The following is a 144,179-nucleotide window of genomic DNA, read 5'->3' on the forward strand; positions in this document are numbered from 1 at the left end:
GTCACCTAATCATATATTGACACGACCTTATCATATAAAGGCATTACTAAATCATATATTGATGTTACAAAATTGTATAATAACAGCACCTTATGATATATTGACACCACCATATAATATAAAGGCGTCATCTAATCATATATTGACACGACCTTATCATATAAAGGCATTACTAAATCATATATTGATGTTACAAAATTGTATAATAACAGGACCTTATGATATATTGATACAACCTTATAATATAAAGGAGTCATCTAATCATATATTGACACGACCTTATCATATAAAGGCATTACTAAATTATATATTGATGTTACAAAATTGTATAATAACAGGACCTTATGATATATTGATACCACCTTATAATATAAAGGCGTCATCTTATCATATATTGACACGACCTTATCATATAAAGCCCGTACTAAATCATATATTGATGTCACCTTATTATATAATAACAGCACCTTATGATATATTGACACCACCTTATAATATAAAGGCGTCATCTTATCATATATTGACACGACCTTATCATATAAAACCCGTACTAAATCATATATTGATGTCACCTTATTATATAATAACAGCACCTTATGATATATTGACACAACCTCATAATATAAAGGCGTCACCTAATCATATATTGACACGACCTAATCATATAAAGACATTACTAAATCATATATTGATGTCACCTAATTATATAATAACAGCACCTTATGATATATTGATACCACCTTATAATATAAAGGCGTCACCTAATCATATATTGACACGACCTAATTATATAAAGGCATTAACAAATCATATATTGATGTCATCTCATCAAATACAGCAAATAAACCACAGAAGGCAGCAACGGCGTTCCATAACAATCAGCACTCGCACACAGGCGTTCTGTTTACTGGATAGTTGTGTATAAGTGTAGTTTATGTTACGTTCCGATGTTCTGTTCCGTAAAAGTCTACGGAACAGAACGTCGGAACCATGGTCGGAACGTAGCATAAAACAAACTACCCAGTATTAAAATAGCTCTGCTGCATGGCCATGGCAGGGCTGTGTGTTAGCGGCGCGGCGTTATACGACCTCCCAACACATGTGGTGGGAGGCCGTATAACGCCGGTAACACACAGCCCTGCCATGCAGAGCTACCCAGTAAACAGAACGCCTGTATGCGAGTATGAAATATAACGTCGAGCAACAAGATTGAAATTAATGACTGTTTGAGCTGGTACTCACTCAGTAAACTGCTAGGCCATATGGACCGCATATCCGTACAGTGATCGGTGGGTCGCGGTCGCTGGTCTCGTGTCGTGTGCAGCGCAATCGAATCTCCCATGATGCTAATATGAGACACCCTAACCAGGTGAAAAAATTGGACACGCAGTTTGGGCTGGTTTGGCATGTAAAATGCATCGGAATTTTGAAAAAGTAATAAAAGTGAGCGCATATATCAAAAAGGACCAAAATAACAGATTAGTATTGGCAATGTTACAAAGTTTAACAACTTTATGCAAATATAGGAATGGAAAAATCCCTGGACTGCGTAAAATTTCAGTTCAATTACAACTACGGGGACCACTTTGAAGTCAGGGACCACTTAGAGGTCTTCACATACGACGGATAAACAGCAAGAAAAGTCTGCCTGTCTTCACGGCAAACAGCGAGAAGGAAATAAATAATTTCCAACACAGCTACAAATGTTGTCATACAGCATACAACCCGGCTGACCTTCTCACTCGCGGAGTTACTTCACGAGAGTTGAGTAATTCTACACTCTGGTGGAATGGACCAATATGGCTGTCGGACAGAGACAATTAGCCAAACTGCGAACTGTTCGACACTCCATCGTCCGAAGAACAAAGTAACACAAGCTCGAATGCCATGACAACCAAATTTGAAGAGCCTTCAGAACTCAATCAAGACGAAACCTTTGCTTATCACGTGGCTAGTATCCAACCTGCGGACATTCACTCCTCTCTACCTGTCGTCAAGGATTATGACACAATTCATCAGAACATCGCGGATACTGAATTGACACGTGACAATCCACTGATAAAGTCGCCACCTGAAGTTGTCGCTCAAATTAATTGAAATCCCCGTCGGACTTCGACACGCTATTGACCACTCGAACTACTGTTCTCTGAACAAAGTTTTGCGAGTTACTGCGCTTGTTTTGTGTCAATATTGAAACACAAAGACAATGTACCGCGTGGACAAGTAAACAGCAAATGAGATAAATCAGTCCGAAACTGAGTGGATCAAGCAAATTCAAAACGACCGATTTGGCGACACTATAACTCCACTTCGTGGAAACAATAGAAAGTATGGACCAGTGTTTTCAATAAATAGTTACGTATTTATTGTTAACTATTTCGATCCGGTTGTCTTCTGACGTCCGACATTAAAGAACCTCCCCCCACAATGATGTGCAGGAAATACTGCATTTTTGTACTTTTGGGCGCCATTTTATGAATGCGGCTTCATTTATTTTATTATTTAACCTGTTAAAACGTGCTGGCATGGTTCAAATCAGCCAGCAGTGATACTTCTATTAACATAAACCAACAACTTTGGTTTGAAAACAAAACCATGAAAATACTGTATAAATTCGCAGCTATTGTGGCTTTAAATATTGACTTTCCAATTTTTGTGTCTACTGTATGTTTGCGAGAGAGTGTGTGTCACTATATACGTGTTCATTATACAACTAAACGTTTGTCATATGAGGGCTTTATTAATATCTAATGAGCATTATGAATTGTCTCGATGAGATAAAATATGACCTTGAAGACATGCATGCTATTTTCTAAATCCATTACTATGACAATAGCATACATCATTGCTAGTGTGGAATAATATTCCAATTTCACGATGTCAAATTGCTTATTAATATGCCCTTTCATTTTCTACACGGCTGTGTGTGTACTAACGCATAAAATAGAATACTGTGCAAAGATGATTACGTAACTGTTCTCTCTCACAATAAGGAGATTTAGAAGCATGCTCAACGAAAGTGAAACCGACTGATGAGATGGACATGAAGGTCCCTTTACGAAATTACATAATCGTTAATTAGTTTGATAAGCATCACTAATTGTCGTATTATCTAAAAATGTCAGTTCTGCTTTTGTTGGTTTACTCAACCCGGGTAATTACTGCATGCCTTTCTTGTCTTTTGACACTGATGATGATGGCAATGACAGAATACCAACCCCTAATGGCCGCGATGGGAAGCCGTATTCGACCAGACAACCGAGTTGTCCTATCCATGTTTGAGGTTGGTCTTTACATTGATGGACCACGCAAATATGACAACTGGTCAGATGAAAGGTCGCAGAGTATTATATAATCGTTACAGACTGACAAATAGATTACAATAATTTTGATCTGCTGATCGCGTACACGTTATTTACCGCATACATACTGTTACGACCACGGGAAGTCGGCAAGGCAAATGAGAATGGCTGTCTAAAATTGTCTTTAGCAAAGTGGTACAATCCCAAGCGGACCCGCTGGCCGCAACAAAAGATGGTCAAATAAAGGAAACTACACGCAAGTTATTGAGAACATTTCCTTATTCTTATTGAAGAACGTCACGTAGTGACAGCAAGAAAATAACTTTACAATATTGAAATTATCTCTACTCTAAGCGTGACCAAGTAACAAAACGTATTAGTTTTAGCTTTAAATAAATAACAGAAAGTGTCCACAGGCACGACGACGAGAGCTCTCTAAACATGAAACACGTTGGTCCACAGTGCCAACTCCGTCCGGACGCATCAGTCCAACGAGAACAGCCACGTAGTAGCTCGACGCCCAAGTACAATAATCTTCGTAGAAAGTCACAGCATGAAACTCCTACCAATAGGACGTTTCCAGATAACTGTAATGTACTCACAGCAAATCTGATACCAGAACTTCCTCAGGCGTCAACAGGCACACAAAGTTTTCTAGACTACAGTCACAATTTAGGCACCAGCGGGAAAAAGTCCGTAAAGTCGGCCTCGGTCTTCAAAACTGGGAAACTCAGTGGACGTGGACTTCCGACGATCCCAGCACTTGCGGAAAGTCAAAGTGACGTGGCAATGAACACGTTTATATACGACAAAAATACATTATTCATAAACACCTGGTCACGCAAATAAGCAAACGAAAACAAAAGGGATTCAAACTATGTTACCTGGTCACTAGAAAAATGATAGAGGGCGTTTCCCTCGTAACAATACATACACCTAAACTATTTGTACTTATATTTCACTTTGTTTCAACAATACTTTGTGTACATGACGTCATGTATGTCAGAGAGTATGCATGTGTGCGTAATTTAACTGTCTATGGTTAAATCACCTTCTTTTATCTCTGTGGCTTACGGTGAGCTGCGTAATCTCGCTCTATATTCGTGGAGCTGCACGTTACAAACACGGGTTTTTTCGGAGGAATATTTCTCTTCAAAGATGACATTGGGAAACCCCTTCACACTGTATATTTTCAAAAAGCAGAGAATCTAAAGTTTACTATTGTAGCAATAGTTTACTCCGAGGAAGAAAGGGTGTATGTTTGGGGTTAAAAACCTCAATTTTGATAATGTGGAGTCAAAAACTTGATAAACAAACGTATATGTAGAAAAAAAGACCTTTTTATTTTGCATAGACTGACACTCAAAGAAAGTGATTAGAAAATTAAATTGCCTCTTATTCCAAATGTAAGAAGTTTATTGCCAAAAAAATAGTCATTTTGTTATATAGCATTTAAAGAACATAATGTGAAAATTTCTGAAAATTTGACCCAGCCAGAGTGGAGTTACATTCTTTGCAATGTCAAAATTGGGAGAAAAGATTAGCCAGGAAATTGGGTGATTTGCATACATTTGCATAAAGTAACACTTCTTTATCACGCAACTTGCGACTGCTTGATAAGCTAAAAGGTGAACCCAACCAATATTTCAATCTTGGGTTAACAAATTAATTAAAATTTTAATGAGTATTTGCCAAAAACAGTGCACTTTGAGTAAAATAAGTTGTGTTGGGTGCAACTCCCTCTTGACGAAATATATGTCAATCATTGTTCTAATAGCTTTTGAAATGAGCTCTAAGACTGTGATTTTATCTAAAATTTAGTTAACAACACGGTTGGAACTAATTTGGGATAATCGGATCTTCATATTTTTCAAATTTCTCAAATAAAGTGTTCGGTGCCCTATTGCTGAATGTTGCAATATTACAAATTACTCATAAAAACAAGTGTAAAACTTAATGGGAAAAGCAGATGAGCTTACATTTGTAGATTAAACCGACATTACTTCACCATCCAATTATCCCAAATTAGTTCCAATCGTGTTTAAAGTGGCACTCCCACTTGGTAACATTTTTAAGACAAATTTTTTTAGTGCCAACGGTCGATATTTGACGAGGCGACTGCGCGCGGATCGCGAGATATTGATAAAAAATGTCTTCAAAAAAGTAAAAGTTTGAATTCCGGTGGCCACCTAAATTCAGCTTCCGAACATCGAACGTTCGGCACTGGGGCCATTGTCAACTAAGCTATGGAGTACGAGTCTACGCTGACGCTGCTGTACGCCACAGTACCACTGGCGTCGGTGATCGGTCATGGCCTGTGGGAGAAAGCTGAGTCTCACTGACTAGGCGTATAAACGAAAAACAATTTTTGCTGATTCCACCAGAATTGGCAAAGGTGACTAGCACAGTTACGTGCGGTTGATACATAGCGGCCGCCGCGTGATATGCATAGACGCATGCCACGCGCGCGGCGTACTGTGTGGCAGACGACAAAATGTAGTCATCGGAGGCGGCTAATATTTGACATGTAAAAACTGATGTTTATGTGGTATTGGTTAAAATATAATACAACCGATTTAGAATAATGAAAACGACAAAACTAAGGAGAAGTTTTTAAAAACTTACCTGAGGTAAAGGCATAATGCTGTATATAAAGTCTTTGCAGTGGGAAGTAAATTAATTGCGCGTTCAAACTTATTGTAGACTCCCTAGAATATCGTCAATCAGCACAACAACAAACCTTCGGGGGATTTCGAGTCAAAATTAGAACGATCGTAAAACTTCGGGATGTGAAAAATACGCTCGGGAAATGACATGTTTTTATCGATATCTCGCGATCCGCGCGCAGTCGCCAAGTCAAATATCGACCGTTGGCATTAAAAAATTGTGTTTTGAAAATGTTACAAAGTGGGAGTGCCTCTTTAATGTATCCCTGTTAGCAGGCGCTCAGGGATTTGAGCATCTGTGAACTGTATGAACAATTCTTGTTCATTTTGGCGTTTTTTAAGAGCCCTACATGGCAATATTGGAAAATAATGACTCAAGGGTACATGTTAAATTTCTATAATATTGACATTTTATCACAGAGGTTTGCATAGCCATGGATCTAAGAACTACGTATCCGCTCTGAAGACAGCCTGCGAACAGGGGCAATATGCTATGAGAGCGCCGCTTACGTTGTATTAACTTGCAACATTTGTTTTTGTTCAGTTTCTCTCACTGAATTTTAAGTAACGCGATTCTCTTCTCTTAAGCAACACAGTGTTTCCGCTACCCACTTCTCAAACCGCGATATATGCCACTGAAATCGAGTTGGTCTGGGAGATATGCTCCTTCGCTATTTCACAATAATATCTACCAACGTATCGAAACCAAACTGTTCGCTTACCTGTGTCAACCTTTACAAACCATGCATAACTACAATGTGTTACTGAATTTTGCTGTAAATATTGCAAATGTATGATACAACCAAAATGTATGAAACGCCTGTAAATTGTATCCCAACATCCCAGCATCTACAGCTGAACTCGAACAAGATTTTCGTTTATTTACTTCTCAGTTTCGCTTGACAGACAAAGGTAAATCGATAACAATCAGAAGGGAAGAACAAACTTTGTAAGACTATGAGTACGAATACCCTATTTAACTTCTCCATGCATGGGGCATTTACGGCTTTGTCTGATGAAAGCTCTGATTCAGCGAGAATGTTTTAATCCCCTTTTGGTCAAGTAGCTAGGGTTACCGTAATACAAAACTAGGAGGAACACTGTAACCATCGCAGTTTACAACTAAGGAAGTGTGTAGCTTGTGATTTTAGTAAAGTAGAAAATTTATTAGAGACTTTGATGAAAGATACGGGGAATACTTCCGACAAAGAATTACAGTTGCTTAAGCCCCTGTAGTACTAGAATATCACTGCCCTTCGTTGTTGACGCAGTGTAGCTGTACAGATGACGAGGTTTCCAGCTTTGCTTCGTCTTTGCTGTTTTGATTGGCTGATAGTCACTTCTCTAACTATCGCCCGCTAGAAAAGTCAAACGACTGGTAAACTATACTAGAGCGGAAATCTACAGCTCAGAAAAGCAAATGTTGTTTTGAACTAGGCTACAAAATCATAACAGTCAGCACTGATCTGTGACTCTACGCAATTAATACTTTAGCTTACGAAATATCTCATTTTTACAGAAATGCAATGTGCATAAAATGTCGAAAAATTTGAATTTGAGGAAACCGCCATGTCTCCTTTACTGCTTACCCATCTACCTTTCAAAACTTTGAGTGGACGCAAAACGTAACAGTCGTTAAGTATCAACTGAAAGAAAGATGTCGCAAGTAACTCGTATATGAAAATTTATGAAACAAAACCCCTCGTTTTTGTACAGTATACACCAAAGAAAACAATCAATATAATCGACGATAAACCGACAACGAAAATCCCTCATGCAATGAATCAGTTGTAACCTTCAGGAAATGCTAGACCGGAGCATCCTGAAAGGTTTTAGCTTTTTCTCGCAAGTGAAGGTTGTCTCTTCTCTCATTTGCAATAATGAAATAATTTCTTGGCAAAGTCTTGCTTAGGGAGCCTTCATTTGGAGGGGGTGGTGACAATCAGGATGGTTGAGCTGTACGAAACCGTTATGGCGGGAGGGTAGAAAAAAATATACAATATACCGTTTGTGAGGATCGAGGGGGTTATTTTACAAAAGTAGTATATTTTTTTTATAGTTTTTTTTATAGTTTATCAGTCCCCCTTTTTTCTGTATGTTTTTTTAGTGTATGAGCTGGTTCTCGAAATAAATAAATAAATAAATAAATAAATAAATAAATAAATAAATAAATAAATAAAATAAATAAAAAAGGATTTGTATAACTTTGGCATTAACAGAGAAGAATCGAAATTCAAATTTGGAATATAATATGATTACTCTGTATAAAATCTGGAAAAATGTAAATAGGATTCTATCAGCAACAGTGGTGTTTGTAATGGTAAACAAACAAAAAACTACAAATCCTGGCTCACATCTTTACAGGGATAGTAGGGACTGTCTTCTTGTGTCAATGCGACACTTCTGGCCTTAAATAGCCTAATCTACATAAATCAAGTTGTACAACCTTAGCTGTTTACAATTTTGCCACATCTTGATGATACATCATTATTTTCTATCAATCTAATCTAATAATCAGATCAATAATTTTGACTCGAGTAACATTTTACAATTAACGGTACACGGTCACCTGTAATCTAAATATGTCCATATATGATCAAAGGGGCGTTCCTTGGTATTCAAAATGCCCATATGAGGGCGCTGTTTTTTAAAAGCGGCCACCCGCTTAAAATCTGTGATTGTTTAGGTTTTGTCTTTCCATGTGGCAAAATTGGAACAGGTGACAGTATACCTTTAATGAGTTGGGGACATATTTCAGAATGAACATTTTTAGGGGGGGGTCAACTTTTGCATATTTCTCACGTTTTTTTTTAATTCCAGCGCCCCTCCCCGTAAATATAAATACTCCCTAAGTTAATCGAATTATTCATTAAATTCACTGATCGTTGGAATTAAAAATGACAAAAATTTCATTCTTGACGCCAAGATAATGTAAAATTTTCGATTTTTTACAAAGCAAGATTATGACGATTCGTTTTAACAATAAGTGTCAAAAAATATGAGCCCATGTAAACTGAATCAACGCTGGGAGATTAAGCTTTTAATATGCATAACATCTGTTTCTAAGGCCGATTCATGCACGTAAATATCTGTTAATATTTTTCTTGTCCCTTTGTACTTTAATCAATTTTCAATGATCTTCCGTTGTACATAGTACCGATGGATTGTATGAACTTTAGATTATTTTATCGTCACAATAATTTTGTTACAGCAAGTAGATCATCTTGGATTTTCCACGTATCGTATGTCAGGCGTTACGTCACGAAATCACATTTCTCTACAGAAAAATAGTTTAGTGCAAGATATGAACGAAACTAAAGAACAAAGGTTAACGCGGTAATAATAACTAATGTCTTCTCTACAACTGTAGACGGATTGATAAATTTGTAAAGTCAGGTAAATGTATAACTTATTTTCCTTTGAAATAGTGTTGTTGTCACATACCATATTTCACGTAATATAACTTAAATTTAGAGCATTCCTAACACAAAAAATTACGGTAGGCTGCATTCACAAACACCTCTTGAGGGGGGCAGGCGGGAGAAATGACTCGGGTACTTGAAAATAATAAGGGTATGTTGGGGGCACTTGAAAGGATTTGGGGACTTATAGGGGGGCTCGAAACAAAACTGACTCTGATTAATATGAAATACGTGTTTGGTTGTCAGTTTTAAGCGATATTGCTGGTGAATGCATGACTATTATATTGTCCTTATCAGTGACGCTTGTAAAGTTTACGTAACGGAAAGAACGATGTATCTGACAATCTTTCACTGTGCCTTTTGGAGACACTCATAGCAAACATAGAAACAGTTGACTATTGGTTGCTATAAATGTTTTCAAGTTAATGTTTAATCTGATTAGATCGTCGTTTTACGGAACGAAACGTACAACCTCACCGGATACGACAGTTGGACTTTGACCTTGTCGGGCAGATACACGACAGAATGCGGCCATTACACAACTCTACTGGTTACAATCTATGGATCATCTCTTAAACCATCATAGTGATACGCCCAGGCCTGACTGGGTACCATCCTAGATGATCGTCATGCTAGATGCTAATCAGTTAGTCCAGGTCGGAAAGGCAGGGGCAGAGTGTCAACCAGAAATGTCGCGGCACTAGCGTAGAAGCCCAGCATTGATGCGCTTCTCTGCTCGAGCTATCGAGAGACTCTTCAAACCTAGATGAACCTGAGACACTTTGAACTTGTGTCGCCAATGATTGACCATCGAAAAAGTATGTTAACTGCATACACAGCGTCGAAGTTAAGCATATTAAGCAGATGGTTGTCCAACGAGTTGTGAGGAAGGCGTTCAGAATGCTGGCCGGTGGTCTTGTAAGTATTAACAGACCTGTTAGCTACAAGTTTACAATGGTTATTTATTTGGTGTATAATTTAAGCTTCAAATAGCAATACAGAGGTCGAGTGAGTGATAAGGAAAGTTGACTTTTGTGTACGTATACTACAAGCGTTTAGTGCACCACCTGTAGATTTACGTGAAGGCCGATATAGTACGTCGTAGTTTTATTAATGGAGTATGGAGGTGAGCTACCTCCATGATGTAATACATTGTGCATAGAACGTTGTAAAAACTGCATCAAATGCCAATTTGATGAATTTTTGGACCAATTGGACGAGATGACTTTAAGGATATTGAAACCATTGATAGGCTATGTGCCCTCCGTATATAAATGATGTATTGACATTTACCATCATGCCATCATGGCAGCAAGAAGACATCTTACTTAATGTTTGGATAACTAAGCATTGCTAATCTTATTTGTTTACTGTGTACATGGACCCCGGAACACCAACAAAAAGATATAAAGTTGATGTACACACACGGTTTTGCCAAACAATATATCACTATACGCGCATGGTAATTCGGCTACGCTATCTGTTATTACTCTTGAAGCTGATGCGCAACTCGAAACTGAAAAACTCTTGCTCACCCTTTCCTCGAGGGAACGTCGAAGCATTGTTATCTTTCAAAATAAGGAACTAGAAAAATCAGGATTTTGCCAGAGGAAACAACTTATTGTTCCTCTGATGTTTTTGGCAAAGCTACAGAGGCGGCATGCGAGTTTTTTATGGTTGTAACCAACCAGCAAAATTTCCCATTGGAAACATAATTACTGATGACTTGGAGTCTAGATTTTACAAACTGTCCACAATGACATTACATATACATTCAGTGTTTACAGAACAAATTCTGAACATATATCCACATGCTTCCAGAAGAAAACAAAAATGTTCCAATATGGACAACGAAAGTATTTGCCCTAAAACTAAATTACACAAACTTGAATATTTTGCCCGAGAAATAGGGAAAAAACGATCCAAAAGAAACAAGTGACCTAACGTTTCACTCCATAAAGGTGCGGGATTGCTGGATAGCCAAAATGGCCAACTTGATATATTTAGCAGCTATTCAGCTACGAGGGTTTACAGCAATGGCTCAAGGGATAATTAGCGGCGATTCAGCTATTATGTTTGGGAGCTATTGACGGAAACTTAATAGCTACTTCGGGGTTGTTGAGCCGCTATTCAGCTATTCTGCTATGATACCAAAATCCTTGGCTATTCAGCTATTCAAGCTAATAGCCATTTTTAGCCGCTATTAGCCAATGTAAGCGGGCTATTAGCTGCTGTCAGCCATTTTCTTATCCATTTTATTCGTGCAAAAACACTGCCACGTTTTTCAGTATTAATTATTGCCTTGCTTGGAAACTTATACTCTCATCATTAATTGACAAGCCAAATGAGGTGACATACAAATTCATAAATGTACTTTCTGATTTTTCAATTACATGACATTTGCTTACGAACTTTCGAAAGCTACACTCTTTTCCTAACTCGAGAAGTCTTGCAATGCGATTACTCTCGCAATGCAGCACACCTGTTTGTCGATATCTTTCTTATTTAAACAAAGGATTCCCACTGCCGATCTAAGTGATCTCCCAACTGCGCTTCCGTTTTTCCACGTGAACTTACTGATCGCGGTTCTATGTCTGATTTAGAACATCTCACTCAGTCATTCATGTTGGTCGCTGGGATAAGTATCTGTTGAAACCTGGAAAGTGGTCATTAACTTTACCGATTCTTTCCTTTCAAATTCTCGCCATGGGATCCTTGGTTAACCCTCTTACAGGTCCGAAACAAAATAATTTCAAACATCATTGAAGTTTTTAAACAATATGGATTTTCCTCCTGAAAAAACGATTTTGCTGTTCCAAATTAACCAGTCTTTATCTCCAATTATCTGATTGACCTCTGACCGTGCATTCAAACACTCACCAATAAAGTGTGAACACGTAACTGGCAGTAATTTCTTACTGTAGTTACAATGAAATGATAATGAACCACCTAGTTTATTAAAGCTATCAAGTACAAGCTGTTTCCATGGGGGTTGGGAATTGCTGAAAAGTAATTGTTTAATTGTAATTTCTTCTGTCAATAAAAGGTTTTGTTAATCACAAAAAACCTTTACGTCAACATTTGGCATTGACTACAGCAATTTTAAAAAAACAACAGAACCCTGGAAACTTCGCCTAGGCCGCTATCAATATTAATGTCGTGGTCATTATCTCCTGGGCAGGCAACATCGTGACCTTGACCTTTCTGGTTTGTATTGTCATGTAAATGAACAATAGAGTTTTCCCTACGTCACAAAAATCAGTTTATGTACTCAAAATATTACTGTTTTCGTTGTACATCATGTCGTTTTAATTCAACACCAATGGTTTAATTTAACAATCCCGTTTTAATGAAACATACATGTTTTCATACGGTCAATGCCGGCAAATCGGAATTCGAAGGCCACATGCACAAAACGCTAAGCAATTTCATCTCCGAGTTTGAATTCAATTACTAGTATTCGGATGTTATCCTCTCGGTCCAGCTCCGATTCATCATCACTTTGTTTTTTCTTCGATTCCAATATCGTTTCGTAAATGTTGAACATTCTTTTTTCATTTTAATGAATCTAAGAAAGAAACGACCATAGGCGTTATGACTAAAATGACTAAATGCATATCGATGAAAACTCGTTAGGTATGCGTAGGAAAATGAAATTTAAGAAAAAACTTATGAAACGATGATTACCGATCACGAAATCCGTGAGAAAACATGATGTTATTTTGTGTTTACAACTAGATTCAAACCCAGACCTAAATTCAGTAAATTTGTGGGTGAGCAATAACATTGCCCTTTCTTTCCTAGAAAAAAATTATGAAAATATTATCAAAAGTTACAGGATTTGTCCCTTTACCAAAATATATCTTTTACGATCTTACTATCTTAATCTCATTTTCAGACAACACCTGCTATATGAGTATAGCAGTGCTAATACACAACCAACTGAAATTTGAGTAACCTTGCAGAACATATAGAAGACAAAACAATGCTGTTTGTCATCTCCGCATCACCAACCCGGCTTATCGCCGAAACAAAACTCGTTAGCCTGACGTCATCTTCGCTTGCCAAGGTCTCTTGTCCTGGCAGCTTGATGCTCCCCGAAATAAAAGTAGGAGATTAATCGGAGTAACGGACCCGTGCGAGCGGGCGGATGGCCTGATCGACGTGTCTTGACCTTTCCCCGAGATCACATCTTCCCGACTCGGTGTATTGTATTGCAATTTTCCAATTTTAATTGTAGGTGAATATTCTTATTGTAGAACCTTTTTAAAGAAACGGCAGAAATGTAGATAGAGTTTACAGATTACTGAAATCTAGGTTACTGTGCATGGAGCTCTGCTTGCGATTTGAGCACTTCGACTCTGTAGAATTATACAGGGCAGCTAAGCAGTTGCATGGATTCTCAGTGCGCAGACTCAAATGCACATGAGATCAGTAGCGATAGGCGACTGTAAAGCAACCTTGATATTATCAGACAAATCATCCACGTGGCGGATTTTAGCGTCTGAAACCTACCTACTGGTATGAAGAAATTTTACAGATAGGGGAGAGAGAGAGAGAGAGAGAGAGAGAGAGAGAGAGAGAGAGAGAGAGAGAGAGAGAGAGAGAGCACGGTAAAGATTTTGAGGCAATACCGGAACCAAACCATGCCATTGACCAAAAGTAATAAGACAATGTGAAACAACAGAGGAAAACACTTTTATTACAAGTTTTTTATCAAGATAATGCGATTTCTTATCTGTCCAAAGTGATTTCATTTTATTAAATGCATATCCTTGCCGATTTGTAGAACGAAGTGGTAGTAAAAATTCACAGGGGTGGGGAGCAATGCACACCAAATCAAACATTGCAAAATATATATAACAAGTCTAGCAAGCAAATAATAAAAGACTGGGTTACATAGGACTAATAAGTTACCTACTGTTTAAACGAGGTCTTTATCTGATTGTAGTTATCAAATTGTCTTCTTGCTGTTAAAATTTTGTCAATATTCGGGTGAGGAAGCATGATAATTTGAACGAGGCAATGTTTGGTGAACTTTCATCAATATTGTCACTACTTGTGTTATGTAAGGCAAGGGCATTTCTTACGATTTTTCTCTTTCCGATCAATTTGATATCAAATGAAGTGTTGGCCCAGCAAACACATGCAGCGCACTATGACATTACGCGATCTAGTATTGTTGACGAATGAATTTTGTAGTTTCTGTCTGGACTAAAATGCAGACGTCACACGATAGGATTATAGTACCAGGAACTGCTTTTGCCAGTGGAACAAGATATTTACACCGATAGAGCTCTCTATGTGTGTGAAAAATAAATGTACTTGTTCTATTTCCAACATAAGGCTGCGTTCACAAATAACGATTATGGGGAGGGGGCTGGAGGAATCGCAATTGAAATCTAATTTTTTAGCTCATATTTGGTATGTATATAGATACTAAAAAGAGCTTATGTGGTGAGTCCGTAGCGTCTGTATGTCTGTATGTATGTTTTCAGATACCCCCTCAATACCCTAAAAAAATTTCAAATGCCCCTCTATATGTCTATATGATCAAAATTTTACAAGTCCCCCCCCAACTATCATAAGCCCGCATATTTGTAAAGGATGTACGCGCAGAAAAAGTAAACACGTATTAAGCTGTTCCGCTCGCAGGTGTTTTACAATACTTGTTATTAGCAGTTTGTAAAGTAATATTCCTTAGGCAAGTTCTTAGATTGATTCGTTTTTAAATGCATCAGTGAACTTTTTTGATTTATAAATCTAAGCCAACTTGAGTTAATCCAGCTCTGGCTTATTTAATTTGATTATAGTCATATGCCAGAATTTTAAAAATTCCCGATAATTTTTCAAGGCTCCTTGTCTTCCATGTTTTACTCTCTGGCCTGATCTTGTGTACAAGTATGTTTCACTGTCATGAGCGTCGTTTGACCCAAACTCTTTCTTCAACTACCATGTACATCAGGGTCAGAGCTGTCTCTGTCACTGCTCAGGTATGCAGTTACGGTGACACTGCAGTAGTAGGGCTTTACCTGATGGTGACACTGCCCATAGGGAGTAGCTGTATTAACTTTGATAATTTTTGCAATATTTTTTCAGTTTATATACCTGTGTTCTTGTTCTACTCCCTACAGCATGTTGAACTATCCAGTATTCAGCTCGCTATCACAGCCTGTGTACCGGTATATGTACCATGCATTTGTATGACTGACAACTGACTGTCGGTCTTGACTCTAATCAAATTAGCACCTAATACATATTTACATATACCGGTACAGGCTTTGTCGACAAACTGAATATTTTGTGTTTGAGCATGCTGTAGGGAGACAGCAAGAAACTGTAGTTGATATATTACATAGAAATATTGCAAAAATCATTAACAGTTGCAGCTTCTGTCCTGTACATGTTGCTGGGCTCAAGTTTGTTTTTTACAACAACAAATCACACGTTTAGATATTTTCGAGATAAAAGTAATGAAATGTGGCAAAATGGTTCTAGATTTTTAAAACTATTACTAACATTACAACAATTGGATGACATAAAAATGGTATCTATTTTTCATTGAATTACCTACAAATACTTGGAATTGGAAAATGTAAAACATAAAAGGGAACCACTGCCAAAAAAATTTTCAAGTCCCCCCACAGGTAGAGCAAAATTTTCAAGTCCCCCCTCTACTACCCCCAAAATTTTCGAATCCCCCCTGAATTCCTCCAGCCCCCCTAACCATATTTTTTTAAACGCAGCCTAATTTCGAAATGCCTAGTGCAGTGTCCAAACAAATTCGAAGAGACAGACATCTGTTTATTTTAAAGGACCAGTAACCTTTTATAATTTTTTCACTTTTTTGTTTTGTATTTCAATCGCAAGTTCTTGCTCTTCTTTCTGCGCCCGCTATTTATCTTGTCAACACCACAGGTGCGTGCAGCGTTGCGTAGATAGTCGACCGAAGACCCAGCAGGGTCGAAGTGTGAGGCTGAACGCCGAACCTCGGTACTCTTCTTTACACTAGTATTAATGTTTGGCCTTCGGCCTCACACTTTGATCCCAAAGCGCACTCGTGGTCAACACAGCGTCAGTGTGAGTCAAATACACTGTCACTATTTACATTTGACTGTTAGTCTGGACCAGAATTCACTTGTCAACAATAACAATGCAATCTAAACATATGCAAACTTGGTTGACTGGCTGAATATTGTGTATCTCGATATGCTTTAGGGAGAAGAAAAAGGCATTTAAGTTGAAATGTAACACAAAAAATAACGTGAAAAATAATCAAAAGCAGCAGCTGTTTTCCCTTTAAATTCTGTACAGTTGTCTGTATTGTGTTGGCCAGGGAGGAGGGAATTCGTTCATAGTCGTGTTAAATCTCTGGGAAAGAGATTTTCCTTTCTGAACCTTTTTGCACTGAGGCCTTTTCAAATCATTTCGAAACGGAATAAAGATACAAGAACAATGTTGAAACGACCTCTTATTGATTGCTCTCAGCGAATTTCAAAATCTCCAAGTTATACAGGTATGAGAAAATAAATCAATGGATGGACATATAGATACGTAAATAGAAAGATGGATGTATTATATAGATGAATAAACACACACACGCACACAAACACATACACACATAAATGTAGCTCCAGGTGTTCTGCGTTTTTCAAAGAGTATTTGCCCCATTAGCCTCAGTACGTGACATTGATCGACACAAAATCACCAGTAGTTGTAGGCTGACATAGACTGATTCCATTATTATCACATCCATTATTAGGCCACATGTGCTTACAGGTGTACGTTTTTGCGTTTCAAGGTTTCCGGTTTATATGTAGGAAGGTAACATACACAGAGTGGCAACACCTATTGTTTTAAGGCGTGAAGCGGTTACGTAAGCAATCCATGTTTGCCTCGCCTCACGAAGCTCTTGGCTCTCTTTTCCGAAGAGTGCCGACCATGCACCCTTCGGTAATTTTCGGATTTTCACCAATTGTTAAGCGAAAGTTGTTCGACAAAGTTTGTGTTGTTGTTGTCGTGGGTGCTGATCGGAATTGATCTGCTTGCAAAACGGGAATGTTTTGAGCTTCAGGAAAGTGGGTTTTACCGTTTTAAAAATTCCTCTCATATTTTTATGAATATATAATGAGTGTGTTTGAACCAAATTTGAAAGTCTTTTATCGATACTGTCTGGTTTTACTCAATGGTTTACGGTCAGTCATACCGTCTTTTACACGTGCGTCAAGAAAGGACATGTTTATGAAACTGCTGGCGTGTTATGTTTTGATTGGCATGAAGCAGTGTTTCTGGCCTGAGAGCTCACAAAGTAACTATGGTTGCTACGCGACTGGCAGTATGATGCCATCTCGTCGTATGTTTCGCATAATCTCGTGTAATTATCAACCACAAACAAAGCCTCCAAAAAGTTTAACACCTTTGAAGCTCATTTTAATATGAAAAGCCAATAGTCTACCGAGACGACCATGGAACAAAAGGCATGCAAGTGTTGCCACTCTGTGTATGTTACTCTGTGTTTATATGTAGGAAGGGAACTTATATACAGATAGTACCAAATCAAATATTCGCACAGTGTAAAGACCATCCATCGTATAAAGTGTAACCTTACTCAGGTTTATGACTAAGATAAAAATATCATTTTTCTCTTACTTTAAGAGCATTACAAACTTATAAAGTAGAATTATGTTTGTCAAATATTTTTCCACTCATGATTTTCAAAAACTTTTGGAAGGGAGGATTTTCAACGACTAATTCTGTTAAATATTGTTTTCTGAGTTTGTCTTAAAGGGGATACACTAAGAAATGGTGATATAATATTGTCATGAAAAATATTCAGTAGTGTCGTGACTCGGAGCACAACAAACTCGTTTGGATCCACGCGGATTACTGGTAGACTGAGGGGGGGGGGGGTGAAAATTACAGCAAACAGTCCTGTAGACATTATCCAGATCAATCTTGATCTATAGACTACTCAACCGAACCAACCGGGGATAAAAAATGATGCAACACAATACATTCTGAGAGCGTACAATGTCGATGTATTACAGTCAGCTGGGCGACAAATATACGCCCACCCTTAGCAAGGTACAGAGCTGCTTCTGAAAAATCCTGGGCACATGCGTGCATGTGACGTCACCCAACCGATCAGGTGACTTGGAACTCTCTTTTGATTGGCTATAAGTTCAAAGAGGCATGTGCCAGGTTTACATCACTAAATAACGCTAAGAAAGTTTAATACATAACTGCAACATATAACTGTAATAAGTAATGGAAATACTTGTTAATGTCTCCATGGACAAACTCCATTACATTCCCCCTTCTAGACCAAACTACCACATGTATGTTTGTGTCGAATGATAGAGGTGGTCATCCAAACGTTAAAAAGTTTACGGAGTAGTACGACTTCCCGAACAATAACTGTACTGTAACTCTGTAGAATTGAAATATGTAAGAAAAGGGCATGCAAAACACAGCAAAACCAATACTGGAGCCTTATAAAAAAGGCAAATTTCCTAATTACATACTTACCTAACCTGAAAGAGAGATCAATGTCTATCATCAAAAAGTGAACTATCGTACATTTAAATTTGTCACTAAAGTCAACAATTCTAAAATAGTTCCGGTCCCATGACTTGAATACCAAAGTCCATGTAAACATTGCTATAATCGTCATCACAATCATAGTCGTTGGTAGAAAGCAAATGAGCAACACACAGTCAACCATTTCACTCATGTTCACAGAGTACATAGCATATGTCTGGTCGCTGCTAGTTAGGTTACATGTCCATACCCATAAAACGTCACAGGTTTTCGCTCTCGTCGTGGATACCGCATTGTAGCTATATTGTCCTCATCCTGCAATGACGTCCTTCTAGTTTTTGCATCAGTTGTATATTCTGCGACTGCAACATCCTCGTCCTCAGTATCACGCTCTAGTTCCGATTTTTGTTGTAGTTCATGATGGTCAGGGAACAAGTCATTCGCATCAAACACAGTAATTGCTGGCGGCTCAGCGGTGTGTTCATCAGTCGTATTATCTGCCTCCGGCAACACAGTGGATTCATCAGCACGCAGCATAGTACCAGTACATAATTCTCGTTCAGACTTCTCAGGCATACCATCCTGGATACGTTGCTCCAACTTTGGCAGGGAAACATGCTCTAACTAATCGGTTTTCCCTCATATTTCTTCAACTTTTCATAATGTACAACTTTGAACTTACTACGGGCACTTTGTTGTATGCGGTAAACAACATTAGAGATTTTTCAATCACTAGGTAGGGACCCTCAAAATTAAGTTGTAATTTTGGAGCATGCTCCTTCCTCCTCCTCTCATTCTTTAGCCAAACAAAGTCCCCGACTTTGAACCTGGGTTTATCCACATACCTATCACAGTGTTTTTTCTGGGTATGTGCACTTGCTTTAAGCTGCTCTTTAGCCCAAGCATGTGCATCTTGCAATCTTGACCTGAGCGTAGAAACATAGTCACACTCATTTTTGTGAAGATCACCACTGCCCTCAAACATTAAGTCGACTGATAAAGTCACTTCACGACCAAGCACCATCATGTTTGGACTTTCTCAAATGGATTTATGTACAGCAGATTATCCCAGTCACGCTGGTTGGCCTTTGGCTCCAGATAAGTTTTGAGAAATCCCACAATCGTTTTCATGTGTCTTTCAACCAAAGTTTTGAGAAATAGTTTTTTATGTGTCTCTCAACCAAACCATCATTTTTAGGGTGACGAAGGGTCGTGTATGTCTTAGAAATTCCCAACAAGGAACATACCTCACGAAAAACAGATGAGATAAAGTCTCTTCCCCTATCAGAGTGTATCTCTGCAGGAATCCCGAAATGACAGAAAACACCGTACACCAGTGCACTTGCCACCGTTGATGCTTTCTCATCTTTTATTGGTACACACTCCATCCATCTTGTGAAATAGTCTGCATTAGAATGCCACAAACCAGGCTGATGAACAAAAGTAAAATCAAACTGTTGTAATGGTTCGATCCAATGGGCAAGTTTTCCCTCTGGATTCTTGAAATTCATCAACCACACTAAAGATGCATGGTCAATTTGCAAGATATACCGTTGACCCAACAAATAGTGGCGGTAGTATTTGACATAATTTATGACAGCCAGTAATTCCCTCCTTGTCGCGCAATACTTGCGCTCTGTAGCTGACAAGACTCTACCTGCATAGCTTATAGGTCTTTTGACTCCACCTTGCAATTGGAACAAAACCCCACTAATTCCTGTGCCACTAGCATCAGTGTCCAATATGAAGGTGTCACCTAAAGATGGAAAAGCCAGAACAGGGGCTTCCGTCAATGCAGTTTTTAACCTGTTGAAAGAACGCTGACAATTTTCTGACAATCAAAAACAACATTCTTCTTAGTTAGGTCGTGTAAAGGTCGAGCTATCTCAGCAAAATTTTGTACAAAATGCCTATAATACGAAGTAAGTCCAAGAAAAGCCCGCACTTCAGTCACAGACTTAGGGGTTGGCCACTGTTGTATAATTTCAATCTTTTCTGAATCAGTGGCAACACCATCCGCAGAGACCTTATGTCTCGGAAATTGAACAGTGGTTGCAAACAAAACACATTTGTTTGGTTTTAGTTTAAGCCCAGTTTAAAGCAACCGATTGAAAACCATTTCCAACCGAACCAACTGTTTCTCAAATGACCTTCAGAAAATGATTACATCATCTAGGTACAATAGCAGTACCTTCCAGGATAAGCCACTAAAACAACGCTCCATGATTCGTTCAAACTTACTGGGAGCATTAGATAACCCAAAGGGGAGCACATTCCATTGTTACAACCCAGTTTTCGTACAAAAGGCAGTATAAGGCTTGCATTTTGGTTCTTACTCAGTCTACCAATACCCGGACTGTAAATCTAAGGTCGAGAACCACTTGGCTCCATTGAGAGATTCCAAGGCATCATCAATCCTTGGTAGGGGGAAACTATCCTTTACAGTCATGGCATTGAGTTTCCTGTAGTCTATGTATAGACGCTCTGAGCTGTCTTTTTTCCCCCTCACTAAGACTACTGGGGACGCCCAAGGACTAGTAGACCCCTCACTTAAGCCCCTATCCAAAATGTCGTTGACCTGTTTATCTACATCCTCCTGTTTTCAAATGGGGGTGCGGTATGGCCTCTGTCTGACAAGATTACCATTCACAACTATGTCGTGTCTATTTGTTGCTGTTCTACCAGTATCTCTATCTTTGCAACTAAATATATCATCAGATTTTTCAAGTAATTGTGCAAATTGTTGTCTCTATTTATAAGTTTTCGAGTTTTCGAGTAAATAAGTAGGTACCATAGATTCACAGGTGCTAGTTACCTCATATGGATTAATAGTAGGGAAATTGTGACATCTTTCTCTTCATTACAATTATTTGTAGAATTCCCATCAGTACAAGTAAGCTACTTACTGCACTGGGACAAATCAAACGACTTGACTTCCCCATCATCAGCCCTCATAATTTCCAAAACAGACCCAGCACTAACCAGTCGATCAGTTTCATTTACATTAAGTACCTGCAAGGCTATTCTAGGTTTCCAAGGGTTAACTATAGTATGACATACCCCAATGCCATCTTCAAAAGCTTGAGTTGCCCTTGTGGGCATGACCATGGCAGTGAGGTCCTCCTGATTTTCAGGCGGCATCACACATGGGGTTAATCTCTTAACAATGGCCACTTCGGGATATTTTCCCTGAAATTCCACTTGCCCTTCCTTACATACTGAAGTATGCGTCAATACAAAGCTGTTCAAACATATCGCCCTTAGTAATGCTCTTGTCAAGTTCCAAAATATCCAAGGGTGGTGGAGGCTGGTTGTCAAGACGAACCAGAGCAAATTTGTAAACCCTGAATCCTGACAGACCAATTGTAAACCAATATTTCTCCACTTTATAAAGTCCATCATACCGGTACCCCTCTTGTGGTGCAAAGTGATTATTTAACTTGTATCCCCTTATTACTCTCACAGGATACGACACTCCTGGTTGGTCCAAACTGGTTCCGATACCATTTTACCAACGTTCGATGGCTTTTCCATTCCACAATTGTTCTCAACCTCATCCTTGCTGATCGAGCCTTGACCTTCCATACGAATAGATTTCACTTCAGACCCAGCACTACCATCGGCAAATCGGGCATCATTCCCGACCTCAAGCAGCATATTGGTGTCCTCCACTGGTTTATGTGCCTCGGTCGGTGAAGTACAAACAGAATAATTTCCGCTAGATTTATCTAACTTCTGCTGACATTCAGAAATATCAGTGCTAGCATGCATTTGCACACCATGGCAGTGAGGTCCTCCTCATTTTCAAGCGGCATCACGCATGGGGTTAAACTCTTTACAGTGGCCACTTGGGGATATTTACCCTGAAATCCCACTAGCCCTTCCTTTGGTGAAGTGGCCTTTCTACCCACTACTATAGTTTCACTGCATGCAGGGATGATAGTGTCCCTTTCTACCTTTATTCTCGTCAAGTATGGTTTCTGGTTAGAGACATTATTTGGTTTCTCATCACAAGAGATAATTTTGCCATCCATTTCTATTAGCCCTGAATGTGCATCAATTTTACAATTTAGAGGCCCTAGGCTAGATAGACTGAGTACACCTGTATCCCAGGGTTCCAAATCAATGATGTAAACAGGTGCCTGAACACATTTATCAGACTACGCCTTAAGAGACGAGTCTCAGTCCTTAATTCTTCCATGTTCTGTTGCGATTCAACCATTTTATTTGCAATATCAGATATTTTATCGTGAATGCCCTCATTTTCACAAAGAACTTTTATTCCTGCCTGTTTTCTAGTGTTAATCCCAAGTAGAGATCCCGCTGACATTAATAAGTTTTCTTCATGGATACTTTCCCTGATGACGTCATCAAAGGTACAGCCCTCTATACGCCCAGTCTCATTAACCATTCTACATATTTCGGGCGTATCCACTGCATTGAAGTATGCGTCAATACAAAGCTCTTCCAACTTATCGCCCTTAGTAATGCTCTTGTCGAGTTCCAAAATATCCCAGGGTGGTGGAGGCTGGTTGTCAAGACGAACCAGAGCAAATTTGTAAACCCTGAATCCTGACAGACCAATTGTAAACCAATATTTCTCCTCTTTATAAAGTCCATCATACCGGTGCCCCTCTTGCGGTGCAAAGGGACTATTTAACTTGTATCCTCTAATTACTCTCACAGGATTACCAGTCACGACACTCCTGGTTGGTCCAAACTGGTTCCGATACCATTTTACAAACGTTTGATGGCTTTTCCATTTCACAATTGTTCTCAACCTCGTCCTTCCTGATCGAAGCCTTGACCTTCCATACGAATAGATTTCACATCAGACCAACCACTACCATCGGCAAATCGGGCATCATTCCTGACCTCAAGCAGCATATTGGTGTCCTCCCCTGGTTTATGTGCCTCAGCGGGTGAATTACAAACAGAATAATTTCCGCTAGATTTATCTAACTTCTGCTGACATTCAGAAATATCAGTGCTAGTGTAACCAATTTCCTATTACCCGACTTTATGAAATAGAATTAGTTGCATAGAATAATTTATTTTGGGTCTGGGGTTTGGCGTTGGCATCCATAAAGTATAGTGTGAAGTAGACAATGTACATGAACAATATATACAACAAACGAATTTCAGATTTTGATGCGCATCTACATATAATTCACAATAAACCTTACAAAAAAAATACAAATAATCCCTCGAAAACATTCAATAATTAAGTTCATTCACAAAATTTCACGACATAGCTGGAAGTGTGGCAAATAAATATGCCGGTTCTGACGTTGACTGAGTAAATCAGAGAGCTATATCCAACCATATAAATTAATTCAAATGCACTTTTCAATTACACGTGGTATGATTTAACTATGCACAAATATTTTGCAACGGTGTAAATTCAAATTTGATGCAATACCAAGAAATATACAGAATTCTATATTAAGAAGAGTTTCTCAATATTCCGGTTACTTATTCAGCATACAAGGAGTAACGAAATCACAGAAACTGCATATATTCTCGATTGAAGGTCAGATCAATATAATGAACTTTTCAATTACACGTGGTTTGATTTCAATATGCACAAAATTGGCAACAGTAGAAATTCAAATTTGATGCAATACCAAGAAATATACAGAATTCTATATTAAGAAGAGTTTCTCAATATTCCGGTTACTTATTCAGCATACAAGGAGTAACGAAATCACAGAAACTGCATATATTCTCGATTGAAGGTCAAATCAATATAATGAACTTTTCAATTACACGTGGTTTGATTTCAATATGCACAAAATTGGCAACAGTAGAAATTCAAATTTAATGCAATACCAAGAAATATACAGAATTCTATATTAAGAAGAGTTTCTCAATATTCCGGTTACTTATTCAGCATACAAGGAGTAACGAAATCACAGAAACTGCATATATTCTCGATTGAAGGTCAAATCAATATGATGAACTTTTCAATTACACGTGGTTTGATTTCAACATGCACAAAATTGGCAATTGAATATCTCGAAAAATACTGTATCACGTGAATTGAACACAAAAAAATATTACAGGCATAAAGAAAATATTCATAACTATAGGAAAATGTTCACGACGACATTAATACAGCACAGGAACAGTCCAAAGGCCGCCTCTTCATACAGGATACTATGATGATTCAGCAATAAACGGTAGACCATATTCACTTCTACAGTTACCATTGATAATTATCAACACTGACGTCTACCATTACCACGTCCACACTACCGCTCAAACAGCAATACTGACATCGGATAATACCAATAGTATTCACACTTTTACCATTACCACTTAATACACCATAGCCATACTCAAGTCCGTACACCATCACCATGAATACACAGCAATACTGAAGTCTGCAATTACCATTTACTGCTCGCCACTGCCACTCATATACAGCAATAACACTGTCTGTATTCACCATTCAAAGTGTAGGACATTAGAATACAAGGGTCGGCAAATTCATGGCAGTCAAGTTGCAACTCACAGTAAACTCAGTAGGCTCTACATACAGTTTTACACCATATTATTGATACCAGTGTTGCAGCACTTACTTCATAAAATACTGTTCTGTCGGGTCAATAACCACACACGAACATAATTCCACTTGGAGGTAGACGCACGCTGCCGTTGTAGGGCTTCACTCACACCCTGGTTTGGTCACAGTAGCTGCCTGAAGACACCTGTTGATACGTGTCCACTTGAACCCATGCCTTGGAAAGTTCCACTCACGACAAGACAATAGACCAGCTGGTTACACAGGACGCACACTAAACATGCTGCTATCTTCTTCAGGTCCGAGGCGCTTTTTTTTCTTCATAAAATAGTCGACTCTCCTTTTATACTCGCATCACCCAATCACAGCTAATTAATCAAATACATCCACCAATAATTAATTTATTTGAATACCAAGGAAACTTCAAAGTTCTCTCCAACCACTTGAAACCATTTGACTGTTCAGTATACTTGACTTGATTCCAAACATAGTTGTGATCCACTGATGTTCCAATAATGAAATAAGTCCAGAACATCCTCTTTTATTAGGGCCTATATTTGCCTCTTTAGTTTCTGCATAATTAGTTCAGTAATATACATATGGTAAAGGTCACCAAAAAGGTCATCCAGGGTTCGTAAGTCACTGACCGGTTAGAATGCCACCATCGGCCAGAACATGGATAATTTCATCTTGTTACACTAGCATGCATTTGCACACCATGGCAGTGAGGTCCTTCTCATTTTCAAGCGGCATCACGCATGGGGTTAAACTCTTTACAGTGGCCACTTGGGGATATTTACCCTGAAATCCCACTAGCCCTTCCTTTGGTGAAGTGGCCTTTCTACCCACCACTATAGTTTCACTGCATGCAGGGATGATAGTGTCCCTTTCTACCTTTATTCTCGTCAAGTATGGTTTCCGGTTAGAGACATTATTTGGTTTCTCATCACAAGAGATAATTTTGCCATCCATTTCTATTAGCCCTGAATGTGCATCAATTTTACAATTTAGAGGCCCTAGGCTAGATAGACTGAGTACACCTGTATCCCAGGGTTCCAAATCAATGATGTAAACAGGTTCCTGAACACATTTATCAGACTACGCCTTAAGAGACGAGTCTCAGTCCTTAATGCTTCCATGTTCTGTTGCGATTCAACCATTTTATTTGCAATATCAGATAACTTATCGTGAATGCCCTCATTTTCACAAAGAACTTTTATTCCTGCCTGTTTTCTAGTGTTAATCCCAGGTAAAGATCCCGCTGACATTAATAAGTTTTCTTCATGGATACTTTCCCTGATGACGTCATCAAAGGTACAGCCCTCTATACGTCCAGTCTCATTAACCTTTCTACATATTTCGGGCGTATCCACTGCATTGAAGTATGCGTCAATACAAAGCTCTTCCAACTTATCGCCCTTAGTAATGCTCTTGTCGAGTTCCAAAATATCCCAGGGTGGTGGAGGCTGGTTGTCAAGACGAACCAGAGCAAATTTGTAAACCCTGAATCCTGACAGACCAATTGTAAACCAATATTTCTCCACTTTATAAAGTCCATCATACCGGTGCCCCTCTTGCGGTGCAAAGGGACTATTTAACTTGTATCCTCTAATTACTCCCACAGGATTACCAGTCACGACACTCCTGGTTGGTCCAAACTGGTTCCGATACCACTGTACCAACGTTCGATGGCTTTTCCATTCCACAATTGTTCTCAACCTCGTCCTTCCTGATCGAGCCTTAACCTTCCATACCAACAGATTTCACTTCAGACCAAGCTCTGTCATTGGCAAATCGGGCATCATTCCTGACCTCAAGCACCACATTGGTGTCCTCCCCTGGTTTATGTGCCTCGGTCAGTGAATTACAAACAGAGTAATTTCCGCTACATTTATCTAACTTCTGCTGACATTCAGAAATGTCAGTGCTAGCATGCATTTGCCCAACATGGCAGTGAAGTCCTCCTCATTTTCAAGCGGCATCACACATAGGGTTAAACTCTTTACAGTGGCCACTTGGGGATATTTACCCTGAAGTCCCACTAGCCCTTCCTTTGGTGAAGTGGCCTTTCTACCCACCACTATAGTTTCACTGCATGCAGGGATGATAGTGTCCCTTTCTACCTTTATTCTCGTCAAGTATGGTTTCCGGTTAGAGACATTACTTGGCTTATCACCACAAGAGATTATATTGCCATCCATTTCTATTATCCCTGCATGAATTTTACAATTTAGAGGCCCTAGGCTAGACATACTGAATACACTCGTATCCCAGTGTTCCAAATCAACAATGTAAACTGGTTCCTATACACATTTATCATTTAACATGACTTTCAAGTAACTAAATCCGATTACTTCCTGTTTGTTATCACCAAAAGCGCTAATGGGTTCCTTAACTAAATACAACTGAGGTCTTTTATTCTGTGGGGGAAATGCAGAAACCAGTGTTCTGCCAATTATGTATCACGAATGCACCATTTTTTGCTCATGTGTTTACACACGTGAGCATATGTAGCAGCGATGTCTGTCTGTCTGTCTGTCTGTCTGTCTGTCTGTCTGTCTGTTGGTCCGATATCTCAAAAACGGCTTATCAGATCAGAATCAAATCTGGTACATATATTCAGTTAGCAAATGGCAAGGACTGATTATTTTTTGGTGGGTGTGGCTTGCATACTTTTTGCTCATTGGCATAATTAATGATTCAAGAAAAAACGGATATACATTAAAAACGACTACACCCAATTTGATGAGATTTGCTACAAATGTTGATCACACCAAGATATATCAGCAGTGGGAAGCATTGAGGGGTGACATGAAAGATAGTTGCTAATTTGCATATTTAATGAAATTTCCTAATTAGGGATATATGTCTGATTTGACTTGATCAAACTTGACCAAATTTGGTATGTATATTAAAGATACTATGATTTAATATTATTGAAAGTGATTAAGCGTTTTAACTTTAGCCATTTCCTAATTTGCATATTTAATGAACTTTCCTAATTAGGGATATATGTCTGATTTGACTTGATCAAACTTGACCAAACTTGGTATGTATATTAAAGATACCATTATTTAACATTATTGAAAGTCATTAACCGTTTTAACTTTAGCCAATTCCTAATTTGCATATTTAATGAACTTTGCTAATTAGGGATATATATTTGAATTGACTGGACAGACGTTGATGAAACTTGCTACATGTATTTGGAGCTACTATGATACAACATTTTTGAAAGTCTTTAAGCATTTTTACTTCAGCTAATTCCGAATTTGCATATTTAATAAACCTTCCCATTTAGGGATATACTGGTATATCTGTATTAACTTAATTGTAGTTTTTGAAACTGGCTATATATCAAAGATACTGTGATATAACATTATTGAAAGTCAAAAGACATTTTTAATTCAACCAATCCCTAATTTGCATATTAAATGAATTTTTATAATTAGGGATATTTATCTGAATTGACTTGATCAAAATTGATGAAACTTGCTATGTACATTAAAGATACTATAATACAATATTATTGAAAGTCATTAAACATTTTCTCTTCAGCCAATCCCTAATTTGCATATTTAATGAACTTTCCTAATTAGAGATATATATCTGAATTGACTTGACCAAAGTTGACAAAACTTGCTACATATATTGCAGATACCATGATACAACATTATTGACAATCATTAAGCATTTTTACTTAATCAATTCCTAATTTAAATATTTAATGAACTTTGCTTATTAGGGATATATACTGGGATTTACTTGATCAAAGCTGGTAAAACATGCTATGAACATTGATGATTATACCTGGTTAAAACAATATCGAAAGTCATTTCACATTTTCATGTCAGTTAATTTATAATTTGCATATCTAATGAGCTTTCACAGCTCGGCATATATGGCTTGAAGGACTTGGCCAACGGTAATTACACTTGCTACATACAATGACAGCAGTCAAACAACTTTCATATTTTTATTTCAGCTAATTACATATTTGTATACTTCATGACCTTTTAGAATTAATCGGCGGTGATTATTGTTCATTATGTTGATCATAATACTTTCAATGAAGTTGCAAACATGGGGCAAAGGTTCAAATTTACACATATCTGGTATATAATGAAACACGTGAGCATTTTCAGTTCATATCTGGTCTTTAGTACTAAACTGGCCCCTCAAATTGTTGTCACCTTGGCCTGTTTTTTGCTCACGTGTTCACACACGTGAGCATATGTCGCAGCGATGTCTGTCTGTCTGTGTGTCTGTCTGTGTGTCTGTCCGTCTGTCTGTCTGTCTGTCTCCTTTAGTGGGAGAACGGAGATGTGAAATACGTGATTTTAATTTGTGTCTGACTTTGCTCAGCCAGTCAGAGAGGCATTCCACATCAACTTCCTCAACTGCAGCCCACTGTCTCGCATATTTTTCGGAGGCATCCATAATAATTCTGAAATTAAATTTCCAATTAATATTTTGTGGCTCCCGATATTTTGGGCCATATTGAAAGAGTTGCCAGAGTTTGCTGTTGGTAATGATGGACATGTCACCAGTTATTATGTGACCAAGTGGTTTATAGCAAAAGGGGGATGACAAGCAATTGCAAGTTCTGCTGTTGTTTGGAGGAAAGTTGAAATTTTTCAAGACATTGTTATACTTAAAAAGTTTCCTACCAATGGTTTTTGTGTATGAGTAGGAAACTATAGGTGGTTCTTGAAATTTAAAATTTGGAGGTATTTTTTCCACAACTTTCTCATGCAATATATTGCTGATGTTTATTTGGTCAAGTTCTTTTGTTTGCAAATTGTACATGAAGAAATAAACGCTTGTCACTGTTCAAGAGTTCTGTCCTTACTGGCTTAAACAGGAAAGCTCATTAAATACACAAATTAGGAATTAGCTGAAGCAAAAATGCGTAATGCCTTTCAATAATGTTAGCCTACATAATGGTATCTTTAATGTACATAGCAAGTTTCATCAATTTTGGTCATGTACATTCAACTATGTATCCCTAATTTCAAAAATTCATTAATTATGCAAATTAGGGGCTGCATGAAGTAAAAATGCTAAATGACTTTCAATAACGTCGTATTATAGTATCTTTAATGTACATAGCAAGTTTCGTCAACTTTGGTCTTGTGAATTCAGATAAATATCCCTGATTATGAAAGTTCATTAAATATGCAAATAAGGAATTTGCTAAAATTCAAATGCTTAATGACTTTCAATAATGTTCTTTCATAATATCTATAATGTACATAGCCAGTTTCATCAACTTTGGTCTCGTCAATTAAGATAAATACCCCTAATTAGGAAAGTTCATAAAATATGCAAATTGGCCGGGGAATTGGCTGAAGTAAAAATACTTAATGACATTTAATAATGTTCTATCATAGTATCTTTAATGTACCGAGCAAGGTTCATCAATTTTGATTATGTAAATTCAAGTATATATATCCTTAATTTCGAAAGGTCATTAAATATGCAAATTACGATTTGGATGAAGTAAAATGACTTTCAATAATGTTAAATCACAGTATCTTCAATATGGATACCAAGTTTCGTCAATTTTGATTGAGTAAATTCAGATATATACCCCTAATTAGGAAATTTCATTAAATATGCAAATTAGTAATTATCTTTCACGTCACCCCTTAATAACTTCCACAGCTGATATATCTTGATGTGATCAACATTTGTAGCAAATGTCATCAAATTGTGTGTAGTCGTTATCAATATATCCGTATTTTCTAAAATCATTAATTATGCACATGAGCAAAAAGTAAGTAAGCCACATCCACCAAAAACTAATCAGTTCTTGCCATTTGCTAACTGAATATATGTACAAGATTTGATTCTGATCTGATGAGCCAGTTTTGAGATATTGAGCACACAGACAGACAGACACACAGCTTAAACAGCCGGTAATTGCTGGTATCGATTATAATTTGAACTAAACGATAACCAGGGCTGTTCTGGTTGATATTCATCGTTTGAACTCTTGACAGTTAAGATCTCAATTTCTGCAAGGAGCAAGCAAACAAAGTAGTTCTTATTTTGTGAACTCCTAATGGCTGATTAAGTATAGACAATAGATCACTGAACTTGGGAGGACTGCTGGTATTACAGACAGACACACAGCTTAAACAGCCGGTAATTGCTGGTATCGATTATAATTTGAACTAAACGATAACCAGGGCTGTTCTGGTTGATATTCATCGTTTGAACTCTTGACAGTTAAGATCTCAATTTCTGCAAGGAGCAAGCAAACAAAGTAGTTCTTATTTTGTGAACTCCTAATGGCTGATTAAGTATAGACAATAGATCACTGAACTTGGGAGGACTGCTGGTATTACCATGTCTATGCCCATGGCTTCGTCGTCTTCTTGTGTGAGAGTTAAATAAACCCATAACATTTACACGACTCCGCGTAGGGCTGGATAAATTACCCACCCCAAGAATGTTATCGTTACATCCATAGGACATAGCTGTGCCAAGTTCAGTGATCCAATACTGTTCACGTTGCTTGCGGTAGCTCCTGCGAAGTTTAGAACTATTGGCAGGATGATAGATTTTTTCCAATATTCTGACTTTCATGTTTAGTATTGAATGTCGAGGACCGTTAAAATGAGTGTATAGGCACGTCGGCAAGTTATTATTTATACCTGACCTATGGCCACACATCCTCTTGGATAGTTTTTCTCCAGTCTCTCCGACATATATCACCCACACAAAGTACAGTCAATGTCATAAATGACGTTTTTGGTTTGGCAAGAAAGGTCTTCAAAAGCCTTAGTGTGGTACGTCTTTTTGGATAAGTTGCTCTGCATTATAGTGTCAGTTATTAAAATTGCACGTTTTACAATTCCTTGTGTGACATGGCGACACAGATAGCAGTCACATTCAAAATTTCCTTTAAGGACATCTTTTAATATAATCTGTGGGCACAGTCTGGCTGACGAACCATTCGCCCTCAATGGCCCATAAGGGGTAGTTTTGTCGATCCGGTCTGGACCCTAACCGGTATTCAAATTTCTTGTACTATTCATGTTGTATATAGATTATTGAATACCAGGCTGCTGATATGCTCGGGGACTAAAATCCACCAGCAGACATATCCACCTGGGTTTGGCAATATGACATTAAACTGGTCCAATAATCATTTTCATTCAAGGTAATACATTACCAGGTCCATGGGACATTTGAGATTTACAAATTTAAGTAGGACCATCCTGAACCACTGATATTTAGTGGTGGTACCAGGTGTCCGGAATGGGTAAGTGTACCCTGCTAGCATGCTACACCCGTCAGGATTGGTCCCAAATTGGCTTATATTGTATGAAGTGATCATGATATAGTATATGAATCACTGTTATCAGTCAAAGCCGGGAATGCTGTCGCTAATCATTTGAGTGACCGAGGTGTCATATTTGGCCACAATGTCATCATGTCGACCGTAGAACTTTTTGAAAGTCCTCACGAGTCTTTTGGATGTATATCCCTGTCTCACTAGTTTTGATACCAATAAGCTGTGTCTCATTTGAAAATCCGCGTAGGAATCAATAATCGAGAGTACATAAATACATGGGTTTACCTATTTTTGTATTGGAAAAAAAAATTATTCATACTTTCCTCATAGACTCCCATAGTGGATGAACATTTTCAGTGAAATTCCATAATCAGATTTCTTGTACACATAATATGCACCTTTAACCATCATATTCTAATCAAGTACAATTATGTTAATTATTGAACGTCTGTATATGCTCAAGTATACCAAGTTTTTCATTGGAAAAAAAATTATTCACAATTTTATAATTGACTCCCATTTATAGTGGATGAACATTTTTGGTGAAATTCTAAGGTCAAACTTTTTGTCCACATGCCACTTGTAACAAGCCTATTTCATTTAAGTACATTTATGTAAAATATCAAATATCTATAAATGCATAGATATAGTTTTGCATTGAGAAAGTATTACATAGATGCCTCATACATGTATGAGAAAATATATGTATACCACGTATAGTGAATCAACATTATCAACAGCTGATTTTAGCTCCCATTGCCATATGTATATATGGCAATGGAAGCTATTCTTATAGGCTAGGGAAATGTCTGTATGTATGTATGTCTGTATGTCTGTATGTCTGTACGTCTGTATGTCTGTATGTCTGTATGTCTGTATGTCTGTCCGTCAACATCAAAAACTCCAAAACCGCTGTACATTTCATCTTGATATTTGGTGTGTACATGGATGATGGGCTGTAGATGAGATTTTGTTCAAATGAAGTTGTCATTGCCAAAAATATGCAAATTAAGTGAAAAAATGTAAAAACAGTCAAAATTGAAAAAACTCAATAACCACTGAGCAGATTACATGAAAAATTAGCATGTAAGTACTTTGGGCTGACATGAAATGATTGTGCACATCTTGGGTCAGTATCTTGGACTTGCTATTTTTCATGAATTTTTTTGTAATTTTCTCCCTTTTTGGTCAAAAATCTCCTGCTCTGAAACCACAAGTCCGATTGATTTGAAACTTGGTATGGAAGTGCATAGGAGTGACCTTTCCCAAATTTGGGCAAATCGTGGTGAAATTTGCATATTTTTAGTTTACACGTCCATAGACTCCCATGTATAAGGCAGATCTCCATAGACTCCCATGTATAAGGCCACGAAAAATAAAAATTAGTTTCTCATCGTATTCATATTGCAAAAAGGATGCAGTGACACAATTTTAGTCCCCACAGATGAAGTCCAGTGAGCTTATAGATAGGGTCATGTCCGTCTGTTCGTCCATCCATAAGTCCATCCATTCACGCATATATCTCGGATATTTTGACAAATGTCATGTGACCTTGATGACCTTTGATCTCAAATATACATATTTGTCCATAACTCAGTAACCACAAGTGCTACAGCCTTCATGTATGGTATGATGGGACAGCTTATGACGCCACATATTGTACCTCATCAATTATGCACATATCTAATTTTGAGCGAGCCAATAGAGCTAGAGGTCTGATTTTTGGTATATAGGGATAACTTAGCAAAACAATTTTTTTGACAAAATGTCACGTGACCTCGGTGACCTTTGACCTCAAATATACATATTTGTCCATAACTCAGTAACCACAAGTGCTACAGCCTTCATGTATGGTATGATGGGACACCTTATGACGCCACATATCGTACCTCATTAATTATGCGCATATCTAATTTTGAGCGAGCCAATAGAGCTAGAGGTCTGATTTTTGGTATATAGGGATAACTTAGCAATACAATTTTTTTGACAAAATGTCACGTGACCTGGATGACCTTTGACCTCAAATATACATATTTGTCCATAACTCAGTAACCACAAGTGCTACACCCTTCATGTATGGTATGATGGGACACCTTATGACGCCACATATTGTACCTCATTAATTATGCACATATCTAATTTTGAGCGAGCCAATAGAGCTAGAGGTCTGATTTTTGGTATGTAGGGATAACTTAGCAAAACAATTTTTTGACAAAATGTCACGTGACCTCGGTGACCTTTGACCTCAAATATACATATTTTCCATAACTCGGTAACCACAAGTGCTACACCCTTCATGTTTGGTATGATTGGACACCTTATGACGCCACATACTGTACCTTAATAATTATGCGCATATCTCATTCTGAGCGAGCCAATAGAGCTGGATGTCTGATTTTTGGTATATAGGGATAACTATAGGAGAGAAATTTTGACCAAATGTCATGTGACCTCGATGACCTTTTACCTAAAATATATGTTTATGTCAATAAATAAGTGTTATGTCCTTTGTATTTAGTAGGATGGGAGACCTTATGACAACACACGCTTTACCTCATTAATTATGTACACATCTAATTCTGGGCAAGCGAATAGAGCTAGAGATCTGATTTTTTGGCATATAGGGATTAATTAGCAATATAATTTTTTTTCAAATGTCATGTGACCTCGATGACCTTTGACCTTGATTATACATATATATGCATATTTCAGTAACCACAAGTTCTATACCCTCCAATTTTGATAGGATATTAGACCTTAAGATGTCACATCTTGTACCTCATTTATAATGCGCATATTATTTCTTGGCTGGCCAATACTGCTAGAGGTCTGATCTTTTTTTTCCGATTTAGAACCATAACTTAGACATGCCACATGTGTTTCAAATTGGGAACAACGACATAGACCTATGTGCCCATAGATCTCAACATATACACTCCAGTGATACTTCTTAATGACCATATTTTTCTGCCCCATCAAGACTAATACTCCTATTACAAGTGGGGACTATGTCATTGTAAATGACTTGTTGAGTTAATGGTTGTATCACAGTATTCGATATATCTCATTCTGTATTTTTTCCATTTTATATTCTGAATAATTACATTAAACATATTTCACTGTCTCCAGTACATTTCATTAAGTATTTTCACTTCATGCACTTTATCCCTTTCACACATGTTCAAATATCTGACCAGAGAACAAACACTAAATAGTCCAGGATGGGAGCTACAGTGTCATTGACGCTATTTTTAATTAAATCCAAATATCAAAATTTTGTACATACACACTTGCGCAAAAATATTGCGTTCCATCAGCAATTTCTGTCCAACCCCTTTGAGGAGTAATTTCAAAATTATAAGCAAGTCAGAAGGGGAAATCTGAGCATCAACACTTTTGAGTTTGTAAGGAAGGTCATTTGAAAAATCTAAGCTCTTTTTTGGGGATTCTATCGCTACATACCCCTAAGGTGTTAATTTGTGTATGCAGCTAATTTACTCAAGCAATGTGTGTGTGTGTGTGTGTGTGTGTGTGTGGGGGGGGGGGGTTATAAAATTTTTGTCATCTTGAAAGGGGGGTTCATCAATTTTTTGGGTACAATGGGTAGGGGGGTTCACTTATTTTGACTGATGCGCAGGAAGAACTTGCCGGCCCACCCCCGACCATAATAACTGAACGCTCCCTAAGTTCTAAGAGGCATGTACCAGGTTTACATCACTAATTACGCTTAGAAAGTTGAATACATAACTGTAACATATAACTGTAATATGGAAATACGTGTGAATGTCTCTATCGACAAACTCCATCACAATACTTTTCATGACCACCACGGCATAACTTGAAAACTCGCTGAACTGCCAGTATTCTGACAATTTACCTTTCTTTTTCGCTAATAGAGAAAAAAACAAGCATAAACAAGCAAAGATTTACATCATATTATAGATGAGACCAAGACGTTTATCCGGTAAAGCATACGTGACTATGGATTTTGTGTAAGTGTCCTACCATTTGCTGATTAAAATGTCTATAACTCTTGTTTCAACATTAGAAAAGAAAATTTGTTTTAAGCCATCGGCTGTTTCGTCCAAACATGCTTAAAACCAGATGAGAATAAAATTTTGGTACTAGAGAGACAAATTACCCAAGATTTTCCGATTTCTGAAATTCAAAATGGCCACCATCCCTTTGTGAACTCTACGGGGAAAAATAAAATTTTCGATTTTCGAAAAACTAAAATTTTTCTTTCATCAAGAGCCTTATAATGAGCCCCCAGAAGTAGTAGATCAGAAAAGAATTGATAAAATTTGAAAGCCCGAATTTCTGTCCCGAGGTGCGTTCTACATTTCACCTTGTCGACTATATAAAATAAGGAACCAAGGGCCTTATTTATAATAAATTTCAGACGGTTAATAAGAAGCTAAGCGTTTTCTCACATCACATTAAATCTCAACTAAAGTCACTCTAGTAACCATAGAAACGAAAAAACACAACAAATGATGCAAAGCTAACAACATAGGTAGACACTGCCATGTGAGCCAGTGGGTGTGAACGAGGTATGAAGCAAGTTGTGGTATCTATACTGTTTTGATTATTTGTAGCCTGTGGGTTTTAAATTGATGTTTTAGATACTAAACCTTCTGTGGCATGCTGGCTTAATTTGAGGTATCTCTCAATTCGTCAAATGTAATTAGTTAATATTAACAATACAGTGTATTAGAACATACTGTCACGTACATAATGATTTTGTTCCGCAAAGGTGCCATGCACAGCCTGACTCAAAGCATCGAGTTCTGATCATCATGTCAGCCTACATCAATCATTTTTGTCAGTCAAACGCTCATAAATCCAAATCAAGACGTGTTCTCCATATATCATCCGACACACTGTATATTCAGATTGTCTGACCATCCATTTTCAATCTCATATGGTTAAGGAATTTCACGTCCTCGGTCCCTTCATCACAGAATCTAAAGGATGTGCCTCACCTCTTGGAGAAGTGAAGAACAAAGTGATGGGTTCGAAGTAATTGAACTTGGATTAGAGAGGTTTTGTTACACGTAATAACTTCTACGTCTGACGGCGCGCAGTGGCGTACGGGTATCCCTGCTCGCGTGTGAATAGAGAGGTTTATTGTGCGTTCCCGATTATTTTGCCGCATATCTTTCTCAGAAACATGCGAAATTCGTATAATTTTTAAGAAACATGAATTTCGATATGTGAGGACCACTCTTATAGTAGCTTGTTGTACCCTCGAACTACCTTAAATCAGCCGATTTTCTTTGATACAGTTATTTATGTGGTTTAGAGAATTGATTTTGGAGGCGTCAGACAAAAAGTGGAATGCGACTTTAACATTTCGTCCATGTAAGGAAATTATGGCAAGTACTTGTACAGTTGCAAACTCTACGAAATATTCTGATATCAAAGATGTTTGCTAATTTACAATGATACCTTTTGAGTTTGCTTGTTTAAATTCGTGGAAATCATTGAGAAAATATCAAAAATACTACACGTAATTATGACTACGTGTAGAAGTGTTTGACGTTCGGAACGTCTGTGCTATCTAGCTACCCCTACGCGACGTCTGGTTATCACGTGACAAAGACGCTACGCGTACTGATCGAACGTAGTTACGTGTAACTAAACCTCTCTAATGCGTTCACGTTCGCATATGCATTGTTTCTCCTCTCTCTAACACACACACACACACACACACACACACACACACACACACACCATCTCTCTCTCTCTCTCTCTCTCTCTCTCTCTCTCTCTCTGGGTGTGTGAATACTTAACATATTTATGAGCATGGGTGTTTGATTGTGCTTTAATGTTTTATGTCGCAATCTTCTTTTTGTGTCCCGCGCCTTTGACATCGATTTTTCAAGGGTTTGTGTTCTTTATTATGAAAAGTACAAAACCCATTGATTTGAGCGTCCGGGATCGCCGGACGTTGTGGCTCAAATTGAGCAAGTGAATCCTGTCTTCGTCCATAATTATCCCCGGGTAGATTGTGAAGAGATATTGTGGGGCCCGAAAAATCGTTAGAAGAGCCCTAGCGTGATTTTAATTGGCGGTTATGTGCTTTGTAAGTCGTACCGACCGGTACGTGCTTGATAGATTGGAAATCATTAATCGAATCAGACGTATCCATGACACAATAACATGTCACACTTCTTTTGAAAGACTTCCTGGGAGAAACAAGGATCTTGAATTTTCCTATATGAAATCTGCATCTCCTATGCTGGATTACACATGCTTATACACACTGAGTAGTAGATATATGGAACGCAGAGTGCAATGGTTTGTTTCAGATGGTCTGCAATGATGTGTGTGGTAAGTGTAACACCATAATAGAATTTTCAAGTTCATGAAAACTTATCTTAAGGAAGAAAATTAAGTGGGTTTTTGTGCTAAATAGTTTTGTAACACGCAAGGTTGAACGTACACGACAATTACTATTTTAAAAGCAACCGTCTGATAGTAGTTCCGTATAGTCAGAGTGAGTCCTGAATTATTAATTTTCAAGACAGCCATTCGGGGCCATGATTGATCAATAACACCAATGACATGCTATGGTACATGTCTAACTGTTGTGTCACGTGAGGCGAAGACCCAGCCATTTCTTTGAACCTGTTGATAAGAATAATTTTTTGTGCAAACACGAAGACGAGGTCATGATATTTATATAAAAGGGGAGAACCATTTGTTGGGGGCTGGAGGATTTGATTTGTTGGGGGGCTGGAGGATATTTGGAAAAAAATTGTCGGCAGGTGAAGAAGAAGAAGAAGAAAAAGGAAATCGATCCAGTTATGTATTACTGACGGAAAATAGAAAAAATATTGCTGCCACAGTGATAGGAAAAATTTGCTGCCATACCCATTTCCTCCAGCCCCCCCCCCCCGAAATAAAATAGTCCCCTAAGGTGCTAAAGTAAAACAGAGACTGGCACAGTGGCAGGTGAATGGTCCAACTCTAATTTTCTACAAGAGCTTCGGGTAGTTTTCATTAATTAGCGCAGCGCTGGGCAGCTAATAACCAGACTTGGAAATCAAATTCAGAGTTCGTTGTGTCCAACTTGTTTGCTAGTTTTTCTTTTAAAGCAAACGGAAACAGCAATCATATTATATTGTTCTTTTACCGGTTCCATGATGCAGAGCGCGCTAGGGTATAAAACGCATACGTTACGCATAGGGTATACGCAGGGTACGTTACTCATAGAACTCTATGGCAGATAACTACCTGACCTATATTTTCGTCGCTGATGGTTAAAATGATACACGGGGCATTATTTGACATTGCAAATTTGTGTCATACTTCTATAACAATCCGTTGTACAATACAAATCAGTATGTTTTCGATGTTTTGAGTGTATATACGGTGTTTTATGTAGCCACAGCAATTCATTGTGGGATAACCGGGAAAAGGTATATCGGAATAGCCAATGGTATCCGCTGATAGCAGATGATATCCCGTTAGTCTTATCCCTTAAAATTCCTGATAGGAAAACCTGCTCCTTGGTGACAGGTTTGACTTTTGCAACTGATGCACATCAATATTCATACTAGTATCTTATAGCTCCACTACTCCATATATACTCCAAACAAACAGATACTTGTCATGGCAACGAGGGTCATATTTTGAAAAGTCAATGATACTAGGGAAAGTAACTCTTTCTAAATATTTCTAAAATATTGTCAAAATATATATTAGGCCTACTTAAAATTTGCTGTTTACTGTGCCGTATTTAGGGTAACAGTATTGGAAAAAAGTATTTAGATTGATCTGATATGAGGTTAAAAGGACGCTCGAAATCATATTGAACTATGGCCCGCAGAATGGTGTATCAAAGCGTACCTGTGGATTGCCACATACATGTCGGACGTCTACTATAGGCCTACATAGATAGCGCAAAATCACCGTATCTTCGCGTAAAAACAGCGTGAGCGTGTAAAAAGGGTTGCACCAACCGTGCCGTAGAAGTCTACAATGTCAAGTATGATCCTTACTCGTTCAGTGATTTTTCAAGAATCGCAGAGCGGCAAGGAAGCTCAACCTGGCGAAATACCAAAAACGATTTTATAATTAATATTCATATTTCACAATCGTTAATAAGCTAAGGCCTATTAACATAATATTTCTTAACTATTCATGTCAAGTGAACTTATGCTAGAGTATTAACTGAGATAAGAAAGAAGGTAATGAAATTATGCATTATTAAAACGATTATGAATTTTCACCCTTTAAAACTGCAGGACCTTTGCTTTCCATTGTGAATCTGGACATGGAAGTAGCCGGCATACACAGTAGTTAAATAGTGGGGGGTAGACCCTCGAGGTCAAAGGTCACATTAAGGTATAGCCTCGTATTCGTTTACAAATCTTGAAGTCCGGTTTCTGAACTTATGGCTGACAAGAGTAGAATATTTTTCTGCCCGTTAATGCTGGATGTCACTTCTTAAGTCCCTTGAATACTTATATGTAGAACGTCAACAATCTCCTTAGTTTGGGAAAACAGGTAAGAGCCCCCTTAAATTCAGCGGACTAGACCAGAACGATTACACTGCGCTGCGCTAGTGCTACCTACGGAATGATAAATGGCGGGGTCATTGACGTCTGAAGTAATACTGTTGGGTCCACCCAGGCCTCTCTGGTCGATCATACACAGGCGCCAGGAGTGTTGACGTGTATTGTAAGTAAATATTCAACACTTCAGGTTTCATTGATCATACAAACCGTAAACTTGATCACCTGCAATGTCTGTGCCTATGGCCAGCTCAACACATGCTTGCAAGAATTGATATGACAACAAACTGCTCCGTTACGCCGCCATTACCACCATTATACTTCTCTTGGCTTCTCCCTGTGTTTTGTATTTTACAAGTATCGCGTCTTCAGTTTGTGTCAGTATCATTTCTTAAATTTTACCCTGCGTCATCCGTAGACGTACAAGCGAGACAACGGAGGGCGAATGGTATATTGTAATAAAAAATAACCGGTATTATTCAGAGGCAGTCACGAAACACGAGGCTTGTGACATATTAACCGTTCTACGTAGGTTAATTTTCAAGTTGCTGTACCGGGTGTCGAAAGTCCGTAGATAGTAAACTATCCGGTGATTGTAATGATACATACTTGTAACTCGTTGCATACACATGGGCCGCGAGAGGCATGTCATATACGACAGTAATGATAATCATCGAGGGCTGGTTGCTTGTTGTTGTCGCTGTATATCATAATTGCTCTACTTCTTTGACAGGACTTTTTGACCTTTGACACTCCACGAATGGTAACGAATGCTTGACGTAGGCATGATGTGTACATTTAGTACCCAGGCAAAACCTTGCGCTACACTGCAGCTAGAAGTCTCGCTGCTATACCTCCATGTTTCCTATATTCTCATTCTAAATCGGCTCCTAATATTATTAGTCCAGTCAATTTAGGGTTTAACCTAGGACTAATTGCAACAGAAATTATTTCTTCACCATGACCTTTGGAAAGGTCTCACTAATGACATATTAAAAGTATAGGAAAATATAAGGGGTGCAAATTGGTTAAATTTGCATATATTCAAATTAGCTATATATCGCCTTTAAAATGACTGCTATACTCACATTTTGGGCATGTAAACTGAATTCAAGTGACTTTTTTCATTGCAACACAATTTAGTAAGGTTCAATAAGTTATTTTCTAAATGTCTTGAACAATAAAGAATATGCAAATTAAGTAATTTGCATATATTCACAGTTTTTCCACTATTTCAGACAAAATGAATGTTTAAGTTCATATTTAAACATTTTTTTTTCTCTATGAAATTGTTCAGGTTTTGCAAGAATTACCTAAAACAAAAGAGGTTGACCAAATTTGTATGCATTATTTGCATATTTTAATACAAAATGGCTAATTTGCATAATTGACACAAACGGTCTTCTGTATACAATAAGCCTACAATAGCTTCCATTGACATTTTCTGGTTATTCAGAAATGCAATGAATAAAGAGAAAAGTTTCAGAGAATTACTATTTAACTAAAAGGAATCTGAATTCTTTCTTTGGATATTCTTCTGTTTTTACGACGATAAGGTTATTCATAAAACATCATTGGACGTGCTCAAGTTTTTGACATCAATTGTCATTTTAAGTCATTTTCTCCTACAACATGTTCGATTGCAGTAAAATTTTTGAAGGAATATTTTATGCTTTTGGTCATTATCTTCAATGACGATGGAAATATTCAGTTACTAATAAATGGATCACTACACTTAACAGTTGTGCCTGTGAATCATCCTTCTAATTATTAAACTATCATTAGTATAAATACGAACACCATTTGAATCACCATGATGGTAGTGGTGATGACAATTATTATGATGGTCATTATCATATCAAAATTTCTTCCTCTTCCTCTCTGTTTACATCTTCCTCAAGGTGGTTCATTTGTTTACAGCCAGAATCCTTTCATTGACAACAGAAAGTCTAGATTTTGCTTTCTTCCGGGGTTATTCATGCTGCTGCAGTTCATTGTAGAACCCATAAGTATGGGGAAGGATAACTCAATGAAAAGATGTGAAGCATAGGATGATATAATTGTACTGCGTATCATATCAGATCTTAGATGTGCAAGTATCACTCATTGGGCTGTTATGTAATGGACTTCCCATTTGCAGATTATTAAACTTTTGTATTATTACCAATAAGATCGATCACTCAAGGAATTGAGAATCTGGCCAATCTGAGGTGAGACTTCCATAAGGTTCAAAATACAGGATAACCAATTTTATGATAATTTGATGTCAAAATTTGGTATCCTAATTGACAAACTCGTTAACGGCAGCTTCTGTGATGCAAATCCCTTCACATCTTGGTTTTCTTGTTTCACGGTCATGAAAATTTGAAAGAGCAGCTAGACCATGTACATTATGAAAAGTATCTAGATTTGCTTTACCAGTGATTTAGATTATCATGATTCAGTCAACAGATTTTTTTCAGTTTTTCCTCAAATGCTATGACTGTGTACGGTAAGATTTAACAGGAAATCTCTCTCTTCAGTCCACTATATGACTTTATATTAATTTTCAATTGTTGTCTTCAAGAAATTTCAAAATTTTGAGAAATGCAGTGTCCTTTGACGATTGTAATGTCTTTCAGCTGATAAAGGAACAGCTTTCCTAATCCATATTTCATGATAATTGGCAGTATAGTATAACAATTGTACCTCTATATCATCATGATCATTATAATTTATTTATCATTATTATCATAAATTTCTGTACGTGGCATGAACAGGCAAGTTGCACACAATCTGATTTACCAGTGACCACACAACATGGTCTTTAATTACATTTATCCACACTTAATCTATATTAGTAATACGGGTAAGGGTGAAAATAAAAGAAAATAGAGCTGAAACACAAATTTCTTCAGCCTCCCTTAGTACAAAGTGTTGGTTATTTGGCCAAGCATTTTGGTATGCATTAAGAAAATCTAAATCTTCCAGTAAGTTCCCAATGTTATTGATATTATGCAAATTCTCTAGATAATTGAAACGAACTATACGAATCAATCATTGTTTATTTTTACAGGGCTTTTCATTCTGTAGGCCCTATTAGTATATAATCATTAAAATGAGTTAAAATACACAGAAAATAAATAACCATGTCAATTTCTTTGTACTGAGCAAAATGTTCATTCAAGTTATGAAATAGACATCTTTCGATAGGAAGAATTTAAATTATTAAATAACTTAAACAAGTAGAGTCTCTTAATGTAACTTCTCATTTTACGGATAACATAATTAATCAAAATAAGTTGACGTCAATTTGAAAAATTAAAGAAAATTATTTTAATGATCATCATATATGATTTATGCACATGAGGAGTCGCTCAAAATTAGGTAAAATATATTTAGCAATGTTAGTAAAAACTTCCAATCTCTCTTTACGATATTGTAAAACCTTTCAAGTTTCAATTATTACATTTAGTACAGTGTAGGCATTTCCTATAAAATCTTTTAAAATTAGTCCTTTGCACAATGTAGATTGTATTAGGCTTTGAATATACCATTCTTGGACCTTGGTATTTAAGGTGAAGAAATAATTCATGTTCTAATTAGAAAAAGAAGTGACATGGTTGACTTATTGGACAAATGCAAATAAGAATTTTTTTATCGCTGTAAGATATATTTGAAAACATTCCCTGAACTAAAAACAAGAAAATGATCTTACATAGTCATTACAATGTCAGCTTATCTCTTAAATCACTTCCGTAAATAGATTATCAGCACCAGGTTTGTATAGCATCTATGACCCATTTAGCATTTAGGTAAATTAGCTGTCTTATGCACAACTTCATTAAATGCACTTTTTCGCGATCCCTGGGATCGCCTTCGTTCTAGTCTGTAAGAGAATGATTGAGGTGTAAGAGCCTTTTGTTTTCCATTGAAATTGTAATCTTGTGGGTAAATTTTCTGATGAGAAAATCTGGTGCCAACACAGGCCTTTAAACTTGCGATATGTAACTTCCATGACCCTACTAAAATTTAGTTCTAATGATCTCCGTTGTTTTTTAACATTATATATAGTCATTTACTTTAGGCCAAAAAGGGAAAAGTAAAGTGGTAGGAGGGGCACATTGCAGTTATGTAAAATGAGGAATCTTAAATGATTTTATGCATTGCCTAGAAACACAAAAAGTACATTAAATAATGAAATTGCTTGAATTAAATATCAATTTGCTGAATATATTTTTAAGAAATCTATTAACAGCAACGATTTTGTTCCCTTTTCTAAGTTTGATATTTATTCAAATTATGCACTGTCTCCCCTCTTAACAGTCATTTTGTTTGTCATTCTATACATTCAATACAGAGTGGAAACAAAAACTACTTGTTGTAGTAGATAAATATAATTTTTAAGTGAAATACAGTGGGTAGCCATACTTGATTTAGGCAAATTAGGAATATTTCTCGGGCGATAAAATGTATTCAAAAATATTGCCTGGACAAAAATTAAGATAAATGCATACATTACTTGAACATAATGTCGCATTTTTCTCAATTCAATATGCATATTTCTTTTATCAGTGAATGTATTGCTCCTATATTCCGTTTATATCTATACAAATAAGGTAATATTATAAATCTTACATTGTATTGGCCTTTTAGTATGTCATTCTAGGACCTCTCTAAAGTACACTAAGAAAATTTAATTCTATTGCAGTCAGAAGTAGCTTATATAGTTATTAATTAGGGACATACAAAGAAAAACGAAGTGTTGTGGCGGCCATATTGGATTTATGGAAATAAGGAATATTTCTATGACGACAAAATATTTTACTCAACATTGCCTGAACCAAAAACAAGGCAAATAAGCCCAAACCCCGCATATATCATGTTTAGCCAAATATTTTTAGTAGCAACATTCTATCAGCACCTAGTTTGTAACCATAATCTTATTACATATATGCAAATTAGGCATTGTTTACATTTCTAGATTGTACGAGGCTTTTAGTATGTCATTGTAGGGCTTCTCTGAAATACACAGTGGATAAATAATTCTATTGCTGTCAGAAGTAGCATAAAAATAGTTATTAATTGGGAAAAATACAAAGACAAGTGAAGGTTGTGGCGGCCATATTGGATTTATGCAAATTAGGAATATTTCTATGAAGACTAGATATTTCCATCAACATTACTTAAACCAAAAATAAGGCAAATAAGCCAAAAAACGTGCATAACATATCATGTTTAGCCAATTATTTTTAGCAGAAACATTCTATCAGCACTTAGTTTGTACCCATAATCTTTTTACATCTATGCAAATTAGGCACTGTTTACAATTCTAGATTGTACTAGACTTTTAGTATATTATTCTAGGACTTGTTTAAAATACAATGTGAAAAAATTATTCAATTGCTGTCAGCAGTAGCTTAAAAATAGTTATTAATTCGAGAAAAACTAAGAAAAGTGAAGTGTTGTGGCGGCCATATTGGATTTATGCAAATGAGGAATATTTCTATGACGACAAAATATTTTCAACAACATTGCCTAGACCAAAAAGGAGGCAAATAAGCCAAAAAACCCTAATCAAAAGCATGTTTAGCCACATATTTTAAGTAGAAACCGTCTATAGCGACAATTTTATACCCATGAGCCCCTTTACATTTATGCAAATTAGGCACTGTTGCACCCCTTAGATTTTATTATACTTTTAGTATGTTATTTCAAGGACCTTTCCAAAATGCATGGTGAAGAAATAATTTCTGTTGCAATTAGTCCTAGGTTTACCCCTTTTTTGGCTTAGATTGACTGGACTATTATCTGTTATCTGCAGTACACTGAAAAGTGATATAGTGTTTCAGACCAGTCGAGTTCACAGGACTGGTAGTAGTAATCCTATCTCAGGATTTTATGTATCTGTTTGTTCACAAAATGTTTATGGATAGTGTGCTTGAATGCATGAACCCTTTTCCCGCCAAGTTCATATTTCATCAAGTCCTGTTTGGTGCATTTTTAGCAAAAAAAATGAACATTTGAAGGCTCCTGAAATCATAGATACTGTAAACATGATAGACTAAAGATGTTGGAACAGACCAAGCCAAATGGGTGGAAATACGGTTTTGACTTAGATACATGCTTTTTACTGAGTTGGCTGGTGGAGAAGGAATATTATCTGGCAGGTAAAATGTTAAAACATTTGATAACATTACCGCATTCTTTAAAGATTATTCCGTGTACTGACATTGACAATTCTACATGTTGTCTGACAAAGTGGTTTCTGATATCAAGTGTTGCATATGGTTGATATAGGAGAGAGTGCAGCAATTTTCACTGGAGCACCCCATGTAAAGAAGCTGAACTTTGGTGCTACATATTTAGGATATACGGTATAATTACATGTACATGTGCACCACTGTAGTTTTGACACCCCTACCCACTGGTTTTTTGCCTCATACAGACTATTTACCTAGAAAATATTGATAAAAAATGTAACTTTTCTTTCATCACAGCATTGAGTGTTATGCATCATGGGTGTTTTATTTGAAAATTTGTGTGCTAGTCCCCAAAATGTGTAAGTGAGCTCTGAAAAAGTGAAAATGGACAAAAACATAAAAGTCAGTTGCAAGTTTCTTTTGAAAAACTAGTGGGTTTTGGATCCACAATAGGGTATTTATTTTGACCTTGTAATCTCTATTAGACAGATCTGTCGGTATACTAGCCTGCTAGTTGTTTTGTACTGTTTGTAACAATCTCACTGCTCTATATTGTACCAAGTTAGTGATTTGCCAAGAATTGATTTGCTCTCACATCACCTCTACTCATTCATTCACTCCACAGGCATAATTAAAACAAGACAGATTTCACGAGCAAATTTTACACTTTTATTCACATCAGATATAACAAGGCAACAAACACAAGAATGTCCATACTGTGAAATATTTAGCTTCTGTTACAAGCTTATCATCAAGCTTCTCTTCAACTAGTTCTCTTATTAATATATGGTAAATAGCTTTGTGCATTCAATTGTTGTGATATAAAAGTCAATAGAAAGCTTATCATCAACTCTGATTATGCTTAAATTAACCTTGCAGCTGTTGGGGCAAAGAATCTAATAGTTTAAAAGTGGAGATTTGCACTGAGTTGTCAGAGATTGGCTTCAGAGCTGTGGCAGTTCAACACTGCTCAAACACACAGTACTGTAGATTTCCCATAATTTATTGCAATTTATATCCTCAGAGATACCTGAGTGAAGTCTGCTATGTCTCCCATGTGTAGACAAATTCACAGACTATTCATCAAAATTTTGAAAACGTACTTTTATGCACACCATTCTTCTCAATTCTCATTTTAAATAATTTTGAAAATTATGCATAATTGAGAGTGGAGATAGCATTTTTGTGAAATTTGCCAGAGATTGTGTCTTCAGCCATACAGAATAATGTGATGGAAAGTAGGGAGACTGGTTGCACCTGTTTTATGAAACAAAAGGATATTGATTTTTTGCAATGGAAGTGACAAAAGAAATTTGCATGCTAAGTTTTCTCAGAGAATGACCCCTTCAGTTCGTCATAACTTGCTGCCTAAAAAGTATGGCATTTGTAGTACCTGCAGAATGTGACTTTTATGGTTGTTTAGTGGTTATTTTCAAACTTTCACTGAAATATCTAAACGTACCTTTTACTAGATATTATTTAAAAATTATTCTGATGCTGCACACCAGTGCTTACATGCAGAACTGAAAAAGTTTTTAGAAAAGTAACCTTCAAGGATACATGTACAAATCAAAGAGTATTGTGGGTAATTTATTGTACTGTGAAACACCAATCTGCACAGAATGTTTGGAGCTGTCACTTGAATGCTGCAGATTTGAATATCTATGAAGATGAAATGCAGATTTGTGCAGCTCTTGACAGATTGAACAGCAGCTGTTATGCAGCTTAAAATCATCCAATGTAAAACTTTGTTGATACTACACTAATTGTCACAGCTCGATAGCACCTCAAAACAGCTTTGCATAGCTCACTAGAAGCCAAAAATGAGCAGAAGTAGCTTAATAGATGGGCTTGTAAATTTCTGGTGTCCACCGTTTTAATAAAGCAACTCATTATCATGATGGAACGCCGTCCTCATCGCTGATTGGTCGCTGAGCAATGCCATCAATGGCATCAAACAGAGATTCATCATTTTCTATGTGCGAACGGCATTCCATTATGATAATGAGTCGCGTTATTACAACGTTGGACACCAGGAACATTGATTTTATCAAAATGCGGCAGATTTCTTCTAAAGTTTTCATTTCATGGTGATATGAGAGTGTTTTTTGGACAGCAGAGAGCCTTCCGTATTGAACGAGGTACCTAACTGTAGGATGTGTGTGTGTTTTACTACTAGAAGGGGCAGTTTTATTTGCAGGCTGGATAAGTCTGTTTCACAACCTTGGAGGATAGTCTGGGTATGAGAACGTCACAACCTAACAGAAACTCTACACTATTAATTAAAACTACAAAGCTCACAGCACGCCTGTGAGGAAACTTAACATTTTATACAAGAAAAGTATGCAAAAAGCTATCTAGTTGCCAAGAGCATCTATTTAATTATACCAACGCGATTCTTTTTTTCTCATTTAATGCCAAAACAATGTATATTGCTTGTTGTATAGTTTGATGTCTTTGCCACATTGAGGATATCACTCCAGATCAATCTCTATTTCAATTCTCTTTGTTCAAAACAAGATGTAACCTATATTTATTCCATACAACAGAATACAATAAGGTTTAAATTAAAGAGTGCTTGAAATATTTGAATAAAGCAAAACTTTGATTTATTATAGTACTGAGATTAACAAACATCTTACAATTTTATCAGGACAGTGACAGTGACTTTGGCTTCTTTTTACCAGTTTTGATGTAACATTATTCTAACTTCATGAAGGTTTTAGACTGTTTTCATTTATTGTATTCAATGCAATTTTTCCCATGACCCATAGTAATGAATTAGTGTTTTTGGAATCCCATATCAGGTGTTATCTTTTTTCACTTGGTGTGAGCTAGTCAGCTGGTATGATACTTTGATAAGCTGCTTGATTAATCTTCTAGCATAGCAGTGAGCATGGCATAAGCTAGAAATAAATATATTTTTCGTGTGTACTTGTAAATAAAATGTGACCTATTAGGATGGCGATTGAATGAGCAATATGTCTTCTTTGTGCTGTCATACTAGCAAGTGGTCTGCTGTTAGCTGTTGTACGGTAATAAGTTGGCTGCTATGTTTTGCAGGTGGTGTATAGTAACGTCATACAAATGCATATATATATATATATATATATATATATATATATATATATATATATATAAATATATATATATATATATATATATATATGTGTGTGTGTGTGTGTGTGTGTGTGTGTGTGTGTGTGTGTGTGTGTGTCCATCCATCATCTATTCAGTCATCCACCTATCTGTTTACATGTACAACATGTATCTTATCCATTGTGTCTATTCATCCGACCACCCATCTGTTGATCTATTTTTATCAGCGTGTCTAATAGTCATTTTTTATATAGTTTTCTATAGAGAAACTAGGGACATTGTATATATCAGTAGTTTGCACTGAACCCCCCCCCCCAAAAAAAAATACAGTTATGAAATAATACTACTAATAATATAACCAAGGAAATTTATAAAATGCTTAATTTTGCTAAGCTCTAAGCACAGAAAGAGAGTGAGGAGAATTGTGGGAAACAAAAGGCAAGAGACAAAAAGAAATCAGTGTTTGAAGATAAATATGTCTTGAGAGTGTGTTGAAATTAATCTGAGGGCGGAGAGAGTTGCGAGGAATTTTTTCCAAGTCGACGGACCAGTGTAACTTAATGATCTTCTCCAAAGGTTTGTGTGTTAACACTCAGTACCTTGAGAAGAGTATATTTTCAAGTGGTACTTGTAAAACTACTTAGAGCTATGTATGGACATTGTGTCACGGTGTACTTGTTACACATATAAATGATATATATCCCGGGATAGAAAGATCGCGTTGAGAAGTGAATTTGAATCTGTTTCCATAATTATCTAGAGTACAACATGTATATGTTACAATTACATGTCCAAGGATAGAAAGATCACATCGAGAAGTTAACTTGAATTTTACCTCCTGTATCCTATTTTCTGAACACCAGGTGATGTTACCCTCTTCTGATTGGTCAGTTTCAAATACTTTGAAAGAATGACTGGTGCACCTAGGAAACACAGCAGGCTGTTTCAAATTACTCTATTTACACAAGAGTTAAAAAACGATAATATAAAAGATACATATCAGTTAATAAATGCCAGGATGATGTATGGCATTTTGATTCTTCCTGCGAAGGGCTGGTACATGAATGTAACCTCCAGCAAAACAGCTCTTTTGAAGACGCCTGTGTAAACAGACAAAAATGATGGTAAATGAGCTCTAATGTTGACTGGTGATGGAAATTTTGGAGCAGAATATGTCCATGGACAACGTGTAGGCTAAATTTATAGAGATTTGTTGTACAGTGTCACAGTATTTGTTACTTGGCTGGCTGTCAAGGCATAGGACATGGGTCTGTATGCATATGGTTATATGTATTTTCAGAATTTTTGATTGTTTGCAATGCTGCAGGTACAGATGCAGCATTGCAACACTCCCAATGTACATGTACACTATAGGGCAGAGAGAAAGTACATGAAATTCCAGTTGATCTTGGTAGAATCTAATCTCTGGTAGTATTTAGCGGTGATATTTTAAATATCTTAATATCGGTAATAGCTATAGTCTCTGGTAGCATTTAGCAGTGATATTTTAAATGTCTTCATATCGGCAATAGCTATAGTCTCTGGTAGCATTTAGCAGTGATATTTTAAATATCTTAATATCGGAATAGCTATAGTCTCTGGTAGCATTTAGCAGTGATATTTTAAATATCTTAATATCGGCAATAGCTATAGTCTCTGGTAGAATAATAGCAGTGATATTTTAAATATCTTAATATCGGCAATAGCTATAGTCTCTGGTAGCATTTAGCAGTGATATTTTAAATATCTTAATATCGGCAATAGCTATAGTCTCTGGTAGCATTTAGCAGTGATATTTTAAATATCTTAACTATCGGCAATAGCCATACTGTAGTCTCTGGTAGCATTTAGCAGTGATATTTTAAATATCTTCATATCGGCAATAGCTATAGTCTCTGGTAGCATTTAGCAGTGATATTTTAAATGTCTTAATATCGGCAATAGCCATAGTCTCTGGTAGAATTTAGCAGTGATATTTTAAATATCTTAATATCGAATAGCTATAGTCTCTGGTAGCATTAAGTGGTGATATTTTAAATATCTTAATATCGGCAATAGCTATAGTCTCTGGTAGAATAATAGCAGTGATATTTTAAATATCTTAATATCAGCAATAGCCATAGTCTCTGGTAGTATTTAGCAGTGATATTTTAAATATCTTCATATCGGCAATAGCTATAGTCTCTGGTAGCATTTAGCAGTGATATTTTAAATATCTTAATATCGGCAATAGCTATAGTCTCTGGTAGCATTTAGCAGTGATATTTTAAATATCTTAATATCGGCAATAGCTATAGTCTCTGGTAGCATTTAGCAGTGATATTTTAAATATCTTAATATCGGCAATAGCCATACTGTAGTCTCTGGTAGCATTTAGCAGTGATATTTTAAATATCTTCATATCGGCAATAGCTATAGTCTCTGGTAGCATTTAGCAGTGATATTTTAAATGTCTTCATATCGGCAATAGTCTCTGGTAGCATATAGCAGTGATATTTTAAATATCTTCATATCAGCAATAGTCTCTGGTAGCATTTAGCAGTGATATTTTAAATATCTTCATATCGGCAATAGTCTCTGGTAGAATAATAGCAGTGATATTTTAAATATCTTAATATCGGCAATAGCTATAGTCTCTGGTAGCATTTAGCAGTGATATTTTAAATATCTTAATATCGGCAATAGCCATAGTCTCTGGTAGCATTTAGCAGTGATATTTTAAATATATCCATATCGGCAGCAGCTATAGTCTCTGTAGCATTTAGCAGTGATATTTTAAATATCTTCATATCGGCAATAGTCTCTGGTAGCATTTAGCAGTGATATTTTAAATATCTTAATATCGGCAATAGCTATAGTCTCTGGTAGCATTTAGCAGTGATATTTTAAATATCTTCATATTGGCAATAGTCTCTGGTAGTATTTAGCGGTGATATTTTAAATATCTTAATATCGGCAATAGCTATAGTCTCTGGTAGTATTTAGCAGTGATATTTTAAATATCTTCATATCGGCAATAGCTATAGTCTCTGGTAGCATTTAGCAGTGATATTTTAAATATCTTAATATCGGCAATAGCTATAGTCTCTGGTAGAATAATAGCAGTGATATTTTAAATATCTTAATATCGGCAATAGCTATAGTCTCTGGTAGCATTTAGCAGTGATATTTTAAATATCTTCATATTGGCAATACACAGTACAATAAATTACCCACAATTCTCTTTGATTTGTACACATGAAGGTTACTTTTCTAAAAACTTTTTCAGTTCTGCATGTAAGCACTAGTGTGCAGCATCAGAATAATTGATAAAAAATATCTAGTAAAAGTACGTTTAGATATTTCAGTGAAAGTTTCAAAATAACCAATGAACAACCATAAAAGTCACATTCTGTAGGTACTACAAATGCCTTGCTTTTTGGGCAGCAAGTTATGACGAACTGAAGGGGTCATTCTCTGAGAAAACTTAGCATGCAAATTTCTTTTGTCACTTCCATTGCAAAAAATCAATATCCTTTTGTTTCATAAAACAGGTGCAACTAGTCTCCCTACTTTCCATCACATTATTCTGTATGGCTGAGGACACAATCTCTGGCAAATTTCACAAAAATGCTATCTCCTCTCTCAATTATGCATAATTTTCCAAATTATTTAAAATGAGAATTGAGAAGAATGGTGTGCATAAAAGTACGTTTTCAAAATTTTGATAAATAGTTTGTGAATTTGTCTACACATGGGAGACATAGTAGACTTCACACAGGTATCTCCGAGGATACAAATCGCAATGAATTATGGGAAATCTACAATACTGTGCAATAGTCTCTGGTAGCATTAGCGGTGATATTTAAATATCTTAATATCGGCAATAGCTATAGTCTCTGGTAGCATTTAGCGGTGATATTTTAAATATCTTAATATCGGCAATAGCTATGGTCTCTGGTAGCAATTACTTAGCAGTGATATTTTAAATATCTTAATATCGGCAATAGCTATAGTCTCTGGTAGTATTTAGCAGTGATATTTTAAATATCTTAATATCGGCAATAGCTATAGTCTCTGGTAGAATAATAGCAGTGATATTTTAAATATCTTAATATCGGCAATAGCTATAGTCTCTGGTAGTATTTAGCAGTGATATTTTAAATATCTTAATATCGGCAATAGCTATAGTCTCTGGTAGCATTTAGCAGTGATATTTTAAATATCTTCATATCGGCAATAGCTATAGTCTCTGGTAGCATTTAGCAGTGATATTTTAAATATCTTCATATCGGCAATAGTCTCTGGTAGCATTTAGCAGTGATATTTTAAATATCTTCATATCGGCAATAGCTATAGTCTCTGGTAGCATATAGCAGTGATATTTTAAATATCTTCATATCGGCAATAGTCTCTGGTAGAATATTAGCAGTGATATTTTAAATATCTTAATATCGGCAATAGCTATAGTCTCTGGTAGTATTTAGCAGTGATATTTTAAATATCTTCATATCGGCAATAGCTATAGTCTCTGGTAGTATTTAGCAGTGATATTTTAAATATCTTAATATCGGCAATAGCTATAGTCTCTGGTAGAATAATAGCAGTGATATTTTAAATATCTTAATATCGGCAATAGCTATAGTCTCTGGTAGCATTTAGCAGTGATATTTTAAATATCTTCATATCGGCAATAGTCTCTGGTAGCATTTAGCAGTGATATTTTAAATATCTTAATATCGGCAATAGCTATAGTCTCTGGTAGCATTTAGCGGTGATATTTTAAATATCTTAATATCGGCAATAGCTATAGTCTCTGGTAGCATTTAGCAGTGATATTTTAAATATCTTAATATCGGCAATAGCTATAGTCTCTGGTAGTATTTAGCAGTGATATTTTAAATATCTTCATATCGGCAATAGCTATAGTCTCTGGTAGCATTTAGCAGTGATATTTTAAATATCTTCATATTGGCAATAGTCTCTGGTAGCATTTAGCAGTGATATTTTAAATATCTTAATATCGGCAATAGCTATAGTCTCTGGTAGCATTTAGCAGTGATATTTTGAATATCTTAATATCGGCAATAGCTATAGTCTCTGGTAGTATTTAGCGGTGATATTTTAAATATCTTCATATTGGCAATAGTCTCTGGTAGTATTTAGCAGTGATATTTTAAATATCTTAATATCGGCAATAGCTATAGTCTCTGGTAGCAATTAGCAGTGATATTTTGAATATCTTAATATCGGCATAGCTATAGTCTCTGGTAGAATAATAACAGTGATATTTTAAATATCTTAACTTACGGAAAGGCTCCATTAACTTAGGAATACCCTACTTCCCTAGAGGATCAATTTCACAGACCCGCCTTTCCTACAATGGCACTACAATAGTACCCGCTAGATTAGATAAACATAACAATGGAACATTCACACCTTGGGGATTAAAAGTCTTCTGTTTGTCACCCGAGTTGCTCAGGCAAGGACTCGGCTTTCAGGTACCATGCAAGTTAATGCAGTCGTCCCCTAATGATAACAGCAATAGCTATAGTCTCTGGTAGCATTTAGCAGTGATATTTTAAATATCTTAATATCGGCAATAGCTATAGTCTCTGGTAGAATATTAGCAGTGATATTTTAAATATTTTAATATCGGCAATAGCCATAGTCTATGGTAGCATTTAGCAGTGATATTTTAAATATCTTAATATCGGCAATAGCCATAGTCTATGGTAGCATTTAGCAGTGATATTTTAAATATCTTAATATCGGCAATAGCTATAGTTTCTGGTAGCATTTAGCAGTGATATTTTAAATGGCTTCATATCGGCAGCAGCTATAGTCTCCGGTAGCGTAATAGCAGTGATATTTTAAATGGCTTCATATCGGCAGCAGCTATAGTCTCCGGTAGCGTAATAGCAGTGATATTTTAAATGTCTTCACACAGCTATCTTCTGTGATGTTCAGTGCTATCATAGTGTTAGATCATCAATACCTATACAGGTGCATGCTATTTACCTATAACTGGATTCACGGCGCAGAAATTCCTTTTGTGTCGGTAAACAGTTGTCTTATGGAAGAAAGTGCCTCAGGAACATATTTTTGTAGAGAGTCAAACTTTATTTCAATACTTTTCTGGTCTGTTGATAGTTACCATTTGAATTTCAATTATTGGTAAGTGTTAGGTTCTGTGTTTTTCTAATCTTAAACTTGCATGATGATCACTGACTTCATTGTTGATCATGATAGAATATGTTAGAATAGATAGAATAGGAAAGTTTAAGCAAATGTTCAGAACTTTCTGATTTTAGGTTTGCAAAATATGTTCAAGACCTGGGTCAAGGGGATACATGTACATGCAGCCTCTTGTCCACAAATGTAGTATGAATTTGAGAAACAGATAGTCCTTCACCTTTGAACTCTGGATTGGCTTTTACCTACAAGCATAAAGTTTGCGTCATACTCATCCTCATCCTCAGCCTCAGGGGTCATGCGAAAATGAAAATGAGGATGACGCTACAGCGTCAGCTTCACCGGCGTCAGATCCGATTATTCCCGAATGCGTCTGATGGAATGATAAGTGTAAAAACAACTTTAAAAATGTGCTCCAAGTTTCATATTACTGTAAATGTTAATCAAAACGCAGTGGGGTTTGTATTTCATAATATTTAGTAACCTCTCCTCTTAATATCTGTTTTTCACGATGTACTTACAATGCAACATTCTTTGCCTTTAAAGTTCAAATGTTGTATGTATAATACATTGACTTTTCAGGCCTCAAGTCATAGTTTTACAGGTTAATTGTTTCATATGTCCTCTGAATAATTAGGGCTTTCATATCGCCTCTCATGGTGGCGATTTTTACACATTTCGGACCATGTATACCTTTTTTGCACCAGTTTTTGGCAAATCTTAATGCAAGAGTTGAGAGAATACCAACAAACACATCCACGGATCCATGGAATGAAAATTATGAACATTTCCAAAAACTAGTCTGTATGAGATATTCTAACGATAAAATATTACCTGTGAACCAGTTTTATGATTCAAAAGAAAGTTGAGAAAGAATGGAGTTGTTGTTTCCTAAGTTATGGGCAAATTTTATCATTTATCCGTCATCGGGTAGCGTAACTTCGGCAATCTTCGGATACAACACTGAAGCTGACGCTGAGTAGCGTCATTTTCAGCGTCAGCTAGAAAGGTCTCCTGAGGCTGATGATGAGGAGTAGGATGAGGATGACGCCAACTTTACGTTCGTTTTTACCCCCTCTTTTGTAATGAAGGGTCAAGAAAAGTTGACCCTAATTTGCCTTACTTAGGGGCGGCGTCAAAATTTTGATGTCGGATAAAAAACTTAATCCTTTCAGTTGCGGGGCGGGGGGTTTTGACCCAAAAAGTTTCTACCCGACAAATCGATTTAAGGTCTTACCTCTGAAAGGAGAAACCTCAGTGGGCTTTATTTGTATTGTTCTTGTTCACTCATTGATCATGAGGGGATTGGCCAGCACAAACCATGTCTAGGCTAATCCCCTTAACGCGGAAAATTTCCGCGTTACCGAATTAATGGCTTATGACGCCCGAGAGAGTAAATAAACTACCGATCAAGTTGAACAAAAGATCACAATGTTTATGAATATGACATCACCCGTGATATTTGTAGAGCAATCACCGATTGACAGTCAGTTCACACCTCAAGTAAACTATCTTTTCATATGGAAATGATTTCGAACCTACAGCGTTTGTGCCGGGGAATCTTGGCATGGATAAACTTCAAGTTTGTTGTTAATATTGTTGTATTTTCATTGGATAAAACGCAAAATTAAAATGTGTTTACAGTGTTAATGAAGTATTATCTTAGTCATTTTTTATTTCACCCTTTAATTGACTGGTCCTTTGCTTTGCTTTACATAGAAAGAGCCTGCCAATAGGAGGAGGGAAACTAAGGGAATTGAGTTTTTTATCCTACATTGAACTTTTGACGTCGCCCCTTACTGAAGATATTTTATTCAATACTTAGATCAGTGTTTTCTTGTTTGCTTTCAGGAAACATGTGCTATAATCACCAAACGGAAGATTGGTAGAGCAATCTCCATGGCTGCATCGCCCATCCGGACAGGTGTTGCCGTGGCAACCTACAGCAGGAAACAGATCTTCAGTTGTGTGTTTCTGCTGTCGGTGGTGGGTGTCATGGTGCTGTTTGCATCGACCAGTACGGTTGTCCATCAGTATACTAATCAATTTCGGAATTCACTTGGGTAAGCTTGTACTGGTGTGCTAGGCGTATGCACTATCACTGGAGTCAGCTTCATCAGGCAGTTTGAAGAAATTGGCTTCCAAAATATGTCAGATTGTAGGAAATCAAAAAAAGATGTCTCAATTGATTGCCAAAGCATAATTAGGGCTCAAAATACCTTGGGGCACACTGCGTTTTACATGACCATGTTACCTTGGTGCAGGTAGATTGTCAGACCAATGTTTACACTGTGCAAGCTAAAAATACCACGGCATATACATTCTACTGTTTACTGAAACAGCCAAATCATATCCTGCTATGCTTATTTTGACTGACCGAATTTTTCATATTTTTAATGTTCTGTTAAAATTAAATGGTTAGTAATGCTACATTGCTAATTTTTGATGATATTTCTCATTATTTGTATTTGCATGTGCATTGCAAGTTCTTATTCTAGTCCAAAAAGAATGTTGAAACACCTAATATTTAGCTTGTTAGCACAGCGTCTCTATTGTAAACTGTTATTGTTTACATTGGAATTCTAGTCCGGACTAGAATTCACTTGTACTTGTAAACAATAACATTTTACGCATGTACAGGCTGAGTTGAAAAGCTGAATGCTGTTTATCTCAACATGCTTTAGGAGTAATACAAGAAATTATGGTGGACATTAAAAACAAAAATTGTGAAAAAAATCATCAAAAATTAGCATTACTGACTCTTTGAAATAAATCAACTTACTATGAAGTGTGTAGACCAAACACAGATGTTGCAATGTGTATGTAGCTAATTGAGGCCCTGCATTTGAACTTTGGTGTGAAGGTGGTAAAACACACAGATGGCCTAAACATGGCAAATGCTTGTACCGGTAACTTCGATATACTGACGGGGAGGGTGACTTTGGAATAAATTATTGAATAATTGTTACTTTGTCACTGTGCAAATACTGCAAGCTTATCATGCAGAGTGTGTGTATGTTGGCACAAGAAATCATTTTTAGCCCCAGTAAGTTAGTCACAAATATTGTGTGTGTATGTGTGTGTGTGTGGGGGGGGGGAGACTTACATGTAACTCCACCATGCACAGTTCAAAGGGAGAAAGATGTCCTTCATATAATTTGATACCTTGTGCTCATCAAGACAAATGTAAAAAATTGTTAATTACCGCACATCAGAATTTCCTCTATGCTATAGTTGACTATTGACCAAAGATAATCATTATGATGAAACCAGCATGGAGTCATGGTGGGTAATTGAGGTCACAGTTCAGACTTTCATTGTTAGATATTCATGCACAATCGGTTTAATAAAATAGAAAATTTGATTCTGAAGCCATACCCATATTTGAACATCAAAATTTTCAAAATGCGTGTCATGTCTACAAAACTGTAGGATTGAATTATCAAAATTTTCCAAAATGTTTATTATATGTGATACAATGTTCATATAGGATTGAACATCAAAATTTGAGTATGGTGGGTGTTTAAATGTGAATATGACAATCAAGATATGTGAGAATTTTTGTCTTGAGTTCACACAATACAGTGACAATAATGAAATCCCTCTCTTTCTTTCTCCTTCAGAAATCTTTCATCTGCAGCACACAGATTAACAGTACAACAGGCACATCCATCTGGTGATATCAATGCAAATCAGATTCATAATGTAAGTTTTGCCTTTTAATCACAGGTGATGAACAAAAGATTTGTAAATTAAACTTGATATTTCCCTACCTACATGTAGATATCAGCAAGAACTGTTCCAATCATTCTATGAAAACAGTAAGGAACTTAAGGTAGTATGTGCCTTAAAAGTGAAAGACTTAACCTTTTGCTGAAACTTTCCTCATTGACACTTTCAATCATTATTTTAACAAACCAAGAATAAAAATTAGGGGTAGCCATGCGAATTTTGGCATTAGAGAAACATTACCTGACATTTATCTATATTTGCAATTCAAAATGGCCGCCATCCCTTGCACGCTAGAGCCCCTCCGCTGTACAAGCTCGGTCCGCAAAAACCGTATCAGGGCTGTAAAGATTATTACAATCCTAATGAATTAAGCGAGATTTGAAAGTGCAATACAATTATTGCTATGAAACAATTTCTCCAGTTTGAAAATGTTTGACCTGTTATTGAAATACCCGGTAGTGTATTTTTCTCTCTTTATCAACCTTTGGGCAAATGAGAATGTAATGCATTTCTTCCCCAATTTCACCAGAGTTACCAAGAGTAGAAAATTTGTGTTGTGTTGGCAGGTTGCCCCCCGCCATTTTGAATATTAGAAATAGGACAAGAAAATATAATATATGGTGCAACTTATCCACTGTCTGCTACGCTGATTACTTAAAATATGTGGATGTCCTTTTCTGTTCAAGTTCATCAATTGAATATATTTTAGGTTTGTCTTTGCATCCTTTGAGGGGAGATAAAGAAACGTGAAAGAAAATGTATGAAGGTTAAGATCAATCTATTCTCTAAATCTAATTTTAATCAAAATTCTTCAACTTTGTTTGAATAATTGTATTTTAGTCGGTGAAAATAAATAACATAAATTGTTGATGATTTGCTGTGAAATTTTGAATATCCTGTACATATATTTGCTGGCTGTGGAAGCCATTCATGTGTTACAATTACAGGTTTCTGAACAGACAGGTGCAAATTAACAAGACATGCAATTTTTCTAAAGGTGTTAAATGAAACCCAGCTAAATCCAGTGTGGTATTTTCATATTTTGAAAGCTTGAATATTCATGCAAATGATATTCTGCTCTAACATAATACATGCCTTGTTTTAAACTTGCTGAATTATAAAATAACTGTCTGTCGTATTTAAGGTACTACACTCCTCAGAATTAAAAGACTTCAAACTTTCTATAGGAAACTTTAAACCATTCAATTTCAAAATCGAGAACAAAAATCGGGGATCATCATGTAAAAATTCTTACTAAAGAAGCAAATCACCCAAAATTTATTGACACTTGAAATTCAAAACGGTCGATTTCTCTGTGCTAACTCTTTTGGGAAAAATACAAAAATAAGAATGTGAAAAGTTTATTCACTCCATGAGCCTCAAAATAAGCCCCCACAAGTGGTAGACCAGAAAGGTACTTTTAGAGTATGAAGAGTCACTATAGGCATGTACAGGAGGCACATTTTGAAGAAAAAAAATCAGGGTTCACTATACAAATTTTGGGATTATAAAAACAGATTAACTGAAATATTCCGACATTTGATAATTGAAAATGGCTGCCATTGCTGTACATTGTGCCAGTCTAATGGGGAAAATTAATTCACAAAAAAATCGTGACTGTTAAAGTTTCATTTGCCCTAAAGCTTCAAAATATTTTGGAGTCCAACAAGCATCAGACCATAGCAATTCGTCCTTGCAGGGCATTCTACCATGTAGATACTAGTACAATATTGTTTCTGTTATGTTCTGTATCAAACAAAACATTTTCCCACTCAGTTATATTAAAAGGGCCAGTAGTGTATAATTTTTAGCTACTATAGACTATAGTCTATAGAAGCTATTGGGATGGGTATCCGTCCGGCGTCCGTCGTCAGTCTGTATGTATGTATGTATGTATGTATGTATGTCCGTTTGTGAGGCGTCCGTCCACTCAAATATCTTGAGAACCGCAGTACTTACTGATTTGATATTTGTTGTGTAGATGAAAAATACGATTTTGAGAAACTATTTTTTTTTAATTTTTTGATATTGTTGAAAATAGGCAAATTAATGCCAAAAAAGGTGTTTTTGGTAAAAAATCTTCTTCTTCATAACCGCTGGTCAGACAGCTTTGTTATTTGGTATACAGGTCCCTAGGGGTAACCCAACTTAGACTTGTTCAAATTGTGATGAAATATGCAAATCTGTATTTTTAAGGAATTTTTTTGTCATTTTTGGTCAAAATTTGACTTACATTGTATGTAATTCTTGTACTGTATAAACCCTATCAATTCACCCAGAAAAAAATAATTAATATGATTTTAAATAATTGAATTAATTAGGAAATCATCAAAGAAGCCAAAATAATTTTAGTGTAGAATTATCAGAAAGTTCAACTTTTTTTGACAGTTCATAGTGAAATGCTTACCATCTTGGAGGATTAAAACATGTAAAGGCAACTTTCCTGAATCCCAACTTTGACATATTCTGAACCGTCATTTATTGTGCCCTGTATGTTATCTAAAAGAAATTGCTCAAAATAGTCAATAGAGATAGAGATAGAGATAGAGAAAGTTCTAATTTCCATTTATGGTTGACTTGGTAAGGATAAAATAAAATTACTTTTTGAGGAAAAAAATAGAGTGGTCAATTAAAAGTGGTCAAAGTGATAGGGTTTTTATGGTAAAGCTGAGCTGTTTAAAGATTCCTCATGTGCTATTTATAGCAATTATGCAATCTGTGTAAACAGTGCAATGAAAGTGTAACATGATTCCTTATAATGCTTTTGATGACCTTGAACTTCTTAAGTTTCAAACCTTTGTCTCTTCAGTGTGCTTTCTCTGGTACGTATGTACAGTCTCAACTTATTAAACAGAACTCACAATGTTAATCAAAGATATCCACCTTCTTCATCAATACATGTGTCACAAAAGGTTATTCTCTACATAACTCAACAGAGCTCTGTCAACTGTTGAGTTGCTTGTTCTTTCAAAACCGCTGGTCAGACAGCTTTAATATTTAGTTTACTTGTCCGTAGGATGACCTTAGTGAGATAATTTCATACAGTCAGGAAATACTTAATTTGTATCCATGTCTATAGTAGCTTCAGGGACTTTGGCCCTATGTTTTATGAGTAATTTACCATTTTATTTTGTATGCAAATTGCAAATTCTTGTTCTCTTCCCCAAAAAAGCATGATGAAACATCCAACTATTTTAGATTGCCAACAATGCATTTATACATTTACGTGCCCTGCTATTGTCTACATGTAACTTCTAGTCCGGACCAGAATTTACTTGTCAACATTAACTGTGCAGTCTACACATGTACAGGCTGAGTTGACAAGCTGAATACTGTGTATCCCAACATGCTTTGGGGAGTAGAACAAGAAACTATAGTTGACATTAAAATCAAAAATAGAGGAAAATTTCATGAAAAGTTGCAGCTACAGTACTGGCCGTGTAAGAATGTTCTGTTTGTTTCTGTAACCAACAGAGAGGCAGTGCAAGAGAATCAAGTCAGGAACATGCAAATATTGTGAACCAACTTTTCAAGGAGAGTGTAGATGATCTGGATGAACCGGAAGAAGATGGTGATGATGGAGACACAGATGAAGAAGTGGAGAGAAATGATGGTGAGGAGCATTCAGCAGGAACAAGGTTACGGAAGAGAAAGCGAAAGAGAAAAATAATGGAGGGGTTGAAAGAGAGGAGGCAAATGAAAGCGTCACAGAAAGCCAGATAACTACAACAAAAGCTGTACAGAAAGACCAGGATGGCAGAGGAGGGGAGCAAAAATCTGCAGAAAATATCGTAGATGACTTGCTTCAAAACCAGCAAACAGAGAAAGAAGAAAGTAAAAGTGAAACTACTGCGACGAAAGAACAGGCTGACAAAGAGCGCCACCAAGAGGTAGATACAAAAGGTGATGAGAAAACTGGCATGGAAGAAAAGCAGCCACAGCAAGGAAAAGATGACGGAGAAGGTAAAACTCCACAAACTGAAGGGAGTTGTCAACACAGAGACAATATAGCATTATTAAAAATGCACAAATGCAGCAGCAGTACTTTGCAGAATATTTTATTCCGTTTTGGAGAAAAGCACGACCTAACATTCATCATGCCTCCCAGGGGCAACTATCTGGGCTATCCTGCACCTTTTGAGAAGAGATTTGCCATACAGGTGCCTTGGAATGAATATAATATTTACACATTTCACTCAAGATTCAGTTACAGGGGTAAGTTTTACTCTTTAATGTTGATTAATTTCCAGTTAAAGCCGCAATTTTCAATCCCAGGTTCTCGCATTAGTGGAGTTCTCCTCCCAGTCAAACACTTGGCCAGTACAATCGTTTGATTTCTAGAACATTAATTACACAAACTGATCTCTAACTTTTGTCACCGTTTGCTAATCCTGCAAACAGAGGTTTGATTGACGGTCGGTTCAAATTGCCAACGACCCAACGTTCATTGATTCCCCACCAACAACGTTCAAATTTCCTAAAATATCGTCCTCCAGTCGCGTTAGAATTTGAATATAACCACAGAGTTCGATCGGCAACAGCTTCTTGTTGATCGCTTGGCAGTCTATCTGCATTTTTGCAGCCGGGAAAAACAAAAAGTGGCGTTTTCTGGAGCATGTGCCCACATGTTGCTTACACATGACTGCCGCCACAGCTTCGCGCCCTTTTAAGGGAGGCTCCACCTTTAAGGAATTGATATAAATTCATCAATCAATGTTCTCCACAGCTTGGAAATAGGGGCGGCCAATTTACATATCAATGCATAGTTCGCATATTCTTTTGTTGTGAAAATGTATTCCTTTGTACAGTTATTAACATATGAATAGATTGCTCTAAAAACTGAAGGAGTGCCTACCCCCAAAAATTACCTTTTGGAGAACCCTAGTCAATCCTTTTTTAACTTAACTCTTTAGTGAAATTTGCTGGTTGGGTTCATGGCACCTACAAAAATTAGGAAATTAGGTTCAAAGCAACTTACAGACACAGTGTTTTCTCCAGGTTTCTCTCACAAGGGGAATGTCTGCCATTGCTTGAAAATTTAGGGGTGAATTGGTTCTGATTGAGGAGCACTATAATAAATTATGTAAATTTAAGTTATGTAAATTCAGATTTTATCATGGTATGTGGATAAATTAGAAGTCTACACAAATCATTCACACTACATTCATTTTAGTTCCAGCGTTGTGTAATCTGGCGGCAAACTCTAGTTGATAGTCTTTCAGCTGTATCACAACCTTCTGTTGATAGAAAGCTTGTATCACTTTACTGTGGCTACATATAGTGGATTACATCAAATGTATGACGTTACATCATGGACAGTAATCATGAAGTGGGCTGGCGCTACACATAAGTATTTTCTGTAAATCACAATCTCAAACCTTGTCCTAGAAGAGAGACATCGCCCATGCTTGTGATTATATGAAGGGGAGTTTGAGTAGATGGGGAGATTAGCACAATCATGCGTCCTGGAGAAACACTGTGGATAGTCGGTTTAATTTGGATATTTCAAAAAAATCCATATTCAGCCTGTTGATCCACTTGGAATGGATGGCTTATCAAATCATTGATCAAGTCGAATACTTGAGAGATAGTTTGATCTGCAGTGTCATAGTAGACTGTATCCTCTTTCAACTATTAAAATTAACATGGTTATTGTGAACTGTAACTTCTTCTTAAGCATCAAGCTGTTCATCCCACTTCCCTGTAAACAGGTTCACATCACATATGATGACCATGGATTTGGGCCAAACCATGTTGGTGAAAGGGGGGAAGCATGGTGTAGCTACTCCTTGATATACATGTACTTTCAACTTGCGAAAACTCAATCACAAGCTTGAGTAATGTTGATCTTGCATAAAAAGTACAAATATGATTCACTGTAGGCTAGATAAAGGTTAACCATCTCATTAACCAAGTACAGATCACATTCTTTTCATTTCCGGCTCAAATTTTGTGTCCACATCCAGAATAGTAAATACTTCAATATAAAAGACACTAAGTCACTTATTTCATATTCTTTCCTCAGGTATTAGCAATATGATGCCGTCTGACACAATTTTCATCACGGTCATACGAGACCCAGTGAAAATGTATGAGTCGACATTTACATATTTCCGTTTGGGAGCTCGGTACGGACTAAAAGGCGGCACCGCTCTGAGAGATTTCCTGCAAGATGCGGAAGGGTACTTCAGGTCCAGTGCTAACAAACAGCGCATCAAGAACCCTATGCTATATGATTTGGGATTAGAGGCAAACAAGATGCACGACATGTCACACATTGAGAAGAAGATCGCGACACTTGGCGACATCTTCGACTTAGTTCTGATCTCTGAGTACTTTGATGAATCTCTCATACTTCTGAAAGAGTTGATGTGTTGGGATCTGGACGATATTGTATATTTTAAACTAAATGCAAGGAGCTCATCATCAGTACGCAATGTCACTCCAGACATGGCCAAAAAATTAAAGCATTCAATGCAGGTGATGTGAAATTTTACAATTATTTTTTAGACTCTTTCAAGATGAAACTAAAAAAGTTTGGGGATAAGCGGATGCAAGAGGAAGTTGCCAAACTTCGGCAGAGGAAAAAAGAACTAGAAAATAAATGTATATTATCGATGACAGAGACAAGCAATAGGGTCTACAGACCTCCAGGGCTGAATGTGGAGGACTTTCGCTTAAAACCAGGGATGGAAAAAGATCCCATGTGTAAATATATGACTCTGCCTGAGCTGCCGTTTACCTCGAAAATACGCGAGCACTTGTATAAAAAAATACGGGACTACACAGCAAAGCATGCCAGACTTCTTTAACGAAGTGTAAGGTTTCCGAATGGTGTTGTGAAGAACTGGTTTCAAAAGGCAAGGTGATATTTACTCCACATCTACCGTGAATTGTTGAAATAAAGCGATATCGAAGGTTTGAAATTGTTAAGAAGTGGTTGCCAGGGCAGATGCTTCATATCAACCAAAATGATAAATTTTGTCACATGATTTGAATGTGATTTTCAGATAATGAAACTCAGAAACGGTTGAGTAGCTATCAGCTGCAGACTCAGAGAATGGTTCAACTACTGTGAAGTTTGTCAAACACATCACAAGCTTGAGGAGAAAATGTGTCCCAGAGTGGAGATATCTTCCACACAGACATGTTTTATTCATTTTTTATGCACAATTTTCCAAAAAAGTGGGTTTTTTATGTAAAATATGTAATTTCAACGTTTTGACAGCCACTTCAGGAAAACGTGTGCTTAAGCTTGTTTTGGTCTTTACCATAATTTGTTCAAATTTTTAGAAAGTTTCTGTCAAATCTCAAAAACTAAATAGGATGTTCAAAAATCCATGGATTTAATCACTTTTCAGCCAGTGTCTATAATTCCACTAAAATATTTAATAGAATCAAAATTGACCTATTTTATATGTTACAAATTATGTGAATATAAGCAATCCAAAAATATGGAGACAGCCTTATAAATGATGCAAATATAATGTGGAAAATTCAAATGTTTAGAATGTTGTCAGTCTACATATATCAACCACATGCAAATATCAGAACACAGGAGTCTTTCTGTCGGTGAATTTGATGAGTGAAGTTCATCATTAATATGTAAATGTCAATCACTGTTCATGATTTTATAAATTTAGTCAAGGGCACTTGGCACCCTTTACCAAGGCACCATTTTAGAGTTTTTTCTCAGGAGTACAGTGCTACATGTACAAGAATAACGATTGATAAGGATAATCTGCCATAGAATTATTCCTACAAAGGATATATCTTTGGTAGAATATATTGTGTCCAATCTCATCTCCCTCTCTACTTTCCCCACTTCTTCAACTGCAATATTTACACATCTTACACACACTCACACACACACACACACACACACACACACAGACGCACACACCATTCGTGGGCTATCAATAGGTTCTTATATGGGATAGTAAACCTTCCTAAACCACTGCCTGGCTGTTCAAACTTATATTGGCCCTCCCTTGGATAAAACAAACACACCCATGACATATGAAACCCATTGTTTTCAGGGAGGGGTCTACGTCAATAATTTTGTTGCTCCAAGGGAAATTAAAATCAATTTCATTGCCAGACTTGTGCACTTTCTCATACATTTCTGTAATTACATGTATAGAAACAGCAAAATGTTACTGAAAAGATACTGCTTACAAACTGTATTTTGTCTCACTACTGTTGTCTATAAGACAGTTGACACATTTAGATAAATGCAAGACTTGAGTTTTATAGGGTTCTTCCATCATCATAAACTATGCAGTACTATGGGCCAAAGCTTAAAGCAATACAGGAACAATTATGAACTTTTTGACAGTTCTGTAATTGATAAAAATTTCCCTAATTCTATAACACTGCCACATCATGATTACCTGAAGCACCAAGTTCTTCAATTCAATCCTTTTTTTTGAGTTTTATTGGTCCCATTTCTCATCTCTGTACACATTCTGATGTTTCTATGGAGTTCTATGCAGTATCTGTGCCTTGTTGGAGACCTGTGGCAGAGCGCCATCTACTGGTGGAAAATGTAAAATCTTATGTTTGACTAATTCCAATGCATTTGTATGTTTGATTTTTAAAGTATTTATTTCACAGTAACATTTATTTGATTGAGTATTAAAGTTTTTGTTCTTGAATATATGAAAAGAGCACAAATTCAAAAATTAAAAAAAATATCAAATCTGGTACATGTGTCATAGTAACTGCAATATAAGCATTGTAACTTGGGTAGCTGTAATTTTTGGGCTGTTGTGCAGCGTCTCGGAAGCTGTTATCCAGTTGCGTGGCTAAATCTTACCATTGTAATTGAATAATACAAATAAACCCCCTAAGTTGCTGTGAATAGCGACAATCGACCAATCAGATATAACCTTCCGAGCACGCTGCACACCAGCAGTATTTTTTGACACATTTACCTATTTAGTTTACTTTTCTCCTGAACTCGTACAAAATGTCAAGTGTGTATTTTTTCAACACAGCTGGTATGTGTGGAATATGCATTCTCGTTTTTGACACCACTGGTATACTTATAAGGATTCAATTCAGCATTGTACAGATACTTAATCTCAGCAAGGCTTGTACTGTATGTACCAACATAATGTGGGGAGATCATGAAAATTTAACTTGTTTGAAGGAACAAAATTAATATGACAAAAATATAATCAAAAGTTAAAGTTAGATGTTAAGTAATGTGGAGGTAGCTGGTTTAATTTCCTCAAAAATTTTTCTATGAATTTATTTTTAATTTATTTTCTTTTCAATTTGTTGGCCAGTTTTTGCATGCATGGCCCTTGATCCTCGTAACTTCCTTTAATAAAGTTTTTGACTTCTTTTAGTTTCTTTCTCTAACCATTCCAAGATTTCATGTCATGTGAATACTTTTAATCCTTTGTCAGAATAAAATGTATTTAATGATTCTGAAAAAAGTCTCTGTGATTTTTCTTCAGCTTTCTGCAGTTTCTGAATGAAATGCAAGAACTGCATCAATATCACGGATGGCTTTAACCTGCTCAGCCCCATTGCCCATAATAAGCAGACCCACACTCAGCATTGATCACAATGGATGTGGACCTAACCATAAAGCTATAGGTTCAATGGACTTATTATTTCACTACCTGTACGATTTTTTCGAGCACTGTTTGCATTAATCTGAGTGTGAAATTGTGTGTTTTGCACATCCAAAGATAAAATATTCATACCACAGCTTAGGAAGAAGTATGAGGTGAGATCGAGGTATACGGTTTGAAATATATCCGATCGTGACTTGCTTTGAATGACCGCACTACCCCCTCGCCCTCTCAATACAAATAATTTACAAATTTCACAAATCACCGATGGTGGCGCTATGCCAGTCGTACCCATGTGGAAATACCCCCAATGATCCCAGGGGTGGGATGAAGAATCTAGATCAGAATAATTCGATACTCACTGATCATGGCCAAACCGTACCCATCCTTGTGAAAGGTGTTATTCAGGAATTTGTAAAACCTTTATTGGCATATATTTTCGTTTAATTTAAAAAAGACCGCATTCTTTCAAACAACTCTCCTATTTGTGAAATTACTGAATCAGCCCGTAAACATATTCATTTGACAAAAAGTGCAAGTATCCAGTCATTTATATGTAAGTAATATGTATGTAAGACTACTTTGCACTCGAAAATACAAGTTTATGGATTTACACTCCAAAAACAAACAAGAAAAAACAAAACAAAAACAAACCAAAACGTTTAGGGTCTAGGCCTACAGTGCATTCAAGATCAAAGCTCAATTCTCAATTTTTGCATTTCACTTACCATCGTAACCAATCTTCGGAGAGATGTTTTGGATTCCTATTAGTCCGTATTGTTCTTGAAAATATCATCATTTCAATTCTTGGTGGATTTGGTCGATCATCCGCGTCACCTGTGGTAAGCTTATAATGCGGCAACTCGAAAATTATTTAGTTGTTAAGGTCTGCTGTATCTAACTCGAAACGGTACGTTTGTCACCAATGTTTGAACATGTGGTCACATTTTGCATGTAGACTGTCGACAGCCCTTTTTGCATTTTCTGTTGCTTATTGGTGTAGTGTTTCACGCACACAAAGATGATGGGGAGAAGCAAAAGCATAAATTGATGTGCTTAGCACTCGGATTGCCCCAGGGCGAACCTTCTGCGCTACGCTTGCGCCCTACGCTTGTGATTCCCCTCTCCCCACTGTCGCATATGCGAGAGACTACTCAAATAAGACAAAATGCACCAGGGACTGTTGACAGTCAAGTCACATTTTGTAAGCATTTGATTTCAAACCATCTTAACCATGGTTTTCTATATAAACATTATTTAATGACACGTGACCTGTTTTCAAATGCTTTGCAGTTGGCAAAACACGTAAAATATTTTGCTGAAAGCAAGCAATTAGTAAAATATTTAAAAACAGTGATAATTAGCTCAATCAAAAGCTAAAATACTCGGAAAAGTTTCACAGTTTTTGAGAAAATACAAAAATAAATAAATAAATAGAGGGACTAGGCCTATATTGTATAATACCAACTTTATTTCGCTGCTAACAGATTGGTCATCTTTGGTGCATATGTAATAATATATAGTATGAAAATACACTCCCGCAAAATTGTTTGATTACCATACACTTCCTCGAATAAATCGATTTCAACGATTCGGCCAACGGTCCTCTTCAGTGTTTCAGCTGAGATTAGCTATGACGCGGTAGGGTTGAAATTCAGATCACAAGACAATTATACCACACCACCACCGCCACCGCCAACAACAACAACAACAACAACAACAATAATAAACTACCCTACCCTAGGCTGTACACAGTATAGTAGTGTTCGGCACGTGACGCCGATCCGACCTCGGGCCGGATTAGGCCTATAATGACGATAAAAAAATATTATGGTCTGATTATCGGCAACACATGGCATGGAAAGCTCATCATCATTCAAAATCGGTGACGCAGTTTCACGTGAAAAAAGGTTTGAGTTATAAAACAAGTTGCGCCGACGTCTTTTCTTCCGAACGTGAAATCTGAAGACAATATACAACAAGTTCAAACATCGCGTCTGCAGATTATACGCATCTTGACCTCTGTGACCTCAAACTTCCGGCAAAACACGTCGTTTATGCAAATACAAGCCAACATGGCGCTGTACTGAAACATCGAATAGTGGACTTCCTGAAATATTTTTTATTTATTCCATCATCTGCACTTTTTGTTCTCCCAAAATAGGTGAGTAGACTTTCAGTGTGTTTTGGGTGGTGTTGGTCGAGAGAAATGAGAATACGTTACCATGGTAAACGTTCTGTTATTACAAACGTGTACTGTGTTCGCCGATGTAGACTGTCAGTGCTGGGCCGCTGGCACGTACGTACGTGGTGTTGTGAACTCTCATTCGTGTTGCACTTTTGAAACTGAGCGAAGATTTTCGACCGAACCAATACAGGACGGCGAAGTTAACTGATTACCCCACGGGAGGACTCGCTTGTTCAAAAACAGTAGAGAAAAACGTATGAATCCAACCAAAAACGTTCCGCCAGTTTATGCTGTTGGTGACGTGTGACTTCCGTGTAAACTTACACCATGTGTGTACTGCACTGTAGTAGAAGTACTTAGGATCAAGGAGTTAATAGCGGTACATGATCGTTTATACCTACAGATCCATTTTGTTCCATGAAAAAGGTTAGTCCAACAAACAGACATATGCTCTTGGAGACTGAATTTCCCTATAAATAAATCTGTATATTAAAAAAAAAACAAAGCCATCACTGCCCTAAAAAGACAACTAAACAGAAAACATTTTATTTCACTACATGTAGGATGACCTCTTTCCCGCAGTATTTATCCTTCCGTTTCTACTGTTGTGCTGTTGGTTTGAGTGACACATTTTATGTCCCACTTGATACTAAATAATTCACAGAGATTATTTTGCCACATACCTAATATCATTACAAACAAGTGGTTGTGTTAGTTTTAAAACACTGAAAACCATATATTACACACACAATAATGTTCTTTTTGGAAAAATGATGGTATTCAACAGTTAGAATTACACGTAGAATACAATGGTCAGCATAAGAAGTATGATAAAACTTGTCAGACATTGATGTATTTTATTTTGAGAAATGTTTCATTTTACACGTTGGTATGTTCTATTTTGAGTCGACTATGCTCATGAGTACATGTATGCCTAGAAATCAACTGCTTGATAACTGCTCAGACCAAATGCTTGTATGTTGACACAGATATCATCATCTGTTGTCAACCAGAAATTAAATACATGTACATCATTGAAATATGTTCATGTTACTGTTTGGCCAGTGTAAGCCAAACAGGTCTTATACTTAAATGTACAAACAAACTGATAACATACTGGTACACTGACTCACAGCATCCAAAATCGATGACCTACCGAAGACTATACATGTATTGCCTTGTTCCCCATAGCATAAACAATCTAAACAATCTTTAAGGGGCAGTTTTTTTTACCAGCTTTATATAAGACAAATTGGATGACTGTAGAGCACTTTAAAAAGAGAACATTTTATTAAAATCACATAAACAGTCAATGTGAACACCAACTGATGCTAAAACCAGGCATTGAGGACTGTAGCTTCAACATAAAAGCACCAAAATAAAGTCAAAGAGTTTGAAGTCAGTGCTGTGAAAGCAGGATCCATGATTCATGACAATTCTATTCATGCCCATCCATCTCAACATGATGTCGCTGGAAACTCAGTGTAGAGGTGACACGGAATGAACCAACTTGTGAAAATTTACTGCACACCAAACAATTTAAGTAATACACATTTGCTGTGCATTGTACCAAGTAAGGATACAATATGTGGGTGAAACAGTTTTAAGCAAACATTTTCACTAATTATATGCAATATGTAGAACATACTACTTCGGCTTTATTATGAAAAACCACTAATTAACACAGGATTAAATATATAAATATTTAATGCCTGAAAACACCACTTTGAAATGATCAAACCATCCTTTTGTTTGTGAAGCCCTTTAAAGGAATACAATCATGGGAACTGAGCTCAAAGGGTCGTATGGGACCCATACGACCAATGTCAACACTATATCCAAGGTACAATGGTGATTGATGAAAGCTAAAACATGTCTGTCATAATCTACATCATATAATTTAAATGTTGCAGCTATGGTGATGAGGTGCATCTAGATATCATGCACGAAATACATTGTTTGTGAACAAGAAACTCACACAGATGCAATTGTGACGACAGTTTCCCTTGTAGACAGGCTTTCTGTATGTATGTTGCATTGTTTCTTACTTTATACCTGTCAGTTTTTAAACGTAACAATTTACATTAGTATGCCAATTTTGGACAGAAAGTACAGGATATAGTTTAGGAAGCATGTAATATTGACCAAAGTTTTATACTGATCACACGGTTTATGAAGTTACTTCAAATTAATGATCCTATTTTGAATCCATGAATTCAGTAAGATGGCTGTTGTTTTTTTATGCAATTGCTGATGTCATCTCAGAAAATATGATTGAAAATTCTATCGGGAGATTTATTTTGACTGACTCTGAATAAATCACTTACCAAACAGGGGGGAACTTGTCTACTGTAGCTTCATCTAGAAATTCATCAAAAATATTGTATAATTTTCCAAACATTTGAGTCTGGGTATTTTGAACTGTAACCCCTGGGAAAAATAGGTTAACCCTCTGAGTGCTGTAATTTTTCTAACCAAAATTTTAGTGCAACACTTTACGATTTTATGAATTTTTCTGTAATTTTTTTGAGAATTTTGAACCAAATGGTCATCATATTTTATCGGCTACAGTTTCTTATCAAAATTTTGGCAAAAAAATGTTGGGATGAATTTTTTAAAGGTGACAAAAATTGACCTTGACGCTCGACAGGTTAACCTTAATTCAAATGAAAATCAAAGCTGTTACTCTGAATGAGAAGAATTCTTTTTCCCATTGACAATTTCATGATGCACCATGCTGTTAAATTTGTTTGATTTTAAGGCCGATCAAAGGATATTTAAAAGAATTCTTGACCTGTTTCTTTCAAATGTATCACTACAGAGTAATGAAGATAATTCCCAGTGAATTTGAGATTTTTAATTGTCAGAATGGTAAAATGCATTGAAGCTTTTGCTTGCAGCTTGTTCCTTTCATATTTTGTGAGTCTGCTTTTCAAATAATTTTCAAAATAAACATTGACACAAAGAGGACGTGTTTGAATGCCATCAAACTGCGCACAATGTTTTCATTCACAGTGAACATCAGGTGTGGCCATATTCCAGAAATCATATGTTTTACAGTGTCAAGCATTTGCTTTGAAAGTCACAACATTCAAAGTCTAGGATATATCAATTATAAATTAATGATTAATATTGAGTCATACATAAAACATCTGCAATTCAGAAGTTTTAATGGTAGATTTGCAAATAAAATGTCGACAATGAATTATTGCTAAAAGACATTTAATGTGTATATTTACCATTTATAAACATAGATTACATGGAGTGTGATGAAAACAGATGAATGATGTTATAATATGTACATGATGGATATACAAACTTGTTTGATAAACTACATATTCCAACAGACTCTGTAGATAGATATAAGTCTTTTACAAGCAGTCTACCGGTATTCTCAGTCCCACATACATGTACCATTTCCCTATTCCATGTACATGGACCCAAAATTATTACTTCTCGTCAGTCTCTCACAAAATAATGCAGTAATGTGGTATTGATTTCTTTCCCAGCAACCATAGGAAAAAAGTCTGGTGCCACCAATCTATATCAATGCTCAGGGTGATCAAAGCTTTGAACAGCCTGAGCGTTGAAAAAATATACAACACAATGCTATTGAATATCTTGGGCTGAGAAAGGCTAAAATGTTTTGTTTCTCATATTGTTTGCTTTGATCAGCAATAGACAACTTGATTTAGACTGGTGACACCAGATAGAAGTGTATCATTGTAACGCAGAAAGAAAAGTAGGGAGCCTGGGAGATGTATACTGTAGGCAATGTCCTTTCAATCAAAGATGGGGGAAAAAATTTTCATGGGAAAATACAATGTAGCAGGCCAGTACACTTGAAGGTGGGGTGGGGGAGGGGGAGCTAGTCACAGCAGCCTAGGTCTGGCTTGAAATTAAAAATAATCTTATAATGTTAGATTTAGTCTTCATATTGTATGGCATTTGCGTTTGTTGTAGTTGTGTAGGAGATGAGGAACTGTGAATAGCGAATATCAAAGAGGAAATGAAGGTGAAATAAACATCAAAAAATGAGTCAATTTCTACGTCTGATTTTTTATCAGATTAGCTTGAAATGTACACATTGAAATTTTTTCAACTTTGAGATTTGAAAAAAGGAAGTACATGATATCATGTTGTTTGAAGAATCACAAAGTACCAGTAGCATTAAGATATCAAATCATTTGTATGGTTTCTTGAAATTTAATTCTGTGCAATCCCAACTGACTTCAGACAATATGTACATTACAGTCCAGTTGGAAATACAGTTTCAAATACCTACAGTCAGAGATGTTGCCTAGCAACAAGGATGAATTTATGGAGGAATATTTTTTCAAACTCAGCTGACAGTGGCTAGTATGTTTTATTATACAGTAATGTCAATATGATTGTTTTGAAATTTCAATGTACACGTCGTCAGGAAAGGAATTTAAAGACGTGGCAGGATTGAAATCTCAAAGTTCACGTCGTCAGAAAAAGAATTTTAAGACGTGGCAGGATTGAAATCTCAAAGTTCACGTCGTCAGGAAAGGAATTTTAAGACGTGGCAGGATTGAACCTTCATTTTTTTGGTGCCACGTATTATGAATATTTGAGTGACATCAAAGAAGAAAGTAAAATTTTGATATACATGTAGCAACAAAGAACTTTCTAAATTAGAACTTCTGGTGGAAGTAGTTTGCGTCTCAAAAATGAAAGACCGAAACTTGTCCCCAAATTTTCCTCAGTGAAACTTTAAATCATTCCCTTTTGAACTCAAGAATAAAAATTGGGGTTTGACTGTGCAAAATTATGCTAGAGAAACAAATTATCCAATATATAAAGACACTTTATATTGAAAAGGTCGCTGTGCCTAAGTTAACTCAATGGGGAAACAAAAAATTTTTGGTATTCACAAAAATAAGCCAGGAATAACTTTATTTGCTTCATACATGTCAGCTTCAAATTGAGCCCCTACAAGTATATATGCACCCCCCCCTCCCCCCCCCCCCCCCCCCCAAAAAAAAAAAAAAAAAAAAAAAAAAAAAAAAAAAAAAAAAAATGTAAAAGTTTGAGAGTCTGAATATCTATTCCTTAAGGACATTCTATGTTAGGGCAGCATTATGAGTAAAATTAATACTTGAGGAATCCCTTTAAAGCATATCTTGATATGGTAACCTGCAGTGAACATGTTCCAGAATTGCTTCATAATTGTGGGTAACTGATTAATTACATAATGCAAAGCAGTATTTATATACAATGTACAAAATACAATTAGAACTATTTGTAAATAGTTACATCATATACATGGTGGTAACTATTGCAGGGTTCCTCCACAAGGGGGTGGGCAACCCCGCTGTTTTTGTGAACAATCTGTTGAATTCCTATATCAATAACTATACAAAAGAATACATTTTCACAACAAAAGAATATGCAAATTATGTATTGTTATGCATATTGGTCGCCCTATATATTTCCAAGCTATGGAGAACACTGAATTGACAATACCGTTGAAATGTACCTTTTGTGTACATTGCACCAAGATTTTAAAATATTCAAACATGATAAATATAATATGTGTGTTCATGTTACTAAGACATAGTCACAATATTTTGCAATGCAATAAGCATTTTTAACTTACACACATTACATTTTTCACTTCACGTATGAACGGTGTACCAGAATAGTTCTAATTGTGTTATTTGTGGTATGCTAGTATTAGCTGTAAGCGGTACCCAGACCAACAGGTAAAGAAGTGCATTCTTTCATACGTATAGAATTAATCATAGCCCAATGATAGAGCATCGTAGAACACAGTGTAAGTAGTGAATACAGCTGGTGCATTGGTCAACCATAATCACGACATATCTGAAATAAGGTACAAAAAAAATATGCACCACGGATTACAATACATTACATGGAAATACTAAAAATATACTGGAAATTTTATTGGTTTGCATTAAAATGGGATGTATTTTGATTACTGACAGCTGGATCCATTACACAATATCTCTTTTAATACTACCAGTATTGTCAATGTTGACACATACAGTACGTAGTCTAGATAGTCTAGTTTTTGTATTTCTCAGTCCTGACTGTACTCGCTTCAGGAGGAGGGGTAACTATTATTGTAAGTTAAATGTGCATTCTAAAAATTGAAGGATACAGTGGCCCTGAGGAGGGGTACATGTAGCTACTTTTGTCTATGTAAATTCTATCTTAAGTTTGGGAGGGGGGCTCCACCTCTGTTGGACAAGTAGCCTTAAGAACATGGTATATCTCTGTACAAATTCACTTGTCAGAAACACAATATGCCACCAAATGGCAATAGTCTAGAGCAAGCAGTGTGCCGGTGTTGGGCAATACTGTATAGTTACATGTAATTAACCCTTGGAATGCAAAAGTCAAATTTTGTCAGTCAAATGTTTTCAGGTTTCTCCCAAAATTTTAATCAAAAAGTGTTGTTGCCAATGAAAAATTATGTCCATTTGGTGGAAAAGTATCAAAAGAGTTATTGAAAAATACATAAAAATTGGTAAAATGTTGCACTGAAATTTTGATGGGAAAATTGGTTAACCTTGATAGTCTCAAAAGAACAAAGTTTCAAGTGCAGCAAAAAGAAATTAAGAATTTGGAGTGAGATTTATTTTCTACTTATTTTTAGGAACATGCAGTGTAGGTGTATCAAAAAACCTGTACCATATATGAACAAGAGCTTTTGTATTCAGTTTGAATTTTTTATGAAATATGCTGGTACATGTAATTGTAACTAAGATGGCTTTTCTCTACTCCAATAGTGTACAAATATACAGGCAAAGGATGTACATGTACTCATCGGGCTTCTCTTTTACTTGACTAATAAATATGAATATACGTATACCTTAGTTTTTTCAATTCAAAAACCACATTTTGAACAAATATTCAAAATTTTTGACCAGTGATGTACAATTAAAAAAGTTACACCATTTCATTTCATGCAGAACCAAACATTGTGCTTGAAAATTTAGGCTCCCTCATGAATTTGTCACCATGATAGTTTGTCAGATTTACAGATGATCCCCTCTATTATTCTTAACCCTCCTTGACATTTATTATTGCAATTACCATAGTAGGTTACTAGTAGTATTTTCCTTCTTTCCCTCCCAAATACTGTGACATCATCAGTGAGACAATGAATATTTGGCAGTTCCCTCATACCTCTTTTACAGTGTACATCCTTTATACTGGTACATGCAGGCCAAACTCACCAGAACATATACTGTATACAATGCATGTGCTGAGTCACTCCAGTTCCCAGTAAGAAAGTCCATGCACACTGGCCATTGATAATAATGGTGGTTAAAGGGTTCCAGATCACCTACATACATTGCTGTAGGAAGTCTTGTTTTTTCAACCGTTTTAGTATGGTTTTCACAGCTACGTGTATAACACTTTGCATTGGTGATGACTAACTTCAAGTTCCAGCCTGCATGCATTTCATCTTGATTCCAGTAGTAGACATGGTGCAAAGGCTACAACCCCCTTTCAAACAGCAACATTTGGTTCAGTCACATTGTTTTCAATTGTAACACTGGACTATTAGAAAGTAGCTAAGGTAAAAGGTAACACAAAATGTTTGATTTCCACTTGTTGTCATGATTTGTAACATTCAAAAAATATCAAATATCCATTTTTTCTTTCAGTTCACAGACAACTCACAATCATGCCAGGACTCCACACATTCAGATCTTTTATTTTACTACTTTGCCTTATGGTTATGGTTAGTTGTGAACTTGTAGAGAATGATATGTGTACATTCGATGTCCAAGAAGGCCAAGTAGTAGATATGAAATCATCAAAGAAACAAGAAGGCCTTTTTGAAATGTTAAACGCCACTCATCCTGAAACCCTTGAAGAGTGCTATAATAGCTGCTGCGGTATGTATGAACAAGTTTTTTGTGTCCAGTTCTATGGTTAGCAGAAACAACGATGAAAATTGGATACCGGAAGATGTGAAATCTATGCTGTATTCTTAGTTTTAAGTTTAATCATGGGAAATATTGACCATACATTTTACAATGTACCTATACAATTTCTCAATATGAGATCTATACAAAATCTTGTTCTGTACAGTACCTGTGTATGCCACCAATCTGATGACTAGCTATTGCAATTATATTTTCCCCTGACAACCAGCTGTTGCATCCCAAATCAATTATTTTTTTCATGCACATTCATTTTACATCTGCTGTACTGTTGACGACTCACATATTTGAGACATAATCACATAAGAAATAATAATATTATGATGTTTTGTTTCCTTCATTTCTGCGATCCTGTTTCTGCCATTTGCATAATATACTGTTGTCTATGTATCTTGCACCTTGACCTTGTCCATGTACTTGTCTTTCTGTGTCCATTGCAATCCTCATTTCTTCACCCATCTGTCGCTTTTGTCTTTATCCCTGTCCCTAATTCTTTGGCAAAATGTTTGTCACCCTGACTTAACCTGCTTGTTACTGTCTTTGTGTGTAAACTATTGTACTCATCATCTGTGGTGCATATACTTGTACCGGTACATGTACATGTATTTCCTGTCCCTTGACGCTATTGGCAACACACCTGCATGTCTTTACCCTGACTTTATCTACATGCCATTGTTTTACTGAGTAAACTATTGTCTTCAATCCACTCTCATCCCTTGGTAGTGTTCATACACATAAACAGTATGTATTTCCCTGTTCCCTGTTGCTATTGGCAACATGACTGTATGTCTATCACCGTGACATTGTCCACATCTCACAGTGTCCATTTCAGTCTTCTCTTTCTACTCTCAACTGTTTCCCTGTTCCCTGACATGGTTGTTAACATGTCTGTAAATCTATCTTCATGTACAACTCAGTTGTGTCCATCTGTCTCACCCTGTCCTTTCACTGACACTATCTTGTGTGATATTTGTCAATCAGACTTTGTCTACATTTACATGTCTCCTACAGTTTCAGTGAACATTTCTTCATTTCTAAACTCATCTTTGACTTCCTTTCCCCCACTCAACACTTCGTCTTTTCATAGATACATGTATGTCTACACCCTGACATTGTCAACATGTATGTCACTGTATCTAACCTATCAAACTATATGACATATATCTATTGTCATATTTCTCTCTCTCTCTCTCTCTCTCTCTCTCTCTCTCTCTCTCTCTCTCTCTCTTCCCCATCCCATTACAAACAGTAACATTGTGTCTTGTCTGCGCACACAGATGTCTGCACAGTTGTGTCATTTGCGGTGGAAGATGATTCTCCAAATTGTTACCAATTTTGGTGTGATCCACCAGAGAGTTGTGTATTCACAGACAACGATGGATTTACTTCTGTCATCGTACGTCTTAAAGGTGAGATAGCTTCCATGATGCAACACAGCACCATACACTACATTATATGTTCAAAATTCCAGCATATACTGTATGTAAATCAGGAATGACTCATCCGGACACAAAGGAACATATCAAATTTTGAAACTCATAGAATAGAACCGGCAGTGCACAGCATCTCGGAAACTTGTAGCTTCTTGGTTTTACTGAATATCATCATCATTATTATTGATTCATTTAATGACAATGTAAAACTCAGATATAACCTTCCTAGTCTCTGTACATTGGCCTTAGAATAGAATAGAATAGAATAGAATAGAATAGCATAGAATAGAATATCAGTATATAAATAGTGTACACCTTCGTAGGGAATATTTTAGGCAAATAAATGTTGCCCTCAAGAGGTAGAAAGTATACGCTGGTAATCTTGAACTCAAGATTCCGCATCTTTCATCATTTTGTCCCTAACAAAGTAAAAAGTCTACAAAAGCATACAGCTGCACAAGTTTTATAAGGTAGTTTTTGCCTCAAAAGTGAAAGTCTTAAACTTTTTACTGATATTTGAAGTCAAAATAGCCGCAATCTCTGCGTTAAATATATGAGGAAAAATAGATTTTTTGATTTCAGAAAAACTAACAAGGTGAAATGTTTCTCTCTCCAAGAGCTTTAAAATGATCCCTACAAGTGGTAGACCAGACAAGTACTGTAAAAAATTGAGTCTCTGAATATCCGTCCCTGAAGTGCATTGTACTTAAATTCAAACCGCAGTATTTTGGAGTAAAAATTTCACTGATTTCTCCCAATCATAAGTACTGTATTTTACTGAGTGTTTTGCCCATACTCTTCTTTGCATGTCTGTACAAATTTAATCCTGAATTAAGAGGCAAATATTATCCTTTCTGATGGGGTAACATCACTAGCAACAACAGTGTTGAATTTTGGACACAAGTAAACAGCTAACAGACAGCCATATTTTATACCCCTAGTTTTTGCACATTCAGTAAATTTTTAAGATCACAACTTCTTTAATTTCAAATGCATAATTTATGCAATTACACAACCACGAGAAGAGACTGTCTAGTATGGTGTTATGACATTTTGTGAAAGAGACTAGACAGTGTTTCCGTTACACGCAAAATCCTGCGTATTTTATACGCAAAATTGTTCGGAAATACGCAAAAAACTCATGACTGCGTAAACCATACGCATTGAGAAATGCCGCCCAATGACAGCGACGTACTTGACCAAAACTACTACATTGCCTGAACTGTGGTTCAATGCAGGACAAAAATAGAACATATGCACCTACTTGCAAGTGACATTTATCATGATATTGCAACATTTTAGACTTTAGCAGACCGCAGCACTTTATGCAACATTGTATTTCATCATCACAAAACGTCATGTCAATCAGTTCTGTACAGACAATGGCACTACAGATGCAAAAAATTAGAGAATCAATCGAGTCTACGTTTGAGCAGCCCAATGAGTTCATGTTCAAAGAGAATACCTTCTGACTACGAAATTAGTGTTTTTCAAAGGGCCAACAAAAGCAGATACCGTTCAAAGTCCAGCGGGACCTCTCAAGAATGCAACCCGACAGAGTCTAAATGGTCACCCGTAACACTTCCCAAATAACATATGCGACGATCATATACGGGACATGCATCAGGGCATGGCAAATGTTCAGCTACACCTTGAAGCCCCCCAGGTTGTTGTTTTTTGTTAATAGAGCATGCGCATTACAGGAAACCCCCAAGTTTTACAGAAAAGACTGCCCAGCTCACTTCAGATACTGATTCCTGCCGTACGCATTTTGAATACATTTTACGCAAATAAAAACTCAGTTGCGTAAAATCGTACACAAGTTTTGAAATTGTAACGGAAACGCTGGACTAGAATAAGATTTCTGATTTCAACTCCTTTAAAAAAATAGGATTTGAAGACTCGGAAGGAGAAGTCGATGGTGGTGTAGTTGAAGAAGCAGATGTCTTTGATTGGTCAACTCCTGAGCCTGAAGCTTCCACTGCTGTCGATCAAACAACTCAAAAAGATTCCACCTCAGTCATGAATACTGAAGAAGTAAGTTATGTAGAGCTCTTGCTTTGCACTGCCTCAGCCCCCCCCCCCCCCCCCCCCCCCCCCCCGGAAATACTTCATGCAAATTATCACTGGTAATGTAACCATAATAACCACGACCAGAAAGCTATCATCTCTTTGTCAAGACCCATATGTTGAAATACCCAGTATTTGGCTTTTTGATGCAGCCAGTGTAGTTTATTCAAGGAATTGTTCTTGTAGACAAGTGAATCCATGTCTAATAGAAACTCAGTTCTCAGCGATAAAAAAGACTGGTTGTAAATCTACTGGTGGTGTTTACCAGGTGGAATATTCATCATGCATAAAGGGGTAGACCAAGAAAGTGTACTGGTAGTTGGTTAAGGGAATACAAATACTTCAAATTTTTGTAGTGATATTCTTTCCACTGCTTTCATGCACTGAGTGTATATCATTGATAGAGGCACTGAACAAATACTAATCACAAATCATGAATCTGCTAATACAAATATTTATTGGAAGTTAATCATCATAAAAAATAATTTTTTTTTACTAGACTTTCAGAAATTATATGAATTAAATGTACATGAATGACAAGACTGCCACCAGTTTAAATACATATATGGGCACTGTCAAAGTCACATGTCACAGAGGGTCTTATCACAGGCTGTAGTATAACTATTGGGAGCCCAATTCATAAAATGTCAGTGATTTTGCATGAGCAGGAACTTGAACATTTAAGTTGTTTGCTGGTACTGATTTGTTTTACCATGTGTTATTGATGTTTGCTTGTTTTACAGGGCAATGGAGAGATCTCTGATTCCAATCAAGGTACTGTTTCTGAGTATTGTACTGGCATTAGAGTGTAACATAGATATATGTCAATGTATTACGTGTACATAAGTGTGATTGTGTTTGAAACAGCATACATAGTCATTTTGTAGCCTCAATGTCGCAATTTCAGAGAATGTTTCAGAGATTGATGTTTTGTCGTCAGTATATATACCCGTACATGTACGTATATTACATGTGTCCAGATGTAATACTGTTTGTCTTTCACAACTAAGTTTGAGGAAGATAGATGCAATCACTCAATCTTCACTGTCCTCTGTGTCCTTGTAGCTCTACAGAATCATTTTCGCTATTTGGTTATTTTTATTCACACCAAAAATATTACGAACAGAAATCTAACTGAGGAGAAAATTCTGGAATGTTAAAATATTGCAGATAGAAACTATGGTAATCAAGGGGAGTTCAATAATATAAATTGTTTGTACTGATAACAGAAGAAGGCAGTTCTCACAAATTTTTCAGATTTGAAAGAGACATTAAAAATCTGTCCCAAGATCAGATCTAAGCTACTGCATATTCTCTATGAATCTTTGCATCAAGCAACGAAAGCCTTGTGTGTAATATGATGTTTACGTCACAACATATCATCCCATGTGCATGGATTGTGAATGATTTTAATCACCAGTAGAGGGCGCTTCTCTGTACTGGTTGTGAATGGTTTAAATTCCCAAACAACCACTTGCACCACAGGAAGTACATGTAGTCTCAAGTCCCATAGCATTGTGGGTAACCTTGAGATTATTATACCCACACTGCTCTCTGTTTTTGGTGCCATACTGTACTTTCACCCTCAACAGAGGTTATTGATGACAAAATGCAATCTTGATAATGGAGAATAATTTAAGAGGTTGAATTTTTTTGAGATTTGCAGTTTGATCATCAGATACCCTGTGCATGAGGTGATGGGGAAATTTTCAAGTTTATTATTTGTTTTCAAAAACAAGCTTACAGTGTTCTTACAGTTTCATGTTCAAAGGAAGCAAGCACTTTCAATGTTACATCTGTTTTTGTCATCATGAAAGCCATTATTATGAATTCTGGGTGTACATATTTTGTATGGCAACGATCAAAATAAAGTTGTGGTACAATATACATTCATTTCCTGGCAATGGTAAATTAAGACCAGAGATCTCAAGATGCATCATAGATATAATCATATTTTTCAGAAAAATTTAAGCAGAAATGTACCTAAGGGACAGAATTCATGAATCTCAAATTTTTACAATTCTTTTCAAGTCTTTTAGCTTTTGTGAACCAAGTTGCCACAACCTTGTCTTTGTGAAATCAAAAATCTAGTTATATCGTAGAGTAGACAAGCATATTGATGACTATTTGAATTTCAAATGCTCGTAAACTTGAGGGAACTTGCTCATCCAATTAGAAAATATGTTTGGTTAACCCTGCTCCTGAAAGTGAAAGGTATTTGAGTTTCCTTTGGCAAGTTAGAAAAAGGTTAAAAACTGACTTTCACAGTGTATGATGCCTCGAGTTAATATCTGTGGTAGGTAATTCTCATGTTTATATTTTGTCTTGGTATTCTGATGATCAGTTGTTTCTGTGGAACACTGGAAGCGTGTTTTTGACAAATTGCATGTCACTGATTTTATACACACTGCATGTCTCGTTGTGATTGTACCTTTTCACTTACCTATTTATCATCACGACTTGGTCTGTTCCGACTGTTATCAATGTTGAAATGGGACCTTGAAATGGGAAGTATCCACCTTGGAATTGAAACACTGAAACACTGAAATTTTCCTCAAAAACAACTTTCAATCATTCTCTTCAAAATCAAAAATAAAATTCGAGAGTCACTTTGCCAATTTTGGCATGAAGTATCCAATATTTACTGACATTTAACATTCAAAAGTAGCCACCATTCCATTGTTAACTCTATCGGGAAAATTGAATTTTAAATTTTCACAAAAATTAGATGATGAAAACTTTTCTTACTCTCTAAGTCTAAAAATGAATCTCCTCAAGTGGCATACCAAAAAAGTATTATAACAATTTTTGAGTCGGAATTTCTTTCCCTGAGGCGCATTCGACCTTCAACTTGGAAAATGAAATACAGGGTTTTTGTTTTTGGGTACAAAGTATAGAATGGAGAATTGATAGATAAACAATTTAAACACAAGGTGAATAGGGTAATTATTTTAAAAATATACATGATTTAAATCTTTCCCCCCATAAATATAAAGGTAGGTGTGACTTTCTGCATTGAAAACAATATGGTAAGACCAGTGTCTGGTGACAAAGAGGTGACAAGATAAATTATGGCTGGTGTCTGTCTCTGCAAAGCATACTTATATATGTACAGTGTTTTACCAAATCATAGATAACACTTGATTTAGTGTTTTGCCGTAATTTATATCTTTATGGTACATTCATGATGAAAATTTGTGTCCACATATGCATGTATATCTTTACAGTTGTACTGTTGTGAATGTTTAATTTTGAAACATGTTACACACCTTTTATTTATGGCATATTCTTCCTCATGAAAGCAATACTTTTGTGCATTCAAACTCGCATAGATGTGCAAGATGTCAAGAACAATGTGTCTAAAATGGCGTAACTTCAAAAGATCTTTTCCAGTCACAGAGGTTATAGTGCATCAGAAATCTTTTGCAAGCTCTAAAACATTAATTTGATCGAGATTGCATAAGTGAGAACAAAATCACGCCATCAAATGTTTAAGAGAATAACTGATCAGTAAACTGAGTTCACCACAGTTCTGCTGTAAATTTTTGTTTTGTTTTGGGTGTTTTTAATATTATTTTAATTTCTGACCCATGGATGGATAGGAATTGGTGGTTCATTGCATGCCTTGCCTGAAAACACTTCTCTGTCAGTCATCGGTGATGGTAACACAACACAAGTAAACATCAGTGGGGGAGAAACAGCGTCGAAAATTCTAGCCAATGAAACGACAGAGACCCTATCCGCTAGTTTGTCCCCAAATCAGAATGGATCAATGGTATCACCTTCTGTAGCCGTGTCTGAATCCGTGACAAATAAAAGTGACAGTGTCACAGCACAGAGTTTTGTCACAACTGAGAACGTGACAAGCAGTACATCTGCAACAAGTGTTTCCATGACGCACAGTGTGACAAACAGTGAGAGGAACAGTAGTAAGACAGACACTGTCAATCCGCAAAATGCCTCTTTGCCAACAAATTCTTCAGACGGACAAAAAGAGACAGTTACCCCAACAAGTAAGTGACAAATGTCTGTCTGTATTCAGTAGTGTCTAATAAATTGCATCAAACTTAACATGAATCCTGGAAAAACTTTAAAGGCACGTTTTTCAATCCCACAGTCTAATTATGCTAATTACTACACAGTAAAATTAATTTCACTGTCTACTTATAACATTCTGCATACAATGACATTAATATATCACTATTTAGAACACAAGCAAATGATAACAGAATTCAACACTTTAGGAGTCATTACACCTTTTGTGCTATTCAGAAAGTATGAGTATTGTCACCTAAAAAAAAAAAAGACTAACCAAATTTCAGACAAGTAAGCACTCCAGTAACAATGCCAGTGTGTTCATTGAAATGTGTACCAAAGAATTCAGTTTTTGACAGGAGCTCTCTTGGTACATGCAGCATGTGAAACTTCCCACAATTCCGTCTGATTGGTACACATGGACGTTATCTTCTTTTCAGCTTGTTAAATGTCCTTGAAATCTTGAATTGCCAGTAAGCATATGTTTGTCAGAACATTTTGCTGGCAGTTAACAGAGTGAAGTACAAATTGTGTATAAGTACCTATGCTGTTTTACAAAAACGTTATCAGCAACTGTAATGGCAGTTGCAAAATTGTCATCTCTTGTTCATATAGATTTTGCTTGTCTTGTTCATAAAAAGTATCAATATTTCAACAACAAAAAAAGACAGGTGCAATTTTGATTCTTTATTTTCATCAAAATATTGCAGATAACTTGCAAACATCCAGTTTTTCAAATGTTTTCAATTTACGCTCTCGCCAAGCAGAAATTATTTTTTCAAGATATTAAAACTTTTACATTCAATAGGGTACAAGTAGCAACAAAATTTAGGCTGATCTGTAAAATCTCACCATAGTATGGTGTGTACCAAGGAGATTTGCTGACATGTAATGGTAGATATCTGTGTTCCAATCAGACTAAATCATGGGATATCTAACGATGATACATTTTTAGTCTAAACCATGCCTTAGTTACCTAGATTGCACTTTGGGTTCTCATTCATCTGCCCTTATACAATCTGGGGATATAAAATTCAAATCTCTGAGCAAAGATGGCATGATATGGACAAGAGCATTGCATCCTGGGAGCAGTTAATCCATGATGTAAATTATGTTTTGAGACAAAGTCATGGAAAATATATCATCAAGGTTATGTAGAAGAGGGTTTGGATGTACTTTTTGGTAATGAATGGGAACTATGATTTTTATGTCTTCGATCAGTAGCACTGTACTTGTTTGCACTGTGCCATCTTGACTCTGAGATTTTTGAATGGGACTCTCCAGTTTGTGTAGGGTGGGCAGACAAAGTGCTGTCATGGTAACTGAGACTAAGTATGAACATACAATGAGGACACTTGCCATTGTCATCCTTTTAAACTGAACTCCTGCGGATGCCTTCAAGTGAAATAACCATGGTGATGGCAAATAAGTATTGTCTTGATTGTGAACTTGAACTAGCCCTTCATAATAGGACCATATTTATTGAAGCTCTGATAAAGAATCCATAAGCTCATAACTTGATCACTTTGACCCTTGACCTTTCAACCCTCTCAACCAGATATAACTTTAACCTTCAACTTGATGTATTCTTTCTCTTTTCTTCCAAGCATTACAGCTGTCTTCACATTTACCTTATCAAAATATGTCTCCTGCTACACCAGAGGGGAACACAACTTCTCTTACTTCTTCCTCTACCGGTCACGAACTACCTGTGACCCATTCTGTCACACCATCTGTCGCACAGTCTGTCACACCATCTGTTTCCACCATCAAGACCATTCTGTACAGTACATCTCCTACTTCTAACAAAACTTCTGACTCACTGCCTCAAGGTACTTACCCCTCGTCAAGCCACACAGCGCCCTCTATGGCATCATCTCATCAACCTGGCATTTCAGGTACACAATTATACCGGTACAGTCTCAGGTCACTGTCTATATCCAATAGCGCACCCACCAGCCCTATCATGCATCACACCATACCCATTATGAATAATGATAAAAATAATAATAATAATATCATGCCAAATGAAGGAATTAAGCAAAGACATACTGAACTCCTGCAAAGTGTAACAAATGATACAGCTATTTCCACTATCTTACTTACCCGTTTAGCAGGTAATACTAATTATATAACAGGCTTGACTTCACATGAGCAAGCACCCGCTACTTCAACAATGCCTAGTGAAGATGCCATGCCAAATACCATTGACAAAGTCGTTCCAACCACTAACATCTCTACCTCAACTAACATGCTAACGAAACTTGCATCAAAGCCTTTGCTAACTTCACAGAAAGTCACTGACAGGCTTACTCCATCAGCTCATAAAACGGCAAATGGGAGATTTGTCCCAAATGTAACTATGGTAACAACATCATCACACACTGCTGCTCTCAAATCTGATAGCTCAGGAGTTGTTGTGTTTACTACAACACCAGTCACTACAGCACAAGAAAGCATGATGCATGAAAGTAGTGCTTCCACAACACAAGTAAAAGTCTCAAGCATTCGTAGAAAATTGTCCTCTCAAAGTACAAGCATGCCCACAACCATGGCTGCACATGACACCGCTTTGCCAAAGGTCACTCACCCTTCCCATAATGCATCACCAGCAAAGGTCACATTACCTTACTGTAACACAACTCCCAAGGTCAGACAGTCTGCTACCATTAGTAGATTGAGAAGTACTTTGCATGAGTATGACAAAAGAACTTTAGGTAAGGCCATGCAAAAAAATCAAAACAAACTTTCAGTTTTGCATTGGTCTAAATCATCCACATCCATGGTGTAGGTTAAATGGTAAAAGTTTAATTTAGAAAATGTTACAAGTTTCATGTCTAGTTCAATCAACGACCTCATCTAAGTATTCTTTGAATTCATCAAGATAATCATTGCATACAATGTTATTCAAGGTAATCATAAACAGTAAGAGAGCTTTTTGAAGTCAAAAGCTATAAACGATTAACATGATTAAGAGACCGTAAATTTTACAAGTCAAGTCTTTAATAGTCATCTTATTGTAACATAAATTGCTGTGTGAATTACATTGGTAAGTTTCCATGTAAATGATTATTATAATAATAGTCTTATATCATTGTTTTTCATTTTATCTACTGTGCATTATCCATGGCATCATCAAACATGGAAATGTTTTTCTCCATGATGTTTGAGCTGACATCTTCCTAATCCATAGTGATAGTCTGTCATTGTAAATTTGCATATTGAAATGTACTGCGAATTATAATAGGGAGGTGTAGCCAAGTTTACTTATTGAACTTCAGTAGCACTAACACAGTTTTGGCAGTGCACAGTTTTTCACTCGTGCCAAGTGAAAATGATTTGCTACCATAGTGACCAAATTCCTTTAATGTCAAGAAGTGTATCATATTCTAATTTAGATTGGTCTGCGGAGAGATAGCTGATAGTTAGATAATCGTAACAGTGGAATTACAAATCTTCACCTATTAGTGCAAGATACTGGGCAGATTAATATTCATTTATGTAAATTAAATTAATTATCTTGTGTCAGTATTGAAATTTTATACTTCTGATTCTTTATCAATGTGGAATATTCATCTGCCCTGTATCCTGCATTGTATAATCTTTACAATCGAACAAATTATATCATGCATTCGTAGAAAATTGTCAACTAACATGCATTCATGAAAAAAGTCCCTATGATGAGAGTGTTGTATAGTATTGGCAGATTTGCACAGCATGATTGCTGATCCAATAAACAAAAGTATGTCTGTTTTTGCCGTTGAGGGCGTACTTGTTTACAGTAAACATATAATGACAGTGAGATTTACTTTTGTAATGCAACCGTAATTGACTACAGCATTCTGTCATCCACAAGGAAAATGTAATTGCTGTATTATGTAAAATATTTGTCATGAACTCTAGCTGCAGTAAAGTGATACCAACTACCTACAGAAGAATGTGATAAAACTATCAGCGCGAGTTTGCCCCAAAATTTCAAAACTGTATTTGAACTTGAATGAAAGGTAAATGATTTTTACAGGTTTCTACTTTATTCAACATTTACCGGATGAAAAAAATAATTAAACAGTAGTGTCTTTTATTGACATTTGATCTATGCTATAATCTGAATTTGCTACTTTGCTAAAAAATCTTAATTTGCATAACTTAAATAAGAATTTAGTATAGTCCCATCAATCAAAACCAAATCTCCACCAAATTTTCATGTAGGTGACATTTCCCCCTTGTGAGAGATACCTGGAGAAACCACTGAGCATAGATGTCAACTGTTCATCACACAGTCTATAAAATGTAATTTGTAGATCCTGCCGAAGGTCATTGTCATTGCCATAAGTGTGAAGTGAAAGAATGGATAGAAAAAAATATGATTAGCTTTGAAAAGTTAGTCTATCTAAATATAACATTGAAAATATAAAGCCTGCTAATGTTTCCACTGCTGTTACTGTACTCAATGATTCTTGATTGCTTCACGTTTCTAGAAACCACAGCTTCAGTTACGACAGTTGTGGACAATGAGGAACCTACAACTCAAGAAAGGGTAGAAACAACTCAAGCAGAAGCCCTGACAACATCACAGACAGAAGCTCAGACGACATCACAGACAGAACAGATGAGCACTATGGCACACACGACGGTGCAGCCAGTCATCACTTCAGGAGCAGCTACACAACAGGCTGTCACTACAGAGACTGGATCTGGTGGAAGTGGCTCTTCTTCTGAGGAGTTTGAAGATTATACAGATCATAATGAAACAACTGGAAGTTTTGGGCACAGAATGTCTGACCAAACATCAACAGGTAAGTTCAACTCACCCACTGATAAAGAATTGAACTCACCCACTGATAGCAAGTTGAACTCACCCACTGATAGCGAGTTGAACTCACCCAATAGCGAGTTGAACTCACCCACTGATAGCGAGCTGAACTCACCCTCTGATAGTGAGTTGAACTCACCCTGTGATAGCGAGTTGAACTCACCCACTGATAGCAAGTTGAACTCACCCACTGATAGTGAGTTGAACTCACCCTCTGATAGCCAGTTGAACTCACCCACTGATAGCGAGTTGAACTCACCCACTGATAGCGAGTTGAACTCACCCTCTGATAGCGAGCTGAACTCACCCTCTGATCGTGAGTTGAACTCACCCTCTGATAGCGAGTTGAACTCACCCACTGATAGCGAGTTGAACTCATCCACTGATAGCGAGTTGAACTCACCCACTGATAGCGAGTTGAACTCACCAACTTATAGCCAGTTGAACTCATCCACTGATAGCGAGCTGAACTCACCCACTGATAGCGAGTTGAACTCACCCTCTGATAGCGAGCTGAACTCACCCTCTGATCGTGAGTTGAACTCACCCTCTGATAGCAAGTTGAACTCACCAACTGATAGCCAGTTGAACTCACCCACTGATAGCCAGTTGAACTCACCAACTGATAATGAGTTGAACTCACCCACTGATAGTTAGACTGTCGACAGTCCCTCATGCCTTCTTTGACCAGATTCACTTTATTAAAGTGCGGTAGCAATCCAACGTAGGCGATTGAGTGGCAAAGGCGCGAGGTTGAGTGCCGAAGATGCGAGATCGAGTGCTGAAGGTGCGAGATCGAGTGCTGAAGGCACGAGGACTGTTATACCTTGTATGAGCCCTCACAGAACCGTATGAAAAAGGCGACGGTGACGTCACAACGAGTGACATGGATAGGGGTCGGCTTAAACTGCAGCGCTATTCCTCGATTGTACACGCTTCCCAGACAATGATTGTTGACATAGAAACACAGCGCGGCTGTGGTAAAGGAAGGGCCCAGCTAATGGGGATCATGGAATCAAAAAGTTGTTTTACTGACATAGAAACTTGTTGGGTTAGGTTTTCAGGCACAGTATCCCTTGATACATGTATATGACGGGCAAGAGCAATACACGAGCAACGCTACGATCGCGACAAGACGTTACAAACAACGGCAGTCTCCCTCTGCTCATAGCACTTTACTTTATCCGTATGGCTTAGCACGGTCGACAGCCCGCGGCCCGACGACACTTAGACGTAATCCAGGGACGGCCGAACCCCAATTGTTTTGACTACAAATACAATGCTAAAAATCAGTTTTAAAAGTTTGAAAATTGATTCATTCTATTCAGTAAGTTCTAGTCTTTTACGATCACGGCAGAAACTGGAAACCTCAACTTATACTATACTCCACATGAATGTATGACCTGAAGGATGACCTTCCACTATCCAAATATGGTATAATTACCCCACCCATTACTATGATGCAATACCTCATGAATATGTAATAGCAAGGGGGATTGCGTGAGGCGTAACAGTCGCTTGTACGTACGCGTACCAGCAAATACCGGAAGCTACGCCAATACGCGAAACCAAGCGGTACAAGCGACTGGTGAGAGTCTAACTGATAGTGAGTGAGTTCAACTTTCAACTTTCAGCTTTAGGACACATTCTTCCTCAAATATGCAAGGAAAATCATGCTGGTTAATTAACACAAATCATAGTGACATTTACCATATTACTCTTTCTGAAATCAAAATTCTTATTGTTAAATAATCAGTTTTCAAATGAGCAGAAACAAATATATATTATATGACAATATGAAAAATTTTACTGGATGCAAAAGAATTATGAATTGAACAATGTAACTTTTCAAAATTATTTGAGTAATAGTTTCAAAAACTCATTCTTTTTTCAACCTGTTACTGAGAATGAGATTGTAAATTTAATTGCTAATTTAGATATCCGTAAAGCAACAGGTAGTGACGAAATTCCCACTAAACTTGTCAAGGAAGCAAGTATTTATATTTGTACTCCATTATGTCACATTATAAATCTGTCCTTTTTAACTGGACAATATCCAAATCCCCTAAAGGTCGCCCGTGTATTACCTTTATACAAAAAAGGTAATATTAATGATGTTGGCAACTACAGACCAATATCAATTCTACCAGTATTGAGTAAAGTTTTTGAAAAAGTTGTTAATAGTCGAATAGTTAAGTATTTAGAAAAGTTAGATATTTTGTATGATCACCAGTACGGTTTTAGAGAAAAACATAGTTGTCGAATCTCCCTTATAAGTCTTATACAATGTTTACTTGATCAGATAGATAGTGGAGATCCATCATTTGGTATGTTTATCGACTTCGCCAAGGCATTTGACACCGTGAATCATGATATTTTAATTTCCAAATTACAGCATTATGGCATTAGAGGGGTACCGTTATTATGGTTTAAAAGCTATTTAAAATTAAGAAGTCAGTATGTTAAGATCGACAGTACTGAATCACAGCAGCAATATATAGCATGTGGTGTACCACAAGGGTCCATACTTGGCCCTACACTTTTTTTAATTTACATAAACGATATCCCCAATTCCTCAGTCTTTTTCAATTTTAGGCTATATGCCGATGATTCAAATTTGTTTCATCCTATAAGCAAATCAAACGCACTTTCTCTAAATGATATTAACTCTGAATTTGTGAAGGTGATTCAGTGGTGTGATGCTAACAAACTGACTATTAATGCTGCGAAAACTGTTTACATGATTATTGGGGGAAAGCAAACTTTAATAGGGCTGGGGGATCTATTTCTTTGAAGGGCGTTGCTTTGAAAGAAGTTGAGTACACATCTTTCGTTGGTGTTCTCATGGACAATGCGTTAAAGTGGAGACATCATATTGCGGAGGTGAAAAAAAAGATTTGTAGGTTATGTGGAATTTTTTATAAGTTGAGAACGATAGTACCACAGTCGACATTGGTTATGCTCTATAACACTTTTATTTTACCTCATATTTCATTTGGATTGGAAGTATGGGGAAGTACATTTAAAACTTATCTTAATGACATTCTTTTAATTCAAAAACGAATTGTACGTATTATTTCAGCTAGTAATTATTATTCTCATAGTGCTCCATTATTCAAAAAACTTCAAATTCTTGATATACATAAGCAGTTTAAGTTTCAAGTCGCTATTTTTGTTCATGATGCACTCCATGACAGACTCCCCCCACATTTTAACTCATATTTTTCCCCTCTAGAGCATGTTTATGGCACCAGGTCTAAAAATAAAAGTATTCTTCATCCCCCTAAATTTAACAGTAGTTTAGGCCAGACTTCAATCAGATTTGTTGGTCCAGTGGTGTGGAACAGTATTCCAGAAAACATTAAAACTATTCATTCAAGACACCTCTTCAAATGTGAATTGAAAAAGTATCTCTTATTAGGCTTGTAGTTTTACCTTTAACTTGTCAAGGGTGTATTGCTTTTCTTAGAAATTGTTGTTTTGTTTTGATTTATATTTATTTTCTTATACTGTACTGATATACCGAGTCTAAAATTGTTCATCCATATCAATTTTCTAAAAGGAACAGTGTAACCTAAATTATACCAGTCTTTTGAAAACTGTTGTACAGTGAGTTGTGAGGCTGAGCCCGATTAGTTGCGGAATGCAACTATTTTTTCAGTCCTTTTTCTCATTGAAATTTTTGCCAGGTTTAAATAGTCTTGTATTGTCATTTTTTTTTTTTTTTTTTCATGATCTATGAGAAATAAACTATTATTATTATTATTATTATATGTGTTATTTATTTGACAATTTTTCTTCTCATCAGGTGCCCTAGTTGCTGCTATGTGCTTTGGAATGCTGTTTGTGTTTGCTGTGTTGGTCCTTCTTGGAAAGAGATTTTATGAGGGTTACCAGAGGAGGCACTATTCTAAAATGGACTACCTTATCAACGGAATGTACAACTAAAGCCTTGGGATGGAATTGTGTTGCTTTTGGATGGCATTTTGTACTCAGTCCAGGGTTTCATGCATGTAGAAGAAATTCTGAGTGTTGCTGTAGTCAGCTGAAGTCTGTTGTCATGGTAATTTGATTCATTGATAACAACCTGCGGACAAATGCTCTGTTCTGAAATGTACAGTCAATGTCATATGACATTCCCTGCAATGTTACCATTGGTCAACTCAAATTTGCATACATATCTAGTTGAGTGTGATGTACATAGATGACAATACAGTGCAATGGTTATTTTTGAGGGTAACAGTAATCATTGGATTAGGTATAAAAACATTGTACCAAAGATATACAGAAATCAAAATGGTATAAAATCATTGCATCAAATAAATATTTTACCGTATTTGGATGTTGAAATTATTTTAAACCACTGCCATCTTGTGATGTGTTTTACTCATCATACAACATGTTGTACCCTTTCACTGCCATAGTATGGTTGATTCCCATCGTTTCCAATCATGTATATGGACCCATATACTTAATAGTAGGGGTGAACGGACTGAAGCATTTTAAATTCTCCTGTGACAAGTTACATCTTATTGAACAGCTCTTTTCTGTCCTTAAAACCTTCAAATATGTTACACATTTGAGTCCTAAACAACTGTAAAATATCAAGTGTAGTTTTGATATTAAAAAAACAACCGTATATATTCAGATAAATAACGGGCATTGATTGTTTGACATATCAAGCCAGTGGAAATTATTGGAGGTAGTTTCAATTGATCGTTCTGTGTATATCTGTTCACCACAAGCTGAATTCACCCCGGCTATTGTTAAGTGAAATCCCACTACCAAAGTGAGGATTAAAATCAAAGGAGATAACTGAATTATATCTTGATCCATTACTTTTCTCTGTATAAACTGACTTCCATTCATCCATTACTGTAGAATTTGCAAATACCTTCCTTGTGAAAAATGATCCTGCCAGATTAAAATAAATTATCAGTATTTATTTCTCTTTTTGAGAAAAATCATCTTATTATAGGTATATTGTAAATTACAGCATGCCAAAGTATGTCTAATGTCTTCAAAAGAGTAGAACATCTCCCTTAAACCCTTTGATTTGCAAAATGTAAGCTTGATCCAGTTGTTCTCTGTAGCAAAGTTGGACCGCTCCATTGGAAAAAAGGGGTGAAAGGGTTTAACTTTAAGATTATTGTCCTTCACCGGGAGGAAATACCCACAAAGCAGTAAAATTGCTAGAAATATGCTGATTGCTGACTGAGGGTATGAAAATGAGAGAATTTAAAACTCTAGTTTTATACTAAATGAGGTATCTTTGCAGTACGCAAGATTACGTGTATAGAAAGGTTTCTTATACTTGATCAATTCTTCTACTTGCTTTGTAGTGTTACTGTCATTTTAGTAAAAAAGTGTGCAATTTCTTCACTTTTGATAATTTATGCCGACTTGCCTCATAAATAGCCGATAGGCATTAAAAACTGCTGGAAAACATGACACCTTTCGTCAGACTAACCTTTTGAGTGCCAATGTCAATTTTTGCCACCTTTACAAAGTATACCCCAGTCAATTTTTTTCTGATTTTTGCGGAAATTTTGATAAAAAGCTGTAGCAAATGAAATATGATGTCCATTTTGTTCAAAATTATCCAAAAAATTAAAGGAAAATTGAAAAAAAATTGTAAAATGTTGCACTAAAATTTTGGTGAGAAAAATTGTGGCACTCAAGGGTTAATGACTTTCCGTTCGGTGTTAGTATCATGATTATCAGAATGGTAATGTTGGCTGTCTAACTGGCGCCTTGTTAGAATCAATCATTTCTCAACTCAGGAATTCAAAACTTCGATGAAAATAACTTTACAGAATTATAGCAGAAGGATATAAGTATTTTGGCAGATGTTTGGCTGAAAAGTCAAACAACACAAGCAATGTTCGAAGTCTTCCACAAGTTAAGACTACATTTATTGAAGATTATTTCCATCTTTTTCTCTTTCATGGTATTTTAGCCAAGACGACAATTATGAATTATTTTTCCGAGTTGTTCACTATAGCCTATCCATAGATAAGAAACTTCAATTCTTTTCTATCCAAAATCATATTTTAATTAATATTATCTACAAAAAAATGAACAAAATCAAAATCAAGAATAGGTAAAAATGCGCCTCGGGGACAAATATTTGGACTCTCAAATCTTTACCATTCTTTTCTGATCTACCACTTGTGGGGCTCACTTAAAAGCTCCTAGTCTAGGAAAAGTTTCCACAGTCTTAGTATTTCGAAAATCAAATATTTTACATTCGCCTGTAGAGTTAACATAGGATGGCGGTCATTTTGAATTGCAATTATTACCTAACTTTGCATGGTAAAGAAAGGTCAAGATTTGAACTTGGTCATACTAAGACACAATACAAAGCTGTCTCCGGCCTATTCTGTCTCTCTTTAACCCGAACCTATCCCCAAGTGTGTACCCCACATTATTCTTGATTTGGTAAGAGAAGGTTGAAGGTTTCAATTGGAGAACGTTTGGGCAAAAGTTCAAGTCTTTCACTTTCGAGGCGCATACTACCTTAAAAGAATTTCAACCAAAGACTGTCCCACTTGTTACATGTGATGTGTTCATTGAAATAGAGACAACCTTCTGATAATGTGCCACTTTTAATGTACTATTATTGTCTTAAGGTCAAACAGGGAGATATATACCTGATTGTAGAAATTCTTTGAAAGCAAGGGTACTTTATCTTTTCATCCCTGTTGATAAATGCTTAGGCGCAAAATTACACTTTGTAAACTAGGAGGCACTGCATGAATATTTAACTAAGTATTTGAACTTTGACACTACTTTGACCTTTGACATGTGTGCTTTTCCAGAGCATTGGTCCACGCAATTGAGATTAATGTACTTGGTACATTTATATGTTGTCAAAGACCAATTTATGTTACAAGTTTGTTATGTTTTCATCCACTCATCTAATAAGAGCTTTACGCATTTCAAATAGTGTATTTAATGAAGTAATATATCCATTCCAAAGGTTACTTTGTAATTTATTTGATTCAGTCTACCCTAAACTGTGCTTCAAATCATTTTCGTTTTGGTATGCAGATTTGACACTTTCATATAAATGATACGGTGGGACTATCAAATCTATCAGGCATTACAGAATGCATGTAACAATTGTGTTAAGAATGGCATAGCACTCTTTCCTGCAGTAAAATAGAAATTTTGAGGATAAATATCAAACGTCTGGATTTTTTTCACATTATTTCTTAAGTACAGTTAGAGCATTGCAAAATAAAAGGTGGCTGGAGAGAGTATGTGCCCTTTGTGATCCAATTGTCAAAGTGCAATTTTATTTTAGTGTATCATCGTCATAACTATATCTACATACACATTTTAATGTACACAAGGATTTTATAGTTTTTTATAGACATTGGTAAAAGTTGACTTGAAGTGGGACTGCCTTATATTCAATAATGTATGGTGCTTTTAAGATTCTTAACAAAAAAGGTACTGTGGACCTAACTTTCTAGTTTATTTATTGTTGTTTTGGTAACTGAAATGTTGTGTCAGTACATACCGTCAGAATCTACTTAAATACAAAAGAGTTGCAACTCACTTTCATCAATGTGCAATCATATCTTTCAGTTAAATGATGTATTATAAAACTCATCCTTTCAGAAGCTTATCAAAGTGTTTCTTAGCCAAAGATTTTATTGTATGGTATATTATTTCTCATCCTATGAATGCTTATAATACATGTAAACCTATGTGCATTGTATGATTATTTGAAAATACACGTCCATAACATGCTATCATTTATTTTTCCCAACAATTACCTTTCTGCAGTCATACATACATACATACATATATACATACGTACTTATGTACTTACGTATGTACATACAGTACGTACATATGTTCGTATATACATACATACATAGATACATAGATACATACATACATACATACATACATATATTCAACATACATATGTACATATCAAGGTACATACAAATCTACAAAAATCAAAATTATTGTTTTCCGATGTTAGCTTGTAAAACTGTTGCTTCCAAGCAGTCACATTGCAAAATTTAGTCACCTAAGACAGAGTGGAAAATTTTCTCGGAATAATTTACTCAAAACTCTACCATATGTTTTTTTGCCCTTACCTTGTATGCTGTCTGATGTGATGTCTTAGCTTTGATGATTGTTTAATTAATATATTATTATATTTTACGTGTGGCTTTTTGAGGCTACAAAATATGGTGTAGTCTGTCACAGCCTGTGCATGATTTAGCAAGAGTTTATTTTACAGAAATTAAAAGTGTTTTAAATAGGATATGATTTATCAAAAGCATGTCTTGATGCATGTAAGTGAGCAATAAAAATAAAGCTTTACCAGATCTGAACGATTCTTGTGTTTTGCTTGTAAGGCACTTCAAACACGATTGGAACTAATTTGGGATAATTGGATTTTCGTATTTCGCAAATTTCTGAAAAGTGTTTGGTGCCATATAGCTGAATGTTGCAATATCACAAATTACTCATAAAAACAAGTGTGTAATATAAAAAGAAAAGCAGATGAGATAACATTTGTTGATTAAATCGACATTACTTCACCGTCCAATTATCCCAAATTAGTTCCAATCGAGTTTTCATTGTCCACAGCATGGTTTTTTAGAAATCTGGGCCCACCCCTCACATGTTAAACATGATCAGTTCATTGATTGTGAAAAGAAAGCAGAAAAAGTGCAACATTTTCTTGTTTTTCACAATATATCGCCCGATTTACTTGGTCAAACATATAGCAAACAGCCCATAGGCTATTAAGGCCCACCAAATATGAAAAATGAATTACTGCTATACGCAAAATGTATAGAACGAATGAGACTCGCACAAAATGATTTCAAAATTTCTGGGAAAAAAATACTGAAAAGTCAGCAAGGGCACTTGTCTGAACATTTTAATTTTACAGTTTCATCGAAAGTTGAGTAGAGATAAATCCATTAAATTTAGAACAAGGCTAGTCATTTTTATATGAAAATTCTCCAATACTATTCTTGTCTGCAGATTATGTTAACCCGTCTTGAAGTTGCGGAAGCAGATAAATTTTCACAAGTTTTGTTTTTTCGTGCAACAAACTTTGATTTTCCAATTACACAGTGTCAGAGGCCCTTTGAATTTCGTAATTTAGGTAATTTGTTCTTCAAATAATTACAACTTTTTAATAAGGTAAACTTTTTTCTGATATGGCACTAAATAATATTGAGGAGGGTGATGGGCAATGTCAATGTCTGAGCGCATCCTTTGAAGGATTTTTGCAATAACTTTATTAGCTTTGCTGTCAGTGACGGAGATCATCAAATGGGTGATTGCTTATTGTTGTCTGTCATCTGATGTCTTTCAACTTTTTGCATTCCGAGCTTCTTCCCTAACCCTCCCCCCCCCCCCCGTCCAATTAGTTTGAAATGTGTTGCTATGGATGACTATAGTCATGTTTCTTTAAATTGTGGTGAAATTTGCATTTATGTATTTTTTGGCAATTTTTTGTGTTTTTGGTCAAAAATCTAAGCAGTCTTTGTAACTATATAAAAATGTAAATTTTTATCAACAGTATTTATAATAATAAATTTATCAATTGTTTTACACGCCTGCTTCGACTAATAACACCTTATCCCCCTGTGGCCTGAGGATGTATTCAGAGTTTTAAAGCGCCAGTGGCTGTAACTTTTCATAGTTGCATAGATCGGTGAAACATTCATCATAACAGTGGTTGAATCTCTAATTCCGACTTTATATGTAGAATATTGTGAAGCGTTTTTTGTCAGTGCCTTTATGGTATCAACCCTTTGAGTGCCAAAGTCAATTTTTGTTGCCTATATCAAAATATACACCAGTCATTTTTTTTCTCATTTTTGCTGAAAATTTGATGAAAATCTGGAGCCAATAAAATGTGATGTTCATTTGGTCCAAAATTGTCAAAAAATCACAGAAAAATTTGCAGATTTGTAAAATGTTGCACATTATAATTTTGGTGGGAAAAATTGCAGCGCTCAAAGGGTTAAGAAGAATGCGGGGATAGACATACGAACTCTTAAACTTTTACATTATTTTACGTCTTTGTGGGGCTCATTTTATTCACTGTTGTATTTTTGAAAATTTCATGTTTTGTCTATAAGGGAAACACTGATGGCGGTCGTGATGAATTTCAAGTGTCGGTAAATATTGGATAATTTGTTTCCCTAGTACGAAGTTTTGCATGGTGACTCCTAATTTTTATTGTTGATTCGAAAGAGAATGGTGTACAGCTTCCCTGAGGAAAGTTTGAACAAGATACTTTCTTTCAATTTTGAGGCACGAACTACCTTAATAAGAATATTTTTCCACTTTAGTTGTATATATCGATTTAGTGGCTGATCACACTAACATCACGAAAACCATGACGACAGATTTGACCGCCAGGTTTTTGGAGGACGACAGGTAACCGTGAAACTCGAGTAGTATACAGATATTTAGCATGCCGAGAACTCCATTGAGCATCGCCGATAAAGGACTTCATTTGTCCAGTGTCGCATATTACTTGCATTACTACTGTGTGCGCTGTTGCAGAGCCTGTCAGACTCCGAAAACCAGGACTGTTGTCGTTCCGCACCATGATTACCAACCATGCTCATCAATATTTACAGTCCGGGCGGGGGTCGAAGGAATAACATCGGAGAATCTGAAACTTCGGAAATTTCGAGTGAATGGATTTCAATAAGCCCCCTCTCTAACACAGAAGTTTATACTGAACCCCCCCCCCCCAATCACCACTCTTCAAAAAGTTAAATATTGAGACATGCATTTGTAAAATTTACAAAGAAAATACAGCAATAGTACAGACTTTAAAATCCCGGTTTACCTCATTATTATCGGTTGTTTCATGGCGGTTGAAAAAGGTATAACCAACAAAATGAAAACTTGCGCTATAGGCAGTATACAATCAGAATATAATATTGTTTAACTTGGATGGTTATCATGACAGGGATTTTACTAGGATATCTGACAGGCAGAATTGAAAGTACACCAGGGGGAGAACGCGAGAGACCGAGCGGAAAGTGTGAGACGGGGTGCCCCTCCTCTTGCGTGGAAAATGTTGAGAAATTGATGTGTGCAATGGTTAAATCTGAGAGGTGTTTTCAATTTGTATTTTACTAAGTAAACCGGTTAGAATACGTCAAGGGGGAGCACGAGAGGGGGATAAACATTATTAAACATGATACAAGAGACTGAAATCATGGAACTTTGATTGAATGTAAAGATGTCTCTGAAAATGTATTGATTAAACATATCAATGAAATGATCAGCTTTCCTGTTAGAGACAGGTTACGCGGGAAGAGCGTGTAATTTTTGTGTAAATTAAAACAAATTTATTTCAAGCAAAAATACATGCTTAAAGACCTTTAGCCCACTTAATATTGAATAAAAAAATAGGTTAGCACAATCTAATATGGCAGCCATATCAATAATGTTAGAATTACGTTGCTGTGTTTTTTTGCTACTATGGAAAAAAGTACAGTTGACCTTTCAAGCAATAATTCTATTTTATAATAAACAAAATACTGACAGCAAGATGTAATACTACCATTACAATCAAATTAAGTGTATTTAATCAACAACCTGTCTGATTGTGTTAATTGTATACTTACATTGCCATTCACTTCCAGTCAGATTGCTAGGTCCTCCAATTCTACTGGGTTCTATCAGTGGCTATATGCTATATGATTCACAAACTTAAAATGATAGACAATGTCCGCTTGGTATTTCTCATTCAAAAGATTGTTCTACACTTTTGGCATCGCTAGTGCCAAACCTACATTTATGCTGAAAAATCTGGCTTTTCCTCCGATATTCTGATATTCTGGATATCTTCTGGTGTTTTGAAATATCTCTACAATCACTGTTGCCTTTTGATTGTGTTCTATCACATCGGGTTCATCAATCTGCGTTTCAGAAGTGGTGTCGTGCTCTCGTGTTGCTGCAGCTTGTCCAGCTTCCGGTAATTCTTGTGCCTTACCCTATGCCTTACCCTAATTCGTGATATATTGATTTGACACATTAGATTTTACCGACTGCAGGGTTCGTGTCCTACATGATTGTTATTCACTTGTTCAATAATACTTGTACACATGCCACGTTTCTCAACACTTCTGTAGTTATTACAACAAGCTGGATAACCATCTATTTCTTGATAATACCAATAAATTTGCTTTGTTTAGGTAGGACATTTTGGTGGTCCGAAAACGTGCATCTTATTGGACTTCAAATGCTGTTGTTCTCTCTAGTAACGTAGCACATGCAAACTGATACATTTAAACTCTTTGTACTCTTTAAAGATGGATTTCTTCAGGAGTCTTTCCATTTTCTGCTGAAGAATATGACAAAATATAGTTCATTTCACTTGGTGAATGGCATTCCTAAAATATTATCTCTGATTTTTCTAAAGATGCAGGACGAGATTATTTAGTATCCCTTTTCAAACAAAGACTTCTGCCAGTTGAAGAGAGAGAAATCCATATACTGGATAAACATATTTTGAAAGCCTATACACTGGTTGTGTGCAGTTCAGTAAATTTTTCCGGAGAGTATTCTATTAAATCAGAAATAATCAAGATTGTATTTGCCCATAAACACAATTAAACATTAAACAAGAGACTGAAATCAATGCAGTTTGGATTGTTCAGATCTGTGTCTTACAATTTCCACGAACTGATCGTTTTTCCTGTTAGAAAGAGGTTGCCAGGTCATGATACAATTAAGCATGGTAAAGGCGTGTGCTTTCGGTATAAATTACCAAAGTTTTGATTTTAAGCAAAAATACAGACCTTTAGCCCCCTTACGATTGAATAACATGTGAGTTACATTCACACAGCGGAACAGAAGTCTGAAATAAGGCCAGAATAAAATCCCTAAGGACAATCTCATATGACCACCATATCAGTAATGTAAAATTAACAATTCAACTTGTTATGATTTTTAGCTTCTATGGAAGGAATAATTCTTTTTTATATTTCTATTTTATAATAAGTGAATAAAAGACAGCAAGATTATTACAATCCAATGCTGTATATTTGAGCAACAACCTGTCTAATTCTGCTAATGTACTTACTTCACCAGCATCACTTCCAGTCAGATTTATAGCTCCTCCAATACTACTAGGGTCTATCACCTCAAGCCCATCCTCCGTGGTGTCTTGTTCTCATGTTGCCGCAGCATATCCAGCTGCTTTATGCTTTTTGCGCGAGAAACTTAATTTTGCTGTCACTTGAAGCCATAGCTCACGCACGGTACAACTTCAAGTTGAACATGGTAATATTAAAATATTATGTAGAAACGCTTCTGTACCGTCACTTTGCAAGACCAGTTCACTCAAGTATGTGCATTTGTCGTCTGCTACTCGTTCGGGATGAAGAACAGTTAATATATCCAGAAATTTCAAACGAAACACGACTCAAAGAACACATGTTCATTTACATGATCATCCAAATAGACTATTAATGAATGAAAGGTTGTAATTTTGGTCTTTTTTTATTTCGCAATTAGGGCCGCTTGACTGACCATTATTATCAGGCATTTTGAAGCCGAAAAATATTATGTAGCAATAAAATGGATATTTAGTTCAACAATCTTTAAAATATTAGGCCTGATGCCTAACCGGGATTTCATTTTACCCTTTTTCATGGGCTGCATTAGAATTATTCTGTGTCAAATCTGTCTATGCCTCACTCAAATCTGTTCAAAGTTGCCTCTTCATCAGTGCAAGTAAGAAAACGATTGAACACCTACTTGCCTTTTCATTCATTCAAGTAACAAGTAGACGCAGCACCTACTTGACGAGTAGATATTGCCTGGTCGGCCACACCTCTCAAAATCGTTAAGTTTAACAAACTAATGGACTCAACGGTCAAAATATCATGTAGAGCGTACTATGGTAAAAGCGATCTGTACAGACGGTTTTGGTGGTCTGTCAAAAGTCACTGTGCTTGTTTGAACATAATATGCGCATATACTTCGTTTGTTGTTGTGAATATTTCAGAAATCCAGAATTAAAAAAAACACAATGTAAAGGAAACAATTAGCTCAGATGTATTACTTGTCGTCAATATAGAGTATTTAAGACATCAAAATTTATGCTTTTGTGTAAGTAAATATCTGTTTTATATTGCACGCGACATGGTATTATTATAAAAATTGTCTCAGCTGAAATTCGTGTCTCGAAATGAAGCAAAAGCAAATGTGTCGTTCATTATGAAAACATCAGTACATACATAATCAACTCGGTATCTTTGTCAAAGTCAGATGGATATTTCAGTTCGCCAAGAATTACAGTCTAATCCGATATGATCTATGCACATAGGTAAGAGCCTTGATTCACTTTTGAAAGTAATGATCGTATGTTTCGATGAATACAATTGGACTTCCAATGAATATAATCATAATGGCTGAGAAATACTATATATTCATAACCCTGTTATCTACGCATGTACATACAGTGTATGTCTAGCTTTGCGCCCCTTGCCTACTCCTCAAACAACATAGCAAAAATATCCATAGCATAACAGTAAGACAAAGGTCACAAATTGACGTTTGCATTTACACTGACTTCGTAACTTCCACCCTCAATATCTTAGTAGGTATTTCTAACATGGCCGTGGCAAAGCACACTTGGAAATATACTAGTCAATGATCTGCAAAATATGATGGGGACCAAAATGAAATCGATGAGTGTGATAAATGAATTTAAAATGTGCAATAAAATGTGCAGAGGTTTCTGCAATAGTTCAAGGCTTTGATAGAGTGATAATGAGAAAATAATTATACGTGATAAGAGGATGGCAATATGCGATGTGTATTTACATCAATTTTCCCTAAATGGATAACCTGTGAGTGTCCTACATGTTCTTCGGTAACAGCCGTGAATTAGAGCAAAGTAATTGGCTTTGATCTTTGACACGTTACTTTTTGTCTGCAAAGAGAGATAATGGACGGAACAGACATAACTTTGACTTGTTACAGGTCAACGTCAAAAATAGCTTTTATAGCTTTTGTCTCAGACAGGCCTCACTATCGCACAATTGGTCCCCGGTATTTGTCTACAGGTATCGGGTCTCTGATTTCGTTCGTCTTTCACTTTCGAACTTTAAACATTTAAGTTTTGATAATCATTTACTGTTATTGTTAATTTACATGAAAATGTTAAATACCTTGAATTAATGTATTTATGGCACCCTGAACGGGTTTGTATTATCATCGGATTGATTTAAATCGCTATCCATGTGAACAGCCTGCCTTCAGTTTAATCACAGAGCTCCAGGACCATGATACTTATATTATCAACTTTGCTATGCCTGTATTGCCATTCTCCTATTGTTTAGAGGGTACTAATACGAACCCATACTTAACATGTTAAAATATGAATGATATTTCACCGTAACTGAACTACTTACAGCTACGCGTACTCGTGACCTTCACTGGTATGTTCATCCAAATAAAAGCTTAGCGAATAGGACTTATATGCTACTCTGAAACAGCCTCCATTTGAATAATGGAGCTCAAAAGACCATGATACCTTATAATAATAAGATCAGTACTAATATGTGAATACGCGTTTATATGACTCCCCTTTGTGAGACGATTATGAGAATAGCTGTAATAATGACAGAAAGTCCATGATGTCATTCAGGCATTTTATGGTAGGGAGGCTAATTTTACCAATGATGTGGTGTATCTTGCCGTAGGATACACATCACACAATTCTTGAAAATGACTTTGTATTTCTATTCTCTGTTCTATAGATAAAAACGTCACAAATTTGCATTATTGCGAATAGTCGCATTCTACCTACTCTAGTCAATATGCAGCGAAAATCATTAAACTTGGATCGTCCATGTAATTAATGACTTTTACGGTCACAAGTAATGTATATGTCACAAACACTTTTATTCATACATTTACTGTACATATCAGAAACGTTTAACAAAATGTTCAAATGCACCTTAACTTGACATAGCTTTAGAGAATTTCATTGAATATTTTCGTTTGGTACAGCGAAAATATGGAAATGTTGTATTCTTTCTGTCTAAAATTCTCTAGCTGTCGTGCCCGTTCGAGGCTGTAATACACATCTCATAACAAAGACTTAAGACGTTTGCTCATTCATACGCAAAAGAACCTGTATATGATCTTACAAACTGTAAGAGATTTGAGAAGGAGACATTGAATTATTTTGTCAGAGCGTATGAATATAATACAATTACAAATATCTCAAGAAAATTTGAAATATACTTTCCAGTAAAGTGCTGAATTCTTTGATCATTCTACAAACATCATACTATTGTTGTTTGTTGAAGATTCCTAAGTTGCATGCAACATTACACAATTTAAAGTAGTCTGTGCAATATATAGTTTATTTAAACATCTAATTAATTAATCGTTAAATGTTTTAACAATCGTTGACTTAACATCTAAGTAGTTAGCAAACGTTGTCAAACCGCCCGAATATATATATTACAAATACGTAGCATATGTTGATCTTACCAACAATTGTATTTACTTTAGAATTGCATCGGGCAACTCATATGTAGAGCAAAATGTCTGTTACAATTATATCAAGGAAATCACAAATACACATCACACCTAAGTATTGAATTCTTGGATTTTTGTTAAAATATTTCACAGCGGTTTATTGGAAATTCTCTATATATACATTAACTATAAAATTACTACTTTGAGACAATCAGTTTCAGCGATACACATTCATGAGTTGACTCAAGTGTAATCCAGTAATGTTGCCGAGCAATTGAACATCAATTTCCTAATTATTTAAGTATGCTAATCACACCTATAGTTTGAGGTAAAGAGTTAGCCTTCAGACCCATTAATGATAGCATGGCTATATTAACAAACAAAGAAAATTAACACAAGCATATTTACATCGCATTGCCATCACAAAGAAATCGCCTATGCCTTAATAAGTTTCAATATTTATCTTTGATAAATTCAAACTACTCATTAATTTCAGAACTATAGTTCAGGTAAAGTTTTACACAGGTGCAGGGATTACCTAGATTAAACAAAGTAACTGAGGTCAGTAGAATCAGCGTTTGCTTCAACAATACAATCCGATACAATGGGGTCTAGCTTTTATTGGTAGTGCAATGCAATGTGCCTTTTCAAATAACACTAAACATTGCTGCAATACAACACCATAAGGGAAAAAATTATACACCTGCGTCTGTAACCTATTGGGGCCAGTTTCGTCGTGTAAATTTCGGTATCAGAGGACACGGAGTCCAATAACTTTGACGGGGAGTACAATAATTTTAGGCGTTATCGGACGCTATTTGACCTTTGACCTCATAACACCCTAACGTCAACACATGAAAAAGAAGAGAAAAGATTACATTTTTGTACACAAAATGTACTTCGAAACATTCAGTACTTCACACAGTGAATGATGATCATTTCAAAACCTGTGAATTTGAGTGAAATTATGCCGCTGACCTACAAACTCTACCACGTGCACTGCGCTGCGCGTGTTCAAATTTCGTTCTCTTGGGACCGTGTGTGCGCCCAGCGGACGCTATGAACGCGATCCCAGTCTGCTTGCGCTCGCTCAGAGCATGCAAGCAGTGCGCCATGGACATCCTAAAACGCCCTAATTTCGACTTTTTGGTGGTAAATTTGGACAAAAAAGGTGTATAATAATAGGGTTATTCACAAAATAACAGGATTTATAGCCCTCGTAAATCAAACGCTTCGGTATTGTCCTCGAACTGCACGATGTACTCGGACATCAATCCCGGTATTTACATTATTTACTATGCTATCAAATATGACAGTCATCCCTTAAAACACATATAAAAATTCAAACAACAGAACACAAATAATATATCTAGCACTTTTTTCCTTCTCCACAATTGCAATATAATCTAATTACATAACAATGACGTTCAATATAAACACGATTGGAACTAATTTGGGATAATTGGATGGTGAAGTAATGTCGATTTGATCTACAAATGTTATCTCATCTGCTTTCCTTTTTATATTACACACTTGTTTTTATGAGTTATTTGCGATATTTCAACATTCAGCTATATGGCACCTAACGCTTTTGAGAAATTTGCAAAATATGGAAATCGAATTATCCCAAATTAGTTCTGATCGTTTTGATACTGATGCCTCGATAAAAATCATCAGACTAGTATTTCATGTACTTATGAGTGCTTCCAAGAGATGCACCAAAGAAAACTTTCATGCTTGTCTCTTAAAATATTTTCATGACATCATCAGCGATTACAGTGATGCAAATATGAATTACATTCTTGGCGTTTGGATCAGGCAAACGATGCAGAGTATGCTACTACACCATTCATAAGAAAATATTATGAACACATGTATCATTCTCAATATTAAGTATGACAAAATGTCTTCCCTTCTTTGCAGAGGATTTGATTGTTGGTTTTAATGAACACCTAGCAAATGTTCTTCTCTCAGAAATTGCAACAAACTGTGAATAATATATATTGCCGTCAATTTTAAGGCAATACTTTATTTTTGAAGAAATGAAAATGCGAATATAATGTACCAGGGAAGAGAAGAAAGGCTCACTTCATCACTTTTGCCCATATTCATTACATATTAAACTATCCGTGCAACCTAATGTGTAGCTAGAAGTTTTTCAGATGAAACGCTATAAATACAAACACTCCCTGCAGAGAGTTTATAATGTTGAATATCATGCTAAAGATTTCACTTTCCACGAAAGCTTCAACTAGAGCAAGGATCCATGTACATCCTGCGATGACGAAAATCTTTGCACACACTCCACAATATTTTCTCCACCCACTTTTTGGAGTTCTCATTGAAGCAACCCTTATGTGGTACAAAGCCATGACAAAACAAATTGTATTGATCACAACCATAGTGATAACAGGGAAGATGAAAAACACAATGAGTGCCAGACGCCTACGAATCCAGCATATACCATCCTCAGCATAACCGACACGAAACTTTGCTACTTGGCTCAGATCAAGAAAGATACAAACTGCAACAATAAAGCCAGGCAGCAGCCAACCGAAAAGACAGTAACCAACAAACCACTTGACATTCTGAGTTACAGAAAGAGTGTTCTTTATCGATCGGAATGTTCGATAAATGTCAAAACTAACCGCTGCCATCCAGGAGAAACTTGTCAACCATGAGTAATGTAACAATACGGCCAGAGGGAAACAGAGTACAGGTATTTCGTTGAGACCCATACTGGATAAAAAAGTCAACTGTGCGCAAAACATCGAAATCACCATATTGATCATCAACTTTCCAGGGAAGTTTTGCTTTGCAGGTTTTCTACAGTAAACAATCACATGCACTGCCAGACAAATAATTGACAGTGAAGAACAGGAAATTGTCAGCCATATTACATACTTGGATAAAGAATCATTTGAAAGAAAACACACGAATGCCATCGATTCATTTGCGATTATTTCGAATATTCGACTGCGTATCCAGTCATCTCCTACTCTGAAAACAATTGTGTCTTCATCGATATGGAAATCAGTTTTGTTTAACAAGAATTGTTCGTAAGATACCGGACATTTCAGACTACCTTTCATTGCTATATCGTTTTCTGATGTATCGTTATCATTGAAGATGAGGTTGTCGAAACCTTGATGTAAGCTTTGATGGAAACATTGCTGTAAGCTTGGCTCAAACATTTCACCTTCTTTACATCGAAAATCGTGAGAGAAGATATTCAGCCAGTCCCCGGTCTTAGATCTTAGTGACACCGAAATGTGACCATCCAGATTGATATTAAAAAACAGATCCAACGAATACGATACCCGGCCATCTAATTCGTTTACCGATACGCCACAGACGGGCTTCCAACGGTGGTAGTTTCGAGGATTGCACATGATACAGTCGATGTTTCTATAGAAAGTTAAAGACTCATAATTCTTATCAAACACGAAAGTATCGAACGCTTCTTTGTATTCGTAAAGCTTAACAATTGAAAAGTAAGATTTACAAATACGTTGCGCCTGTTGAAGTTCTGATCGGCTATCATAGAGTGATGGCGTGCATGAATCAATGACAGTATATACACATGCACGCAGAAATGTATGGCCTGTTTGTCCCATCGTCATCGCACCGACATTGCCTTCGCGCATTCTCTGACTTACATTTAGAATCATCATAACGGGGTTGCCATCTAACGTGTCATTTGTGATATCCGAGATCCCAGATGCACTCATGGTTATGTTCCATATAATAACTTCTGACAGTGTGACTCCGTTGCATTGCGCGCAGTAAATGTTTGCAAAGACGTCATTTCCTGCTGGCCATGTCGCAGGAATACTTCTTAAGGATAAATCTACAGGTTAAAGAAACAACTATTAATGCACAAGTAGAGTTATTTATCTAGAAATTCGCAGATCCGTATGGCTCTTTTATATTTGTGTCATGGTGGGTCTCTTGGTATTCATTTTGTCGGTATAATATATATCTTGAATTTACAGAAACATTGAAATGGTTTTATTTAGTTTGGGACTTTCTCATTCTTGCTTACATATTTCTCTAAGAATCATATACTGTACGTCCCCTGTGCAGGTTTGGTTATTATAGATTCTTAAATAATACGTTGTTTCGTTTGGTCCTACCTATTTGACTTACAGATTGATATATGGCAGGCGCCACATATGGGGCAGGATGCGCTTACTTCCAGAGGTCCATATGTCTTTCTTTCGTGAATTTGACTTTGTTGTGTGTACCGGTGCTTTACTGTCTGTTCTGTGCTTTTTTGTGTCTATGTTTATAACTAATTTTACGAATTACGAATTTTGACATAGTGTTATGGATTACGGATAGGGCGGTCCATTTTGTCCCTTCTCCCAGTCTACCTCCACCTCACGTAAACGTGGCCAAAATGTAATGTGTTATAACACAGGTGCACGTGTCAGCTTGTTTGGTGATTTGTTCGTACGTTGTCACCAAGTGGCCATTTTTTAACCTTTTTCGTGTTTTCGGCCATTACGCAGACATCCACGAACAAAAGTCTTTACTATACCAAACCGACTATTCTCCAACAGAATACAACGAATTGGTAAATATGATGATGAGTGACTTGACCAAACGAAACAAGTATATAATTTGCATTTTAGAGAGAGCCTATAATTAACTTGTACGATTTTTTCTGTACTTTTCGAAGCAGATTGATTATTAATTATAGTGTCATAGTGTTAACTTACCTAACCGAGTAACATTTTCACATTTTTCACGGGTGGCGTCATCTAGCCAGGATTTTGGACATTTACGATTCATCCAATAACCGATTGTTGAAATGTCTGACACTTGAGTACAAACATGCACAGGTGCGTCGTCTTTTTCTGCAGTGCGGCTGCTATCGTCAACAGGATTAGAGTCAGATCCGTTCTGGCAGATCTCTTGGTAGTCATAGCAACAATCTCCATAGTATGCACATTGTCGGTCACAGTTGCAACTCCATGTGTGGTGTTCATTATTTAAATCTGACTGCCAATTGCACAGCGGTGCGCTGGGTGGTGTGTTTTTGCAGGAATCTAAACGATCGGAGGTGTCTTCTTCAACACAGATGTCTGCTATTGTATTCGCTAGAACACTGCGAAAGAGCACTAGCAAAATCAATTTACTGACAATCTTCCACGTTACGTTCTGTAAGTAGAATTTATGAGACATTATGTTATATCAGTGTGTCAGTCATGGCAACTGGTCTTTCTGACCGGACTTGAGCTAACGGTGGTTGTGATCACGAAAATTTGTTTGTTTTACCAGCGTTAGAATGGGCACCTCAACGTATGGGCCATGCGGAGGCAGGGAGCATATAGGTAGAGGTAGAAATATATCTGTTTAAGTTATGTTTGATTTTAGGTGATAGCGAGCGTTATAAGTTCCGGAAAAAGTCTTCGTTGGTTATTTCACTGTATATTGTTTTCAACACACCAGCTGTATGACACCAAGGCCATGAAAAATGCGTGTATTTAGCGTCCAACCAATTTATTGAAAAAATCGAAAATTGAAATCACCTTCAAAATGCAATTTTCATTTTAATGAAATAACAACCAATTTTTAATATTCGTTTTTGCAGACAAAATTTTCATTTTACCGATTTTGGTACGGTTTTCGCGGCCAATCAATTCCCAAAAATATTAAACAGCCTTTTGGCATAGAAAGCAATATTTGAAATGTTTCAAATCGAAAATTATTTTTCATTTTTATTTTCGTTAAAAAAAAACGATTGACGGCCCGTTTTAAATAAAGCTTCTGCTATTTCATTATTAATGAAACATAATTCTGTTTCGCCTTCTTTATATTTTGAATCCGGAAAGCAATTTTCAGTAAACACAAATTAAGCTTTAATCAATTAATTCTGTTTCATTCGTAAGATTTGAAGACACAAGTTCGGGTTTACTTTTATTGAACGTTCCTTGTTTCATATTTTGATATTAATTTATTTTCTAAAAATGATGTTGTCATTCTCGACAAAGCATAAAAGTAATTTCAAGTCTTCAACTTTATTCTATCTTAACATAACAAAAATGGTATTTCTTCCGATTTTTGTAAAATATAAAATATAGGATAATTTTGACATTTGAAGGAGACCAAAAGTGATGAGAATCGAAACTCGTTAATACTAAATCATGTACCACTAATTTAAAATGAATTCGCTGTTCATTTTGTTACTTGCGAAAATTGAAAATTGAAAATGGTAAGTTTCAACCGTTTTCATTTTTTTGAAAAGGTCGAAAAACGACTTACATGTCATTTCAATTTCTTTGCTTTTCCTGGCCCTCTACCGGCCACTGGGCGAGCAGCGATGCGTGCGAGATTTATGGCTTCCGTCAACGCAAGAACTGCGGTAAATTTAAAATGGCGTTGTCTTCCTTAGTCTCTGAAGAGTTTATGCGGCAAATGGTTGTTTTTGAAGGTAAAACACACCGCGAGATAGCATGTACTTTGAGAGACTTGTTTCCTGATCATAATCTGTCAGGATTAAGCGAGAGATCAGTGCGCAGATTTTGTGAAATACATGAAATTAAACGACGCCACACGCGAACAATGACCAATGATTAGTACAACATTTACTGTTAACATAACGAGCACTAGCAACGCTCAAAATATGCCCTTAAACAAAAATCTTTATAAGCGTCCAGAAACTCCGGTCGATGCTGGGTCATGTTAGTTAAAATATGACACCACACACCGGATCGCTCACTATAGAGTCAGTCAATAGTGGCTAACTCTCTCAATGACGAATCTGGCTTCTCCTCTTCGAGGACGAAGATGTCTTCATCACACAACCAAGCGGAGGGGATACATAACAAGAGAGCGTCTGATGAAGGAATCCCAATTTTTGGTTCTGAACACACTTAAGACGAATCACTCAATCAACAAACCGGTTTACCGGGGACCCAGATCACATGACTAGGGTCAAAGCACTATCGATTCATCGGTGTCTCGCCATGTATTCCACACAAAATAAATGTAATGATCCTTTTATTCACCATATCGTGATACTAAACAATCTTGGTAGAGCCGATGTGTGGAGTTGCCGTCAATTTCCTTTATATCATCTTCGGTGGCCAGTCTTCCGCAGTACATGCAGTAAGCGCGGGAACAAGTATGCGTTGCGGAAACCGGAAGTCTCGCACACATTGATGCTGCTCGACAACTCGCCGATAGAGGGCCGGGAACAGCAAAGAAATTCAAATGAGTCGTCTTTCGACCATTTTCAAAAAAATGAAAAAGGTTGAAACTTACAATTTTCAAGTTTCAAATTTTCGCACGTACCAAAGTAAAATTGCAAATTCCTCTTAAATCGGTAAGATATGATTTTATTTCAAAGAGTTTCCGTTCTCTTCATTTTGTTCTTCATCAAATACGTACAATGTCCTGTAATAAATTTTACGAATCTTGAAAATAGTACTATTTTTTTAAGATAAGTAATATTTTGATACTGGTAATGATTATTTTTGTTTTGTGGAATATGAAAAAATCATTTTAGGATACAAATTATAATATGAAAACAAGCAACTTTTTTAAAAAATAATCCAGAACACGTGATTTTGAAATTTAAGAAATAAAATAGAATTAACCGATTAAATTTTATTTTGTTTTCACTGATAATTGCATTTCGGATTCAAAATATGAACAAGGCGAAAGAGACTTATGTTTCATTCATAACCAAATAATAGAAGCTTTATTAAAATTGGTCTGTCAATTGGTATTTTCAATTAAGATGAATATGAAAAAAAAATTCTATTTCAATTATTTAAATAACGCTTTTTGTGCTGAAATGCATTTTAATATTTTAGGGAATTGATTGGCCGCGAAAACCGTACCAAAAAATCGGTAAAATAAAAATTTTTGTCTGAAAAAACGAATATTTAAAATTAGTTGTTATTTCATTGAAATGAAAATTGCATTTTGAAGGTGATTTCAATTTTCAATTTTCAATAAATTGGTTGGACGCTACGTACACGCATTATAAAAGTGTTACTTTGATCAGTTTATTGCATCACTTTTTCTAGTTAAGTCACAAAATGTTTATCAGAAACCAAATTCCTGATAAAGGTGAAATTTTATTCACCGGTTGGCAAAAGCAATGTTACACTTTATATCTCTTAAAATTTTAATGAGTGATATTAATATTTTTAGAATAACGAAACATTATTATCAGAACTGTGAGAACTTGTAAATCTGTTTGTTTTCTTGGAAAAATGAATGCGCAATCTATGTATAGAACCTACATACCAATAATCAGTGTTTGAAATTCAATTTCAAGTGCCGTTGTTTTGTTGGAACGATGAAGTTCATAGAGTACGAAACAAGGCTATTCACTTTTTTATCGATGAAAAGAAAATTACCAACATCATATTTTCCTTGGATTATTTTTATTGAATTTGATCGAAAAAATTCATTTAGGAACAGACCCATTATAATGGCTTCGAATTTGATGTTTCCTTGTACTTTTAAAGGTATGTTACTCTGGATTATTACAAAACTACCAACACTTGTACATTGACTTTACCCTAAAAATCTATGATATAGATACATAAAGCTCATAATGATAGATTGTTATAAAAATTGAAGCCACGTGATGTGACACTATATATTGCAATTCAAAGCTATGGGGAATTATGGCTTTCGGAAAGTCAGTCGGCTTACTAAACCGCAAAGCCCAGCGAGGGAGATCATCTCTCAAGCCTAGCCCTGCATACGGTGCTGTGTATTCTCGACGTTATACGGCCTACCACCACAGACTGGCTTAATCAGCAATAGACAACACCGACGACTGCTGTCCCAAAACTACTTTTCTAACTACTTTGGGCCGAAATCAACTCCATTCCCATCTATTCCTAACCGAATAACTCAACCTTTCAAAGACTGCAAAAACTGTTCTCGTGACGTCCCAAACACTTAAATTGCCAACGATGCCCGGTGGCATCCCGGTGGCCATGTGGCTCGCCGCGCCTTGGATGTAAGATGTGAAATTTGGACTGTGGTCGCCGGTTTTGTGTATAGCCAGTCAGCAGGGCCGATATGGTAGGCCGTATAATGCCGGGAACAACACAGCATCGTACACATTCTAGCCTTGGAAAAACCCAACGAAAATAAGCAAATGAACAAAATACATTAAAGTACTTCCCTTGATGTACTTCATAGTGTAGGTAACAAACGAGCTACCGCCGTGGATACCTCATCGGTAAATTATGTCAACTACCCTCATAAACTGACTTTGTTTCCCGTGAGTGCTCTTCGAGCATTACGCGTCTAACAGTCATAAGCAGAGGATCATGTCACTTAGAGAGGTATTCTCGATACCCATAGAATTGAAAGGTATTCTCCATACCCATAGAATTGAAAGGTATTCTCCATACCCATAGAATTGAAAGCTATTCTCCATACCTATAGAATTGAAAGGTATTCTCGATACCCATAGAATTGAAAGGTATTCTCCTTACCCATAGAATTGAAAAGAAAAATAGTTTCAAATGTCTGATATGATTTCAGCCAGCCAAACGTTATTTGTGATATATTTTTTTATTTATACCTGTATTTTTTTATTCGTCGAAGGCGGGGCATTACTTTAAAACTGAAGAGATTATTTAATTTGAAATGTCGAGTTGCAAAACAGTCAATTTTAAACCATTACTGCCATTACTCCTCGATTGGTACAGGTATATCTTGAAAATCACTTAGACGAAATCTTACAAAAATTGGAAAGCGCGAAAAAATAAACAACGATGTCGTCACTTGAAATACGTTTTTCGGAATATAAAGTAGAAAAAATTAAACTTCGAAATAAGAAAATAGACATTATCTTTGCTTCCCCTATTAATATTAAACCTGAACATTAAAACTTACCATGTTTGAAGTATCGACGTGACGGGTCACGCTTTCCAGCGCTGTTGCTTTTTCTGACAATTAGAAAGTCGACATCTATAGTGCTTCTCTGTCTGTGGTCTGCGAAAGGATGTCTTAAGCTAGCCACCAACTAAACATCTCGGGGGAAGAGATGTCGTGCGTTTCGGAAACGTTATTTTAAGGTCTCTGCGACTGGTGACTCATCTTCTTTAGGCAATAAGTGCCAGGTCACGGATCAGTAAATTTTCAAGGATCTTTTTTAGCTCCTCAAGATTCAGAACTGTCGTCATATTTGTCAGCAAAGTGAGATTTCCTCATCTATTCCGCCCAGATAAACATAACACGATTGAAACTATTTTTGGAGTTAAAATCTTTTCATTGTTCAATTTATCAAAAGTGATAGGTGCCCTATAGCTGAAAGTTGCAATATAAGAAATTACCAATAAAAATAATTCAATTGCAAAAGAAAATTATAAATGAACATACATTTGCTGGTTAAAGCAACATCACTCCAATATTCTATTCTCCCAAATTAGTTCTAATCGCGTTACATACATGGTTAACGTATTTACAGACTTTTCGTGTCTACTTACATCGATTCCTTTGAGTTTTCCGGTTCTCTGGCGTCGACATTTATTTATCAAGAAATAAAAGAAACACCCTTTTGTCGGAGGAAGAGAAAGAAAACAATCGGACTAACAAACTGGCCGACGACTATTTTAGGGTCTGAGCTAGCTAGCGCTCCTTGTAATACGGAGAAAGGAAAAAACAATGACAGCAATGATGTGTCAACTGCACGGAAAAATCAGGACGTCATGACAACTTTACCCCAACAGATTTGGACGTGGTTGGTATGGTCGATTTTGGGCAAATCTACCTACCCAAGTGCACCATGTATAATAAAATTCATGATTTTACTTTTCTTGTTTACTCATACACTTATATCGATTGGAAATCTGGGGAATGGCTATTACATCAGGTTGACAGCCCGCACAGGTGGGCAGTGAAATAGGATTACTCTAGTAAGACATTTGCGATTGCGAATACAGCAAGAAAAATTGTTGGTTTCACAAATTTTTCCCAAAATACAACACTTATCTTCATCAAACGGAAGGAATTTGTAAAGACATTCAAAACACAGTGTGTAATGACCAAGATATTCCACAATGCTTGCCGTATAGCATAGATACGTTAGTTCCGCTCCTTGCTCAATCGCAGTAGCGAGGGACTAACCTTCATGGACTCCGTTATCGAAAATATAAACAACGGAGGTAATTATCGATGCACGATCGTCAGCTGTAAATTAAGATTGCCCGGCTATGACAACGCTGTAGCCGTACTATAGCCCTGCCACACAGAGCAGACTAGCGCATGATCACCTTGATGTAAGGACGAATTTTAAATCTTGAAGGACACAGCGTGTTTAAGACTCCGAAGACCATCGAGATAAGTAGTTACGATAGGGAGATTATATACGAATTTCACATATTAACCGTCGATGATATCTGAGATATTACTCATTGCAAACAGCTTCGTTGAAATTCTTTGGCAAAAGGGAGTGTTATTTGCCTTCGGTCAAGGAGGAAAGAAAGAGTCCGCATGTTTCGCAGGCAACCTCGAGAGGTTCAGGACAGTTTATGCATCGGTTTTGAAAAGCACCAATGTCCCCTCTAATTATCTAGTGTGGGCATTTACAAGGACAAAACATTGGTATTACAGTAAATTTAAAATGTGTAACTCTGAGATGATGAGCCACAGTGATAACGTATTCCAGATCTTCTTTGTATTAATTAGGAAAACTGGTTTCGAAAATTGAGCATTGGAGTAACGCGAAATTGATGATAATGCTTGAATAGGGAGTGGGTAGAAGCTCATGACAGAAATTGAAAAAAACGTAGTTATACTATGATGACATCGATTCAATTATTTAATCGCTATATCCACCGAGATCAAGCGCGTTTCATAAATAACACACAACAATTACCCCATTTCAAAGATGTTAGAATATAACAAATACGACCGCTCCACCGACAGTGACTCAGAGGTATTCAGACTAGAGTTCGTTGTCAATCGTCAGCCTTTGCAACTTTGCACATCTTCATGAACCAGATGGTCCAAATTCAAATAATTAGTCAAAAGTCACCTAGGATGACCAAACTTAAATTTCTTCTGGTGCGTGTGACCATTGCTCATTTTAGTATTTCCTCTCAAACATTATCTTCTCTTATATAGTTAGTCTGACAATTTGAAACTCTTTGTGCAGCTCTTTCGGTATATCCTCATCAGGTTTTCTGAAAAACTAATGTGTTGTATTTGTAGCATTTAATACCTTTCTCTCATATAATGCTCAATTTTCTTAAAAATATCCTTCCGTGGAACTTTTTTCTTATCGCAGTCAAATATGGTTCTTAAATTTCCAGGAAATGTGAATGTAGAAGTATACATGCATGAGAAGTTAGATTATTTTGCATGTTTTTGCTTAATTTTGTTTAAAATATTCTTTCTCAGAAAATGTTTGTTAAGTAGGAATCAACATAGCTCGGATGTATAACCTCATTTAGTGTTTCAAATAAAGACAAAATTTACATAATAGGTCTTGTTTTATCAATTTTGATCTAAGTACTTTTTTTACGAATATGCGAAGCTTCATTTAGACTCCCCTGTAAAGATTCTAAATTTGTGTAAAGTATGTATATTACATTTGAACGATTTTTCTTTAAATGCTCAATTTTCAGTAAATTTTTCTCATACATTGTTCATGCATCCCATTTTAATGAATTTTCATGCGATTTTGAAAGATGACTTCACTCAGCTTTATTCAAATGTTAGGTAAAATTTACATACCTAATTTTTAAGGGCAACTTCACAACATTTTTGTCAACACAGTGTTTTCTCCAATAATGCTAGTATGTTCTACATTATTGAAATTTAAAATATGCTGCAAAGGGATACCCTTATAAATATTCTCGGCATAACTACAATCTCTCTCTGACATTATGCATTAAAAAAGTGTTTTCAGCGTTTTTTTTAGTGTAAACATAACTCTAAAGTCCGACCCGTTGTCCTTTTTTTCTTCAACAGTTTAGTCATTCTCAAATATTACCAGTGGAAAACAGTGGATATGATTCTTTCTGAACAAATCATATTAATATTAAATATTGCTTTAAATTATACAAAAAGTTGTGTTTTGCTATCTTGAGGTGTTTTGTCCCATCAAACTTTTCCGAGAGAGGGGTTTAGTGATTACGCATTCAGGGGATTTCCAAAGTGATGCGTGATTTCTGTCTGGTGGTGAAGTCTTCCAGTGCTGTACCAAGTACTTGACAAGTGATAATAAACATGACCGTGAATTGTTTACGATGTTAAGTCGTGAAAATGCGGAATAGTAAAGCGGAGTGCGACGAAATGTCCTTCAAAATGTGCTTCCACTACAGGTGTAAAATTATCACCGATATATCACGTTCGAATAGCTTACTGACACATCCTAGACTAAAAAAATGTTTCGATGAAAATCAAAGGAGGACGCGAAAATGTGTTCAAATCCCATTTAGTTGGATTTCCCGGTTAAGTTAATTGATTTTAGGGAAACGTTTACATATATCAGAGCAAAATTATGAACTCGAAATGATATGTGAGATGTATTTGCGTCCAAGCATTTTTTTTAGTTCTGAATGTGAAAAAGTTGTGTAAATTATATCGCACACAAATGAAACGGCGTGCTACTGTTTGAATATTATGTCGACTTAATCAGCAGATGTATATCACACAGAAAAACACATACAAACAGTGTACAAAGATGGAAATGTCAGTTACGAAAATATGTTACGGAAATCCTTATGATTTTCACTAACAAGACAACACGGTGTTGATAAAAGAGATACTCTGTACATTACATAAATCCAAGGTAATAACCAAGCCTTGAAAAACAAAAATAACGCAATTTGTGCAAATTTGTCCCCACATCGTACATGAAGGTGATAGCTGTTTTCTGAGTAATAATATCTTCTGTGAACCAATTTGAAAGATATACATTCCTCACAAGGAATGAGTTAGGCACATTTATTTGGACATAGTATGTCTACGAGAAGGCAATGGCTTTATATGAATTACACGCTTACTTTCACTAGTCAAGACTTATCCTTTTGTATGTAGCAATTTCGACTTCTACAAATTGTCTCAACATAGAATATTCGACACGAATAACCTTTATCTATATAGATGTCGTTTTACAGAAATACTATTATCATGTCAACCAGGTCGGAAGGTAATTAAAATACTCGTCACGTCAAATTTTTTAAAAATCTATCATGAAAGGGATACTTTTGTATAGACAAGTCAGAATTTAGGAAAACGAGGTTTAGAAGCTCATTTCTTAAAGTAGGGAAACCAAGAAAAGGACTACATTATTAGACATACGCGTAAAAAGGGTAGTTGAATGTCATTCTTACTGTCGTTACAGAAATTACAATACTTTATTCTGAATCAGCATCATTATTTAGCAGGAAGCGAAACTACTAGTTTACCACACTAAAAATGTTCTACGAATTTTACCTTGAATTAGCACCGATAAAATGTGACTGATTGAATAATTGTAGTTTCAATGAAATGTACATTTGTCGAATTGCTTTACCGGGAATGCGTTGCTACCTGAGATGATCGATCGATGCAATGATAAGTATCCTTAGGCTGCGACAATGATGCGATCTACGTTTGTCCCTGTTGATGCGATGCGTATGCGATGTAAGGAATAATGATGCGATGCGCACGCGTTGAAAGGAAATAATAATGCGAAGCGATGCGATGCATCCTCGGGCTGCGACAATAATGCGATCAACGTTTTTTCCCCAATTGATGCGATGCGCTTGCGATGTAGGAAAATAATGATGGGATGCTTATGCGATGCGTATGCGAATGTGATGCGATGATGATGCTAAAATGTGACTGGTTATGCAATACGCGTACCGTACTAACTTTATTACAAAAAACACTTTTGCTCATGAAAGTGTACTGAAATGTTTGGAATATTTTTTTATTGTCTCTATTATGAATGTTTGCCCACTGGAAAAAGAAATAGTGATTGATATAAGGGGTGTATTGCAACATCTGTTATGAAATGGAAAGGGTTGCCTAAGGTAGCAACAAACAATCGTACAGCATTTACATAAACCGAAATAAACTTAAAATGCTCCGCATGTATTTGTAATTTCCAAACGTTTGCCATTGCCTTGACTTTGTTATGATCAACATCGCGAACAATATCCGTATTGTTAATTAAGAAAATCATTAAGTATACAAAGATAGAGTAAGCAGAAATTAAAATACTAAATTTCTGTTTGCCAAACTTTGAAAGCCCATTGAATATACAAATTAAATATTTGGGTAAAGTTGTCATTAGCTTATTAGCTCACTACTATTATAAAGCTTTATCATCCACATACATAAGACTTTCATCAACTTTGGTCAAATCCCCAAAATATCACATTTATGAAAGCCCATTAAATATCTATATTAAAAATCAGTTGACATAGCAACTGTCATCAGCTTTGGTCAAGTCCTTCCAGTTTAATGTGCTTAATTTGAAATGCTCATTAAGTGCAAAATATCTAGTGCCTGACATGAAAAATCAAAATGCCAATATGTATCAATATCATATCATTGTCCCATAAAATATCAACAGTAAGTTTCACAAACTTCGGACAAGTTCTTCCAATCAAATCCATAAATAGCAAATTAGTAACTAGTTGATGTTAAAAATGGTGAACATATCTTTATGAACCCGATGCTCAGGATTCTTATATTTAGTCAAAGGTCACCTAGGATGATCAAGCTTTTATTTGTTCAAATGTGTATGCATATTGCAGAGTTTTGCATTTCCTCTCAAACAGTATTTCCTGATAACGCTGGTCTGACTGGTTTGAAACTCTTGTGCAGCTCTTTCGTTACGCCCTCATCAAGTTTTCTAAAAATAATGTAACTTTAATTTAACATTAGCATTTGATAATTTTCTGCCAAATGTTGCTCTATTTTCTTCAAAACTTGTCTTTTGTGTCCCATAGCAGTGAAATATAATTTGTACATATCCAGGAAAGGTGAATGTGAAAGTTTTTATGGCTAATTTTCTCATTTTAGTAAAACATTGTTTTCTCTGAACCTGCAAGGTTTATATGAAGCTTTTTTTTTGATGCTTATATAAAGTTTTTCTGAAAGTTGGCGTAAATGTATGGTGAACGCCCATAAGAGAATATCTGAGAGAAACAATATTATTATCTCGTGCGCACGAGATACTATATTGTGCGCACGTGAATGTATCTGGTACGCACGAGAATACCTCGTGCGCTCGATATACTTTCTCGTGGCCAGGATATAGTTTCTCTTGTGCATGATATAGTATCTCGTGGCCGCTTGGTAGTACCTGGTGCACACGTGATTTTCTTCTGCTCAAGAAACAGTATTTCGTGCGCATAAATTACTATCTCGTGCGAACGTGAACGTTTTTCGTGCCCACGTGTTAATATCCAGTACGCACATGATGATATCTCGTGCGCAACTGTTAGAATCTTGGGCGCACGAGAAACTTTCTAGTGCGCACATGATACTATCTTGTACGGATGAGAAAATAATCTAATGGCCGTGAGAAAGTGTTTTGTGCGCACGAAACAGTTTCTCGTGCGCACTAGATACTTTCATGTGCGCACAAGAAAGTATTTCGTGCGCACGAGATAATAGTTACTTTTTTCCCTCAAAAATGTCCCTTATGAGCTATCATATAAATGTGCGCATGCATAATATTTTTAATGTTTTCCTCAGTTTTTCTAAGTTATGTAATCTGCATATGTAATTTCAGGGCTTGTTTTATCGTTTTTGGTGGAAAGTAGTCTTTCTTAGATGAAACTCAATTTGCAAAGTTTCTTTTAACTCCCCTATGAATATGCTAAATTTGCATAACATATATATGGCATAATACAACGCGTGGAGCGGTCTCAGTCAGAAAAATGTAACAACTTAGCCGGCTATTGAACCACTTTTTTTTTTGGAGTGGAGATTTAGCCGAGCGGTTCTCTCTGTGGCCTCTCAGCTAGGCAACTGATGCCGTATGTTGTGGGTTCGAATCCGATTGAAAACTAGCCGTATTTATATATATTTATTATATAATATATATATATATATATATATATATATATATATATATATATATATATATATATATATATATATATATATATATATATATATATATATATAATATATAATATATATATATATATATATATATATATATATATATATATATATATATATATATATATATATATATATATATACATTTTTGGGAGTTTTACTTTTGTCGCTCACTTTTCAGTATCTTTTTATCAATATTGTTCATCCCATTTTAATCAAATTAGATATACGATTTTGAATGACCTCACTCAGCTTTGTTTGGTTGATTGTGAAATTTGCGAACATAAATTTTTCAGGGCAACTTCACTTGATTTTTTGTTTTCTCCAATACTACCACAGGGTACTGCAGGCATTATACGTCTACAAGTTATGGATATGATCAATATATTTTATGTTTTAAATTGTTTTCATTACCCAAGCCTTACCCCTTTCGAGTGTGTGGCTATTACTTAACCCTCACTAACTCTGTACAGTATTTCAAAGACAACAATCAATATATGTTAATTGCGTCCCCCCCCAAATCCCCTTCATGTATTTGTTATACCGATCGCCGACACGGGGCCTTATCGCCCTTACCAAATATTTCGTTAGCAGTTCATTAAGTAAATGACAGAAAGGAATTAAACCCTCGCCTTAGGATCCGTGGTAAGATTGAAGTAAAGAACCCGGACAGTTATTTTGTGCATGTATCTATAGATAAACAGGAACCAAACAATGTATAATATAAGATGTGCACGAACCGAAGTAGTAGGCCTACAGCAGAGACGGTGTCCACTTTCAAGTAATGAATACGAACATACTTTAGTCTGGAGTTTGGAGTCCGCCGTTGTCTATAAAATTGAGGCCAATTGAAGTACTTTCCTTCTCATTGTGAGAGAAAATCACTTAATTATAACGCGTTCAGGTTTCTATGTAACCTCCTTGACTGGCCCTGGTTGTTTGGCGCCTCTCGGGCTATGGACGTAGGTCCAAGCTTGGGCGTACGCTGTATTTACCAGCTGTCCAAGCCATCACTCCACGATCTACGAATTCATTGCTTCTTTCTCGTGACAACCTCACCACTGATGCGACAGCCTGCTGAAAGTATATTCCTGCAATACGAATACTTTGTTTCGACATCTACATGCCACGGGCTTTGTCGGGTCTAGTTACCTCCTTGCTTTACGCCAATTATTATACCATGGACGTACGTCGACGATTATACAGACCACGGCCCCTGGACTGTGTTCAGACCAAGGACGAACCATTTCATGATGGAGAACTCTTGTAAACGGTAAAGGAAATTCAAATGAATTCAAACGAAAATTATGCTGCCATTTGTACCGTTCTGTTGCTACTACTTCTCGGATAGTATTTCGTTACATTTCAAGAACATTTTCTGACGTAAACGTTAAGACTTTGGAGAGAGGTCCATGCGGAAAGTCGTGGCTAAAAAGTTTTCGTTTCTTTCAAAGGTTTATCACTTACTTAATATATCAAAATCAAACATTTCTTTGCGTAATTCTTGACTCGAAAAGCATAAATGAGTATACCTCCATTACATATCTCCAAGGTAAGGAACATTATGAACAACACTAAGATGCAATATGTCACCGAATCTGTAACACAAACAATGAAACCAGCAAATTTGCAAAGGCAAGCAAAAAACAGCAGGCAATAAAAGAAAAACAAATCCAGACAGTCATAAAAAAACAAGCAAAATCTCTCTCTCTCTCTCTCTCTCTCTCTCTCTCTCTCTCTCTCTCTCTCTCTCTCGATGTATCTATCACCTGTCGGACAAACTACAAACTAAGAATTTGTTGTTAAATTTGGAAACCATAGGACTATGACATTCTGGTAGGCAGTCTTGAATTTATCCCATGACCCAAAAAACAACGCTGCCTATCATTTATTTAACGACGATATCACAACAAACTCCCACAAATCACGGTATTTTGAGGTGAGGGCTTGCAAAAACTCAAATGAAAACTTCTTATATTTATAACATCCACAATGAAAAGAAGTCTTGTCAAATGTGTAATTTGCAGATCCGAGTTGCTTTGACATGAGTTTCCTACTAGTGATAGTTTTCTTTTCTATTCGTGTTCATTTTCACACCGATTGCTTTCCTTCACGATAAATCTCTACAAAGTAATTTACTTCTTGTCAACTTGAGCCTGCCGCTAGAAAATTCAATGCCAGTCTTCCACTGCTCCATCTTTGGTAAAACCATGAACAGGCAGACTAATTCATTTCCATCGAGAAACATTACTGTTTTATTGGAAATGTTCAGTAAATGTCACACTCCGGACTTTGCACAATCGGGACAAACACTTAAATTACTTCATGCGGTAATTTTAAATGTTTTTCACTCATCAAAGTTTCAGCTATGTCTTCCAAATCAAACCAAAGCATGGGAAATTTGAACGAACTGAACATCTCAACTCTGATGCCGGAGCATGTACTGAAGTGCAGACGGTAGACAGTCACTAAATTTGAATAACTATAACTGTACATCAATCGACCTTGTCAAACAGCGAAGCTATTGTGAGAGTAAGCAAATTTTGTTGCCATCGACTGGTAGAACCACTCCATCGTTTATATTCCGTCTTTGACAATTGGAATTCTAAAAATAACTAGTCAGCATTCTTGCTTGCTTCAGTACAAATCTGGTGCCGACTTTTTTCTTTTCTTTTTTCTAACCTTTCGAAAATGAAGATTTTTTTGAAATTGGACCCTGAGAGTTTCATCCCTTTCTATCTTTTACCTTATGAGCTGCTTAAGTCTTATTTGGTGGGGGCGATAAGCCTCTGCATTGGTTATTGGCTGAACAAACTAATGAAAGGGATTAGGGAGGGTAATTAAGAAATTTAAACTGTTTTCTTTGAAATAATGTACTGACATAGCGAGGGTAAAGTAGTAGGTACACAAGCAACAGAGGTAGACTTGTATAATAAAATAGTTTAATACATGACATTCATTGATCTTAAGCTTATTCATGATAACTTCTAGACGAATAATGCCTGCAGTACCCTGTGATAATACTAGTATGTTCTACATTATTGGAATTCACAATATGGCTTCTCAGGGATAGGCTATTAACCTTTTCATATCTCTAAGAACCCGATGCTCAGAGTTCTAATAATTAGTCAAAAGTCACCTAGGATAGCAAAGCTTTTATTTATTCTGGTGTGTGCACACTGCTGATATTCGCATTCCTCTCATACAGTATTTCTGTCATGGCGCTAGTCTGACATATCTGAATCTCTTTGTGCAGCTCTTTCGGTATGGCCTTATCAAGTTTTTAAAAAATAATGTAAAAGATCCATTTGTAGCATTTGGAAATTCTGACAAATATTTAGCTTGATTTTCTTCAAAAATCTTTTTGTCTGGAACTTTTATCTGTAGCGGGGAAATATGGCTTTTTACATTTCGAGGAAGTGTCAAAGTGTTTTTTTTTGCTAATTTACTCTTTTTAGTAAAACTTGGTTTTCTCTGACCAACAATTTTTATTTGTAGCTTCTCTTGGATGCTTTTATTAATTTTGATTAAAGTTGGCGTAACTGTAAGCATGCATATAGTTTTGGATATTTTTTTCCCATTTTTGCTCCATCTTTCAAAAGATTCTTTCTCAGGTATGAATCAAAATGAAGTTCAAAGGTATAACATTATTAAGTTATTCGAAGTGATAAAATTTGCATATGTTAATTTTCTAGGGGCTTGTTAAACAATTTTTGGTCATGTCAAAGTATTTTTCTTTATTAAAACTCAATATGCAAAAGGTCTTTTACACAAATTTGCATAAAATATGATTGTATATTACATTTTGATACAAAATATTTAGTTAATTTTTCTCATACATTTTAATCCCTTTCTATTCAAATTGGTATGCGGTTTTGAATGATGACGATCTCACTCAGCTATGTTTAAATGCTGGTGAATTTTGCAAACCCTTTAGGGAAACTTCACAATCAACACATTGTTTTCTTCAATAGTGCTAGTATGTTCAACATGATTAAAATTTAATATATGGCTTCTACGGTTACCATAATTGATATTCTCGTCATAACCACAACTTGTCTGACACTGGGCATGTGAGAGTGTTTTCAGCATTTTCTCAGTGCAAAGTCAATCACTGTATACGTAAAGTCCCGAACGCGTTGCCCTTTATCTCTTCAACAGTTTAATCTTTATCGAATATATGTTAGTGGAAACCCGTAGATGTGCCTCTTTTTCTGTAAATCATATTCAATTATACAAAAAATTCCATGCAAGAATGTTTTATTCTAAAATGTTGATTTTAACAGTAAGTTGTGTTTTGATGTCTTGAGATGTTTCATTCCACCAAACTTTGCAGAGAGAGGGATATACACATTTCAGGCGATTTCCATAGTGATACGTTATTTCTGATTGTGTTGAAGTCGTCCAATGCTGTACCTAACTACTTGACAAGTGATAATAAAACATGGACCGTGAATTGCTTACGATCGCAGAAATGCGGAATAGTACAGGAGGGGAACGCCGAAATGTCCTTCAAATTATACTTTTACTACAGAAGGTGTAAACGTATCACCGACATATCACGTTCGATTCGATGTTTAGATAGAAATCAAAAGGGACCGCAAAAACGTGTCCAAATCGGATGTAGTTGGCCTTCCCGATTACCCAAATGAGTTAAATGCAACGTTTACGTAAATCGCTGCGAAATTGTGAGATATATTTGAGGCCGAGCATTTTTCTACTCATGTATGTCAAAGCATTGGCCTATCACTTTTAGCATTCAGAGTAGGTAAAAGTCAATTTTACAAACTTCTAATCAGCATGACTTAAAAGTTGCAAAATTATTTTTCTCTGTGTGTCTTTAACAAACTTTCACAAATCTATAAATTTTGATCAAGTCACGTGACTAACAGCCCAAATTGGCGGGAAAATGTTTCTTTTAAGTAACGTGACTATATCTGTCAACATTTATACTATCTGTCAAATTACAGCAAAACAAAGATTGAATATGACATTGGACAACCAAGGGGAAGAGGGCGGTAGGGGTCCCCCTCTGGCTTCGACAAGTTTGAGAATTTCGATTTCTTGCACCACATAAAACTACTTGAAAATGATATAGGATATCCAAGGGAGAGAGCGCGATAGAGGAGTCGCCCCCTCTCACAATGAAAATTTTGAGAAATCGATGTGTGCAATGGTGCAATCTTAGATTTGTTTTCAATTTGTTTGCACGAGATAAAAACTACTCGAAAATGACTTAGGACACCAAAGGAGAGAGCGCGAGGGTCGTCTTCTCATCGAACATTTTGAGAAATTGATGTGTGCGATGTAATTCAATTGTTTTGTATTGAGTAAGACTTTTGCAAATGACAGGGGACACTGATATTTTTATCACATATTTTTTTGCATGATCGGTGTCTGAAATATTTATTTATTTAGCCGTGTACACACACGTGACATCGGCATAAAATGGAATACAACACAAAAGAATTACAAGATTGAAAAAGTTCACAAGAAAGAAATAAAATAAGCCATCTTAAAGTTACATTTTATAAACTTTCATCACCTCATTAAATACCTTTGCAGTAAAATGCATAAGAATCATAGGGACAAGATGTTATGTATTTGATCAGACGAAGGACATCTTGTCAAAATGTTTAGCTGAACCTGAATATCAAAAATAAGAATTACAGTGAGTATCTCTTAAAGCTTGTGCTGATGCACCTTGACAAATTATAATACAATTAAATTTATCTCCAACATCACTTTTGCATACAGTGCAAAGTCTACGGTATCTAAGAATATTCTTTTAACGACCGAATTCAACTTGGAAAATGCGATATTGAATTCTTGATTTTGCTAATACTATTCTATCGAAAGGATTTTGAACAAGAGACAGTACTTCTCTTATTTGAAAAATGTTTTAATGTTACAATAGATATTAGGTTTCTCATCACAATATTCAACAATTAAACAATGACAATGCATTTGTACCTGGTAAAAACTGCTCTATGTTTACCAGAGATTGCTGATCAAAGATTTCGTTGGAATTGCAAAAGTAAAACGACACAAAAACTAATCATCAAAGTCACCAAAAATATCGGTTAATTGTACTCCCCTTCATGGACATGATTTTACCGTGGGACCGTGATTGAGGCATCGTGACGCACCATGGGGCAGTTGTTAATGTACCGGACCCACTCTAGGAGGACGGTGAATTCGAGACCCGGGACGTCGAGAGTAACGGACTCACTGTAAAGGGATGGTGAGTTACGACTCCAACACGGTGTTATGCCCACCGAACAAGGCTCTTTCCTCTCATTGCTCCATTTGGTAATGGGTCATGGGCTACTCATCCTGTGATTGGGTTCGCCTGTTTGATGAATAGTAATATAGCTACAGTGAATTTCAAAATAGCTTCAAATGACAACGTGCTTGGGTGATAAGAAAACCGTTTCTAGTGATAGAAAATGACGACACCTGTATTGATTACAAACGTTCTACTTCGCTAATGTTACAACAATTTAACCCAACACAACGTTCACTGTGCCACAGTCAATAATGTCAGTGTTGCCGCGCTCCAATTGAAAAACTTACCCTTACACTGTTTGGACATTCTCCTGTTACCTTTATCACATTTTACCGTCGATGAACGTACACAGAACGGTAATGATCTAGGTTTCGTCTCGGTACAGTGTGTACGAGTCGGTAAAACGATTGGTGTTTCTTACATTCAACATGTTCTTTGAGTGAGACGCAGTGGACGTCGTATCTGGTTAAAGTGTTGCAAATCTATCGAAGGAGAACGTTTGCAAAGGATACAGTTGGAGTTATTTTTTATCGCCGGAAAGGTTTTTTTCAATCACCAAACCACGTTGCAATTCCAAGTTATTCTATTTTGAAATTCACGGTAATAGTCGCTGTGCGATTGGGCCGTGCACCCGGCCGTGTCAGAAATTAACTTTACTATATTCGTTAAATTCCAGTATTTATTTGACACGATTTGAATTTGAAAACTCGTTGTTAACTAATTGTTACTCATCGGGAAGCAATTTGTGTCGTACAGACACCCGTCGATACTTATAAGCGTATTCTGCTCAGACTGGAAAACTGGTTTGACGTGAAGTTCGAGTGCGGCTGACGTGTACATACTTCGTTCAGCCCGCCTCGAAACACATAGCAAACACTGAGTACATATTATAGCCCAAACATGGGACTTTATGCCCGAGGGTAGGTGACCATTTGCCGTCCTTAAGTCGGGCAAATGGTCTCCTGCCACGAGGGTACATACCCGATTGTTTGTGCTATATTGTTTTTATTACATGCCTCTTTTTCACAGTTTTCTCACACAATATTTAGGTTTATTGGCAAATAATAATAAATTGCTTTATTTCAATCTTCTACGAAACTCCGTTAAAAATCATCGAATGGCGCATTGATATTTCTGAACTACTTTTATGCGTTTCATCAATTTATTATGCAAAGTTTCAGAAAAACGGATTTCCTATGCAAAACATGAAATTTCAACACTTTTACATCCAAAAGTTGTAAAGTTGAAAATAGTTCCGGTTCACTTTCTGTCAAGTGATGACTTTGCGGCCCGCAATATCATCGACGAGTTACCAAACAATATGGAACGCGCGACGGTCGATATACAGGCATGTAGTTGAGAAACACATGGTATAAAACTCCAGCGATCTTCGTTGTTCAATATTATCCAAATCCGCATGAATAAACTTTGCAATTTCATTATGCACCGACTTTCATCGTTTAAAAACTATTCTCAGACAATGAACTACCATTCATTTTCCCGAGATTTCCTCCTCACGCCAAAATCAAACAAAGATAGCTGGCTCGCGGCTCATCCTGCGCGATCGATTGCCCGATATCATTGTATACGAACTCTACCGAAGGTCATACACCGTTTTCAATGACGCAATGAAACGTAATATATGATTGGTTAAATACTGTGATTTTTTGTGTGTTAGAGTCTCATTGGCTGGAAAGTATCCGAGCTACATATCATAACATAAACCAGTATACATGACTTTCTAGCATGGCAATGTATATCCAGCACCGCGACGCATAGCGGGCATGTGTCATTTGCAAAATCTTACATTTCTGTAAACAATATTAATGGACCGACAGTCATAGCCAATTCTTTTATTCCATTCATAGTTAGTTAGTTAGTTAGTTTATGATAATGATATGAGGTCAAAGTTACATATTCTTTACAGCAAAAGTTAACAATGTGAATAGGGAAACCGCCCAGCCCAATGGACCTATATGTCACTTTGAAAACAAAAACAGAGGAAAAAACGGGTGTACAATACACAATAGCAAAGGTATAAATTACGCCAACTGAGCCTATACAAACCTTCTTCCTTATAAGAAATGCTGTTTTAATATATTTTGCTGTGCTTCTAACATTATTTGTTGAAATATTAGCTTTAACATTTCTGCGTCTGAAATATAACTCACTTGAACTTATGTAAGACATATTTCATATAAGTTGACCTTAAATCATCATAAAATGCATAATGCAATAGAAAGAGAATCTCGTTTTCGATGGAATTTCTCTTACAAAATTCACAAAGCCTTCTATGTAAACTCTCTTGACAAAATCTCCCCCTTTCGATCCTTAGAGGCAATACACCGGCGCGAATTTGTGCCGTCAACAACCGCTGTCGACGTGATAGATTTGTAACAAAGTTTTCTGCTCCATAATGAGATTTAAATAAATATAGGAACGTAACTTAGCCTTTTGTCTAGGATTTTCAAGCCAATCAGACTCAAGAATTGACTTAACTCTCTGGTAACCATGGAAATATCAATGTACAATATGTTTTCCACGTCTAAATTTAAATCTAAAATATCAAAAATCTTACATAATATCATTTGACCAATTATTGTAACCATTTACGGTAAAGTACCACAAGAAAACCCTTTTTTAAGTCTTTGTTCATCCATGGCAAGAAGTCTATTCCAATGGCGAACCATATTTAAAAGTCTGCGATTTTCTACAAGAGTTCCAACTAGTATCACCTGTAATTGCATGAGTTGGTGTTAACCTATGAAGTCCTAAATAAAAGCTCAAGGCACGGTTTTGGACTACATCACATTTATCATGCTTTCCAAAGCCCCAGACTGAAGAATAGTAGTCAAAAACAAGGGTAACGCATGCATGATATAATTTTGTGAAAGAATCAAACCCAAAGTTTTTCAAAACTTTCACTTTTGAATTCAACGCACCCAGTGCTCTATTGGCAGCTTGAGACAAAGCCGCAGAAGTTTCAGAAAAATTCATTTAATACAACACCAAGATATTTGTACTTCTAAACATATTCCATTGAATTAACACCGAGATGAAAATCAAGTACACTTCTTATCATGGTTTCTTTCCTGAAATGGATAACTTTTGATTTATTATAATTAATTAAAAGGCGCAACGTGGAGCGCCACTTACTGACATGGTGACATTGCTTGCATATCAACTTCATTATAAGATATTAAAACGATGTCATCTGCATATAAACAATATACATTATACTCAATAGAAATACCTTTGTTCAATGATTAAAGCTCAATTGCTAAGTCATCAATAAAGAATGAAAATGAAGAGGGTGACAAATTGTCTTCCTGTCTTACTCAAATAATGTACATCTCATTTACCTTAACACATGATAAGGTGTCAGAGTACATTGCCTTAATACTATTATAAATTTTACCATCAACACCATAGATTAATAATTTATACAGAAGTGCAGATCTACCAACATAATCAAAGGGCTTGTAGATATCTCACAAAAACTTCAGGAAGCAAACTGCTCACTTGCTACTCTTCTATGTAAAAAGTAGTACAGTTTTTGCGAGACCGATGTGCTTACTACGCCGTCCTTTGTTTCGGCACGCCCTCATAATTCGTAATTTGTTTGCAACGTTGGGATTTTACAGCTTGGCAAATGACCTCGCTAGCCGTTCAGTATTTTCGGCTGCTGACTTCTAATGAAATCCCGGCAGGAGGTTTACAATTGTCACCGACATATCACATTTGATTTTCCGACTGAAACATCCTAGACAGAAATATCACACAATGAATTTTGAGGTCGCATATCCCTAACTTTCGTGTTGCTCCTCCGCTAGGTGACTAGATGCCTCATGTAGTCTGTTCGACCACCGATTGAAGATACCTGAATTTCCACAGAGGCTCAACAATGAAGACCACGAGAAATCTCTCTCAAAAATGTGATATAATATCGGTTTGGGCACCAGTGCGATTTCCCAATATTACGGTTTACTGCATTGTAGAAATCTCTGACCTTGCAGTGCATATAACAAGAGGATAATAGGTTTTCCTGCGTGTCATCAATGAGTATCTATGTTGCCGGAATAACTTCATTGAATGACAATTCTGCAAATATATGTTCAACAGGACTATGTGGTACAATATAACATACACCGTGTAAGGATTTTGACCAAACTTACATCGATGGTACAGGTCGACAACTTAAAACAACAGATATGAACTGAATATGCTCACGTGTTTTATAACAGGTTCATTAATAGTAGTACGCTTCACAGAACAATAAGATATCTGTTATATCACTATATGTAACAGGTTTTATCAACTTCGCACAGTACTCTCAGAGTTTAATCACTAATTACAAAACTTCATTTAATATGCAAATGAGCTATTAATTAACTTGACACTGCTTAATGCTTCATGGGACAATTAGATATCCATCAGATCAACATTTGTAGCACGTTTCATTCAATTTAATACTGTAATTTTAGAGTAATGTCACTAATTACAAAGTTCATTAAAACTGCAAATGAGCCCTAAATTAACTTGACACTGTTCAATGTTTCATAGCACAATTAAATATTTATCAAATCAATATCTGTAGCTCGTTTCACCAAATTTGGTGCCGTAATTTCAGAGTTATATACCTAATTACAAAGTTTATTAAATATTCAAATGAACCCTTAATTAACTTCACACTACTAAATGCTTTACAACTCAGCTAGATATCTGTCGGATCAGTATATGCAGCAGTTTTCATCACATTTGATGCAGTTATTTCGGAGTTATATGACTAATTATAAAACTTCATGAAATATGCAAATGAGCTAATTATTAACTTGACACTGCTAAATGCTTCTCAGTACAATTGGATATTTATCAGATCAACATCTGTAGCAAGTTTCATCAAATTTAATGCTGTAATTTTGGAGTAATATCACTAATTACAAAGTTCATTAAATATGCAAATGAACCCTTAATTAACTCCACACAACTAAGTGCTTTACACCACAATTAGATATCTGTCGGATCAGTATCTGCAGCAGATTTCATCACATTTGGTGCAATTATTTTGGAGTTATATGACTAATTACAAAACTTCATAAAATATGCAAATGACCTATTTGTTAACTTGACACTGCCAAATGCCTCTCAGTACAATTAGATATTTATCAGAACAATATCTGTACCTAATTTCACTGACTTGGATGCCGTAATTTTAGAGTTATATACCTAATTACAAAGTTCATTAAATATGCAAATGAACCCTTAATTAACTTCACACTACTAAATGCTTTACACAATACATGCCAGAAAATCCCAAGAGAGTTTGGCCGGTTGACCTCGCTGTTAATTTTATGCAGGAAGTTACAATAACAATGCTTGGTCGAATGACGCAGTGCCTTGAGGGTGGGATCGCCAGTGGTATAGGGGTATAGGGGGAGGAGTACCTTCCGATGGTGATAAGTGGTGCAGATTACCGTCGCATAGGTGACTGGCGTATACGCATGCCAAAAGACACCTATGGTTGATTTCCTGTTGACCAGTCGAATGGCAGAGTTGCAAATACTTGGACTGAACCATTTGGTTTTTTTTGTGGGTGTCGGTGGTACTTTGACAATAAAAGTAAAGATGCACAGATATTGAGTTTATTGTCTTGTTTATGAGCGGCCAGTATTTCCAACAGCATGAATTACGTGCATTTGCCCTAGAAGAAATAAATAATTTCGAATAAAACATCGCGAATGTAACCACATTCCCTAAGCTTGACGTACACTTAAGTGCCCCAAAGAACCATGGAATCACCAGACTTTCGATCGAAGAGATGAGTTTTGCCAAACCGCGTATACAGAAAAAGTGGCAGATGACTTTATTTTTAGAATCATAGACAGTATAGCGAGATGCAAAAAGTGTGGTTTCATCAGTCGCAGTGTTGATTCATTCCTTAGTTTGTGTATGTGAAAATTTATTTTAATGCATTTTAGTGGTCTTGGTTTTCGATTAGCGAGGCAAGTATATTAATTTTTGGTCACGTTGTGAGTCCGTTTGGTGGTTCGGTTTGTTTGTTCTATGTTTCTTTACTTCGGTAAATTTTGTTTTGACTGGTGTGTTTTAGATTTTTGCGGAGGTTTGTGAATTTTTAGGCAATAAGTACCACTGCGGGGTACGGATTTTATGTTTATTGGATCAAGATACTTACAAGTATCCTGGTTGATGTGCTTGTTCTCGTACATTTTGATTAATAGTTCGTTTACTTTGTTTACTGTTTGTTCTGGCTTGTTGTGTATAATACTGAGTGTTGCGTAATTGCCTTTCGCATTCGAGTACGTAATCGTTTGTGTTGACAATGACGAAAACCCGACCCTTGTCGAAGGGTTTTTTTCCCCGAAATTTGTCTATTGTTTGCAAGCTGGTTTATCGCGATTCTTTTAGCGCGCGACATGTTTTGTTTCCTTGTTTGAAAGGGTATCTCTAGAAATGCGAGTTTAGCAGCTTCAGATAGCTTTCAAGGTTTTGTTTTTTGTTGTTCGTGGAGCCCAATTTGACTTTTCTTTGAATTGGTGTTGTTGCGATTGTTTGTGTCTCACGACGTAGCGTAGTCATATTTTACGACTTTATTTGTTGAAATCCTGAGGTGGTTTTATTCTGTTTGGTTTTGTTGGTGTCCGAATTAATTTAAGGCTTTTGCCTAGTACTATTTTATGGAGTTTCATAGTTTGAGCGATGATAGGTTGTTGTTGAATTTCATGTTGCTGTCGGCTTTTTTTTTTGTTGGAAATAGCTGATTTATTTCCACTGCCATTTTTTCTGTTACGTTACGGTGATTGTTTATTTTGTATTTAATGTTGTGTTACAGTTGTTTGTTATGTGTACGATTTTTGTTTGTATGTTCTATGTAATTTTATGTTTTTTTTAGTAGTTCTCTTTTTGGAGTATTTGGTGGCCCTGAAAAGGGCCGCATGGTGTGGGTTTTTGCATAGACTCTCGGCGCTTGGCGCGTTTGTTTTGGCGATAAGCCTAGCTTTTTATGCTTCTTTTCGCCGATTCGATGTGCTTGGTGAGTAGGTGTTTGCCGCCTTCTTGTCACTGTGTGTGCGTACCTGGACGGTCTGCATAGCCCTTGAATGTGGTATCGATTTTACAATCAAACTTACAATTTAGGAGTATATATCAAAACTGATAAATGGTTTTTGTTTTCAGATGGGTTCACAAAATTTTACGGCTCGGACTATGATTTTGCAAGTTTCTATAAAAAGTATAAGGCGCGGGGTATTATATATTGACTGATTACTGTAGCTATGATGGGCTACATTCAGGCGGGCAGTAATTAGTAGGCAAAACAGGTGGTTTTCACCATTGGCAGAACTCGGTGCAATGATACTGAACATTAATAGTAAGCCTGTCACCTTGAAGGTAATGCTGTAGGTGAAACAAAGACTTCAAACGCACGATGGCACAAACAACACCACAAGTGAAACGTACACATAGAAATACACGCGTTCCTACGTTGTGCCCACCCGGGCCACGCGATTAAAATATGACTGATAATGCTGGATAGTGTTAATGGGTCGGTAAACAGTCAATTAATAGTTTAATTGACTACCTGGGTGATTGGCAGGTCGTGTCTAAAGACGCATATGCAAAGCAGGCCAAAAGACAAAAGCCCCCAAAGATATTGACAGCTGGCCAGGGGTCACCATGAATACGTAATAACGCTTCACTACGCAGAAACTGCGTAGTCAAGCCCTTCTTAACCGGTCAAACCCTCTTGGCATTTTCCTTCATGGTTAGGTATTATTCGGATCAGTATCTGCAGCAGATTGCATCACATTTGGCGTAGTTATATCGAGTTATATGACTAATTACAAACCTTTATAAAATATGCAAATGAGCTATTTATTCACTTGACACTGCCTAATGCATCTAAGTATAATTAGATATATATCAGATCAATATTTGTTGCAAGTATCATCAAGTTTGGTGCAGGAATTTCTGAGTCATCTCACTAATAACAAAAGATCATTAATATGCAAATGAGAAGATAATTGTCATGACACTTACAGTATCATGATAATGTTCTCAGATTGTCATCTGTGAAAAGTTTCATGAAATTTTGTGCAGTATTTCTTGATATATGTCTACACTGTCATTACCGTCTCCATGGGGAAACCATTGTACGAAAAAAACAACATTGCATAACTTCATTAATATGCAAGCCACACTAACCAAACCTAATCAGTTCTTGCAAGTAGCATATGGTACCGGTCTACCAAACCTGACTTGAATCCGTTCAGGCTTTTTTAAGTTATCGTGTAAACAGACAGATAGACAGACAGACAGACACACACACACTCACACACACACACGGACAGACAGACAGACATCGCTATGACATTAGCCCAAGTGTTTACACACGTGAGCTAACAACAATGACGAACATCGAAATTATTTCAGAGATAAAGACAATTTCATCAGCCTTATCCCGCCATGCACAACAATTACATCACGATATCGTTTTGGATTCCGTTACTATCATTGATTCAGCACCGTAATAGTATGTCGTGCCAAGGAAGATCCGATACGGCATTAATATTAGACGTCATAATCCACAAATAAACAGAGATGAGTGTCTTGAAATATCCCATATTTACAATTAGTTGATCACACCGCCATCTATTGGTCAACTTTAAATATTTCATTTCTTTTTGTCATTCGGATGACAATAGTAGTCCACGACAGTCCGAAAGCGAATACGCTGAAAACCTTTGACTGCTTGTGTAAGTGAAACTCCAAGCTGATGAATGTCTTCAAATTGGACAAAGGAATATTAATGTGAAAATCTTGAATAGACTCGTAAATTGGAATTTAGCCATACTTAATTTTAACTTGACGGATTGGACTATCATAACAACTTCTATAATTGAAAGATTACCAACACAATCAATACTTTCTTTGATATTGGTGAAAAAGTCGGGTCTCCAACTCAATCACAATGAAACGTTGAGGACTCTCAACGCAAGAATGTCTACATCGACACCATAGTCGCTAGTGGTTCGATACACGGCGATAACCGCTGTAGTTTGCATTAGAAATTGCGTACAACGGCAGCCATCTGTGTATCGAACTACGAGCGACTGCGATCTACAACGTACCAATGACGCGACCGTCTACGATAGACTTATGGCGTTGAATGCCAGCCATAATTAAGCTATATGACATTTGTAATTACGACATGACATGATGAGAAGCAAAATAAGATCATTTTGACATGAAGACTTGACATTCATGATCGCGCTATGCCACTCGTAATTACAACACGACATGATGAGATGCAAAATGTGACATGAAAATTAAGAATGAAAGAATTACACAGAAAGAATATTCAACATGCAGACATGTGGTTATGCGACGCACAGCAGCCATTCAACGCCATACAAACACAAGTAATCAGGATTAATTGAGTCAGTGTATACGCTTAAATGCAATGAGTCGCCTACTTGTCATGGCAGGTACGCAAGTGCGACAGAAACCGTCGACGCGTCCTGCTCAGTCGGAGTCATCCCCTTGGGCCACAGCCACATGCTTGAGTCGCGTTGCTCTCCATCGGGCATGTGTGTTACCTGCTACGCCTCCGTTGCAGGGATACATGGTAACACACGGTCGTGCCATACACAGCTAGGGTCTTGTTAGTTTTAGCACAGTCGCAAATCGTTCGATACACGGCAAAGGCCCCTGTAAGCTACAGAAATGGATATTTCTATTGTTTACAGCGTGTAGCGAGCCGGATACGACTGTATGTTGTAGGACAAAATTGGGCTGCTGAGGAGTGAAGTGATGGAAGCTTGCGTCGTTGAGAAGAAGGAAAATTTCAATGGCTTGAAGGGTATCGAAAATACTAGAGGTGTAGAGATTTGCTTAACATCTCGATGTTAAAGAAAACGTGAAGCTAGATCATGTACATGCTAAACACTATTATACACAAATACAACCAAAATAGGAAAATTAAGAGAAATTGTGAAACCAATCTAATAAATATCGAAGAACGAATAAAATGCATAATTAATGAAATAAGAGGACAAATAAGATGAGGAAATAGAAAATTCACGTTAACAAATAAAAATTCAAAATAATAAATGAGTAAATAATGTGAACACAATTAAATAAATATGCTAACAGTGAAATATTATGATGAATATAATGTAAACATAACAGACCAACAATAAAAGAATGCAATAATAATGGAAACAATGACATAAATATAAAACTAGAATGAAATAAAAAATGAAACATAATTTCATGCTTATGCAAACAAAATGAGAAAATGAAGCAATCACTAACCGTAAAACCTGTTCTTGTAGACCCACATCCTCCGGCAATCCAACTCATACCCACGACTGACCGTGCTCCTTAAAGCCCCAGTGCTGCTAACTTTTGATGGTTTTTTCATTATTTTTATTTTATAAATCAATTGTAACTTCTTATTCTACTCCCCAAAGAATGTTGAAACACCCACTATTTAACTTGTCAACATAGCGTCTATATGTGTAAAATGCATGGTTATTGTTTACATTTGAATTCTAGTCCGGACAAGAAGTCAGTTTCCAACAATAACAATGCACTTTACAACCATAGGGGCTGAGTTGACAAGCTGAACACTGTGTATATCAACATTCTTTGGGAGAAGAACAAGGAATTATGGTTCTCATTCAAAATAAAAATGGTGAAATTATCATCTAAAGTTAGCAGCACTGGGGCTTTAATTATCCAATTTTAACAAAATATAATGCCCGGAAAATATTGTCATGCGTCTGCCTATTCCAGCAAATGTGAGTCGATGAATTACACAAATTATACATTGTTGGTTTTCCTCTGGCCCGCTGTGCTATGTGCACGGGACCTTCAATTCAGTGTGCTGTCCACTAATGGTAGCGTATTCGGAGACAAACTAACCTAAATTCATGACAATTTTGAAACTTAACTGTTCAAACTTGTCCCCACTGATGATCTATGAAATCGACATATTGTTTTTTTATTGGTGTTATCAAAAAAGTTTTAATACATGCCCTATTACATCTAGGAAAAAATTGTTTTACCTTACAGAAGCCAACAAAATATTGATCATTCATCATACATTATCATTATTATGTGTCATGCCTGCTATGCATGGGTCTCTCTGAATATTAGAACTGTAAATTCCCAACTTCTTATTATGTGCAGACATTTTCTCTTTTCTAAAGGCAATGTGAAACTCATTTTTTTGCACAGAGTTAACAAATGTTTTGTATGCTATAGAGCTGGGTAGTTCCTTTTTACTACGATGGTTATTAGAGACATCCCAAGGAAACTGTAAACTGACAAGATAAACGCTATTGTACACTCTTTTAAGGGCTGCAAATAGGACCGCATTCACGAAAATGAAGTACCTAGCACTATCCGGGGCACTGCAGACACTTGGCTGTAGGAGAATATGACAGAACCCTTGGCCTTGGAGGGCACTCAGTGAGGTTCCGAAGGTCGAGAAAAGTACTCGCTGCAGACTACACCGTATCCCGAGGGAAATACCTTCGGAACGCCACAGAGTGCCCTCCAAGGCCATGGGGTTCTGTTATTATTACATATGTTCCCCAATTTTGTCGATCGCCGTCGAAAAAACAGGTAATCACGACACGGCCTGATTGCATATAGATTCTATATAGTGCGCATTGATATGCTGTCAATGAACTTTTCATCAGCTGTGAGCTCACTGATTGGCTAAGGGAAACTTTCTACTATTCATA

General features: G+C 36.4%; 3 protein-coding genes across 5 annotated transcripts; all 3 read left to right on the plus strand.

Moving 5' to 3' along the window:
* Positions 1-9,918: 9,918 nt before the first annotated feature.
* Positions 9,919-64,197, plus strand: LOC139152286 (uncharacterized). Of its 2 annotated transcripts, none has more exons than XM_070725432.1 (4): positions 9,919-10,308; positions 58,594-58,805; positions 60,366-60,447; positions 63,949-64,197. In XM_070725432.1, exons 1-4 carry the CDS (start codon positions 10,255-10,257, stop codon positions 64,195-64,197), a joined length of 597 nt encoding a protein of 198 aa, XP_070581533.1. In that variant the 5' UTR covers positions 9,919-10,254. The 2 variants fall into 2 exon arrangements, with proteins under 2 accessions (XP_070581533.1, XP_070581541.1); XM_070725440.1 differs by lacking the exon at positions 9,919-10,308 and adding an exon at positions 41,121-41,279.
* LOC139152275 (galactosylceramide sulfotransferase-like) lies at positions 64,195-69,920 on the plus strand. The gene is made up of 2 exons (XM_070725421.1): positions 64,195-64,689; positions 66,500-69,920. The coding sequence occupies exons 1-2, from the start codon at positions 64,395-64,397 to the stop codon at positions 66,961-66,963; spliced, it is 759 nt and encodes a 252-aa protein (XP_070581522.1). The 5' UTR covers positions 64,195-64,394; the 3' UTR covers positions 66,964-69,920.
* A 2,175-nt stretch (positions 69,921-72,095) lies between these two features.
* On the plus strand, positions 72,096-100,900 carry LOC139152304 (uncharacterized protein C11orf24 homolog). 2 transcript variants are annotated; one of them, XM_070725449.1, is made up of 9 exons: positions 72,096-72,225; positions 79,914-80,147; positions 81,473-81,604; positions 83,520-83,665; positions 84,442-84,472; positions 87,301-87,711; positions 89,341-89,631; positions 92,212-92,529; positions 96,355-100,900. In XM_070725449.1, the coding sequence occupies exons 2-9, from the start codon at positions 79,934-79,936 to the stop codon at positions 96,492-96,494; spliced, it is 1,683 nt and encodes a 560-aa protein (XP_070581550.1). In that variant the 5' UTR covers positions 72,096-72,225; positions 79,914-79,933; the 3' UTR covers positions 96,495-100,900. The 2 variants fall into 2 exon arrangements, with proteins under 2 accessions (XP_070581550.1, XP_070581557.1); XM_070725456.1 differs by lacking the exon at positions 89,341-89,631.
* Positions 100,901-144,179: the final 43,279 nt, after the last annotated feature.

Source organism: Ptychodera flava, chromosome 2 (assembly GCF_041260155.1).
Source record: "Ptychodera flava strain L36383 chromosome 2, AS_Pfla_20210202, whole genome shotgun sequence".
NCBI classification, from domain to species: Eukaryota; Metazoa; Hemichordata; class Enteropneusta; family Ptychoderidae; genus Ptychodera; species Ptychodera flava.

Coding starts and splice junctions, on each gene's coding strand:
- LOC139152286 (XM_070725432.1), top strand. CDS start 10,255: ATGGTTGTCCAACGAGTTGTGAGGAAGGCGTTCAGAATGCTGGCCGGT. Junction 10,309..58,593: donor GAATGCTGGCCGGTGGTCTT/GTAAGTATTAAC, acceptor GTTTGCTTTCAG/GAAACATGTGCTATAATCAC. Junction 58,806..60,365: donor CAATTTCGGAATTCACTTGG/GTAAGCTTGTAC, acceptor TTTCTCCTTCAG/AAATCTTTCATCTGCAGCAC.
- LOC139152275 (XM_070725421.1), top strand. CDS start 64,395: ATGGAAGAAAAGCAGCCACAGCAAGGAAAAGATGACGGAGAAGGTAAA. Junction 64,690..66,499: donor CTCAAGATTCAGTTACAGGG/GTAAGTTTTACT, acceptor TTCTTTCCTCAG/GTATTAGCAATATGATGCCG.
- LOC139152304 (XM_070725449.1), top strand. CDS start 79,934: ATGCCAGGACTCCACACATTCAGATCTTTTATTTTACTACTTTGCCTT. Junction 83,666..84,441: donor CAGTCATGAATACTGAAGAA/GTAAGTTATGTA, acceptor CTTGTTTTACAG/GGCAATGGAGAGATCTCTGA. Junction 87,712..89,340: donor AGAGACAGTTACCCCAACAA/GTAAGTGACAAA, acceptor TTTTCTTCCAAG/CATTACAGCTGTCTTCACAT.